This window comes from Columba livia, chromosome Z (assembly GCF_036013475.1).
Source record: "Columba livia isolate bColLiv1 breed racing homer chromosome Z, bColLiv1.pat.W.v2, whole genome shotgun sequence".
Taxonomy (NCBI): Eukaryota; Metazoa; Chordata; class Aves; order Columbiformes; family Columbidae; genus Columba; species Columba livia.
The window spans coordinates 27,613,266-27,757,444 of record NC_088642.1 but is presented as its reverse complement, the minus strand read 5'-3'; the positions used below and the strand labels follow the sequence as shown (position 1 = coordinate 27,757,444).

General features: G+C 39.8%; 4 protein-coding genes and 1 long non-coding RNA gene across 18 annotated transcripts in view; 1 reads left to right on the top strand and 4 right to left on the bottom strand.

Annotated features, from left to right (window-relative positions):
• GPBP1 (GC-rich promoter binding protein 1) overlaps positions 1 to 16,303 on the bottom strand; it is a 33,076-nt gene extending 16,773 nt beyond the window's left edge. For 2 of the 6 annotated variants that reach the window (XM_065045247.1, XM_065045243.1), the window contains exons 1-3: positions 16,121 to 16,303; positions 14,245 to 15,287; positions 13,434 to 13,501 (exon numbers count right to left, since the gene is read on the bottom strand). The gene's annotated coding sequence lies outside the window, so the exon portion shown is untranslated. Of the gene's footprint in view, positions 1 to 8,267; positions 8,287 to 13,433; positions 13,502 to 14,244; positions 15,288 to 15,614; positions 15,745 to 16,120 lie in introns of those variants that run through there. The other 4 variants (XM_065045246.1, XM_065045242.1, XM_021284863.2 and 1 more) reach the window with 3 other exon arrangements.
• Positions 16,304 to 19,879: 3,576 nt separating this feature from the next.
• On the bottom strand, positions 19,880 to 32,137 carry LOC135577245 (uncharacterized). The gene is made up of 2 exons (XR_010468799.1): positions 32,011 to 32,137; positions 19,880 to 22,737 (listed from the first exon to the last, which is right to left on the bottom strand). It is a non-coding gene; the product is annotated as an uncharacterized LOC135577245 (long non-coding RNA).
• On the top strand, positions 31,148 to 55,750 carry MIER3 (MIER family member 3). Of its 3 annotated transcripts, none has more exons than XM_065045241.1 (13): positions 31,148 to 31,284; positions 32,034 to 32,058; positions 34,251 to 34,396; positions 36,329 to 36,463; positions 37,912 to 38,032; positions 40,205 to 40,290; positions 40,492 to 40,564; positions 44,243 to 44,394; positions 44,851 to 44,932; positions 49,308 to 49,399; positions 51,289 to 51,416; positions 51,598 to 51,743; positions 51,828 to 55,750. In XM_065045241.1, exons 1-13 carry the CDS (start codon positions 31,276 to 31,278, stop codon positions 52,283 to 52,285), a joined length of 1,653 nt encoding a protein of 550 aa, XP_064901313.1. In that variant the 5' UTR covers positions 31,148 to 31,275; the 3' UTR covers positions 52,286 to 55,750. The 3 variants fall into 3 exon arrangements, with proteins under 3 accessions (XP_064901313.1, XP_064901312.1, XP_064901311.1); XM_065045240.1 differs by having other exon boundaries at positions 49,305 to 49,399; XM_065045239.1 differs by having other exon boundaries at positions 31,168 to 31,284; positions 32,034 to 32,249; positions 34,271 to 34,396; positions 49,305 to 49,399.
• An 8,651-nt stretch (positions 55,751 to 64,401) lies between these two features.
• On the bottom strand, positions 64,402 to 72,433 carry SETD9 (SET domain containing 9). 5 transcript variants are annotated; one of them, XR_002411042.2, is made up of 7 exons: positions 72,159 to 72,318; positions 71,055 to 71,419; positions 69,150 to 69,273; positions 67,935 to 68,050; positions 67,528 to 67,702; positions 66,596 to 66,701; positions 64,402 to 64,542 (listed from the first exon to the last, which is right to left on the bottom strand). XR_002411042.2 is itself a non-coding variant. In XM_005500398.3 (6 exons), exons 1-6 carry the CDS (start codon positions 72,242 to 72,244, stop codon positions 64,455 to 64,457), a joined length of 885 nt encoding a protein of 294 aa, XP_005500455.1. In that variant the 5' UTR covers positions 72,245 to 72,433; the 3' UTR covers positions 64,402 to 64,454. The 5 variants fall into 5 exon arrangements, 2 of the variants coding, with proteins under 2 accessions (XP_005500455.1, XP_064901310.1); XR_002411043.2 differs by having other exon boundaries at positions 66,458 to 66,701; positions 67,533 to 67,702; XR_010468798.1 differs by lacking the exon at positions 67,528 to 67,702 and having other exon boundaries at positions 66,458 to 66,701.
• Positions 72,434 to 74,880: 2,447 nt separating this feature from the next.
• MAP3K1 (mitogen-activated protein kinase kinase kinase 1) lies at positions 74,881 to 137,701 on the bottom strand. 3 transcript variants are annotated; one of them, XM_021284870.2, is made up of 20 exons: positions 137,460 to 137,701; positions 97,731 to 97,881; positions 95,853 to 96,059; positions 93,872 to 94,072; positions 92,853 to 92,969; positions 92,201 to 92,349; positions 89,750 to 89,871; positions 88,952 to 89,033; positions 88,642 to 88,819; positions 87,581 to 87,871; positions 87,019 to 87,140; positions 85,937 to 86,028; positions 85,499 to 85,688; positions 83,910 to 85,188; positions 83,092 to 83,244; positions 81,534 to 81,696; positions 80,164 to 80,295; positions 79,040 to 79,182; positions 78,440 to 78,571; positions 74,881 to 77,582 (listed from the first exon to the last, which is right to left on the bottom strand). In XM_021284870.2, exons 1-20 carry the CDS (start codon positions 137,465 to 137,467, stop codon positions 77,433 to 77,435), a joined length of 4,062 nt encoding a protein of 1,353 aa, XP_021140545.2. In that variant the 5' UTR covers positions 137,468 to 137,701; the 3' UTR covers positions 74,881 to 77,432. The 3 variants fall into 3 exon arrangements, with proteins under 3 accessions (XP_021140545.2, XP_064901308.1, XP_064901309.1); XM_065045236.1 differs by lacking the exon at positions 137,460 to 137,701 and adding an exon at positions 136,350 to 136,888; XM_065045237.1 differs by lacking the exon at positions 137,460 to 137,701 and adding an exon at positions 136,092 to 136,252.
• Between the last annotated feature and the right edge of the window lie 6,478 nt (positions 137,702 to 144,179).

Below are 144,179 nucleotides of genomic sequence, written 5' to 3'. Positions count from 1 at the left end.
CGATGGTAGATAAACAGAAAAGAGTATTATGCTTACAGACGAACCAATGAACCAATACAAGAGATGTTAAATTAAGAAACATCAAACTAAAAGTGAGCAGACTGCAGCAAGATTTTTTTTTCTCCTTCCCTCAGATACCGTTCTCATGTCCAAGTAGGAAAACTAGGAAATCTTCAGAAAGGACCAAAACAGGTATCAGTACTAGAAGATAGCACAACAACAAAAAATCTTCAGATCAAGGCACTTAGAGTCTGAAAAACAAACTGAGAGATCAGGTTTGTATTGAATAATCACATAACAAAGAATCCAAAAAGTACTATCAAGCTACTGGTGAACAGGCTATTAGGTATGGAACAACAAGGGCACTAACAACGTGATTTCTTAATAAATTCGTCTTACTGTTTTTTAGAAAACTTGTCAAGCTTACTAATACTTCTGTTTATCAAACTGCCATGAAAAGATTTCATTCTGAAGTCCCTAACATCCTTACCTTTTACCTTTTGCACACAAATCAAGGGCTGACGTGAGATGGGGTGATTACCAAGTATCTGAGGACTGGAAAGGTGTTTTTAACAGAGCTCTGCCCACAGCTCACTGATACTGGGTGTATATTTCTTCCAGAAAAAATAATATTCTAAAAGCAGATTAAAGTCTTTCCCATGTTCTCAGTTCTCCAACTAAAAGCTCTAAAAAGGTTTTTGATACTGCTGCTCAATCAGATGAGTCAACTCCTTTCCTACAGAGCAGCAGTGAAGTGTTAAGAGACAGAGGCCTGGGACAAAACTACATGACACTCGGAGTGCAAAGTCAGCAGCAGAACATCTGTAAATTTCAATAAACCCATTAAAGAACAACTCTTTCAGACCTAATTCTTCCAGCTAGTTTTGATAAAAGAGCAGCAGTAACAAAAGCACAGATATGTTGTTAGAACACCACCTGACCAATTTCACAGGTTAACTGTTAAAGGCTACCAAGAAAAGCAATTATTGACGATACTGACCTCCACACCAGCAACATGAAGAAAACCGTTCTCTCATCTGATTGTACATATTATTGGTCTGGCAATTAGACATAGGAAAATCAAGTATTTTCATTGTTAAACCTTACTCACTAACTTCTAACAGGCACAAATACCCCAGCCATAATTAAACTGGGAAACAAAAAACAGACCAGAAAAGGACAAATATTAACACATTTTCTTTAAATTACATTTTATAGTACATAGCCTACTCAGTTTTAAGTTGCCAATTCCATGTTTTAGCAGGCTTCGTAAATACTCTTACAAATGCTATCTTTCTGGTGTGGCCAACAAGTTCATCCTATAATGTATTTTAATACAAAAACATTTTCATTACAAGCATGAGTTCTGTTTTGATGATCTGGCAAATATTCCATAGCTCTAGGATACTTTTCATTCTCAGGAAGATATTTTTGGTAAATTGAAAATACATCACAAAAAGTGAGAACGGGATGTCAGCAAAACCACTCTGCTGCCAGAGGCAGGATTTATTCACTATGCTTAAAGCCCTCGTGATCAGTTGGACTGCCAAACATCAGTTCATTCCTTGCTTGCTTTCCAACTTAATTTACACCAACAACTGAACTAACATTATTCTGCAACACTTCCTACCCCTAGAAAGGTTTCTTCTACCAGGTCTGACTGAAGTTGTTTAGTTTTTGGTTTTTTTCCTGCTATTCAGGTTCATTACCTAAGCTATACCCAGCAGTGAGAGACATTTCTATATTGTGTCCCACAAAGCACTTGCAACCTCTATTCAGATTTGTACTACCTACAAATTTAATAAGCACAGACCCCATTCCAGCAAGTTACTAATAAAGATACTGAAGAAGCTTCTTGAGAAATTTGATACATTCTTCCAGCTTGACATCAAACAAGAACTGCCTTTACAAAGGCTGAAGGAGCCTCTAAGGCAAATAGTTAACACTGATCGGTGATTTACTTTAGAACACTTCTCTCTTTTGGAAACATAGAACTAACTTTAAACTAAAGCAAACAAAAAATTATTTGAATAGAATGAAAGTCAGTAGTATGCACCCATAAAAGCATTTGCAAGAAACTACTTCTATTTCACTGACAGACACGAGAAAGCCATTATTTCTCTGCTAGCAAGCTGTCTCTTACGTACACACCACACAAGGGAGCAACTGCTGTTCATTAACACTGATAAAACAGCTGTTGTACTACCAGCATTAACACAGCTACCAGAAGTAAACCTACTGACACAAGTGTCACAGAGCCAAACACGATTCCCCTGCTTTTAGAGGCTCTCTTGGCAACAAAAGATTAGGCCCAAAATTTATCACTGACTGTTTTAAGTTGTCGTTCACCATCAGCACAAACTCAAAAAATGTATCTGCCGTTCCCTAACCAAAGTGTCAAAAATGCTAACTTGGCTCAGGTTGCCTAATGAAGCAAAGCTGCACAACTCTAGGCAGCCAGGAAAAAGATGCTGAAATACTGCTATCCTGATACTATTAACACACAAACGCATGTAAGTTTCTTTAACAAGACTGGTCAAAATATTCAGTTTCATCTCACAAATAGGTTCTGGTGTCTGATTCAAGTGCTGCAAAGTGACTTCAAAAAAAGAAAGTCTTCCATAGCCCATAAATTCAGACAAAATTCATGTTTTGCTGTGTTGTGGGTAGTAGAATAGTTTGCAGCAAAGAAAAAAAAGCCAGTTCTTAAACTTTACTTTTTTTAGGGATCTGAGAGAAGCCTGTAAAGCATTTGTTTCAGATGGCACGCAATAATTATTCCAATATACAATTATATAAAATTCAATTCTATAGTTCTGTGAAGAGTGATCTTCAAAAATAAGGCAGTGAATACTAAAGAATAATGAACAGCTGGTTCCAAATTATGTACAGCGAAGAAATTTGTAATAAATGCACCTTGGTCATCCATTTTGAGCCACATTAGCAGCTGAAATAAGAACACTGCACCAAGTATGCTTAACCAGCATCCAAAAAAGCTTGGGCCGGGTTTTTTTTTTTACAATTGAGTCAGTAAGGTCCTTTTGTGACAGAAATTATTTTTGACCAGTTTTAAAGCAGCTGGAAATACTACTTGTTAAACTAGCTTACTTGTGTCATCTGAAAAGCATTTGGGAAAATTTAATATATTGCCTCTGTTTTAGAAAAAGAACTAATATGCTGAGAAAACGAAAGCATAAAGCCACTGTGTGAATCAGCAGTCAAGACTTCTGCGAAAAGGCTAAGAAAAAACATCTAGAGACAACTCCAAAAACTTTAGGGAAAAAAAAGGGAACTAAAACAACTACCATTAACTATCATTAGTCTAACTTGTGCTTACCAAACTAAGAAACCAAATATTAAGGAGTATAGTCCATTCTCCCTGCCATACTACATTTTTATTTTTTAAGTCATCACAGAAAAAGAGGCAAATAAAATCACTCTTAGAATAATAGAACAGAAACTTAAAACTTTACTGGGTGTAGTAATGGAACTACGTCAGTGATCAGGGGCAAGAAAAGTCTAACAAACCTACTTGGCTTGCTTTGCCCCCCCAAATGAGGATCAAAGAGGTATTTAAACAGTGGTTATACACATCTGAATCAGTAAATTCCACCAAGAAAAGAGATGTCTTAATCCAAAACACCATAAGAACCACAAGAAGATACCAACCATACTAGATTTAGGCTGGACATATAGTCCTGAAGATCAGAAGAACAAGATTCTGGAACAACTTTGAGATCCAAGACAAATACTTGAATCTGTCAATTCCTATTATGCTCATAAATCAGAAACTAGTAATTGTAACTAACAGTTTAATGTATAGCACAAGGCCTGTACATGAAATTAACATAATTAGTAGAAAGTAATAATTAATCCACCTTTTTTCACATTAGAATAACATTCCCCAGCAAGTTTTTCCCCTCTCCCCTGCTACTTGCAATCAATATAGTGTTTCAAAACCATACTTTTTAAGCATAAAGACCACCCACTACAACGAAAGTACAAATCAAGTTCTTTTTTTTTTTTCCTATAGTATCACAGATAGAATTCAACATGGTACAAAAGCAGAAAACACCCAGTATTCATGAACTTTTGGATTTACTTATTTTCACATTAGTTCAGCAAAGTAATTCTTCAAGCTTCATCTTATATTACAATTTACATCCCATCCACAACCTTTCATTAATTATTGCTGGGAAAAAATATGCAACAGCCAAAATAACTCACATTAAAGTTCTGTCTGCAAATCTATTTGTAAGCTAAAAACCTTCATGCATTTAGCTGATAAACAGGGCATGAAATACATAGATCAAGGAGATCCAATCGAACAAACTGTCAGAAACAGTGTTAAGCAATACATCTTGTGTTTAACAAATGCAACTGCTCACATTTTAATGAAATTTGTGTAATTTCTTGCAGTAAAGATATTAAAATATATATATATATATAAAACCCACACAACAGAGGATGCTTGCTCATTCTCATATCATTTGTCCTAAAGTAGGGAGTCCTGCAACCACAACCATGTCAGTTACAGATTTCACCCTCCTTCACTCCAGAATTTTGCCAAACAGGCAGACTGGCAGTATGTAGCCGTAGCTTCCAACCACTGGTGAGGCACAAGATCTTTACAGGCTAAGCACAGTGCAGAACCCTAGCAAGCATCTGTTAGTCCAGCCTGTATCTCTGCATAACACATAAAAAATGGGAATAGAGTGCAGTCATATACCAGGACTCATTACAGATAGGGTAACTGTAGAGTCACTACTAACAAAATCTGGTGCATTTATTAACCCACTCAGCTGCAGTGATAAACCAGGAAGCAGTTCTCCTGCCAAAAGTCACACAGCAAAAGGATGAGGCAAGAAGAAGCAGTTCTCCTGCCAAAAGTCACACAGCAAAAGGATGAGGCAAGAAGGCTCTCGTGGTTTAACCCAGCCAGCAGCTAAGTACCACGCAGCTGCTCCCTCACCCACTCCACACTCTCTTCCCTTGCCGCCATTGGGATGAAGGAGAGAATCAGAAGAGTAAAAGTGAGGAAACTCATGGGTTGAGTCAAAGGCAGTTTAACAGGTAAAGCAAAAGCCACGAGAACAAGGAAAGCAAAACAAGGAATTCATTCACCACTTCCCACGGGCAGGCAGGTGTTCAGCCATCGCCAGGCTCTATCACATGTAGCAGTTACTTGTGAAGACAAACGCCATCACTCCAAACATCCCCCCTTCCTTCTTCTTCCCAAAAAATATACACTGACCATGATGTCATATGACATCAAATAGCCCTTTGGCCAGCTTGGGTCAGCTGTTCCAGCTGTGTTCCCTCCCAACTTCTTGTGCACCTGCAAACTTCCTGCTGAAAAGTTCTTGACTTGATACAAACACTGCTTGGCAACAACCAAAATATCAGTGTATCATCAACATTCTTCTCACACTAAATCCAAAACACAGCCACTGTACTAGCTACTAGGAAGAAACTAACTCTGTCCCAGATGAAACCAGGCCAAAGACAGACCTAGACTTTTTTTTTCTTTATTTTTTTTCCCATGCCAGGCATTTATAATATCTTGGAAAAAATTAGGCCAGAGAAAGCTTTAAAATAAAAAATAAAACCCCAAGTCTCCAAATGAAACACTAGAACTTGTATGATCTAAACTGACTTCCTTCATATCTGTCGAGGGTTTAGATTGTGGGGTGACAATAAAACCTGGCAGATGTATTGTTAACCTCCTCTCCTCATCCCCTTCCCCCTTTTATCGCTCCTCCTCCCCCCTTCCCACTAAGGAGAGGAGATGGGGAGGAAAAGAAGGACAGAGAGAAGAGAGTTGGAAAAATTAAAAATGTTTTATTAATGCTACTGATAAGACTAGAGAAAATAATACAAAATATACAAAACCAATCTTGAAAGTCTCAGCAACTGCAGAGCCGGCACCCGAAGTCCCGGATTAGACTCTGCAGCCAACCGGAGCTGGATTCAGTCTGTCACTAGGCCTCAGTTCGCAGGGATGACTAGCAAGGTCCTCTCCTAATGTCGGCCATAAGGAAAAAGGAAAAAAGGGATGAGATCCTCGTGATCTCCCACTTTTATATGAAGTATTCACGTGAATGAAATGTTATACACAGTTGGTCAGTTTCTTGGTCACTTGTTTCTCATTGCCCCTCTCCTGAGAGGTGCATCCATGCTTATCAATAACTTCTCATTCCATTGCTAGGTTTACCAAAACACATGTCTGGTTCTCCAGGAAAATGCAGCTAATATGAAAGCTTTAGCTGACTAAAAGAGAAACTTGTTTTTTAACAAAACCAGGACAATATCCTAGAAATTCACATAATGTCTCCTGCACTGCTCCTGCTAATGCAGTGGAACATTATAACTTCCTTCACAAATGTCTTAAACCTGGCCTTGAACATATCATCAGGAAAAAACAAAAGCTGCTGATGTCTGGAATAAACTGGTTTAACAGAAAAAAAAAACTTTTCACAAAAGATAATCTAAGTGATCACTCCTGCTCCTTCATAAAGGCGAACCTTTATGCAGAATTTCTTCTAGCTTCATTTCCATTCAACAACTCTTACCAGTACTAGAAATCCTCTCTCCATTCCTCTACTTACACAACACTAAAAATAGCCATACAGCATCTCTGGAATTGCATAATACTCTTCAGGATTTGGAAAAGTGACTCCCATGAGAATTCATCTCAAGTGAGTCTCTGCACTGGCTGCGTAAGTGGACATGAGAGCCTGCAGACAAGGTGGGGAGAAATGATCTTGTGGTATATGCCACGGGCAGACAGCAGGGAAAGCAGATGTAATTGAAGCATTCTGAATTTTAGTTCCATGTTTCCTACAAACAGGTCAAATAACAAAAAAAATGAGCCTCATTAAAGTACAGAATCCTAAAAGGATTATGACATGTAAGGTAACATGCACTGACATTTAACTGCTGTGATTTTTAAGACTATTTTCATTACTTGTTTTAAGTAGCTCTAAGTAGATGAAATGCATTTCGTATCACATTTTGCATGTAACTATAAACACTATTAAGAATTTTGCAACTTGTAAGAATCAACTGAAAAAACATGCAAACCTACCTTTTATTTTCCCAGGTTTACACCCATTACAGACAATAAAAGGAATATCTCAACAACAGCTCTTCACTTTATCACAGACAGCATCTCCTTGCAACGAAGCACTGTTACCTTGTAACATCCTTCTGAGGGCATACTGTCTACTCTTGTCCCAACGGTCTGTAGTCCCATCAAGGGTATTAACAACCAAGTCTCCTACATCATTTTCACCTTCATAAATTTTACATGAGAAAAATACAAGTTTGCTGGGTTACTAATTTTACATCTGGAAGGTATCTTCTGAAAAATTAAAATATAACATTCAGAGTGTTCTGAAAGACTGAGGACCAATTTGTACCCTGTTAGAAGATGAAAAAGAATATCAGCCTTTCCCCACAGGAAATATGCTCCAGTCCCTTAATCATCTTTGTGGTCCTTTGCTGAACTCACTCCACATCTTTCCATATATTTCTTGTATCAGAGAGTCTATAATGGGACACAGCACTCCACATGTGGACTCACCAGGGCTGAGTAGAGAAGCAAGATGAATTCCCCTCAACATGCTGGCAACACTTGTAGCCCAGGAAGATGTCAACCGTCTTTGTTACAAAGATGCACTGCTGGCTCATAGTCAGCTCACTGTGCAACAGCACCCACAAGTCCCTCCCTGCAGAGCCGTCACCAGCTAGTCAGGCCCCAGCACGTACTGGCAGATGCAGAACTGCACATTTTCCCTTTGCTGAACTTCATAAGGACCTTCTGTCCAGGTTCCTCTAGATGGCAGCACAAACATCTAGTGTTTCAACCACTCCTCTCCATGTTGCATCATGTGCAAACTTGCTGAGGGTAAACTCTGCCCCATTGTTCAGGGCTTTAATGAAGGTGTTGAACAGTATGGGCTCCAGTATTGAACTCCGTGGCACAGCAGTAATGACTTCCACCAGCCACTGATCACAACCCTCAACAAGCTATGCCTGGCGATTCAGCCTGGTTTTGACACACCTCATAATTCACTTCTCTACACAAAATTTGCCAGGTGAAGGATGCCATGGAAGACAATGTCAAAAGCCTTACTGAAGTCAATCAAATCACCTTTTGTTGCTTTCCCTTCATCTACCAAACGAGTCACTTCATTGTCGAGGGTCAGTACTTTGGTTAAGCATGACTTCCCCTTCATAAAGCCATCATGACTGCTTTCACTCACCTTCCTGTCCTCCATGTGTTTGGAAACGGTTTCCAGGATTAGTTGCTCTACCACCTTCCCATGGACTGAAGCAAGCCTGACCAGCCTGTAGTTCCTTGGATCCTCCTTCTTACCTTTCTCGATGACAGGATTGACATTTGCTCTCTCCTAGTACTCAAGAACCTCTCTCAGTCACTGAGAGACCTCTCAAACCTAATAAGGAATGACCAGCCAACCCCCTATGCACTCATGGGAGCACCCTGTCAGGCCACGTGGATTTAGGTCTATCTTATTTAAACATTCCCTAACACCATCCTTCCTCCAACAAGAGCGGAGAATAAGACACAGCAGAACTTTAGGATGACGAGGACATGAGATCAGAGACCATCTCCACCCAGTTCCAAGGGCACGTTGTTCAACTTGTCTAACCAGTATTTAGCTGGCAGAGGAAAGACAGTCCCACTGGTATTGAAGAGATCCAATTTCAGGGAGGTCTCTTCAAGCATACGAAGTAAAAATCTTTCTCTAGCCCAGAAAGCTGTCTTGGATATCCAAGACATGTTTCACTACTGTTAGCAAGATGCAATTTGGTAACACTATTGGTCTGAACTACTACAATATATAAAAACAGCTTTCCTTTTTCATAATGCCCTAGCATGAAGAAAGTGACAAAAACGGTAACACCACTATAATAAGAAAAAGGCTAGTCAGTGTAGTAGTAAAACAGCCAAAACACCTACAATCTAAAACCTTAATTTACTAAAAGACTATACGCTTTTGCCCATCTTATGGAGTCACCATGGTAGTAAATACATCCAATTTAAATGAAGCCAGCCAAAATTTTATTGGAAAAAGTTTTAAAATAATAAAATTTAGGAAAAAAAAAAAAAACTGACAGCTGAACTCATCTCACCAGAAGCTAGATACAAGGAAAAACAGTCCTGCATTTTCAGCTTCTATACTTCTCATGCTCTGTGGATAGCCTGTATTATTTTACAGGAGGAAGTTCCAGTGACATGGGGTATTTCAGAGATTGTTAGAAGACAATTAACACACACACATAGTTTTCAGAAAAGCCTAAAATTAGCATGTATGCATATCTAAGTAGCACATACCTATGATCTTTTACTTATTGCCTCACAGATTACTATTAACATCCATTAATTACATGTAGGAACCTTAACTCCACCCTGAGTTACACACTTGTTTGATAACCCACCCTCATCCTGTCACTGTAATTTTTCATATAATATTTATAAATGGGGTAAAGAAGGTTGTAAGCCATCAGAATTAAAATACACTAAAGTGTTGTTATGACAGCATGAAAAATAAAAGGCTATATATTATTCAGTGTCTCAAGTTTGTTGCTACTGCTGTTGCTTTCCTTCCCTGGTAATGAGCTACAGGAAGTATATCAAAACCTTAATAAGTCAGGAAGACAAAGAAAGTGTGTATATGAATTTCAGAAGCATCTAGTAAGCAAGTTTGTATGACATGTTAGTGACCATATAACAAAAAGGAAAAGGAGGCACAAAATTTTGCAGGAGGTAAATAAAACTGAACATTTGCTATCAAAGATATGCTAAACACAAATTGTACTGCATTTCATGACAACAATAAGATATGTCTCTTTACCAAGGTCATTTTTTTTTCTTGAAGAAGCGGCAGCAGGCAAACTCACTAAAACAGAGCAACTCTGGAGGAACTGAGCTGCAGAATAAATTTACCCTTTAGTTCTCCCACCTTGGACCAGCTTCAAAAGTTTATTTCACCTGTTTAGCATCAGCCATAGACAAAAGACAAAGTTTTGCTCTAAATTAGGCAAAGAAACTATATGCACAAGTCCTACCCAGACTACACAGGCTCTCCTTCATAAGAAGAAATGTTCAGGATTCTTCTCAAATGAACCAGGCCGTTAAAATAAACCACTCCACGAAAAGTTTTCCCTTCTCCACAAACACAGGTTTTCTTTTAAACAGAAAATTTATTGCGATAGCAAATCCTTCCCTGTTATCTCCAGTCAAGAGCAGTGCTAATTCGAAGTAAAGCTGGTAAGTGCAAGCTTTAAACAATGCTTTTGTTTAAACCCTATACATCTCCATTTTCATTTCCCTTTTAGAGACACAGCTTATTAGAGATCTTCCTTAGTCTGCGATTCATTTAGTTTCAACAAAGCAAAATAAGCTAATTTCAAGTTGTTTTGCTAACCAAAATTTGCAAGTTAATAAAACAGAATATTCAAACCCTAACACAAGCTTTACTCAATTTTTGAAAGCTGAGGCATTTCTACTGATCACAAGTTGCTGCAAACACATGACAAACAACTACTTAAACTAAAAAAATACTTATTTCCTTTCTTTTCTCTCCATATAAATACACAGCCACAACATAAAAAGCTTAAGTCTCTACAGCCAACCATTTAACACTTTGAAGGGAAAGTATGCGTGTCACCCTCCCCCTACACCTCAATGTAGAAGAGGGTTTACAGACATTTGGTTTACAAACAAGATTAAATTAGCACATGGTAATTCTCTCAAGTTCTTTGGTCCTCCAAAATTGTCAAAGACTTGCACCTCAAATAAAAGGAAAGGGAGCTGAACCTTTAAGGTCTTATCTCCCACTAGATTAACAGACATTAAAACGTTCTGAAAAATTCAGCTGACGCCTCTTCTTTCTTAACTGTGCTACCACAGAGCAAGTAAACTCTCTGGTTTTAGTCACCTCTTCTATACATATAGCTCACAAGCAACAGGGTTAACATTGCTTCTGTGAATCAAATATTAATGTCACAGTAATCAAAACATCTTCTAGGAAATGTTTAAGAAACAGCCAAATTCAATGAGAGAGCTTCAAATAACTTCATCACCACTTTTATCCAAAATAGTTTTTCCTTCTTGCGCTGTACTAAAACGTATTTTTTTAAAAAAGCAAGCTATTTTGTAATGCAGAATAACTTCATATTTGAAGGTAAACTAGAACCAGGTTCCTTCTGCTTGAAACCCTGCACAACTGCAGTACCATTTAGCAGAAAGCTAGATAAACACTAATCTCTTGCCCTTTGCAAGGTTCAAAGTCCAAAAGCTGAAGTATTAGTGCAAAAATATCACTACTCCGTTCAGCATACATTATGTAACAAAATCACCAGGAATTCTTTTGCACTTTGGAGTCTTTGCAAGGGTCTCAAGAAAAAGCCTGTTGAAGAAGGTAGCAGTTTTGACATACGCTGAGCATGTAACATAGGAAAACAATTCCATGTATTTAATCTGTTTCCCAGACTACGTTTACCAAAAATACAAAAGGAGGTGATTGTGAAAGAGCGGACAGCACCACACAGGGCATCATCATCAGCTATTCGGCACTACTACTGCTCAAACACACACAGTACCAAGAACCAAACCAAACAGCATGCCAAGTCTCATTCAAGTCCATTTATAATAAAGCCTGCATACAGTTCTCCTTGCAGGACAGAATCTACTCCTAGTAGTAAAAAATAAACAAAATCAACTTCTCCAGAAGTTACTGATGACCTACCAGTATTACAATGGTTTATCCTCACTAGAATGGAGGACAAAAAAAACGGACCATAAAGGACATTAAATTGTTAAGTTCTTCCAGCAAAACTAAATATCTACACAGTTTCCCTTTATCATTTTACAGATGTAATACCACTTAATCTTTGGTACGGTTTTAAACTCTGTTTACTCTTAAAACTCTTAAAAGTTTCCATCAACATTTTTTTTCACACAGCAGAGCAGCCTACACCACTCAAGACAATTCGTCAATATGAATGTACCCATTTTAGGATTCTGCCGGATTAAATGAATTAATAAAAGAGCCATGTTGCTGATGGTTATTCCAGTACAAAAGTTATGTTTACATCAAGGGTTAAAGTATAAGCTCTCAGGGGCAAGGACCTTATCTTCATAGTTGTCTGCAAAACACTTAACAGACTGTCAGCACTATACAAATAAAACCTAAAGGAGGAATTAAAGTGGACCAGCATGCTAGGCATTTTCTCCTCGATGGGCCTCACTCAAGTATGAATTTTGCTTAAGGTAAAAGGGCAAAGCTGTAAAACATGCTTAAATCCTTGTGAAATACATTCGCATATGAACAAGAACAACTGCACTTCCCAAGTGCAAACACGGTGAAAAGAAAATAAGAATTATCCTATCAGCAAACAGAGAGATGTAAATATAGAGTTAATTTAATGAAGCTAACTCTTCAAAACATCCAGAAGGGAAAGGGTGCAGATAAAGACGTCACCAAAAATAGTTAAGTGCGGGGATGTAACTCCTTGTTTCAGTGTGAGCCTTTTTTCAAGATACATAAGTACCTCATAGCACTGAAAGTTAATAGGTTGAAAAAAAAGAGACATCATCTTTCCTGTGAGTTAAGGAGTGCTTGTATTACTATTGTTTATGACCATGTAATAGACAAAAAACAAAGGAAATGGTTGCTCACACCTGAAATCTTTCTATTTACCAAACGCTTTCAAGCAGAATATGGATTAATCTAACTAAAGGAATGAGGAAGATCATTCCTCTCTGATGGTTTGATTCCTTCACATGTAGCCCAGTTCATTCAGTCAATCCCCAGACACAAGCCACAGCCACAAGACGTTACAGAAACAGATTCCTATTCATGTTCCACCGTTTCCATGTTTTCAAAACCACAAAAAATGAAACAGAAGTTAAAAAAAAAACAAACAGCAAGGCCACACAAAGAAAGCAAAATACTGAAGCTAGACCAGCTTTCAGATACTCACAAGACAATACACAGAACTATTTCAAGTGAGCCTAAGAATCTTAAAAAATTATTTAGATGCAAATCTTTCATTTGTGGTCGAAATATAAGTAACAAGCTACAGGGGGAAGAAACGCTGTGGTAATCTTCAGATACAGTTTCATATGCTTGTTCTACAAGGCTTTAACAAAAGCCATCTTGCCAAACACCTTTGCGTTGACCTTAAATAAAATCTTTTCTTTTTCATAAGCTCACTACTACTAATACTTCAGTATTACAGAAGCTCTGAACATTTTTTTAGAAAGTGGTGACTAAGGTAAATGTGACACCTTTACCAAACATGCAGTTTACAGGCTATCCAATAATGCTTTAATTATTTAAAGCTTTATGAATAATCAAGATGGGGTAAGGGCAGAGAATTACAGTAAAATTACCACTGACTTTTGAATTAAGTTGCTCTGTCCATCTTCATTTTCTTTGAGGCAGTAGCAATTCAGCTGAATGCAAACCTACAAAAGATATTGTAAATATATTGATTTCAACATTTAAACTATATCTTCAGAAACATTTAACGACTATGGGAGGAAGGAGACAGCAATACATCTAAAAATAACATGGAAAATTAGTTAATACACCACTAGATTTTGTTTTGAATCCTTCCAAAAAGGTGGAGGTTTTTTCTAACATTACACTTGCAGACCAGACTCATTCATTCTCATTACAGAACAGGAAATACTCTGAAATCAACCTTACAACACCAACACATGAAAAAGCTAGTTTGCATATGCAGTAAACTAATCTTTGGTAAAAAATATCACTTCAATATGTGACAAAAAAGGGCAAAAGGAAATTAAAAAAAAAATAACACACACACACAAAACTATATTATCAGCACCTTCATGCTGCAAAAACATCTAATACAAATGCAAAGATTGAGATGTGCAAGCCATCCAGCAGGCTTGTTCAATAAATATAACAGCTCACTGTTGAGATTACAATATTATTCTGAAGAACAGGATTCAACCTAGATGTTGAGATGTAGTCTTCCCCTAAAAATCACTCCCCTACCTACACATTTCTCCTTGTATATGTATTCTTCAAATTCTTAAATAATTTTTACTTGCTGTTTGTTCTGCAAGCTCATTTCAACATTCTCAAAAAAAAAAAATCTAGGCAGTAAATGTTACTGGTTTAACCATTCTACCAATAAAACGCTTATTGAAGTATAAATTCATTTATGAACACGACTTACCTAATCCAAAAGGACTGCAGAAGGTGTTAGTACTACGTGACGGGTAGTTTTCCAGTTTTCCTTGAGATATATCCCGAATTCTTGTTGACACTACATTCGTAGCTGTTTGACATAGATGCGACCTCACAGAAATCAGCTACCCATCCTTCTTGCTTACAGATTCCAGAAGGCTATTTCCAAAATTTGTCAACCGTCTTAGAAAGCTTCCTTTTTCTTTGACAGCTTCTTCTCTTGTCTATTCCATCTACATATCACTATAAGAAGCATCAGCTCCAGATAAAATAAATACACTTTTTACACCAAAAACTGTGAAGCTGAAAATCCAGTTTTCACATCTGAACTGTAGAACTTTCCTAACTTCGGGTAACAGACACATTTGTAAGCAAGAGCTATCTGGATACCTCCATACTGCTTATTGGCAACATGATTTTTCAACAAAAAAAAATTTAAATAAAATATAAAAGAAAAAATGATAAACAAATGTCTATTAGATTCTTCATTTAGAAAATAGGTCTCACTGCAAAATGACAGAAGCTATGTCAGAAAATCTAAAAAATAAGATAATGGGGAAAATATCTGCCATTAAACTTTCCAGTAATGTCTACACAGTGACTCAGGCTGCATTTAACCTGGAGCCAGCTAAAAGCACTGGTTATATTTATGACTCAGACAGAATGCTGCCGAGAATAAAAAGGTATCTAAAGGCAAAAAAGCACTTTATTTTCGCAGCTGAAGTATTCAGAACTTGATAAATTTAGCCACGTATCCAAGCCGTGAGGACAAAAGCATCCAAGAATGAGGTGCTCGACATTGCTAGGAAAAAAAAAAACCCGCACGACTTCAAACTTCCAGTTCACTTCTCAGACGCCTATTGGTTGTTTCAGAAGTCTCTTCAGGAGGAAGCACTTGGAAAAATAATGCCAGACAGTGTCTGATTTTCCCCCCTTTCGCAAGAAGCAGGTGCTGCAGGTCAGTCTCCTCCTTCTCCCTACCAGCAGAAGCAGAAGGCTGCAAACGCCCAGGACTCCTGTAATCCACACTGCCTACGGTAAAAAGAACCAGAACAATCAGTATTCCCTTCTGAAATCCGAACTGGCGTCAGACGAAGACACAGATCTGAATCTCAAAAACCAAACACGCACACAACCTGGGAGACGAACCCGAGTGCAGAAGTCTCGGTTAAATCTTCACTCACGTCCCAGAGAACGCAGCTTGTCAGTGACAGCGTTCTCCTACCTCTCACACCCGAGGGAAAGAAGAAAAAAAAAAAAAAAAAAAAAAAAAAGAAAAAAATGAAAAGAAAGGGGCATTTCTCATTTTATTGGGGAGGATGAACAGGTCTGCAAGAGCAGCCGGGGGTGGACGCTGACCTGGGCCAGGGACTCGAGGCGGGAGCACAGGACGAGCCCGCAGAGCGGCGGCGGCACCTGGGGAAACCCCAGCGCCCTGGGAAAGCCCCGCCGCTCCGGGGCCCACGGTCCAACAAGGGCGCGGGCAGGGCCCCAGCTTCCCGGCCACCGCCGGCCTCTGTCGCGGCACCGGGCAGGAATCCGCCGGACCGCGCTGGCGTCTGCCCTGCCAGCCCGGGGGGCCGCGCCGCCCCCGCGCAGCGCTCAGCGCCGCCGGGGTCCCGGAGGCGGCTCCCCCTTGCCCTCCCCGAGGGCGGGCCCGGCGGCGCGGCGGGGGAGGGACCGGGGCGGCCCGGCGCCCCGCACGCCAGTACCCGCCCCGGCCGCTCCGCGCCCCCTGCCCGCCCCCGCCGCCCCCACCGCGGACACACCGGCCCTGGGGGCTGCCCCCCCCACCCCTCGAGAGCCGCGCGCGCGAGAGCGGCGCGCACGCACACACACACAAACGCGCGCACACACACACGCACCCGCACACACCCCGCTCGCCTCGCTCCCAAAATGGCGCCGCTCCGAGTCGCAATGCTCCGCGCGAACAAGCCTCGCGAGAGCCGCCGCGCGACCCCGCGGGAGCCCGGGGCGGGGCTTCCCGCCTGCCGCCGAGGGTGCGACCCCGCCCCCGCCCGGCCGGAGGGAGCCCCCCTGCCGTGACGTCACGGAACAATCCCGAAAGTTCCGCGCGGGGCGGCGGGGGAATCCCCAGCGCGCCCCGCCCCCGCCCCTCCCGCGGGAGTCCCCGGCGCCGCCGTAATTAACCGTGCAGCGGCGCACTGCCCCTACAACGCTGCGGTGCCGAACCGGGTCAGCGGAACCAAGGCGCGGGCTGAGGCCGCAGGCTGGTCGGACTAGCCCAGGCGGGTGCTGCGGTGCGGAAGCGGTCGGCGAGCGCGGCCCGGTCGGTGCTAGGGAGACCCCGCTGCCGCCGGGACGAGGTGCGCGGGCGGCGGGGATGCAGCGGGCACCCGGGAGCGCCGGGGCAGAGCTCGCACAGGCAGCGGACTGGGTGAAGCCGCGGCGCCGGTGAAGGAACCGATAGCCGCCATTTAAGCAAACAACACAAAATTACTGTCTTCATTGAATTGGCACAAACGGCTTTAAAGTACGACCTGGAGAGCGGAAAATACGTTTAACGTACACGCAGCCATTTCTGCGCGTTGCGTTTTTGAAAGAAACTCGATGAGTTTTTGTAGCCTGGGAACTAGATGTTTGGATTGTCGTTTCGCAAATTTTGAAATCTCATTTCCAACACAGGTCAAATTATCCTGCAATTAATTACGTGAAAAATTAATATGCAGAATTATGTTTAAATATCATTAGAAAGGGTACTGGCAAGTGTTTTTAGAGCCTGCATTTGATTCTGGATTTTCCTCTATGAGATTTAAGTTGTTGTAGGAACCGACATTATGCACTGATTTTTTACAAAAGTCTCAATGTCTGAGCAAACAGTAGGATTTTTAATGTATTTTGCACGTGTATATATATGCTGTAGAAATAACCTGGGTTTATTTGGCAAAACTACTAGAAAACAACAAACACTAGAAAAATTACTAAAATTCAACAACTGAAAAAATTAGAAAAGCATGTGACAGTTTCATCTTAAAAAAAAAAAAAAAACAAACTGACAGAACCTCCTTAACTGTTATGGTCTTATTTATCTTCAGCTTGCTTGGGAGCAGTCAACCCCAGCTACAATTTCTAACAGCAGTGGTGTTTTTTCTAGGCTTCCATCACAATCTTGGCTGTGTTGCAACCTCTTTTCTATACCTCATCCTTGAGATTGTTTGTCCTTTTATTTACCTTGACCCATGCTGCAGAAATGAGGCTTCCCGAGCAGGGTGTCAGAGCATACCCCATGCCTCTCAGTTAATTTCGCCATCTGTTGCCAATCCCGAAACCGTAAACAGGAAAGGCAAGGCAGAGCTTACCACCTGGTCTGACTGTGAACCATGGCACCAGCCAAGGACCCAAGTCTGATGCATCCTTGTATGGCCACTAGGCCTGTAGTACCAAAATGGCCCACACTCTCAAGTGCCATTATTGAAATCTTTGTCAAAATAGTAATTTATAACTTACCTATTGATCAATTTAACTCACATCAGACACGTGTTGCAGTAGTGTCTAGAAAGTAGCAGGTTTGTTTAGTCAGGAAAAGTCACCAAAAACATCTCAGGACTCCAGGACTCCACTGTGGTGTGTGCTTCAAACACACGTAATAACAAGAAAGCTCTGACCAAAGTAATCATATACAAGTCCCAAAGCAACATATAAAATCCAAAAATATGGTGGGTAACAGTATCTAGGAAAACAAGATAAGATGTGAACCCAAAGCAACATGAAAAGAAGTGTATAGAGTTAATGACATAACTTCAGGCCACTTTGACAACACACACTTAAGGCTATATTAATGACCTGAAATTACTTTTCAAATTATTTGAGTGTGTTGTGGCTAAAGTCCCCACTCTGCACAGCTATTCTGAGCATTTTCTGCCTTTGTAATACATTAGGTACTGCAGGTGTCCAAAGAGGAACACAGTTAAATGGCAGGACGTTATCAATTCATCTGCATCTGGGTAAAAAACTGGCTGGATGGCCAGGCCCAAAGAGTTGTGGTGAATGGAGTCAAATCTATTAACAGTTGGTGACCGGTCACAAGTGGTGCTCTCTAGGGCTCAGTATTGGGGCCAGTTCTGTTTAATCTCTTTATCAATGATCTGGATGAGGGGCTTGAGTGCACCCTCAGTGAGTTTGCAGATGACACCAAATTGGGTGGGATTGTTGATCAGTTGGAGGGTAGGAAGGCCATACAGAGGGATCTGGACCAGCTGGATCACTGGGCTGAGGCCAATTTTATGAGGTTTAAAAAGGCCAAGTGCCAGGTCGTGCACTTGCATCACGACAATCCCAGGCAGCACTACAGGTCTAAAGAAGACCAACGACCTGGTGAAGGGACTGGAGCACCAGTCTGATGAGGAGCAACTGAGAGAACTGGGACTGTTTAGCCTGGAGAAAAGGAGGCTGAGGGGAGACCTTATGATGGTCTACAACTACCTGAAAGGAGGTTGTAGCGTGGAGGGTGTTGGTCTCTTCTCCCAAGTAGCAAATGATAGGACAACAGGAAATGGCCTCAACTTGAACCAGCAGACATTTACGTTGGATATTAGGAAAAAGTTCTTTACTAAAAGGGTTGTAAAGCATTGGAACAGGCTGCCAAGGGAAGTGGTTGAATCACCATGCTGGGTGGCATATAAAAGATGTATAGATGTGGCACTTAAGGACACGGTTTAGTTGTGGACTTGGCAATGTTAGGTTAACAGTTGGACTTCATGATCTTAAAGGTCTTTTCCAACCTAAATGATTCTATGATTCTGTATCAGTCCCCCTAATAGGTTTCTGTTTGTGTTGCTACATATATGATCCATCTATTTCCTTCCGGTGACCATAACTACACCAATTTTAGTAACCACAGGAAAAGCTGTGATAGTCCTTGGGGAAATTACTTTAAAGTACTAATAGGAAATGGGTTTGATGTATATCTCTAATTGTTTCTTAAAAGACGGTATAATGCCATTTCCACTTCATGAAAAGCAAGGGTTTGACCCAGCAAACAGCTGAGATTATGTCCTTACCTTACAGAGGTCAGTGGCAAACCACTTTTCAAAATTCATATCAAGAGCTCTTCTTTTCTAACACACTATATTTTATAGGTCATGAGCATCGAAGCTGTTCCAGCAAAGTTAACAGGACCATTCTTAGCATGTGGTGATTAATTTAAAGGAATTTGCAAGCCTGCTGGCATGTGACTTTGGTTTGTGGTCAGGTTCCTGCCATGCACAGCCTAACTATACAAGCTGGTTCTCCTGGTATACACAGAGTTTATACCAGCAAAACAATGCCTCTACTAACACAGGTTGTTTTGCTTGTGTGGGGAATAATTAAACTATGCTGATAAAACCATATATATTCTATTATTGAGGAAGAAATCATAGCATAAACTTAGTCATTGTCTGTAATGAAGAACAAGATGACAGAAGATTGCCAGAATTTCAAATTTGTGAAGCAATATTTATATATATATATATATATTTTTTTTTGTAAAACATGTCATTTGGTCTTCCAAACCGAAGCTGTATCTGCATCTTCAGAAGTACACAGAGCACAGAAGGGAGTGAGAGCATTAATGTGATTGATATTGATCATGGAGGCACCCCAAAAGTCAATTTAGGCAGGGAACAAGCTCCAAACAGACTTTATTCAAGCCAGAACTGTTCAGCAAAGAAAAACAACTAGAAACAGGATTTATCTAAAATTATTCAGCACTCTGACAATATTACAAAGCACAGGTTTGGACACCAGTTGAGGATATTATTACTTTAAGATACATAAGAATAGTGAGGATTCACAGCATGCATGCACTCACAAAACAAGAGGCCACTTTCACTCAAGGGTACCCAGAAGAAGTAGTCACCTGCCCAGAGTAGGCAAGGACTCACTCAAGGATATAACACTGACCAGGAAGAAGGTGAGGGCTCTCAATCCCAGGAATTCTCCTTAGATAGTGTCCAGTTCTAAGGGCAGAGCTCTGTTCACAGTCCCTCTGCTCCAAGAGGACCACTCCAAGGGTGTCTTCAGTAGCAGCCCCATTTTGTATCCCAGTCATATCTGGCCATGGTCATTACAAGCATGGTCCAGAAGCTTCCTCCTTGGCTGAGGATGCTGTGTGTTGACCAAGGGTCCCTTCCCTCCAACTCTCCCAGTAGAGGGAAGTGAATGTGAGGACTCACTGTGCCCAGGTAGGGGGGAGGATGTGACTGTCAGCACCCACCAACGGGTGTACACGGGGACAGGTACAGTGAGGCACAAAAGGTGCTGAAGAGTCATCAACTGCCCTATTGAAAGCTCCACATCTCATTGTGGGATGGGCAACTGCCACAATATTTAATAGAAACAGCTTCTGAAACAAGGAAGGCTGAGCTGAACATGTTCATTTATGAAAACTGCTATAGGAGGTTAAGATGAAATTTACATTGGAAATTACTATGGGGCGGAAGATATACCCATATGAACAGTTCTCTCTTGTTAAGCAAACTTACAAAAGTAGGTCAAGATTTTTGCCACAGGTGCTCACACATTTTTAAAAGTCCTTTCAATGAACCATGATATAAGTCAAGGGTGACTAATGTGGAATTTAGACAACATCTGAGATTTAAGAACAAGCCAAGAATTACTGAGTTTGAATGACTGTGGTAGTCTGATGAAGGGACAAGGAAGACACATTTAGCACTTTCATTGAAATGTAATATTCTGAATACTATATGTAATTTAAGGTTCTATTTGGTGTAGGTCAGACTACAAACTGTGAGATAACTAAAGAGAGATAGGTCATTCCATATTCAGGGACCGTCTACATCAGTAAACGAAAGAATTGAATAAAAACAGTGAAACCAAAATGCATGGGAAATGCTGACATATAAGAAATTAAACCAGAAACATTTTAACTCCCACCAAATACTAACCATCCATATTTAAGTACAAGTCCTAGAACTAATTTTAATATGAAAAATGTATAATGATTTTAAATTATTTACTGCAAACTCGGATGATGGGATGAAGTACAAGACCAAAAGCTGAAAATGTATTTTGGCAGGCGCTTGAAATGTGCTGACTTTCATTTGTTCTAGGTGTAGAATGCAAGATACTTATGCAAGTATATTACACACTCAGACTGTTAATTAAGCAAATATTAAATAAAAATATAGAAACATACTTAATTCCTTACTTTTACACATTTTTGTGTCACTCTATGAAGACATAGAAAACAACACTTTACCTTTTACTAAAAACCCACCATGCCAAATATGCAATGTGAACCACAGAACCAGGTAGAAGGCCAAAATCAAAATTTTCATGTAACAGGTTTAAAATTTGATTAATACTGATGTGATCCAGAAAGCTTGTGATGCAGTGAGCCAAATATTTAAAAGCTAGAAAGAAAATGGTCACCTAGTAATAATTCTAAAGTGGGATAAGTGTAGAGTCTTGCATCTGGGTAGAAACAACCCCAGGTTCCAGTATAAGTTGGGGAATGACCTATTAGAGAGCAGTGTAGGAGAAAAGGACCGGGGGTCCTGGTGGACAGCAGGATGACCTTGAGCCAGCACTGTGCCCTTGTGGCCAGGAAGGCCAATGGCATCCTGGGGTGTATTAGAACGGGGGTGGTTAGTAGGTCCAGAGAGATTCTCCTTCCCCTCTACTCTGCCCTGGTGAGACCACACCTGGAATATTATGTCCAGTTCTGGGCCCCTCAGTTCAAGAAGGACAGGGAACTGCTGGAGAGTCCAGTGCAGGGCAACGAAGATGATGGAGTGAAGCATCTCCCATAGGTGGAAAGGCTGAGGGAGCTGTGTCTCTTTAGCTTGGAGGAGACTGAGGGGTGACCTTATTAAAGTTTACAAATATATAAAGTGTGAGTGTCACAAGGATGGAGCCAGGCTCTTCTCGGTGACAACCAATGATAGGACAAGGGGTAATGGGTTCAAACTGAAACACAAGAGGTTCCACTTAAATATGAGAAGAAACTTCTTCTCAGTGAGGGTAACAGAGCACTGGAACAGGCTGCCCAGGGAGGTTGTGGAGTCTCCTTCTCTGGACACATTCCTGTGTAACCTCATCTAGGTGTTCCTGCTCTGAAGGGGGGATTGGACTAGAAGATCTTTTGAGGTTCCTTCCAATCCCTTACGTTCTGTGATTCTGTGATATTCTTCTGAACAGAGGAGTATTTGTATAATCAGATGGCAAACACAGTGAGAATTCCTCAGTACAAACACAGTTCTAATAAACATTCCTTGTTACAAAGTTCTAAATATCTTTCAGCTCCATGTTCATTATGTGAAACATTTTAAGTAACAAAATTAGAAGAATGAAAGCATTATACAAAAGTGCGTAGCAACATCTATACATTATCATTTCCAGTAACACGATGAACACTACTAGTAAAAGGTATCTCCGCTTGTCTATTCATGTGTTGTTCATTCCAGGAAAGGAAGGTAAGATGACTTTTCCAATTGCTTCAGAACTTCAGTGGGTCTGCCTACACAAATAAGACAATGGGATTTGACTGTATTAAAGAATTGACCATTATTATTTGCATCGTAAGATGTATAACCTCTAGTTATTCAATTTTTCAAGAGTTCTGAGCATCTCCATGTCCAATGCACTTTAATGCAATCAGTAAGTACTGATTTGATGGGAGCAACATTCTCAGCAAACACTTCAATAAAGCTGTAGTTAACGGTTCATATTTTCAAGCAATACCTATGTATTAATTTTGAATGATACCTAAGTATAAATTTGACCTATATTATTGAAATTAATAGGTCATTTTATCTCTTTAAAGATAATGACTGTTTCTGCCTGAAAGGATCAATATCTTGGTGACACTAGTGAAAAGCCAGGATAAGAACTCAGAGGCTATTATTTTGATATACTAATTTGAGGTAAAAAGATTGTTAAGAACCAAGCTTTTAAAAAAAAAGTTTCTTCATTTCAGCTTTTTCACCTGTATTGTAACTGAAAATAACCTCACTAGTAGCTTTTTCCTCTTTAACAGTAGAAGCATCCATCTCCAAGAATGCGTTTCAGAAACACCAGGCACGATTAAACCAAGGGTTATCTGAAACTGTTTTAATGGTTTATCTCCGTTAAGTAGTATTCTTTGCATGTAAGTCATCCAGTTAATGAATTGAGGTTGAAAGAGTGCAACTGTTCGTCACTGTTCGTACGTGCTGGGTGGATGCTGGCTACATTACATTTATTCTGTTGAAAGATGAAGTCATGCTATACATGTTCTCTAAAACAATAAACAAGTAAATCCTAAATGTACTCAACTTCTCCTCCATTCCACCCTGGTAAGTGAAATAACAGCAAGTGAATACTGACTGTTCTGAATTTCACAAAGAGCTCAAAATAATAACTGTTAATCGCAAGAAGCTGTTTAGATGAAAAGGAACAAGGTGAAGGAATTATGAAGGAATTATGCAATACCAAGTGACTAATTTTTCTTAAGATGCTTATCTTTACCCTACCTTTTTCTCTATAAAGTGGATTTTCTGCATTTTCCTTAAAATGAACCTAGCTAACTTGTGAACTTAGAGCATGTTAATTTTGCTATAAGGATACCACATGACCAGCATGATGATAGGATCTTGCACGTAATTAAAAACGAGCAGATCTCATTTTAATGCATGTTCATTTCATAGCCAAAACTATTTTTTCTTAAAAAAAATCTGTATTGACACCAAGTTTACATTTCATTTCCCCCATTTTTTAACAACTAGGTTGATTTAGAAACTTTTCACGTCCAATTAAAGTGAATCAAACCATTTTTGTAAGGATTTTCTGCAAGTTTTGCCCACCATCATGTTTTTTAAATGTGTGTTTACTAAAGAGGCTCACCTTAGGTAAGGGGCACAAGAGATGTGTTGTTTTTCTACACAGACAGACCTGATGAAGGAATTGCATGTAGAAAAATCTGTCAGCTATAGTAACTTACCTACTTAATAGAATAATCTTTCCCTACATACTGCTTTTTACATCTATTTGCTTGAACCACTAGAAGCCTAAATTTTGTCTTACATACTAACCACTCTGGGATTTAACTTACAGTTCAAAGATCTGAGTTTGGAGGCATGATCCCCTAAAAGAACTACTATCAAGGCTGATAGATTTGACTCAGCTGTTTTAGTTCCTTACCTTTATTACCAATCAGCCTTTGAGAGAAAAAAATGCATCACATGACCAAAATAAGATTCATTTAATTTCAGGAAAGACTAAAAGTAGCTTTCTGACTAGCAGTTTTCTTCTATCTTTAAACTAGGATGAAATGCCCCAGCAAAGCTTTAGTATTCTAATAAGTTTAAATGCAAAAGGTTAAAATGGGAAATCTCTTTCTCAGCTGCTCCTCGTTCTCTCTTTTGCCCTAAATGGATAAACACAGGCATCAGCACTTTCTATTATCTGCTGTATGGTTCTGTCAACTGAAACTTTGCAAAAAAAAACCCCACAGAAACGGAAAACAAAAGAAAACACACAAAAAATGAAACCAAAACAAACCAACAAAACCAAAACCAAACAACAACAAAAAAGCAAACAAACAAAAAAAAACACACCACCACCCTACCCCCCCAAAAACACATACACACAACAACAACAACAACAACAGCAAAAGGAAATTAATGGTATGAAAGGCTGTGAATAGGGTCAAAAGCAATTCAAATCTTTTCTCAGACTTCTCTTCCTGGAGCTATGTTATGCTGTTTTCCAGATCCCTCCAAACACTTTTCAGAAGCTTTCACTTATTTGTTATTTACAGATATGGTTCCTTCCTATTGGACACTCATCTAACATGAGTGATACTTGTACTCTTAAATAGTGGGATTTTTGTATGTTGCTATTGGAAACGTCTGGTATTTGTAAATAAGTGGAAAATAACTCTAAATTTGAAATCCCTGAAATACAAGCTTTAATCTATGAAGATGAAGCAATAGCTTCTAATCAGCTTTGTGTTGCTTTGATTTTCACTTCTGCCAGAGAACCTCAATTACATATTGACTGTGGTTTTTTACTTTTCTGTGCATTAGTCTTCACATCTGCAGAATATAAATGCTTGTGTATCTTCGTGAACTTTTTGAAAGACAATGATGATACTTTTCCTAAACTTACTAATTAATATAAATTGGCTCGAAAGAAATAGGCAAAACACAAGTACAGTGTTTCCTGTTTAGGAAATATTCTTTCTCAGTTCTTCCAAAACAATGATATCCTATTGCACTATACTAACTTTGTCAGAATGGCCAATAGCAGTACTTTGGTAAGTAAAAGCACGTTTCCTGCTAATATTTTTCAAATTATGATGGCTATTGTTTATGCATTTAAAATACGCAGAAAGACACCAAAAAGCACAATGTATTTTTCCTTCATTATAATGTGACACAGCTGTTGATGCCATAAGATTAGCGAGGTGTAATACTAAGGAGAAATTCTTTCTTGTCATGCTGAAAATTGTGTATAATTTAATCACACACCTACCCTTTCATTAAAAATTCCTACACTCCCCCTCGCCTAACAGTAAGGCACATAGAGGAGGTACTGGGTCATCTGTTTTTCTATGCATAGCTAACAGTTGTTTTCATTTATATTGCAAGTTAAGCCCTGTGTCTGTACGAAGACAATCAGAAAGTTGCTTTCTCCAAATTAGAAGCCCTTCCTGGGAGAGATGGGCCCTCAAGGGAGCATGGGGCTCATCCACTTCACACCGGTATTGTCCCATCCCTTCAGTGGAAAAACTGGGAGGGCTGTAGGGTGCGGCCAAAGGTGGTCCCTGATAACAAGCCTTCCTTAGCCCAGCTCTGTGAAATGCCCAAGGGTGCTGTGATGGGCAGGAGCTTTGTGGGTATGAGTCCCTGCCAAGGAATAGGCAGCCAGATGCTACCTGGGAAGTGAGAAAATGCATTACTGGCGCTTAGAAAAGATGGGGAAAACTCTGGAGCCTAGGAAGGGGGAGAAACTCACTACACGCTATCTGAGCAACAGGTAAAAGAGGCTGGAACGCAAACCGACGAATATAACTGGCTAGATAGAAGCCCTTCAGCACTTTAAAGGGGATGACAAATAAACGTGAACAAAAAGAGTCATTCCAGTTATGGGTGATTCAGAAGGAACTGCTCACTGAGAAGCTGTTTCTCCTGCTAGAGGGGAACAGAGGGAATGTCTTGGCCAGGACAGTCAGGCTGCCTAAGTTCCTGCTACAATAACTCATGTTCTGTTTACTACTATTAATGATTGTATACAAATGAAATTATAAACAAAAGAAACCATTGAAAAATCCCTTAAATTAAAATATTTGTTATGCTCACATTACACCATCTCTCATGTAATTACCAGTGATGTCATTACATGCAGGTGCTCTATCTGTGAGTCTGGGTAAAACACCTCCTTGCTGTAAATCTGCTGGCTGTTGGTAAGTGTCACCAAAAATAAGCTGGTTTGCCTATTACTAAAATTAAATTATTATTACTATAAAAAATAAATAATTTAAAACTTTTTATCTGTGTTCTATAGTGAGAAATTCAACTTTTTAATAAAAATAGCAGAATACTAAAAGCTTGGGAAGGAGGTAGGGGAAACTACTGTCTTTGAAAAATTGGCATGAGAGGTAAACAACTGTATTTTTGAAAGTCTGTCTTTCTTACATCATACAGGAGTCCAGTTACAGGATCACAGAACAGCTGGGTTTGGAAGGGACCTCTGGAGATCATCTGGTCCAATGCATCTGCCAAAGCAAGTTCAACTACAGCAGATTGCATAGGAATGTGTCCAGGCAGGTCTTGAATGTCTCCAGAGAAGAAGACTCCACGACCTCTCTGGGCAGCCTGTTCAGTGCTCTGGCACCCTCAAAGTAAATAAGTTTCTCCTCATATACAGATGGAACCTTCTATGCTACAGCTTGTGCCTGTTTCAGATAGTACTGGAGAAAGTACAGCTGGTACTAGTAGTACTACTACTACTGCAGTTAGTACTACAGTTAGTATTGTAGAAAGTTGTGTTATGTGCATTTATGAAAATTAAAGCACTGGTAGACCGATACAGGTAGGGGATTTAAAAACTTATTTTGCACATTCATTCTCTATTGCAAATACGATCCTCAAAACCACAGTATCTGTACAACAAGCAATGTGATTAGGAGTAGTAAGTGATGCGCCCAAGCCACAGATGAGGTTCCTTTCTTCCTCCCTCCCATCTCCAAGCTCAAGGAAAACAGATTTGTTGGAGATAGTGACTTGTTATTTTACAATTTTATCTTTTCCAGCAAGTTAAATAGCACTAGCCCACAGCTAGCCATAACACTAAACGGTTGGACGGTGCCTCCATGCTTTGTGCCCTGCTCCCACCAGCCTACCTCCTCAGAACCCTTCAGGAGTTATTGTGTTCAATGGTCCACCTGCCACAGACAGTCTCTGAAGGAAGCCCAGATATAGGCAGTTTTGTGCTTTTTTTGGTGGTTTTAATGTCTAGGAAATATACGAAATTTAATAGTGAGCATATTTAACTTACTAGTAAGGATACAGCCGAAGGGTCTAAGACTGGCTTAATTTCCTGAACAAACGGGTTATTTTTTGTCATTATGCCTAGAGAAAGGGTGATTGAGGTGATTACTCTAAGGCTTTGAGCAACAGGTTTGCTGGAAGAGCACAGACTGAAGAGAAAAATTATCACAACATTGACACCACTCAGATAGAGACAGACTTCAAACATGGTTATAGTATTCTCTGATCACCATATATCTGTTGAATGTATCCATGATAGCGTACACCTAAGCATGCAGAATGTAAAACAATTAACAATTAATTTTATAATTCTTTAAGTGCAAAGGAGATTTTGTTCTAGAGCTTCTGCACTCTTTCTTTTACAACTCATCTGGTGAAGGAACTTGAACATAAGACCTATGGGGAGAGGCTGAGGGAGCTGGGGTTGTTTAGTCTGGAGAAGAGGAGGCTTAGAGGTGACCTCGTCACTCTCTATAACTACCTGAAGGGAAGTTATAGCCAGGTGGGGATTGGTCTCTTCTCCCAGGCAGTTAGCAATAGGACAAGGGGGCATGGGCTTAAACTCTGCCAGGGGAAATTTAGGCCGGATATTAGAAAGAAATTCTTTACAGAGAGAGTGTTCAGGCATTGGAATGGCCTGCCCAGGGAGGTGGTGAACTCATCGTCCCTGGAGGTTTTTAAACTGAGATTGGACATGACACTTAGTGCCATCATCTAGTAAACGGACTAGAGTTGGACCAAAGGTTGGACTCGATGATCTCTGAGGTCTTTTGCAACCCAGTCAATTCTGTGATTCTGTGATCTGTAACGGTTCAGCTTCATTGCATTGTTGTTTTTTTGGGTTGATTTGTTTTAAAGCCTAGATTCTTCTAATTAATTTCTCTTATTTCAATTTTTTTATCATTTCAATCAATTTTAACAACTCCTTTTTTTTTTTTCTTTTTTTTTTTTTTTTTTAAATCTGGGATTAGCTTGACTGGTAAAATATAGTCTATTTATGTGTGGGAAAGCAAGATGTGCAGTTCCAGCCACCTTGATGATAAAGGAAGATGAACACTAACATAACTACCCAGGTGGTCAAAGAAGAAAACCCGCCGGGACACATTCCTGTGTAACCTCATCTAGGTGCTCCTGCTCCAGCGGGGGGATTGGACTAGATGATCTTTCGAGGTCCCTTCCAATCCCTAACATTCTGTGATTACTAACATAATAAGATCATAGCAACTAGTCAAAATATAAAGGGCCTTGGACAGATTGTACTGAAGTATGTTTTTCATAATTGTAAAGAGTGATAGCCCAGACTTGTGAGAACGGTATGTCGGGTCGGATAACCACCCTCAAGTACATGTGATGTGTGAATGTTGTTGGGCCTGGTCTATGAATGAGTGGGAATGTAACTGAAACAGACATGAGTGTGGTGTGTTAATAATAACAATTATTGATAAAACATCTTGTTTAACCTCTTACTCCAGGCCCGCATCAGTAACACCTATAAATTGTCAATGGCTAATAAAGAGGGCCTCTGCCTAGCTCTGCACTCCTTCCTGAACACAATCTCCGCCTCTGTGTGCATCTCTGTCTGCATCTGTACGAATCGTTCCTCATCACCGCAACATGGACACAAAATGCTTCTTCCTCCATTATTTCAGAAATAACAGTTTAGGCAAATTTTTGTCCCTTCCTCTTGATTCCAATTTGAGAGAAAAGATATCTTGGAATACAGAATTCCACAGTCTTGTATGCCCAGCAGCTATGGAAATTCACTGTATATATGCAAACGTATATTTTGTGCAGCCATCTCTCACTCTGCACCCCTGTAAAATGAAAAGAGCAACCTCACACTGGCTTTCTGCTCAGGGAGGAGAGGCAGAGAGCAGAATCACACCTGTGAAGTCACTGGGCTCTGGTGGAAGCTCCTTACCAACACCATACCAGGCTCCATAAAGGCACAAGGTCATCTGGTTTCCAAGCAACACTTCAAGAGCATAAGGCATTGCCACACCTCTTTCTGGAGAAAACCACTAATTGAGAAAGGGGTGGTACAATCACCTCCTTGTTCCTTTCTATCCCCTTCAGACAAGCTTACTCCAGGAACTTCATCCTCACTCTTTACTTTGGTCTGTAGTTCGTGAAAACCACTGGGAGGTTGTTGAAAGACTGTGAAGTAAACTACTTCAGAAGTTAAGGAATAGCTACTTGCACCCAAATCAGAGATAATTCTTAAGAAAATTTATACAGTAGCAAATATGTACTTCCCTGAATTGGGAATTCTTCTTGCTGCTCTTTCTGTTGTATTCTGTTGAGACAGTGAACAGGTCTGTGCATGTGTTATACATGGTGTAAGAAGCTCTTTTGCCTTACCTGAGCTGAGGCTTCAAGGCAACAGTGATAGGAACGGGGTTTGGTGTTTCCAAAAGGAAAAAAAATGGAAAAAGGCTAAGGAGCACTAGTGGGTTATAATGACACTCCAGACCAGGCAAAGGTGGAAAGAATTAAATCTTCTGTCTTAATTTCTGAGTACATGCAGAGTGCTCTGATGTAGCCTGTCGCTGATCATTTTTACCAGGAAACTCCCAAATCTGTGTACATATCTTTGCAAAAAGGCAAACACTGATCAGAGATCAGGAGATGAGGTACTGCTAGAGCTGCTTGTGACTGTGAAAAGCTTTCCTAAGAAATGCATTTCTGCGAAGTCTTGGGATTCTTGTGTTGTCAGCTTCTTACCCCAGGTATATCAAGAGCACGTATGTTTACATCTTAGGCTGCTGTGTAGTTTGGAGATGCACAGTTTATGTACTGGAATTAGAGTAGACTCGGCAGTGTAGCATGTGGCACAAGTTAATTTACTCTGATTCTCAGAGCACCAGGTCCCAGCAGAAAAAAAAATTAAACGGTATAGTGCTCCACTGCTTAAGTATTTGAATTAGTTTGGGATCTCTGCACTGTCTGCAAACATCCAAAGAAGCCATCCCCTGCGAGATACAGCCATGAGCCTCCTGAATTCTGCAGGTGAGACACCGTCTGGGGCACCCCCGGCCCCAGGACAGGGCCCCAAGCCGCGGCCGTCAGAGACACGCTGACCTGGGTGGGACGTGGCCGAAACGCCGGAGCTCCAGCCGGCCTCGGGACCCCCGAGGCAGCACGGCGAGGACCCCGCCCGCTTCCCTCGCCCCGCCGCGGGGCGAGCAGCCTCTGCGTCCCCGGGAGGGGCGGGTGGAGGGCGGCGGCCGAGGCTCAGCGGCGGGCGCCGAGCGCCCTCTCCGGGCGGGGCAAGGCCCGGACGCGGCGGGCCTCGGCAGCAGAGCGCCCTCGCCAGCCGGGGCAGGAGGCGGCGGAACCGCTGGAGGTGGGGTCCCGGCACTGCCTCCCTGCCCCGGCGCCGCCTCCTCCGCCCCAGCCCGGTCCCGCTGGCCCCTCCGCTCCCTCCCCGGCCGGCTCCGGCTGGGGCTCGGCGGCTGCCATTGGCTTAGCGGCCCCATCCGGGCACTCGGCGCAGCGCTGTTCCTCAGCCCGGTCGTCCCAATATGGCGGAGGTGAGCGGGGAAAGCGGGCTGGGGCGCCGGGGTTCAGCCGGCTCCCCGCGGGGCCCCGCCACCGGCAGGCCCCCCTCGCCCGCCTCGACATCCCCGTAAGGGGCCTCCAGGGCGGCCCGGTGGCGCGGAGGGGCCGGCGGAGCGGCGGGGCGGCCGCCGGAGCCGCCGGCGCCGGGGCAGCGGGAGCCTGCGCGACTAGGCCGCACGGCGGGCGCCGCGCAGCGCGGGTGACGGGTTCGCAGCCCGCGGGCGGCCGACAGGCCCCGGCCGGGCGCACAGGGGGGCGCGGTCGCCGCGCCGGGGCCCGGGGAGAACGGGACGGGCCGGCGGCGACGCCGCCGCTAAGCGGGCGATGGAGTAACGCCCGGCGGGAGGGAGGAGGAGCGAGCTCCGGCTTGGAGCGGGGAAGAGGCGGCGGCCGCCGGTCCGGCTACCTCCGCCGCTGCTTGCCCCTGTCATGTCCCGCCCGGCCGGGGCCGGACGGAGCGGGAGCGCCGGCCGCGGTTCTTGGGGGGCTTCTGCCAGCGGAGGAGAAGGGGAGTGTCAGGCGAGGGGCGAGCGAAGGAAGGAGGGATGGGAGAGTGTGAACGGGCTGGAAGGGCCAGCAGGGCGGGACGCGGGAGCTGAGGCCGGCGGCGGGCGAAGGGGGCAGCTCTGGGGCGGAGGGGCTAGAAGCATGAAGCGGAGAGCCCTGCGTGCTGCCGGGCTGGAGGGACCTGCCCTCACCTCGCTCTGTCTTTTCCCCGCAGGCTTCCTTTGGGAGTTCGAGCCCAGGTTCGTCCTCGACCACCTCCTGCTCCGGCACCCCGCCTGCCACCTGCACGCCGCTTTCTCCTTCCTGCTCCTTCCCAAATTTATCCCCTCGTAGCTTTCTTAACGCTTCATATGCACGAAATTCACCGCCTGCCAGATTTTTAAGAGAAGGAGATGTGCACTGTGGAGTCCTTCCCTTAACTCCGATTGCAGTTAGTAATTGGTTACTTGGAACCCAAAATGAAAACAAAGTTTTGTAGCACTTTTAAGTCAGCCTCTCATTAAAACCATGGAGTCTGGAGAGAGCCTGTTTCTCTTTTTGCTGATAATACAGGCTTGTGTAAATTTTTGACTTCTTGGTAATAACAGAAAATGTTTAAAATCATAGTGATAAGTAATTTTTAAGGCTTTAACTGCTATTAAGTTTTTTTGGAATACTTTACACAAGCAAACATAGTTAACATCGGCAGGGCTACTCTCAGATAATTATTTGGGGAATATATTTGCTTCTGCTTAACTGCTTTCTGCTTTGCCTCTTTGACCTTTTTTAGCTATTTATGAAATTTAGTGAGCTTGTATTTTTAAATATGGTTTTAAATATTTTAAATGGGATATTGAGCATTCGGAGCTACTAGAGAAGTGGGACTTTTTAACCTAAAGTCTGTGATTGGAATGGAACTTCCACTTGATTTACTCAAACGTGAGTTAGAACAGCAATTAGACACAATAATCTTGAGCACACACTTATATAAATATATATTAAGGCAGTTGATGGTTCTTTAAAACTGGGTCAGGATATGATGGCCAACTGTAGGAAAATTCCACATGTAATGTCATTATTCTAATTGGAGAAGTTATCAGCTGTACCGAAAGTTCTATGAGACCATGATACGAATATCATGTGAATAAAAAACATTCTTGGCCTGAATGCTTCTTTACAGTATGATATAATGAACTTTCATATTATTGTCTTAAGTGAGCTAAACAAAGTTTAATTATATAAGGAATGAACACTTAGTATAATTGCTGAAAAAATAATTAGATGCTTTACAACTCAGAAGTGGTATATACAACTGTATTTTTCAAGGCTGGAAGCACTGCAAAGAGGGATACTGCTTTATTTCTTTGAAGAGGTTTGCAAATGTGTAGCTATTTCCTTCAAAACTTCTAAATAAGTTCTTACATGGAAATAATTCTTAAAACCCAATTTCTTTGCTGGTTTTAAGCCAAGGGTTGTGACAAAGCAGTAGTATCTAAGAAATAAAAGAGGAAACCAGAAGTGAAAGAGAAATACCCTACTCAATTTCTTTCCTCCGTCCTGGAAAGCTATAAGAAAGTGAATGTTAAAGAACGAAACAACCTCGTAGTTCAGTGATTTTCATTGTGGAACACTGACATTGCAGTGCAGAATATTTGCATCTTTAAATCTTGTTGCCTCTAATTATAACCGTTTTTAACAATTGACTAAAATGTACTTAACAACAGTACTTTTTGCATGGCATACCTAGTAATGTAAAAGTGTCTCTTGGACCACAGAGCTGTCCCAGTGGCTTGTTAATTAATGCGATCCCTTGGAAGCATTTTGTCATTTCCATTATATTTTCCTCAATATTTCTTGAAACTGCTGTGTTTATTCTTTCTTTCTAATCAGTTGCTAAGAATTAAATTAGTTTTAAGAGAAGGTCCGTCTGTAAGGTTAAACTAATCTGAAGCTAATCTTACTGTTTTTTTGCGGTTAGTAAGAAGCTGATTCATAACCTAGATTAACTGTTTACAAGAGAAAAACTACATTAATTACCATCTAAAATACATACATAGAATCAGAGTCTATAAATCAGGGTCTTGTAGCATCAGGAATTTTGTGATGTGTGTGCCTTGTACCTTAATGATGATTTCAAGGATGTTTGGAACAATCTTTTATTCAGTAAAATACTAATTTATGTATTTTCTGAAAGTTTGTTTCAGTAGTCTAGGTACTTCTCCCAAGTATTCTATACTGCAAGAAAGAAAACTGCATCTATTTTTTATGAACACAAAAAGGGAAGGCCAGCTAAAACAACTGAATTTGTCAAGTAGTTAGGAATTTATTCCAGTTACTCCATTAATATTTCTAACCCTTTAGGTAAAAGAATACATACAACTGTATTTTTTTGTGTCATGTAATTTCATATGTTGGTATAGGAAAAAATACTCAAATTAAGTTTTTTTGATAGTCGGCTCTTTATCTTCTGAGGATCATGACTTTGACCCATCTGCTGAAATGCTGGTACATGATTATGATGATGAGCGAACTCTTGAAGAAGAGGAAATGATGGAAGAAAGCAAAAATTTCAGTTCTGAAATAGAAGATTTAGAAAAGGTAAGATAGTCTCACTCTCTTGTAAGTGTGCGTATGCGTTGTAACTTTTCTAGTGAAAAGAACACCCAACCTGTTCTTCAGTTTCTATTGTATAATGCAGTTTCCTGCAGCATCCCTTTGCAACTTGTCTAAAAGAGAAAAGAAAGTCAGGTTTGGTTATGATATAACAGTGCATCCTCACAAAAAGGCTGCGCTTAGCTTCTCAAAGATACTAGTGTTATGTTAGTTCATCTTCTTTTTTATTTAGTTGTCCTTTTGCTTTGGTAGAGAAATTGCTGAAGCAGGATTTGGAGTCATATCATCTAATGTCACCTACCACTTCTAAGCTTTATAAATTTGATACAAGTTTAAAGCGTACATTTTGCATACTGTTAAGTGACAGCTATCTGTATTTCATGCTGGTTTTCGTTTCGGTTTTGCTTTTCCAATATGCAAACAAAGTCTTGTTTTAGTCATGATGGATCATGTTCATTTGCTACGTAAATGGTAGGTCTATGTCTTAGTTTCATCAGTTTGGCATTTGGCAGATGGACGAAATGACCAGCATGCTCCTTGGCTTTTTCTGTTTCTGTTCCATTTTACACTCTTTAATTACATGTTTTTCCTAATTACACCTCTTATTCATCTGTGGAAGTGCATCACCCATTTTTAACACCTGCTGAATATTGAACACCCGCAAATTAATGCTGTTTGCTTTATTGTTCTGTGACCCACCATTCAGTATAATTGCAGATTTTGGTCAACAGAGTTCCAGGAAAGTGTAATTTCTAGCATCAAGTATGAGGTTATGTTTTTGTAGTCCATGTAATAACAAATTTTCTGAATGTGGATTTGACGGTGTTTATATTTGTGATTGTTTTGGGTTTTTTTGTCCTGCTACCTTCACAATTACATTTTTGCTGATTATAAACTTGCAATTGTAATAGTGAAGCAGCTTGCCAAGTCTCATGTTTAAAATTGAGTTGTTACTCTATAAAATGGTACTATTGCTTCTACAATAGAAGGAAGAAAAACTGAGAGCCGCTCTTCTTAAACACTTTATTACATTAGGTCTCAATCCTGGCAAAACTTGGACATGAGTTTACGTTTACCTGTTGCAAAAAGTCTTTGTAGGACTAAGACCTTAGCTGACTAACAAAAACAAGTAATTTCATCAGTGTTATGAGTTCAACAAGTAATTTTTAAAAGATATCAATATAACTTTTAAAGGTATACATTTTGGAAAATATTGTTAATATTTTGATGGGTTGAATCGGGTAACTAAAAAAATCTCCACTGTTTTATTAATTCTGTTAGCATGCAAGTATGATGGTATTTACTAAAATCACTTGATTAAAAGCTGTTAGAAAAAAAACAAGTTATAAATGAAGCTTTTATCTTTTTTTTTCTTCTGTATCAGTAACTTTCTATTACCTTCTCAATGGTCGTTATAAAATATATTGTGCAAGAGGTGGAAAGCCGGGCCTAAAAGCTGCTATATTGTTTTACTTTTGTGGGTTTTTGCACTCATGAAGCTGTAATTATGCAGGACTAAGGTCTTCAAGATTTTCTGCTCTTCTAGGCTGGTTGTTAGTTTTTCTAGGCTATCTTCTATCTTGAAAAAATATAGGCAATTAGTGCTTTACAGTATGAGTCAGGTAAGGAGCGAATTTCTACTAATTACTCTTTAGTTTCATCCAGTGAACAGTTTTCTTCAGTAGCTTGATGGGACTTCACTATATGGCAGGAAGCATGGTTATGAATTATATCAGCCCTGTGCCTGAGAATATTTCAAATCCTTAACCAGGATTCCTGATTTCAATCAAGTTTTTCTTTGTTTGTTTTTTACTTTTGTTTTTTTTTCTTTTTAGAACATGTCTTACACTTCTAGGGGTGAACTGTGTACAAGTATTTGGCAATGTGTTGAAATGTTTGTGAATCCTCTTGTATTAGGAAGGAAACATGCCATTGGAAGATTTACTGGCCTTCTATGGCTATGAACCCACAATTCCAGTTATGGCAGGTTCCAGTGCGGATAGCTCCCCAAGTGAACTCGCAGATGAACTTCCAGATATGACTCTAGATAAAGTAAGTCAAAACTGTTTTCCCCTGTGTTATGGTTTAAAAGCAGAAATCCACATGTCTTTAAATCATATTTCACTGTCTCTTGGTGTTACAAAATATTTATCTTTGTTAATTGCAATATACTGTATTACTCTGAATTAATTCTTTTTCAAGAATGTTGAGGATCTAATTATAATTATCACACTTAAAAATGCATAGCAACTTTAATGACACTCTATTACTACGAAATAGAAATTAATAAGTTAACAGTACTTCTAAAACACATCCAAAGAATTTTAAATAGGTGGGGTATTTTTAGTAGAAGTGGGATTTTCTTTTTATAATGTATGCAATGTCCAGGAATAATAATTCTGCCTTCCAACGCACGTCAAGTATCAAAGCGCATATGTGAATAACTTGAAAATGCACTCCTGAATACTTTGGAGTCTTGCTTTCAAGTGCATATTATTTGAAAGTTCTCAATTTCTTTGGGGAATGAGAGATTGTTTTATGTGCAGTGACTGTATGTGTCACATAGCTGACGTAAAAGCCTGAAACTTCCGTTTTTGTGATTTGCAAGCTAACTTTGAATTCTGAGATTGTAATCTGATTTTTGACTGTAAAGCATATACAGCTAGTAGTTTGGATTATTAAGTGTATAGGTAGTACGTATATGTCTTCTTTTTTTTTTAACTTTCTGTAAGTGTGATGTAATGGTGAGCTCCACAAAAGTAGGGTATAATGATGGCTCTGCACATCTGATTCTCATTAGGATTCACGATTGTGTTGAGGCTACAAAAATGTAGTCAGCTTGTTGTCTAATGCAGTTCTTTCCCTTCCAAACATCTATACAGAGGGGTTCAAACATGTCTCCTAGTGGAGGAGGTGTGCTTTTTATTTCTTACTACCTTTTTTGGACTTTTTTTTAACATTCAGCACTGTAATTATTTTTGTGCTCTCGGATAATAGCAGGTTATCTATTATCTGTGACTGTCCTGTCAGCAAAAGTCTACAGAAGTGCCTGGCTGTTTTTTTGGTTTTGTTTGTTTTGGTTTTGTTTTTGTTTTTTTCCCAGAGTTTAAGGCTTTTAAAGCTTTGGTATACTGTGATGCAAAGAATTACAGAATCCTAAAGATGGAAGGCACTTTCCATTGGCATTTTTCATTGCAAGCAGTTGGAGAAACATCTGAGATTGGTCTTTGCAGAAGTTACTTCTTACGCATTTATTTTAGTAGAAGGCAAAGGGGAAATGAACCGCTGTGTTGAACTCTGAAATAAATGGTTATAGTTGTTCTTAAGATTTAGGAAGAGTGAACTAGCTTTTGAATTAAGGGATTATGGTCTGCTAAATTTACTTACGGTAAAATAATTAATTTTAATTAATGAGACTTACAGTTTGCTGAATATAAATGCTCACCAGTTTATACTTAATATTCAGTCTGAGGTATTATTTTTTAATTGTGATTATACAGGAAGAAATTGCTAAAGACCTCTTGTCGGGTGATGATGAAGAAACACAGTCCTCTGCTGATGACTTGACACCATCGGTTACTTCACATGAGGCTACTGACTTCTTTCCTCGGCCATTACGATGTAGGAAACCTAATTTTATAATAGTACTCAAAAAGTCTTAGCATCATACGTAGCTTTCTGGCTTAAAATGTCAAAATTGCAGAGTAGCGTTGACATTACTGGGAATTGAGAAACAGCACTTTGCAGGATGTTGTAGTTGAATGTTGTCTTTGGTTTCTATTACTGATCACCTGAAAGACTTATATTTGGTGCTGTGCTCAAAGCACAAGTAAAATTAATTTCTCTACAAATACAATAACTTCATAATTAATAATTAATGTGGTATTGGGGAACACCCATCATGACTTTCAATATGTTAGTGAATTACAGGAATATGTAACCCATTCTTTTAAATTAGTGTTTCTCTACTAAAAATTTAGCTGCTGCTTTTAAGCCAGTGACTCCTTCATGCAGCCTGTGAATATCAGCTGGGACATGGTTTCCTTGGTTATTTCCCTTTGCAGATATGGGACTTCATGGGGTGAGCTAAGGTGCTTTTATATGGGATGGGGCTTGTAAACCCATGACTGGATGCTCCGATGGAGCTGTTATGGGAAAGATCTAAGAACCGGTGATTCAGGTGTCCAACCTGGACGAGATATTCCTCATTGCCTGTTGCAGCTCATTTGTTCACTGGTGTGCTAGAGCTAGAGCAATGTGGAGGATTCTTGTCACAGTTTTAATTTGGTAAGTATCTTAAGCTATTGCCTCTAGAGAAGGTGGTTGATACAGGAGATGTGCTGCCTCAGTCATCAGCAGTTGTAGCCCTTCGCATGGTGCTGATTGTGTAATCAATAGAAGATATTTTATTGAAAGAGAGTTACAAAAACCTTAAAAATTATAATGTCCTTTTTTTCTTTTAAGCAAACCCCAGACTTGCTGGCACTTAAACATTGCTTATGAACTGTTAGTGAATATAACACTGAAGGTGTGGTAGCTTTATGGAAAAGATTTTTAGCCTCTCATCTTACTGAGGATTAAGAAACTGTCATCTTTGTTTTCAGCTATCATGGTTTTCTATCAGAATGTTACTTTCTCTATTAGAACTTTTGGCTGGACATTTTAAAATCGAATGTCCACCATTTCGGGGAGGGAGGTGTCAGTTCTCTGCTGTTGGCAGTTTCATCTTTTTTCTAGTCTCTGTCCATTTCTCAGCTACTAAGATAACACTTAAGTTTTAGACAAACATGTCCTATACATAAACCAGGCTATTTTATTAAATTTGCATTAATTTGGAAAAAATAAGTATTATCTAGGTATATTGTTATTTCATGTGTTCATGTTAACTTCTTGCTTGCTACTTCTAATAATAAAAACAGACTGGTAGTTGTAGTAATGATTACAGAAGGGGATCTGCAGTCCATACAGTCTTGGATATTGTCTCTGATGTTGACGATTCTGTTTACTTGTGATTAAGCTGAAATTGCAACCCTATTTATGACCATGTTATTTCTGAAGATTGAGAATACAAAATAGCTTTAATCGTATCAGAACTGTAGATTCCATTCTGCCAGGGATTATACAGCTATAAAAATAGAATTACTTCAGAACCCAGTACCATGGCACTCCAGATTCTAAAATATGAGTTCTTCTGTGGAGTGCTGTATTAGAACTACTTAATGTGCTCTACTGTATTTCTTTCTAAGGCGGGGGGGGGGGGGGTGGGGTGAAGAGGAATAAGTGTCTTTTGCTGATTCCATTTTGTATATCTCTTCTGTATCTTCACTCCATGCTGAAGCAGCCTTGTTTAGAGGAACGTTTTGAATGCCTATTAAAACTTCTGATGGAAGTTCTAGTAGGTAATAAAGACAGGCCTTCAAGTTTACTTTCTTTGTGATTAACATGAGGCTAAGTCATAGCTCTGGAAGTTTTCTGTTTCTCTTATACCTTTTCTGTAAGGTATAAACCATTACTGGAGAAAACTTATGAAGAAAAATTATCTCTTTTCCTTTTGACTGTTAGAAATATAGTAGATCCTTTCAGTTGCAGTCATGATAAATATTTCAGTTCTCTAGTATACAAGTGCCTTCTGACTTCATGCTAGTTTGATAGAAATGTACATCAGCAGGCTCATGCTGAGTGTCTCCCAGAATAAAAGCAGGTGTTTTTTTTTAAAACTAAAGGGTATTTTGTAGTTCTGTGTTTGAATTGAAAATCCTTCCTATCTAAACCCAAACTTCTTTGTGTCTGAAGCAAACACTACGTGTGATGGAGATAAGGAATCAGATGGTGAAGATGTAGAGGCAGACAATGGTAATTCATCTGAAGATTTGAGAAAGGTAATAATTATCTCTTCAAAAAAAAAAAAGCTTAAAAAAACTTGACTGTTAAGAAAAATGCATTAAGATTTATAGTATTTCAAATAGTACCTTCATTCTGGAATTTTCTGCCACATGCCAGGTAAATGGCATTTTTAATGCTACCGTACACAAAATATTAAGTTAATACCTTTATTTTCTGATTTTTCTTAACATCTTCAGGAAATAATGGTTGGTTCACAGTACCAGGCTGAAATTCCCCCTTACCTTGGCAGATGCAGTGATGATGAAAAGGGTAAGTTCTTCTGACTGTTACAGTTTTTATTTGATGTTATAGAAGGTGATGGAAAAATGTTATTTAAATTTATAAGGTAAATGCAATGTCTTAGTTGAAGTCTCAGAGACCTTAAAAAAAGCACACTAGAAAACTAACACAACCACATAATTATATCTCAGAAATGTGACTCTTCAACTTTGAGAGAACATTCTCAAAAAAACATCAGAGGATGGGTTACAGTGTTAATTCTGAAGTATCTAGTGACATCAGGAAGCAACAAACTATGATTCAAGAAGGAAATATTTTCATCAGTGTATCATAACTGGTCTTTGAGCATTTAACTTAGTTTACACTGAAGATTTTCAAAACAGTATTTTTCTTTGCTTGTTTTTTGCCAAGCACAACAGTGCAGGTTACAAAATTGATAAGGAAAACAAAGCAATAAACTATTTTAAATCTCCATAGTGTCAGTAGAAGATGTAAGTCCTGATATATTGTCTTGTAAGGATATTTTAAGTATGATGATATTCCAGTGTAAATTCAGGTTAAAAACAGCAACTGTGCTAGAGTAGAAAAAAAGCTTATTTAGTAGAGTTTTATTTGGTATCTTTAGAAACCTTCACTATGGGAAAAGTATAGCACATAGAGATGTGGAAGTGAGAAAGCAAATAATGAAATAAGTTTGCTCATAGGTGGAACAGCTGTGAAATTAAGGAAGAGTTTGGAAGACCTGTTAATAAATGAAGAGTGTTCTGTTTTTTTTCTGTACATTTTCAATATACTGCAATATACTTGTGTTCAAACTACTGTTTCATGGGAATATTACTCTAGTGGAGTAAATCAGGTCTTCACCATTTTTTGAAGAATGATCTTTTGCAGTAGAGAAGAATACATGTTTGTTATGGATGGAGCTGGAAGCATTAGGAAGGAAACATCTCTTGTGTTCCTTGAGAGAGCTGTGGAAGTCTCCTGTTTTCTAAAACTCAAGCATGGTGCTTCTGGGTTGTAAGAAGTGGGGTAGTAAGAACTGGATTTATCTGGATCATCTTTTCACTGCTGACACATTGTGACTTCTCCTCAGTGAAGAACTAGATAGAGAAGGGCCAATAACCAGAGAATGACAGCTTTCTCTTTAATCGTCTGGTGCTAGAGAGAACCAGTGAGAGTCTTGTCGGATAGCAAGGCCAAGAGCAAAAAGGAAGATCTCAGATGGGAGAACCAGAAGAGCTACTCTTGAGGTTATCAGTCAGACTGCAGCAAAAAGCGATAGCTTGTCTTGGTCGCTAAACGAGGTTGAACCTGAGCATCAGCAGTGCTCAGAGAGGTTGGACCTGGCTGGTAGGGGTGAAGGATTCCGTAAAAGCCACTTCAGTAGAATCATAGGATAGTTTGGGTTGGAAGGGACCTTAAAAGGTCATCTAGTCCAATCCCTCTGCAATGGGCAGGGACACCTGCAACTAGATCAGGTTGCTCAGAGCCCCATCCAGCCTGGCCTTGAATATCACCAGGGATGGGGCATCTACCACCTCTCTGGTCAACCTGTGTCAGTATTTTACCACACTCATGGCAAAAAATTTCTTCCACATGTCTAGCCTGAATCTCCACTATTCCAGTTTAAAACCATTAACCTGTTGTACTCCTGGAAGAGCCTGCGATGGCAAACAGGGCTTAAGTTTCTGTGGTATAGTCCCAGCTACCAGAACTGTGCTAGAAGGCAGTTCTGCTCTTCTGTAAACCTTTCACTCGTAACATGTCTGTTTGGAAGCTTTCCGTGTTCTTAAGTCAGAACAGAACTTTCAGAGGAGATGTAAATTGATTCCTCAGCTTAGCTTAATATGGTTTCTTGAAGTTTTATGAGAGATTTGAGGATCTTCATCTCTTCTGCTGTAACAGCCATTATGCTTGTGTGTTTCAATTGAATGACATCTAGTTTTGTATTGCCAAGAGCATATGAAATATTATGTACAATGTTAATAAATTTTTTTTAATCAGAATAAAGGGTTTATAGTTTAATCTAGAATTGAAACGTGCACAGACTGACAAAGGTTCAGGTCAGCTCTTGCATATTTCCAATATGTGGTCTTCCAAGTAATCTGCTTAAGAGATGCATACATTATTTCACCGTACTGTGAAAGAGGACATCCTCATTGCTTGTGAAGTATGCAACTTACAAGTTCTTGACAGCATTCAGTAGATAGTGAATAGAGAAACAAATTACCACATTGAGACCTAGATTTCTGTTCTGCTAAGTAATTTTTGGCAAATTTTAGTTGAAGATGACTAATTAGTTACCTTTTCTTTTTGGCATGTAATATTTGGAATATTAAATAAATACTCTATACTCTTTTAAACTGTAGTTTACTTGTTGAAAACAGCTGAATAAAACTGAATGGTCTTGCTAGTTTGTTTCTGTGAAGATGATGAATACACATGATGCATAATTTGACTTGATTCATCTAGCTGTCAATGAGAGCTGCTCCTCTGTAAAGGCTCTTACGCTTACAGAAACTGGATCTCTTCACCATACCACATTGCAAATTCTGTTTAACTGAGGCTTTTGGGGTAAGAGTGAGCTGCAGTTTAAAAGTAGCATGATGGTGCTTGATTTGATTATGTTGGGTTGATGACCAGTCACTAGCAGGGTTCCACAGGGATCCATCTTAGGCTAGTACTCTCTAATGTCCTCATAAATGACTTGGACACAGGACCCGAGGGAATAGTAAGTAAGTTTGCTGATAACACAAAATTGGAGGGAGCTGTCAACACTCTCAAGGACAGAGAGGCCCTGCAGAGAGATCTAGACAAATTGGAGAACTGGGCAGTCACCAGCTGCATGAAGTTTAACAAGAGCAAGTGCCAGATTTTGCACCTGGGACGCGGCAACCCTGGCTGTACATACAGACTGGGGGATGAGAGGCTGGAAAGCAGCTCTGTGAAGAAGGATCTGGGGGTTCTGGTTGATGGCAAGTTGAACATGAGCCAGCAGTGTGTCCTGGCAGCCAAGAGGCCACCTGTGTCCTGCGTGCATCAAGCACAACATTGCCAGCCAGGAGAAGGAGGTGATTGTCCAGCTCTGCTCCTCACTGGTGCAGCCTCACCTGGAGCACTGTGTGCAGTTCTGGGCAACACAGGATAAAAAAGATAAAAAGCTACTGCAGAGTGTCCAGAAGAGGGCTATGAAGTTGGTGAGGGTATGGAGAGGAAACTTTATGGGGAGCAGCTAAAGTCAATTGCTTTGTTCAGCCTGAAGGAGACTGAGAGGAGACCTCATCACAGTTACAGCTTCCTCACAAGGGGAGGAGGAGGGACAGCTGCTGATCTCTGTGGTGACCAGTGACAGGGCCCGAGGGAATGTCAGGAAGATGTGCCAGTGAGGTTTAGGTTGGACATTAGGAAAAGGTCCTTCACCCAGAGGGTGGTGGAGCACTGGAACAGGCTCCCCAGGGAGGTGTCACAGCCCCAAGCCTGGCAGTGTTCAAGAAGAGACTGGACAACACCCTCAGACACATGGTGTGAATTTTGAGGTTGTCATATGCAGGGGCAGGAGTTGGACTCAGTGATCTTTGTGGATCCCTTCCAACTCAGGACATTCTATGATTGCTTTTGTATTCCTGTTCTTTGTCCTTCTGAAATAGCTTTTTATGTTACAGCCTTGAACATATCACACCTGGTATTAACAGATTTCTCTTTTAACAGCCTATGAAAATGAAGACCATTTACTTTGGAAACCTGATGTGATCTCAGAAAGTAAAGTTAAAGAATACCTTTTTGAAACCTCCTTAAGAACAGGAAATGAAAAAACAATTGGCAGAATTCCTGAAGGACTACATACACGGGACAATGAACAAGTATGTTTTATATCATGTTCCATTTGTGACACATTGCTTTGTTATTAATATGTATTATCTTTCTCTGCTGTGTATTATAAAGGCAGCAAAACTAAATGTATTTTTTTAAATTAGATGTTATTGGGGTCAGGATCTTAATTGTAATTTTAAGCACATGCTTAAAATTACAGCAATTGGAATGTTGGCAGTGTTGTGATCTGTGATGTTTCTGATTGCCATGCTGTTGACAAATCCAGCTCTTTTACTAATTGCATACAATGTTTTATATTTTCTTAATTAAACCTTACCTCAACTTTTGGATGGTTTTCTTTTGGTTATTACTTTAAAATTTTCACCATGTATAAAATAGGTCCTGTTTTTTTACATTAGATATGCTCTCTGAAAGGCTAGTTTTAGAGGTCTGTGTTGGATGTTTGAAAACTCTGACTGTCTCTAAAGACTTCTTGTATTTTATAGGCGCTGTATGAACTTCTTAAAAGTAGCCATAATGTTAAAGAAGCCATTGAGAGATACTGCTCGAATGGAAAGGCATCCCAGGGTAAGGGAGAGTACCTGTTTTTTCAGAAATATATGTTTGACCAGAAAAAAAAAAAATGTGTAGAAAAACCTTGAGTAAGAATCAGATTGATGAGCACATCCCTTTCCATATCTTTAGTAAAGATTAGGTATTATCTGACTGCTGACCAGCTGGAAATTCCTACGAGAGAAGATTGTGACTTGCATAAAGGTTGCAGGATCAGCTTTTCACCTTCCCTGCTTTCCTCCTTTGCTGTTTTAAGAATGGCACAGACTGAGGAGAGGGCTGAGGGGAGCATAGTTTTGCTCCTGTAAGGTGGTTCTTACCCACATTACAGTATGTTTTTGAGATCATGATTAATTATAATCTGATTATGTTTATACCAGAATCAGGAAAACATAGCTGGCTATGTAAATAAGCCCCACTCTCTTCCTTGCTGTACTGACCTGCTATGCCAACACTAACTGGAACTACCATGTAGTTCTATAGGTCTTTGTTAGAGCATGGAGAGCTTTGCTCAAGTGTACAGGGGAAAACGAGCTTCCATCTTGTTTGTCCATAACTTTACTAGTCCCTTAAATGAAAATCAGAGTTTATAATTTAGCAAAGACAGTTCTTTGTCCTGTAATTTAACATATATGTTGCATAAAGCAGAAGTGGAGTATGAGCTCTGGTATAAATTGATATTCTGGCAGATATTCCATGCTCAGAACTGGATCCAGAGGGAACTTGAGTGTTTACAAGTGAGATGCTGTGTAAGCTGAGTATCTGAAGTAGAGCTGAAGGGGACAATAAAGAATGTCAGAGCAGTCATTCAGATGCAGGGTTGTATCCTGAATACCACACCTTTCTAGGATTTAGATTCTTGTTTGGGGATTGAAAAATATCTCTGCCCAGTTGTGGTTCAGAGCCCAAAACTCTGTCCCAAGGACTAGCACTCAGGCTCCCCCTCTCTGTCCCAAGTCAGATGGGACTTATTATAACCTCATTAAAAATGGTAAAGGATGACAATAGTGTCAGTGCCTGTTTGTTAGAGTAACCATTATGCTGTGATTTACTCTACCCGCTGAAGCTGACTGCTATTCTCGAGATGAGAATTAAAAATCCACCATTCCCAAGATGTTTTCTTAACAGTGAGAATTTACATGGGGATCTTTTCTTCTCTTTAAAGCTTGAGAATTCTGTAGTAAGGTGTGCAAAATTAATGGGGTGAGAAGGAAAGAAAATGGCCTTGCGGTGGAATGATTATCACTTTCATCTGTGAGCAGAAAGGTCTTGGTTTCAGTATCTGCTTCCGGAAGTGTTTTGAAATGTGATGTTTGGTTTGATTTGTTTTTTCCCTCATTGGCTTTGAATGTAAGCTGAACAGAAACTTTTTGTATCACCATTATGAATGTAATGTGCCTGAAATATCACTTCTTAATTATATAGAGACTCAAAGCCGTCATAAAGATGGGAAACAACAATACTTGAGGGAAAAAAATGACTTATTCAAATAGTTTGAGCTATTTTTTGAGTTTTAAAAGTCATGCTCTTCTTCAGTGAATTTTGTTGTTGTTTGTAAAACTGAAATTTTATTTAAGAAACTGCAGGTTTTATCTTGAAGAGACAAACAAACAAAAGATCTGCAGTTCATCCTTAAGAAGCCTGAGATTTGTGGGATCTTTAGGAGCAGATAGTTGTTTGGTTTGTTTCAGATTCCCTAATATCCTTTGTTTTTCAAAAGCCTGGATCAGACTATGCATAGTTCCAGTTGGCTGGCCCTGAATAGCTACCCAAGGCATGCCTAGCACTAAGGTGTTCCTCTACAGTTTATTGCCCCTTTTCCAGGGGTCTGCTGCCTCACTGTGGGGTTAATGAGATCGGGGAAAGTGTCAGGAGTTTTGGGGAGTCTGTCTTACATGCCAGACCCATCTGCTGTGTCAGCTCAGGCTTGCTTTGCTGTGTAAGTTCATGCCACCCGTTTCTCCACTATGATTTATAATGCCATGCATCAAGTCTGCTGATGCCCGGATGAGTCAGAGGCAAAATTTGCGATCCTGACCCTCCCAAGACCTGTGTTCTATGTTTTGTCTTATTTGATCCCTTTTCACAATGAGGCACAACTTTTGAACAACTGGGCTCTCCTTATGAGTGGTCGTATGCCCTTTGGGGGTCTACAGGGGCAGAGGTAGAGTCATTATCCTGTGCACCCCTGTTGTTCGTAGCCTGAAGGCAGGCTGCTTTTGTAATGGCTGTAAGAACTTAACGGTCTCACTGGTAGAGCAGTAGGCTGCCCTCTATGGTGAGGGTCTGTGCTGCCTGCCCAGTATTCTACTGTGGTGTTGTTCAGTGTTAGAGGCTGGTCCCTCATTCAGGAACACTCATGGTCCCCAAAAGCCACCCACTTCACCTTGATCTAACAAAATACAATTTCTTCCACTTCAGGAGAAATGCCACAGATACTCAAGTCTCACTCTCGCTAGGCTTCTGCACTTATTTTTCTTGCAGATTGGCCAGTTGAAGGGGTCCCCGTTGAGTGATCCTTACTGTATTTTCCTCGTTGTCCCCTTGAGGTCTGGCACATAGCTTAGTTTTAACAAGAAGGGCTACCTCAAATTCTCATTCATCTAATTGACTGTCATTGCTAAGTTCTTGATTGGGGTCCTCCCAAATGTCTCCATTCCAATCTTCCAGGGAAAGGATTAGCTTACAAATTTTTACAGAATAGAGGGGGATGGCAGCCTGAATTATTATGAGTTCTGGTTTATCCTCTACCTTTCTGTGTTTTCCTTTTTCTTCCCCAACTTGTTTCAGCAACTGATCTGTTCACAGAGGTAGCAGCGTTTCTTGTCACTTTGTTTGTTCTCCTAACATTCTCATTTCTTCTTTGCATTCCCTGCACTGATAAGCAGCTCCTAAATACCTCTTCAACATCTTGTATATCATATATCACATCATATAAATCATATCATATCATATCATATCATATCATATCATATCATATGCCTTTATCATCTCTCAGTTTCTTTGTTACAAGATTCAACCTTTTTTTTTTATCTTATTCCAATCATTCTGCTTTTTATGCAGTTAATCACACAAAAATTTTAGTGTGGGGTTTATCTTCATGCCTCCATAAGTAGACAGTGATTGAATCCCTCATTCTGCTGACTACACTGATTTTTGTCGCAGGTGAATCGTTTAGAAAAGCCATCATTATGGGGTTAACTGAAAGGTTTTATTAATGATTAAAGAATGATCAAATGCTAATCAATGATTGAATGATAAATGGTAATTAAGCAGTGATTTAACAATGATTTAACAATAATTAATTGATAATTAGGTGGTGGCCAAACACTCTACTAACTACACTTCTAGTAATTAAGCTTAGTTTGATATACATGTTGCTAGCATACAATATACCTTTAGGCTTAATGTAAAATGTCACTTACTTTGTTTACAGATATCAGGTGCCAAGTAAGGCAGGGATGTCAAACTCATTTTCACTGGGGGCCACATCTGCCTTGCAGTTGCCTTCAAAGGGCTGAACGTAATTTTAGGACTGTATAAATGTAGGAGTAGTTACGTTTATACATTTATACAGTCCTAAAATGTAGTCCTGAAGTAAGGAACGTTTCAACCCTGAAGAGTGACCTCGAGAGGTCCCTCCTTTGCTCAAGGGGAGAGCACTGCTCTGCAGCCTGCTGTCATACAGGGGGGCTGCAGATATCTGTAGCGTAAAGTGACTGACTCATAAACAACCCCTGCTTTGGTGTATGTGTGGTTGTGCAGCTGAAGCAGTTTTATTTTGTCTGGTCCCAGCTCAGGCTGATACTGTTAGCTCCTGGTAGGACATGGCCTAGACTCCTTGGTTCCTGAGATGACACAGGCTAGTACAGTTCTCATGGTTTGCACAAGCAGAGCTGATTTCAGTCAGGCCATCTTGTTGGTGATGGCTGAACCAAAGTACTGCTCACTCAGAGTGGAACCATCCATCACAACAGGTTATTCCTTCACTCTTTTTTTTCCAGCAGCCACTGTTCTTTGAATCCTATGCGAAAAGAAATATTCAGAAAAATGATCTCACTCATATCTCGGTGATGTGATCAAACCTTGGGGTTTTTTATTACAAATTTACTGAGAAGTAATAACTCTTTTGAATGTCCTTTGCCCTCGAGGATAAAAAAAAATTGGAAATCAAACTTTTATGAGTCTTTATAAACAAGAATGTTAGATTTCAGGTAGGATATCTGTACAGTAGAGGAAGGAACATGGATTTAAATAACTCAGCTGTTGGGTTTTTTTCCAAATGTATTTGGGTATTCATGCATTAGCAACAGAAATGTTTTATTCTCTGTAAAAGTTTTGTGAGTGAAAATAAGTTGTTCGTTGTGCTATTTTTGTAATTTTCTAGAAGAAATGACAGCATGGACAGAAGAAGAATGCAGAAGCTTTGAACATGCGCTTCTGATTTATGGAAAAGACTTTCATCTCATACAGAAAAACAAGGTTAGTATTTTGTGGTTAAATGGAAGAATTGGTAGGTGATACAATGCTGCAAATCCGTAAAAGCAATACATTTGTCAGAAGCCATGCCAAAGAGTGAAATAAGAACCAATATATTAAAACCATCTTGGCATTTTTGTGCTAATTTTTGCTCAAATGTCACTGGAAAAGGTAGGTATTGCAAGATGAGTCAATATATTATCTCTGAAATCAACTGACATTGACATTACTTCCATTTATGCATTTGTACTATAATTTAGTTTAAATGAGGGCCTCTCCTAGAAGTATAATATTTCCATACTGTGGCTGTGGGAGGGGAAAATGCATCTTTTCTTGAATAATTTTTGTGACCAGGAAGGTGTAATTTTACAGAAAGAGCCTTAGCTTTTCGTGTTTTCAGAAAGCATAGTCATCCATCAGTACTCTGGTTTCTTGCCAACGGAAGAATTCTAATATTGATTTGGATTGCTTCTGATTGACTTGTCTGTGCCTGAGGAATAGGGATTGGATTTCTTTTTATTTTTTTAATCAAAATATGTATAATTTGGTACAGTTGACAGTACGGATGTTTGCAAGTGTTCTGTGTATCTCCTTCATGCTTTGATTCCACCGTGAGGGTTTTTTCATCAGGAGACTTGTTTTTAGGTTGTGTTTCTAGTAAGCTTTATAGGGCTGTGGTTGCTGCAGCTAGTCCCGCTCAGTACCTGGTTTAACTTCCCCTGTGATAAATATTTTAAATGGACCTTACCAATAAATAGTAATTCATTAGAGATGCAAAAAAAAAAATCTAAAAATATTCTTTCCAACATGCAACAAAGCACATGAATTGATGAATTTGTCACTATGCACAAGAATTTCTCTAAGAAATCCACTGTTTTGTTTTTTCTCCAAGTAGGTAAAATGCTGGAAAGTTTAGGCAGAGTTCTGGGAGCAAGCATAATCTGGTGTCTCTTGTATATGGAAAGTATCAGCTAGATGAGATTTAGTGCGTGGAGAAACTTAACAAGAGATGTTTTCTTGTCACTGTACTTCAAAGCATTGTTAACTGGGTCTTTATATACCAGCATATGGACATTGTTCATTTCCTCCCCTGCGTGGTGTGTTTGTGTCTGGACTTGGAAGGTGTACTGCTACACCCAAGGCATTTTGCATTTGAGTCTGATCTTTCTGTAAGTTTGAGTAAGCACAAGTATCGTTTGCTGCCAGACTATATCTGGATAGAGTTGTATATTCTAGTTGTAAAACTTCAACTGGAACTGTGGGCTCGTGATGATCTGAAGTGTTTCTGCATCTAAAAATTGATATAGTTTGTAAGAATATTGATAGAAGTAATGACTTTTTCTCCAGCAATATGACTTCACATAGTAACTTCCATTTTGAGGAAAGATACAGACAGTTAAGTATAGATCAAAATGAGTCATTGGAGTCCTTTATACATTCTTAATCAGACTATAATTTTACTTTGTCGTTTAAGCATTTACTGTTTTGAATATCTGTTGTCAAAGCCTCCACAGTTCTGGACTTTCCAAAAATTACTAAGTACCCAAAGTCTTTTCTGTTTCACTTCTCTTAGTTTCTTGATTTGCTCAGCTTTTTCCATCTTGAGAAAGAGTCTGTCTTATAGTTTAAAAAATTGTCATATACGTTATGAACTGAAATACCTCAGATGTAGATACAGTTTCTGTCTAGTTTCTAAAAAGCCAATAGTGCAGACAATAGAACAAATGTAATGCTTTTCTGAAACTGTGGATCCCTTTGAAGTCTCTTAATCTAATTGTTTTTTTCCACATAGTAGAATAAAACTAACAATATTGCAGGAATATAGGAACTGGGGAGATGACAAAATACAAGTCTTTGCATTGAACTTTTCCGTTCTTCTTGCTTTGTTGTAGGTAAGAACCAGAACAGTTGCTGAGTGTGTGGCTTTCTATTACATGTGGAAAAAGTCAGAACGTTACGATTACTTTGCTCAGCAAACGAGATTTGGGAAGAAGAGATATAACCACCATCCAGGAGTTACGTAAGTAAAACGTTCTTGGAATATGTTTTCTGTTGCAAATCATATATGTAGAATCTTTATTTCTCTCCTGTCATTGCAGTGTAATACTGCAGTGGCTATGGCAACTGAAATTAAATCCGTGATCATCCTTAGGCCTTGTTTTCCAGTTAAATAATACAATATGTATGGAATATTCTTTTAGGGACTACATGGATCGTTTGGTAGATGAAGCAGAAGCCCTTGGTGGAGCAGTGCATTCTTCAGCCTTAACATCTAATAGTCGAACAGAAACCATTCCTGATCAACAGCTAAGCATTCTGAACTCTATCACTGCCAATGAGTTGACAGGTAAATCAAGGGGAAAAAAAAGTCCTTTTGTTGTAACTACACAAACAACTATTTCATTTGCATTTGTGTTCATCTGTTTTCCAGCATTGACAAACAGCGTAGCTACAGTCTGCCACACTTCAGATGTGAACTGCCTGGATGACACCTTTCCTCCTATGGACAGCTTACCCCGAGCACCAGTTAATCACGTGCCTGTTGGAACAGAAGAATTGCTTAACTTGCCTAGCAATGGTGAAAGTGATTGTTTTAATTTATTTGAGACTGGCTTTTATCATTCAGAGCTAAACCCAATGAACATGTGCAGTGAGGAGACAGAGAGACCTGCAAAGAGATTGAAAATGGGAATTGCTGTCCCAGAGTCTTTCATGAGTGATGTCTCTGTAAATAACCTTGGTGTGGACTTCGAGAACCACACACACCATATTACCAGTGCCAAAATGGCTGTTTCAGTGGCTGACTTCAGCAGTCTATCTGCAAATGAGACAAATGGTTTTATCAACACCCACACTCTTCACCAACATGCTGCCCTTCACTCAGAATGACTGTGGGAAACTGAACAAACAGTGGGTACGTTATGCAGTAGTAGTAAACTTGATGGGAGCTATCAGGTTTGCTTAGTCTTTCACTGGAAGTTTGAACTTTATGACATCAGTGATGTCTTTGTATGTATAGAACTATATCTTGATTTATCAAGAGTAATTTCTTTTTTCAGTCCATAAATGTGGAGATGTGATAGGATGTTCGGCAGAGTTTGGGACTAAGAGAACTCTGTGGTGCAGCTTTAAGCTCTGCTTCAATTTTTTTTTTTTATAAAGCCTGTAGACAGAGGCCACCGTTCCAAAACCAGCACAGAAGTTCTGAATGGATCGGGGTGGCTTTTTTAGTCTAAGTTACTTTTGCCGTAACGGATGCAGTGGAATAACGATGTTTACAGGTACCAGTCCTGATCCCTGCTCAATGTAGCATTTTTTTTTCTTATAAAGGCAGGGACAGGTTTCTTTAATTTAAACTGCACAAACATACAAGGATTTTTTTTTTTGAAATGGAACCTTCTCTCATGTGATACTAAACTAGAGCACTTCAGTTTACAAGAACAGCAAGTTCACCTTGGTGGAAGCTAGCACAAGGATCTTAACATGAGTAAAGTGTGAAGACCTACACTTCGATGCTGTTGCAAAATTCTAGGCCATGGCTACCTTACACAGAAGTAATTATGCTGCCATAGGTGTCTGTGTACTTCAAACTTACTTACTGGCTTAAACAGATGAGTTTTATGCTAGATTGTATTTGGATGGGTTTTGTCCACAACTTTGAAGAGTAATTGTGTACCTGAACTTTCCTAAGGCAGCTGATGCATAAAGTTACAGTCTGCAGAGCTTAGGATTTGCCACTAAACAGTCTACGTTTAGAAGATATCTTAAACTGTTTGGAGCACTGCAGTTCAAAAGTATTACAGTTTTGAGGGACTATCGAGTTTATATAGGAATAATAGAACCTTGAAGTATGTACTTGAAAGTTTTTCTTCAGCATGGATTTCATGTATTTGTTTTAGGAAGTCATTGGCTCAAAAATGGCACTTCACTACCTTGATTAAATAGGAAAGGATGAGTAAAAATATTCCCCATAAATGCAACTATTTAACTTCAGTCTTTATTTTTTTTTTATTTTGAACATAAAGTGCAATTTAACCATCCAGGAAGTTTGTGTTGCAAACGTTTGTTCTAATTCCTGCGGGAGAGTCAAACCAAATACAGTATTGGCTTATAATATGTTGCTGTAGCATGCAACTTGCAGGGTTTTTGAATGAGAATCTGAACTTTACTTCATTATCCCTTTCCCTCCATACTTTTTCTTTGCACTGTTTGTATTACAAACTTAATTGCCACTAATTTGTTTTCATTACTCAAGTGATAAAGTTTGCATTGTTGATATTTGTAATAGTTGCTTCAAGGCTATGCTGAGTAATTAGAAAGTAGTGGCTTTAATATTTGAAAGGGAAAAGGGTATTTATTATGCATACTGTGAACTGCATTGACATCCGGAGTTTTGGGTGCAGCACATGGAGTTTTCTTTACAGCGTTGTAACAAAATTGCTTTGAAGTGTTTACGCAATAGCACATTTTCCATATTAAAAATGAATTACTTTAGCACAGTGGACAAAAGCAGAGAAAATTTTGTAATCAGTTCTTAACTCACACATCTGAAATACATAATTGTATTAAGTACACAGTAAGTAACGGGTGGCCTTGGCCCTGTGTTGTACTCTGACATTTTTAGCCAAGTTGTCAGTTTCTTGTTGCTGTGTTTTGTGCTGAACTTTGTACCTTTTTTCTTTTGTTTATGAATCAACACATTTTATGTAATTTTGTAAAATACTGGCCATAATCCTCCATTGTTATACATTCAAGTTTTATCTATGGGTTTACAGTGAGTGGCTGGTCTGTATAAAAATCATGCAAAGAAGACTGAATGCTTATACCAGTTGCACTTAAACGAACATGCCCATTTCATTAGCTGATGCAGTAATATATTCAGTTTATCTATGCATTGCTGGGCTCTTAATGTAGACAGAGACTTGTCTAAGGTTTGGGTTGTCAGCAAGTTGAATGGACACTTTAGTTATTTAATAAAGACTTTTGACCAAAATCCAGAAAATGATAGGAGAGAAAAATTAATTCCGGCTAGTCTAATAGATTTTTAAATGCTGATCTTATTTACCCTGTTGGCTAGCTAGCTGGTATCGTTTACTTTTAATTCCTTGTTAAAATGAGGCAATAATTTGCAAGATTTTGTAAATATGTAAATTCTTCATATCTTTTTAGATATCTATTTCAATATTTTCTGACTACTTCTGTGTATAGTAACATTTTTGTGCATGCTTGATGTGACATTCATAAATTTGTACCACTATGACTTTACCCATGTAAAATAGCTATTTATTGAATTTTTCTTTTAAAAGCTGGACTTACTTATTTTTCTCTCAGTTTAAACATTTAAATGGAGAACTTGTTACTGTTTATTAAAAGAATTGCGTTTGGAAAGTCAGCATGAAGATAACTGAATCACAACCTTATGAAGAAATTACATTGCCTTGGTTCTTAGACGGTGAAGCACAATTCTTATAACAAACCGTGATGAATTCTTTGTCCTTTGCCACATTCTTTCTTCATACGAACAAACCAAAAAATCCATAATGGGCAATTGCAGTGTTGGTAAATGTATCCTTTTTATGTACAGGGAATCCGGAGAGGATAGCTGATTCATTTAGAAGTGTAACTGGTGCTGTGATTATAGCAATACTTTTGCTTTGGTTAGTCGTATGTCATTTTCTCATGCTAGGTTTCTGAATGTTTAGTTTTCCTCTTGTCATGGTCAAACTGCTGGAGTTACTTGAAAGTTGTACGATACTGTTTGAAGAATACTAAATTGTGTACAATTAGGTCAATGAATTGTGCAATTGTTTCCTGTTCGTAATTTTTAAAACTAAGGGTCAAAAATATCAGAAAACTTCAGATCAAGTAGGACATAGTGATAGTACTTAATTTAACCAAAGTCTCTAGTGAATATTTCAACTTTGAATGTAACTAATGAATAAACTGACCAACAGGGACACTATTTGCCCAGCATTACAAGCACATTGTCTACAGCCAGGGAAACTATACACAGTAATATATAAAATAATGACAAGGTTACTATTTTTTTTACTCCTATTTTTCATTGAAAGGAGGAATATGCTATCAATTGTAAAATAGAGTATGGATGGCTATAGTTCTCCTAATAAATCAGAGATTCCAGTTATTCTCAGTTCAAAGTACCCTGTGCATAACAACAAATCTAGTGACAATCGGAACATGTTCTAGTATCAGATGTTCAAGAGGAAGTCGCTGTTGTTGCATTGGTTTAATATTTGTACATAAACACTGATTTTTTTTTTTGAGCATTATTTTGTATTTGTTGTACTTTAATACCTGGTGTACAGTTCCAGAAATAAATGTCTGGAAACCTTTCTTTACTTGTAAAGCTTCTCATGCATCCGCACTATGTTTGCTACTTCATTTTAAGAAATGTTTAGCACTAAGTCTGAACACATTTTAACAACTCAGGTGCTGTTACAGTGCACGCTACCACTCTACCTAATGTTACAGAGCGGAGAGTGAAAAATGCAGCATGCAGCCAGCAGGTAAAATAGTACGTAATGATTTCCCTTAAACATTAGAATATTATGGCTTAAGTACAGCAAAATCTTAGATGGGACTTCAGCATAGCTTCAGAGTAACTCATCACAGGGGTGTATTCACAGCATTCAAACTACATGGTAAGCTGTGTGGCACACGCTCTTCTGGCGTAAGAAAACTTGTCCAAATCCTTAAATCCACATCAAGCCAGGTTCCAGGTGTAAACACAAAAGTGGATGCTTTTTGTCTCGAGTTTCCTTCCCAGCAAGAGAATCAACACTAGTTCTGGACACTGAAAAGCACTTTTAAGATCTACTTACTGATTCTGCCAAAGGCCAGAATTAGTGCTGTGCTTTCCTAGGCCCAGTGTGCTTGTTTTTGCAGTGGCTGGTACAAGAAAGCATCAGGTAAATAAATTAGTATTTTTTAATAAGCTAGGAGTACAAGCTGATAAACTTGTGAACAGCAAAAGCTGTAATTTTCCCAGTAGTGTAATGAACTTTGCTTCCCCTGAGGGAGATGCAGGTGTAATAGTGGCTGATACAAGCTGCAAAATAAAATACCTGTTCAAAACTCTCTGGTGACAAGCCACACCTCACCTTTTCTAGTTGTCCAGCATAAAGATCAGTGTTAGAACAAATCATAATGACTGCCCCATCTTGTCCTTCCTTGTTTTCTTGTAACTAATTGGTAGCCTTGTGATGCTGGGGCATTAAACGAGTATATGTATATATAAACCTTTCTCCCCAGCCCAGTAGTTCCTTTAACTACGTACATTTCCATTAATCTCAGGCCACATCCACTTCTGCCACTAAAAAGATGAGCAGCCCCTGAAGTACTTAGGGTGCTTGGCTAGGCAGTGCCCAAGTCCTTGTTTTGTCCATAAAATGCCAGACAGCACAGACTAGAAGCATAAAAGCCAGAAATCCGTTTGCTAAGACACTTTTTACTAGTTCTTATATTTGTCTGTAGGGAAAAGTGATTTAGATCTCCCAGCAAATCTCGGCCCTCTGATACAGGACGGCTCAGCAGAAACGTCTCTGGCTGCTTTCAAGCCATGCTCACAGCAGGGTCTGCTGAGCTGTATGGGCAAGGAAAGGTGCTTCTGAGAGCTTGAGAGCAAGGTGTGGGGGGTGAGCAGCAGCCTTTACACACACGTACACCTCTCCTGCTCTCCACCTGTCAGAGTGTGACACAATTTAACCCCAGCTAGCAATCAAAACCATGACAGCTGCTTGCTCACTCCCCCTATCCCGAGCATTGAAAAGGGAGAAACTGTGGATTGAGATAAAAGTAGTTTAATAAAATAACAAAATAATACTAATTTACTAGTAACATATATAAAATGAGGATAAAATATAAGTGATAAGCAAAGCAATTCCTCACAAACTCCATCCATACTGAGCAGCCAGTCCTGGGAAGAGAGAGTGCTCTGGTCCCGAACAGCTGATTCTCAGGTAAGAGAAATGGCCAAAAAGGCAGAAAAGGCCCAGAGGCCAAGTGCAAAATGGCAGAACAGCTTAAGGCTGGCCTAAAGGAACTCCCGAACCAAACCCAACCAAAACGGAGCAGAACTTGAATGGTTCTCCCCAGCTGGAAACCCTGACTCTCATGATGCTAATGGCATGGAACATTGTCATTGATCAGCCGGGATGCCAGCCCAGGTCTGTCACATCCATGCCCCGCTTCTTTGCTGCCTCACACCTGCAGATAGAGCCCAGAAAGGCCTTGGTCTCCCAGACAGCAGCAAAGATAACAGTAAGTTCTTACATTGTCACTGTTCCAACCCAAAACCACTAGAAAGTCACTTGAAGAAAAGCATTAATTCTGTCCCAGGGTCTTATTTTGTTCTCAAACTAAATCCAACTGATAGTGGTAACTGCAAAAAAAAGAAGAAAAATTTCTAACTGCATGAAGAAAATTAACTCAATTTCAGTTAAACCAGTACAGAGTGTCATGGGAGTTGCCTGGGGAATTGTAGCCCCCCCCCACACCAGTCCTGTGTAGATGTATACACACACACACATACATATCTGAACGCATATACACATGTATACATATCCTTCAGTAGTTAAATAGATTATATATTTATTTTTTTTTTTTTAGTGCCTGACAAACTCATTCTCCATCCTTCCCGCTGTGGGCCAGCTGAGAGTCAGCAGCACCCTTCTGCAAAGGTTATTACCTCATCATGATCTTCCAAGCACCTCTGTTTTCCTGCCAACCAGAATCAACAGATCCCCATTAACGCCGTAACCTCCAAGAGAATTACGGTCAACTGTTACCACTAGCTTTTCCTGTTGACCTAAGAAGCCAAATGTCAGAGCCTGTCAGACCAGTTTTCTTCAGGAAAGCCTGCTGAGACCAGCTCGGTGTCTCTTGATGCAACCTAATTCATTCCAAAATCTGAATTTGCCATCTGAACAGCAGCAGCTGGCCCTCAGCATTTCCAAATCAACACTGCAGTGACAAGGGTTCCATCCTCCTGCTCCTGCTGAGGAGGCACATGGATTCAGCCCAACCTTGCCGAGCTCCCCAGCTTCTCAGCCCTGCTCAACCTGGTGCCTGCTATGAGGGGACTCCCCGACTGGCAGCGCCAGGACTACCAGGACACCTACCACAGGGATAAGGAGTTCAGACAAATCCAGGAAAAACAAGCCTAAAACCCTCTAGTGCAGTGGTGAGCCATTCCATTTTGCTGGGGAGGAAATAAGATGAAGAACTCACGGGTTGAGATAAAGACACTTTAATAAAGGAAAAGCAAAGGCTGCGTATGGAAGCAAAGTAAACAAAAATATTTATTCACCACTCCCTACCAAGCAGGTGATGTCCAGCCCCTGCCTAGGAAAGGGGGGGCCTGTGCAGTGGCTGGTTGGATAGACTAACGCCATAATAACAAATACCCCCTTCCCCTCCTCCTTTCTCACAGTTTTTATTGCTGAGCATGACATTGTGCAGTACGGAACATCTCTTTGGTCAGCCTGTGACAGCTCTTCCGGCTGTGCCCGCTCCCAGCCTCTTGCCCAACCCCAGCCTGCCGGCCTTTGGGCAGGGCAGGTTTGTCCACACAGCCCTGACGCTGCGGGAGCACTGTCGGGCAGCAGACACCACAGGGGTGTGGTACCAGCACCCCAACAGCTACCGGTACCTGGCACAGCGCTGCCAGTTCCCCCCTGCCAGGCTGGTGCCGTCTCTGGTCCTCAGTGAGCAGCCCAGCCCGCGCATCACAGCTGGCGATGGATTTAAACATACAAATTAGCTCTTCAATTAGCACAGTATTTTCACACCTGTGGACTATGGGTCTGCATCTGGGAGAAGGACTTTACAGATCTCGCCTACCAGTAACTGAAACTACCTTAAATTTTAATTTTCCTGTCCTTCTTCTACCACTAATTATATAGCCACATAAAGGCAGAGTTAGCCAGGTAAGTTCCTGTTTTCAGGAAATTCCAATGAAAATTACTCAGGCAAATCACCTTACAAGATAGAGATTACTTGTGCTGTGAAAAATAGTTTATTAACAAACAAAAAACAGATTGCGCGGAGTGTTATACTGGGTTACTATCAGACTGCACATTACATCTGAAACGCCGCCACAATGTGTCCTCCTCTCAGGCACTGGTGATGTCAGTTTGGTGGTAATGAACAAGCAGACAGGGAATTGGGACTTTCACTTATGATGAAGTGACAGGAATCTAAAGACAAGGAAAAGTCTGATATACCTGAAGCCCTTTCACAGGCTGTAGCACTTTACCACACCGTTATTTCTACTCTTTCTCCTTCCTCCTGCTCAGTCCCCATGTCATTCTGCTTCTTACTCTGAAGTACCAGCTGACTGCACCTCCTCCTGCTGCTTTTTGGCTTTCTACAGGCACCAGCTGACAGAAATCACTTGCTACTGCCAGTTGTAGGTGAGGTCTTGCTTTCCCTGGTGCATAAGCAGGCCCTGACACAGGTTTCAGTGTTTATTTCAGTGAGGAGACACCCATCCCGTGCACCCTGTGACAGGCACCCTGCACGTCAGCACTGCAATAATCCTCCACTACCCTGCAACATTCACATCCAGGAGGCCCCAAGTGCTGTGAAGTAAAACCACTCTCAACAAAATCCGTTGTAAACCTCAGTTTCATAGCTGTCACACAGGAATACGCTTTCAAATCTGGTCATTTATGAAGTATTAACATGTATAATGAGACAGCTGAAGTAATCTGTGCTCTCGCATGACAGCATCTCAGCCTGGAGAACATCAACAGCACCTGCCTTCCCTGATGTGCTGAGACCAGTATTCCCCACCGACCATAAAACGTGACCTGCTGAGCTGAGCAACACTGCAGGCACCCTGACAATCAGCCTCCTCTTCAGACTAAGAGATGCCCAGTAACCTCCTCCCAGGTGGAGAAGGGGAGAAGGACCAGCTCAGGAGAGGATTTTCAGAGAGATGGAGGACAAGGATCCTCTTCAGCAGACTGGAGATCACCACCTGCTGTGATCTGTTACCACACAGTGAAGGCACAGGGACTATCACTGGAAGTTGTGCCCAGTGTATTCATACAACTTGTGTTCAGCCACATGCCACCATCCCATAGGTCTATTTAAATCATCCTGAAAAAGCCAGCCCTCTCTGGCCGAGAAGGGTTCAAATGAATACCGAAGACTTGGAAGGTGACAAAGTAACACACACACTGAAAAGCTCTGCATTCTGAAAAGGGCACTAAGAAGCTTCTGCAGCTAAGCAGGACAACACCCTGTTTTCCCCAACACTACCAGATTCCTTACAGCACACCACCTCCCAGCTCCTCCATTATGCCAACCACAAATTCATCAGGAGGCTTGCTTAGACTTTTGCAGTAAATACTGGGATTTTTCTTTCCCAAGCTGTTTAGCGAGAACCAAACACTGACAAGCTGTCTCTCATTTACCTTCTGAAGGCAGTTTGCAGACAGCAGCAAGACTTAATGTGGGAATGGCTGGCTCTGTTTATGCCAGTAAACAATTAAAAAAAATAGAGAGCACACTCAGCTGGCATTATTTCCTCCAGCTATGCTACAATATTAAGTTCTCTCTCTTTGAGAATAAAAGCTATGAAAGTTGCCACATCCCAGGAAACTTTCACTGAACCACTGAAACTAGGACTGGACAGCGCTTCAAGATCCAGACTGTCTTCCCTTCTACCCCAAGACAGGCACAGCTGAAGCAAGTGGCTCAGGGCGGCCTCTTGATGGCAGTGCATCATCCAGGCACATCGGAAACAGACATTAACTCTGTTCCAAAAGGCTTCATGAAAGATCTGAACAACTGGCTACACTGAAATACTCTCTAAAAGCAAGCAGATAACAAAGCGACCAACTCCAGGAAAACCAGAACAAGAACTAGCAACTACTGCGAACTATTAGGATCACCTGAGGAATAGTTCATGAGAGGGAAGTCATTCTTACAGGTCCATGAGAACTGAAATTACGGAAACATGGTGGGACAGTTCACATGACTGGAATGTGGTCATGGATGGCTATGCCCTTTTCAGGAAAGACAGGCCAGCCAGGCGTGGTGGTGGAGTTGCTCTCTATGTGAGAGAGCAACTACAATGTACCAAATTCTGCCCAGGAGTGGATGACGAGCGAGTTGAGAGTGTATGGGTCAGGATCAAGGGGCAGGCTGGCAGGGGTGACACTGTTGTGGGCGTCTGTTACAGGCCACCAGATCAGGCTGAGGAAGCTGATGAGGCCTTCTATGGGCAGCTGAGAGTGGCCTCACAGTCACAGGCCCTGGTTGTTGCGGGTGATTTTAACTTCCCTGATGTTTGCTGGAAGGACCATTCGGCCAGCCAGCCACAGTCCAGGAGGTTCCTCCAGTGCATTGATGATAACTTCCTCATGCAGATGGTGGAGGAGCCGACTAGGAGAGGTGCACTGCTGGATCTCATCCTCACTAACAAGGAGTGTCTGGTCGAAGCAGTAAAGGTTGGGGGCTGCCTGGGTTTCAGTGACCATACAATGGTGGAGTTCAGCATCTTGGGTGGCAGGAACAGAATAGCAAGTAGAATTGCAACCCTGGACTTTAGCAGGGCTAACTTTGGCCTTTTCAAGCAATTGCTGGGGGAAATCCCATGGGCAAGACTGCTTGAAGGAAAAGGGGCCCAAGATAGCTGGATTGCATTCAGAGATTGCTTCTTCCACGCTCAGGATCAGAGCATCCCCACATGTAGGAAGTCGAGGAAGGGAGCCAGGAGGCCTGTGTGGTTGAATAGGGATCTGTTGGGTATGCTCAAGCAGAAGAGGAGAGTTTACAGGTCGTGGAAGCAGGGGCTGGCCACTTGGGAAGAATATAAGGCTGCTGTTAGAGGATGTAGGAAGGCAGCTAGGACAGCCAAGGCCTCTTTAGAATTACAGTTGGTGAGAGGGGTCAAGGACAGCAAAAAGAACTTTTTCAAATACATAGCAGATAAAACTAACACCAGAGGTAATGTAGGCCCACTGATGAACGGGTTGGGTGCCCTGGTGGCAGAAGATACAGAGAAGGCAGAATTACTGAATGCCTTCTTTGTCTCTGTCTACTCTGCCGGAGGCTGTCCTGGGGAGCCCTGTACCCCTGAGACCCCGGATGAAGCCAGGTCAATGGAGGAGTTTGCTTTAGTCGATGAGGACTGGGTTAGGGAGCAATTAAATAGTCTGGACATCCATAAATCCATGGGTCCAGATGGGATGCATCCGCGGGTGCTGAGGGAGCTGGCTGAAGTCATTGCTGGACTGCTCTCCATCATCTTTGCCAAGTCTTGGGAAACGGGGGAGGTGCCCGAGGACTGGAGGAAAGCAAATGTCACTCCAGTCTTCAAAAAGGGCAAGAAGGAGGACCCGGGTAATTATAGACCAGTCAGCCTCACCTCTGTCCCTGGGAAAGTAATGGAACAGCTTATCCTTGGTGCCATCTCAAGGCATATCAAGGATAAGAGGGTTATTAGGGGCAGTCAGCATGGCTTTACCAAGGGTAAGTCATGCTTGACCAACCTCATAGCCTTTTATGAGAATGTAACAAGGTGGATGGATGATGGCAGAGCGGTGGATGTGGTCTACCTTGACTTCAGTAAAGCCTTTGACACAGTCTCCCACAGCATCCTCACAGCTAAGTTGAGGAGGTGTGGTCTAGACAATAGACTAGTGAGGTGGGTTGCAAATTGGCTTAAGGAGAGAAGCCAGAGAGTGGTCGTCAATGGTGCGGAGTCTAGTTGGAGGCCAGTATCTAGTGGAGTGCCTCAGGGGTCAGTACTGGGGCCAATATTATTCAATATATTCATTAACAATTTAGACGAGGGAATAGAGTGTACTATCAGCAAGTTTGCTGATGACACTAAGCTGGGAGGTGTGGCTGACATGCCAGAAGGCTGTGCTGCCATCCAGCGGGACCTGGACAGGCTGGAGAGTTGGGCGGGGAATAACCTAATGAAATTTAACAAGGGAAAGTGTAGAGTCCTGCATCTGGGCAGGAACAACCCCAGGTTCCAGTATAGGTTGGGAAATTACATATTGGAGAGCAGTGTAGGGGAAAGGGACCTGGGGGTCCTGGTGGACAACAGGATGACCATGAGCCAGCACTGTGCCCTTGTGGCCAGGAAGGCCAATGGCATCCTGGGGTGTATTAGAAGGGGGGTGGTTAGTAGATCGAGAGAGGTCCTCCTTCCCCTCTACTCCGCCCTGGTGAGACCACATCTGGAATATTGTGTCCAGTTCTGGGCCCCCTCAGTTCCAGAAGGACAGGGAACTGCTGGAAAGGGTCCAGCGTAGGGCAACCAAGATGATTAAGGGAGTGGAGCACCTCCCTTATGAAGAAAGGCTGAGGGAGCTGGGTCTCTTTAGTTTGGAGAAGAGGAGACTAAGGGGGGACCTTATTAATGTTTATAAATATATAAAGGGTGAGTGCCATGAGGATGGAGCCAGGCTCTTCTCGGTGACAACCAATGGTAGGACAAGGGTTAATGGGATCAAGCTGGAACACAAGAGGTTCCGCTTAAATTTGAGAAAAAACTTCTTCTCAGTAAGGGTGACAAAGCACTGGAACAGGCTGCCCAGGGAGGTTGTGGAGTCTCCTTCTCTGGAGACATTCAAAACCCGCCTGGACATGTTCCTGTGCGACCTCACCTAGGCGTTCCTGCTCCAGCAGGGGGATTGGACTAGATGATCTTTTGAGGTCCCTTCCAATCCCAAACATACTGTGATACTGTGAAATGGCAAAATATTAAAACTGAGCCACAGCTACAGACAACTATGCAAACTAGAAGAATAAATGACATGTCCAGAACTTTGAGTTTTATTTTATGAGCTATTCTATGTCTACAACAGTAGACAGCAGAGAACCTAGTTATGTAAGCAGTTAAATCTCCACCCCTGCAATCAAGTGTGCAGCACTTTCAGGGAAATACTAGCCTCCAGCTTCCTTTCTCGATAGTAAAGCTGCAGTCCTCTCTTATGTAAAAACGCTCATGAAGCTTGATGTACAGATGTGGTGTTTTATTAACACAAGATTTTTCAGTCTTGAATCTGTTAATTCAGTTGACAATAGTATAATAATTAGAAAAAAGTTCTTCTCCTTGCTTGATGTCTCTGAGAGTGACAAGCACTACACACCTCAGGTGGCTGTAAAAGAAGGAAAAACAAAAAATGTGGAAGTGAAAAATTACATTTCTCTTTTAACTTTTTAAATTCTTCATGGCAAGGTGCTAAACAATGGCTCTATCTAGATTACTTTTGGGAGTAATATGCATAATGCAGGCAAGGGAGCCTGGAAAACCAACACTGAAATACAGACAGCAACTACAAGCAAACCCAATATAATTACCAAAAAACACACAGCCTATGTAAATAATGCAAATAATGTTTCCACTCATACAATTATTCAGAAGTGAAAATAATTAGTCAAGACAGAGAAAAAGACACTTATACAGACAGGAGGAGAAGCTACAGCAAAGTTTGTGGAGCAGAAATCACTCCTCTAGAGATGTCGAGATGTCTACCCACAGGTGTTACTGGCTAAACCCACTCTCAGACAGCTCTGAACTGCAGCAAGTGACCTGCTGGAATGTTTGCTGATGAATGAATCCTCCCACAAACCCCAAACTGAAGTCAGTGGCTAGCAAACAGTTTTCTTACAGAGATATTTAGAAACTCATTCCCCTAAATCTCCTTTGAATAAATCACAACACCCTGAAGCTCAAGTATCTCTTGTAGGAGGAAGAGCATATTCTTCTCATGCTGATGGATGGGAAAGTGAAGAACAGCATCAACCCAGTCCTCACTACTAAGAAATGTAGTGTGAGGCCATTTTGAAACAAATCAAACAAAAATATTAGAAATTACTAAGAAGTCTTTTACAAGATACAAAAAGATTTAGAAGCCAGACTACCTATGTTGTTAGCACTGTAAACACCAAAAAAACCAGCTAGAAGCAGATGGGATCTTTCGTCTAGTGGATGTACCCTGGCAAAACTTAAAACTGAAAAACTGTATTTTCTTGGATAGACTCCAAGGAAGAGAGTTCCTGAAACAGTCCCATGGCTTAGCTCTGCTTACTGCACTTTCACACTTCAAGTACAGGATCCAGGCTTCCTTAAAGTTCAGTCTTGCCTCTTCTTTTATTAGCATTTATTTATTTATCTGCAGATTACAAGCCCATTTTTAACCTTGCCTCGACAAAAGTCTAAGTTTAAGCAGAAAATCTCCCTTTTCCATATGCACCATAACTTTCTCCAATCAAATCTCAGAGTTTTAAAATACTTCCAAAATTACATTAGAAGTCAAGATGAGCTGCTCTAAAATCCTTACGCATCCCCTACACAAACAGGATTATTTGGCTCCTGAAGGTAGCACCTGGATCAGAGGTGCAACTTCTTTGATGTGTTAAATTCAGGACCAACAATACAACTTACTTTCTAACAGCTTGACAGTTATTCTTGACTACACCCTACAGGACACTCACTTCCAGACATATTGCCTGTCCTTGTTGTCCATATTGCTCCTTATCCATATTCATTTGATTGTCACATTTCACACATTTCCAAACAAAAATCTGAGAAAGTTTTCTAAGTATTTTAATTTCTATAAGAAGTGGATTTTCAGGTCATAAGGAAGATGTTGTAATTGCATAGTGTAACTAAAGGTCATGTGCCTTTATGCTGCATAGTACTTCATTTGTCTCAATACAAATTAATGTTAGGTTTCTCTTTGCAAATTCATCTGCTTATTCCTCACATAAGCAGAAGACGTGGAAAACAGAGGAGTAAGAAGCCTAAATCTCAACTACCTTGGAAGGGCTTTGACTGGTTAAGGGTTAAAAACTACCTTTGAAATACATACTGAAAAACCTCATTACTGTAATATGAGCAAAACACAACTAGGGCTTTATGTGATTCAGAAGAAGCAAACTACAGTGTAACCACTGCTTGTAAAACTGCATGTTCAGAGCTATGCTGATCTCACTTGCAAAGATGTGGAAAAAGGAACAAAAAGACATAGGCACATAAATCACTTAAAATTTGTCTATTCAAAGAGTTACCTCTTTCATACAGATGCAGACTTTTGTGTAACTCATCTTCATATGCAATTGTACTATTCTTCAACTATGTTTGGTTTTTTATGTACACAGTATGCTTTGTATCATATAAATCTATGAGCTCTCTGATTTGCTGCTAACCTCTCTATGTCATGGCTGTAGACGATGTTTGGAAGATACTGCTTCAGCTCTACTGGAAAATACCCCGGCACATCAAACTCCTGATAACACACGTTGGCTGCTTTATCTAGAAATAAGGGGAAAAAAAAAAAGATTCTATGATACTGAGAAAATCTTAGATTGCATTTAGAAATGTGTAAAAATATCAAATGTATTGCTACAAAAGTACCAGATGTCTCATCAGGCCTGAAAGACATGCCTGTTAGAAGCTACTACACTCCTCTGAAGTCCTACCTTGAATTTACACACAAGATACACAACCAACTTTAATTCATCCTTATTGCATGAAACTGCACTACTTGATTATCAACATGTATATGAAGGGGAACAACAACTTGCATAGTGCCAGGGGTAGCTTACAGCATTGCAAAATGCTTTTAAGACACAACATTAGCCTTTGCACTAAAAAAGAAAAAAGAAAGGGGAAAAAAAAAAAAGAAAAAAAAAGGAAAAAAAAGAAAAACTGAAAAAACTTTTCCTGGTGGCAAAATATGTCATAAATACAGCCAGGGAGGAAATCACCATCTGTCTAGCAGGAAGAACTGCATTTTCTTTACAGTGACATTAGACCTAGAATAAACAGTTTGTGCTTGTCAATACCTGGTTTGCTACTCAGCAACCTTTCTGGATGCTACTTGGATGCTGGGTGTCTCTAGTGCTCTGAAAGCCACTTAGTGGTTGGGTATGTTAGCAACTGAGCCTTCTGTATCTCACCACCATTCCCATGAGTTCTTTATTCCCCCAGAACTTTAGACGAACACACACTAAATAAATAAACAGCTCCCCTCTTAATGTCCAACAGCTATATCATACCACCAGTTTTGTAGATTTTGCATATACACCTATGGAAGTCAAAGTAATATAATCCAAACTGAGCAGTGATAGAATCTTACTGTACATGTCACTGTGTGTATGGTTTTCTCATGAAGACTGCTGGAACCATACTTGGGAACTTGATCTGCAACTCTGTATACTGCCTCAGGTCCTCTGCTAGATATCCTTTCCCAACATCTCACATTTTGGGATGTGTGCATTTCATTCTACATAACAGGAGGCAGACTGAGGAATCTGCAGGAGTCAGTGAGAAAAGCACAAGAATATTTGAAGTGTTGCTGTGCTGAAGGATTTTTGCACCCAGCAGTCACAAAAGGTCTGAGAAACTCTTAATCCCGTAAGTGCTTATCTTGTTTTAAACCGCACTATTGTCCCCCAATATCACTTTCTGATTCTCTGTGTCACCTCCAAAATAAGTTACATCCATAAAGACAAACTCAAGCCTGAAAATTTACCTGGAACTTACCATGTGAGCAGTTGTTGACGTACTGACCCACCGCCAGTGGGTTTTGCAGGGCAGCTGTGAGCCAACTCTCATCACTCATTTGAAATGGGCCAAGTTGATCTCTTCTGCTGCAAGACCTGAAATGACCAACAGCGTTAACATGAATCACAGCTCTTTCACTTGACAAGTTATCTGTACTTCCTCCTGTAGAAATGGCCACAGTCCCTGGGTAAAGTTCCAGCTGCCCAACTTACCTGGGAGACACGACAACATTGGGGCGGGGTGGGGTGTGCAGACCAACACCTTGGTGATACTTTAAAAAGTACATTTAAACTTCCCACCAGAGTGTGGTGTCTTTCAGACTCTGGTGGTAGAAACTGCACAAACCCACCACATACAATTCCAGAAATGAACATCGAAGTTTACTATTACAGAAGTATCAACACATCTCGTTGAGCTCTAAAGATATGAAGGCTCATTACAACCGTCACAAACATAGCAACTTCAAATTCAGTCCTAGAATTAAAATCTGGTATTAGTACGTACTAACTAACTATATGGATAATTTTTCTTATTTTCTTTTCATGTCATATTTAAACACAATTTGCTAAAAATAATATTTTATGATAAGCTAAACCAGTCCAGGCTAGCTGTGTCAGAATAAGTTCAGACTGGACATTAGGAAAAGATTCTTCACTGAGAGGGGTGGTCAGTCACTAGAACAGCCTCTCAGGGAAGTGGTCACGGCACAAAGCCTGTCAGAGTTGAAGGAGTATCTGCATGATGCTCTTGGTCATATCGTTTAGTTTTGGGTAGTCCTGCAAGGAACAGGGAGTTAGACTTGGTGATCCTTACACGCGCCTTCTAACTCCAGCTATTAACAATTATTATTGCTGTTATTATTATTAATAGGGTTACTGCTCCCTTCTTCTAAAGTGCTACTCATCTGGTAGACCAGAAGAGTTAACAGACTCACCCTTTTACTATTAGCAAGTTCAGGAAACAGCCTCTGTACATCAAAATGCATCTCACTGGTGTTACAGATTAAGACACAAGTATGTAACAGATCACATCCAGCAGCTCTTACTCTTGTACTGTTGGCGTTACGACATAGACATAGGTGAAAAATATTCAAATAAAACTCAATTTAGGGTAAGACAACAGGGAACTGAGACCGTTAGTATCACCATTTAAAATCAGTTGAGTGACACTCCTCTGTTTCTTTTGACTGCTTACCTGTACACTGACCTTGATAGCCCTTTATCATTTCCATCAATAAGGATGCCATCTATGCACCTAAAAATAAAGGGATTGCCAAGGGACTGGAAAAAGATGGGCTCATGCTTTCTGTATACCGTACCTGTTGCAAGACAAATATGATTATTTCAGAAGAAAATCAGTTAACTGTCAGAACAAGTTTATGATATCATGCAGTTCCCTCCACACAGAAACTCAAGAAAGACAAAGAGAGTAGCAGAGAACTGCTTTCTCAGTTAATGTCATTAACACTTGTAAACCTACAAACTTTTAGACACATCTTTGTGTGATGCAAAACACATCAACATAAGCTGAGATATTCCAAAGAGATGAGACATTGAAGGAAATAATTAAAGAGAAGGCCTGTGTTCAGTATCCATGTGAGAGGGAAATAAAGCATCACAACCAAGTGACCTGCTTCAGAGAGGAAAATGCCAAGTGATGTTTGACCAGGAAAGCTGTTTTGTTACTGTGTCAGGACACTTTGAAAACCACACAGAGACAACAAGGAACCTGAAACAAGCACTTCACCACTCCGATCAGAAGTTTTACTTGATACAGGTAAGAAAAAGTGCCAAGCCAAGAACAGACGAATCATTTCAGCAGGCTGTTTCCCAAACCTGACAAGGATTTAAATCAAGACAGGATCTAACCTGCCCTGTGTTTCAAGCACAGAACAGCGACAGCAGACTGACTGGCTTGCAATTTATTATGACATTGCAGTCCCACATCCCTCACACCCACTACACCTTTGGCAACCCTCTGCAGAAATCCTTCATTGCAACTTCATGAGCAGGCAGGTGAAGGCCCCACGGACAGGCTGCTCTCAGTGCCGAATAGGCAGGAGAACAATGACCTACCCTCTGCAGCCACCAGCCCCATGGTTGTCTTTGTATCCTTGAAAAAGGAAGGCATTTCAACAGCTCATCCTCTTGTTTTCCCAGATGAGCTGCTAGAAGAGGCTCTCAACAAGCCTACACTCACATTTAGTTATGTGCCTGAAATTCGAAGCGAGCTGCAGGGCTCATTCTCTCTGATTGTTATTTGACAATTACTCTGTTTACCAGTCAATGGTAATGGCCAGACACGCCTGCCTTGACATAGCAAAACACACTCCACTGCCCCAGCACTAGGCCTGATCCTGCAATGCTGGGCCTGTAAACTAGAGGCCACATTCAGGGAATGATTCTGGGGACAGGTGAAACAGAAACAAACCCAAAGCATTTCAGCAACACTGTCCTAGCCTGGCCACACTAACAAAATCACAAATCCTTTCAAGAAACAAGCAAATACAGTTCCAAGAAACGCAGAGGAACAGGGAAGGGTTGATTTTCCAAACATTCTTCATGGAAGAGAGTTCTGCTATGTAAGTGGCTTATTTTCATTCTCCAGTTTGTACTTTTACGCTCTGAAAAAGTTCATAATCTTGTCTGCTGACCTGTGTGGAGATCTCAAAACCCTACTTTCAGATCCTAATCCAAAACAGAAAACCCAAAGAACTGAACTGTATTGTTCATCTACTCGAAATTGCTCACACTCATCTGTGTTTAAAGAATCTGGCACAAGTTTTCTAACAGCTGAAAACTCAGACTTTTGAGTACTGAAAGCGTTTATATATATATATATATATATATATATATATATATATATATATATATAAACAAAATTACCCCATCAATATAGCTTTGCTTATTTCCAAAAGAACACTAGTCAGTTTACACAGAAATATTCCCATTCACTCTAACTTGTGATTTTGTGAAGGAATGACAAAAGTAAACCCATGAAATAAAAATTAGTGTGAAACTTTGGTATTCTACAACTAGAGGTTAGAAATCACATCTAACTATATCAGGAAGAAAAAAAAAAAAAAAAGCATTTAATTACCAGGATACATAGATACAACCGTCCCTTTTGGTACAAAACCTTTGGTAACAAAAACTCCAGTTCCAGCAGACACCAGAGAACTTCGGTCTCGAGTGATACTGAACCCTAATGTGTTAAACAGAACTTCCTCTGGACTAAACACATGTTGACTCTGATGATTACATGAATTTACTTTTGATCTCTTCTGCTCAACAGTCAGTAACTCCAGATATTTACATCTGATGTCTGGAAGTAAGGCCAAAATATGTGCTTGTCTACTGAAGTCATTTATGAACAGGGCTTTAAATATTTTAAGTAGTGTTTCAAAGACATCTTCATCAGAGATAATTTTGTCCTGGGAACTTTTGGGAACATATCGGAGGGTCCTGTAAAGAAAAAAAAAATATTTTAAGATTACATTTTTCCTGAGAGATTTTACAACAGCTAGTTGTATAATATGCACTGTTGTTTCAAACAAACTTTAAAGAACAACCTTTCATACCTGTCTTACTATAAAACCATTACATGGTGTATTTACATCAAGGCAAATACGTTAAACCCCACTAAGCTCTTGGCAACAAACGTATTAAGAGTCAAATATATGGGATTATGGAAGTTTATAAGAAAATCTATAGTTCGTTACACTTTGAAAGGGGTGAGGATAAATACTACGCTGACTAGGGAGATTTAAATTTATGCTACTTAAACCGCCAAATTTAAATTCAAGCACCACTTTTACCTTTAAAAAGAGCAAAGGCATCTTGCAAAAAGCAAACAAACACAAACGAACCTATCTATCTCGTTTTAACGCTACACACCACTTTAGAGTATCAAGGTATTTTGAGTTTTCCACCAACGCAGTGACACCCGAGGCTGAAACACCTGCCGCGACAAACCGGGGCCAGCCCCTGCGGCGCCCCGGCCGCTCCCGAGCCGGGGTCTCGGCCCCGGAGAGAAGCTCTCGAGCCCCGCCAGCAGCTGCTCCAGGCCGGAAAACCCTGCGAGAAACCCGTCAGGAGGCACTGGCTGCCGACGCCCCACTGCGCCGAAGGGCAGAAAGGACGGTGCGGCGGACACCTCCCCAGGCGGCCTCGCCACTGCCCAGGGCCTGCCCCTCCGCCTCACCTGCGCTTGCGGCGGAGGTTGAGGGCCAGCCAGGGCACGAACCGGTACTTGTACGCGTCCCACCGCCGCCGCAAGGCGCCCAACATGGCGGCGGCCGCCCGGCCCCCCTTCCTCACCGCCGCCCTCTCTCCAGCGGCGCGCGCGCCACCGGCCCAGCCAATCCCCGCTCCGGACGCGCGGCTGTATGTGCGTACGGAGCTGCCATTGGCCGGTGGAGGAGGAGGGCAGAGCCCTGGGGGCGGAGGGCCGGCTGGGCTCCGGTTCCCGCCACTGCGGGCGGCGCATCAGCCTGTGGATCGGGGCCCGGCTGCGCGCGATGCGCTTCACCCACTCGTGAGGTTAGACATCACCTGAAAATGTACGTTATTCGTGTTCCTAACTAGCAGACGCCAACTTAACGTACCATTGCTGTGTACTTAACATGCATAAAGGTATAATCACCATCCAGTTTTTCCGACGTATCTTCTTGATTTTTGAAAAACAGATTTTAAAAATTACAATTATCATCAGTAAAAGTTGTAGGAAAAGCGTATGTATATTAAACCAAAATAAACCAAAGCACGTGTGAGTCCCCAGACCTGACAGCACTGAGGGGGCTTCCCCAGGCTCAGCAGGTGCCTCAGGCGACATCTTGTCCCTCTGGGGAAACACAGATGGACGGACAGACAGATGGACGGACAGACGGATGGACCAGTCCTGCATGACCTGCAGTTGGGCAGGGAGCAGCTTCACACAGCTGAGGACAGAAGGCAGCTTGCAAGCAACGGGAGATGTTCATCAACGAAATCGGACTGAAGTGGAGCTGGAACTTCTCGTTTGATGTCTGACAGCACATGAAGGGTAAAAGGGTGTGTTTGCAACAAAAAAGAGAGAGCTGCAGGCACTGGAAAACTCATGTCCCGTTGGTGACTACTTATATATGTAAATACACACGTATCTCTCTAAATAATGTTGCATGCCCCTTCTGTGTCTGTTAAACACTCTAAAATGGCAAGATCTGAGACCAGAAGGAGACTAAAAAATTATCTAGAAGCAGCAGTTGAACTCAATCTCCTTGACAATTCTCCATCAAGGAGCAATCCCAGTACTATCAGATCACCTTTTCAAAACTATCCCGTGCCAGCCTCTACTGGGGATGAAGACCGTTAGTGCCTCAGATGATCCACCTCAAAGGAACAGATGAATAGCCCTGAGCTGATACCACTTACATTTCTGTCCACACTTCTGACTAGTGCTTGGCCCTGGTGACCAGGAGACGTGAGTTGTGCTTTATATTATCGTAAGTGACTGAAGCTTGAAAGATGCAGCCTGCTCAGTTTGCAGCACTTAGAGGAAACCTATCAAGCCAGGGGAGGGATATATTACAAATGGTGAGCATTTATGACTTGAGTGCATGTGGGGTGACGGGCATGGGCTCTTTTGGTGCCACATTCTGCCAGTCTATAAAATGAACAACAACAATCTGGTGAACAATAGCTCAGCAATTCATCTTCAAAAATTAACAAAGGCTCCCAAATAATTCTTTACAAGTCACTCAGTTAAGAGATACCAAGACAAGGGTAATTTTATTTCCTTTCCCACTGCTCTCCCTTATCTGCTTGGGTGGGTATCTGCTTCTGTAAAACCTGTTTCTTTGGAGGCTGCTCCTTATCTGCAGTTTTAGTTAAAATAGCTAAAATCTGTCAATTAATCCAAAAGTTATTGGGAAAATAAGACAGCACAGCATATATGTTTCTCAGGAAACCAAAAAATAATCATTTTTCTGCCAGCTGGTGAGGACAGGTGATCTCTGCTATCCTTTGTTCCTAAAAAGGAACTACCACACAGTAAGACTCAGCAGCTCTAGAGTAAATAAAATAACGGAAGATACATTACACTCAATTTATCTTTTGTTTAATCCTTGTAACGCATTTTCCTTTTTGACATTTCAGTTAGTACATTTTTCTAATTTTAAAAATAAAATATTAGAATTTATCTGAAGACTTCTGCTACCAATTTTTGCTACTGATTTTTGTGTTCATCTCTATTTGCAGAAAGTCACATAAGTAATGGAAACTACAAGGAAAGCAGTCCTTCAAAATGTACAATTTAGTGGTCACAAAAAAGGCTACTGGGCACTTGAATTTTCAACTGTCTAAAAACTGATTAATTTTAAAAATATCAAAAAAGTCAGGAGATGGACAAGCAGCTGTGACAAGCCCTATCTTTGCAATGCATGTTCAGATTGCCTGAATAAGGAAAGGCTTGTGCTGTCTGCTTAAATCACAAGCAACAGAATAAGCAACAGAACAGCAGATTTAACTTCCAAGATACACCTCAATGGCTCCAGAACCAATCTAATCATATCAACTTGCCTGCCTTGGTAATTAACAGTTACATTTGCAGCAATGCACAATTTAGACATTTAATTCTTGATCTAAGGGCGTAAGGCAAGTGCAATTCATAGACACTGTGCTGTTGCAAGAAAAGATCCCACTGTTACAAGAGATTAAAAGAAAAGTGTTTGGTGCTGCTTTTCATCTAAGCATTCTTCACAGATGCACCTAAGATACTCATACACCAGCCGATACTCATTCTTACGTGTCATTTAATATTAGAAACTAAGTCTTGATATATAAAGTGTTACATATGAAATTGTGTGTAAACAGTGCGGTGTACCTGAAATATTTTATTCGCATCAGTAAACTGAACATATGTACGTTACAATAAGCAGAGGACAGCATTTGTTCAAAAGCTTTTATTTACTATAAAGACAAAACCCACCAAAATAGGTACAAATTATACTATATAAAATTGGTTCAATGGGGTAAAAACTTTTAATTAAAATATCTTGATATATTTAAAATAACAAAGGATACAATGAAGCCAAATTTCTTAACCCAGAGATTTCTGCAAAATTTGCTTGCACAGTAAGGTGCTAATAGAAGTTAGCCCTTAAGCCCTGGAAGTCTTAGGAATCAATCACATAGCAAATATAATTTCATTGTGAAAGTGAACTTTGGTAGAAGAAACTCTATAGGACACCTGAGGTAGTAGAAACTGGAATAAACAGCAGTAGACGTTATTTACAACTTAAGTACCAAATAACATTAAGAACACAAAAAAATAATTACACAATACAATTTTCAGTCCAGCTTTGATCCAAAGAAAATAAGAATATTACATCACATCTGCATTTTAAAAACACCACAATTACCAGCAAGCCGAGGGAAATGCAAACAAACTCAAACAAATGCATTTGGACACCTAGAGGCAGTTTGAGTTTGAAATGTGGTAGGCATGGTGATCTACAAAGTAATACTGATTAGCTGAGGTTCATCAGTTTATACAGTTTACATTACTGCCAGAAATAGTGTTTATCTGACAATCGATCTTCCAGTACACGAATTGGCAAGAGTGCATCCTTTAAAGCTTGCACATAGAAAGACTTGGAAACAATCTTATTAGAATGAGAAATTCTAAAGTGGTCAAAAAAAAAAAAAAAAAGTCAAGTACAAAACAGTTAGAGCTACCAAACTTCACATTTCGGTATTATTTTTTAACTCTTCAAAATCTGCCAGTCTTCCAAAACAAAGGAATGTAAAATTTCCAAAAGAAACATATTCACAACTAATGACACTGCTTTTTTTTTTTTTTTCATTAGTATGAGCAATATCATTCCTGTAAACTTATCTTTAAAATGTTTTATTTCCAATTTGTATTGTACATTTTTAATGTACTATAGCTTATTTGGTTTCTCCTGAGTCTTTGAAAATAACCAATTCTATTTCAGACCAACAATCCAACTGGCTTCTGAAGAGTTAAAACATGAACAGTATTTTTTTTCCAAATGGATTAAACACAATCAGTATTTGATTTAAAAAGATCCCCATTTTTAAAAAAGCAAAAGAAAAGCTGCCATTTTCCTTCAGAATTACATGCATCAGCATCTAAAAACCTGCCTTTAAAATAATTTTAAAAACCTGTTTTTAAAAAAAAAAAACACACCTGCTAAAAACACAAGTTTTGCACTAAAGGTGAAGCTTTACTTCACATTTTACTTTATCTTGCTTTTCAAGTCCAAGTTCGTCTCTTATTAAAATAAATACCTTTCTTATGGTAATATTTTTAACATTTTCAAATTAAATTATCACTAATGGCTACAGTAAATAGATGATGTATGGCAGAAGGAAAACAGCAGGTAAAACTTGTTATCAGTAGAGATTGTGACCTCAGTTTTGTTACACAAACAATGAGATTTGCTTGTAGGTGGCACCTGCTCCCACTGACAAAGTCTCCCATAAAGTTTAATGGGAACTGGGTTTAGGGCCTTTCACATGAAACATCTCTACATGATTTGCCAGAAGAAATTGCTATATGAAAAGAAGGCTCAACAACTTTTAGCATGATTCAGACTAAGTTGTTTTATGTAGAACAATATATTTTTTCTGTTTTATAATATAATAATACAATATAATAACCTATACTATCAGAGCCTTCAACACTGCTTTGTTGAAGGTGGCATTTATTACAGATCTCCAGAAAATCTGTTTTAAAAACTATTGTGTCAGTAAGATGTTCCATGACACAGTTTGCATCTTTTTCTAAAGACTATTTAAAAATATCCCCATTTTTTTCCCTGAAAGTTGAAAATACAATGAAAACAAACTTTAATTTCAAAAGAAATTACACAGCCAGCAGCAAATGGGCAGGGAACCACAAATGCTTGCTCTTGCTTTAAGGAAGGCAAAATGCTTTTGTAAAGTATCCGTCAACATTTGGATTTGTTACTCAGAGAACTCTGTATGATTAAAAGTGACAGATACAGAACTTCCTTTTAACCAGTGCTGAAAACTGACTAATTGCAGAACCCTCTGCTTACATTTACATGATGTGAAATGGAACAGTGATTGCTATATTAAAACACATCCTGAGCCTCTCAGCTGCTAATATTGCTGAAAAAGTGCTCCAAATAAAACAAAAATCACTTATCTGCTAAATAATCATGCAGATTAAGGAAAAATGCTTTTGTGTTCACATAAAGACAGCTGTTTGAAAAGGCACAGTTTACAAATTTCTGCACAAGTTGTGAAATGTTGCACACTGAGCTTAGGTAAAGATCTCGGTTTGTAAATCACGTACTTAGGTAGGGTTCTCCATTGGCCTTAAGTCCTTGATGTATCTGTCATTAAGGCCAGCAGAATAACACAACGTGCTGTGCTTAACTGCACCGCAAAACAGTTACCGTGTATTCAGTAGCATCTTCTTCAGTATATCAGCCTTATATGTAAGTAGCTACCATGTAGTACGGAAGACTGGGTGTTTCAGCAGCTCCCTTGATGGGGGCCTGTCCTGAGGTTGAAGTTCCAAACACCGAAGAGTCACATCTTTCAGGCCAGGAGACAGATGTGTAGGGATTGATGGAGCAGTAGTTGCACTAGCGATCTGAACAAACAGAAAACAACGTTTTAAAAGTCAGTGATTTTTAAGCCCCCTCTCTCCAGGCTGGATGGAGCTCTGAGCAACCTGATCTAGTTGAAGATGTCCCTTCTTACGGCAGGGGGGTTGAACTAGATGAGCTTTGAAGGTCCCTTCCAACCCAAACTATTATATGATTCTATATTTGAATACTGCTGTGCTAGCTCTGTTTTGTGGAAACACTTTTTCGACGTGCTAGTGAAGACACTAATAATCACTTTCTCCACCTGGGGCACTATTTTCTTAATTCACACCTACAGTTCAACTAGACTTTTAGAACTAAATATACCTAATTGATTTCAGTAAGACACATGAATGCCAAAACGGATGACCTTGAAAAGGGAGGGGCAATGTTCACATATAGCATGGCATAATGGCCGATATCTTTCAGCAAAATCTCAATGTCGAACACCAGGTTTTTACCAAAAGACATTACCCACTATGAAATACGAATACACACACAAAAGTTTTATGGTATGTTCTTTTGCTTCCATATTTTACACAATTTTAAGAAAGAATTCAAATCCCAATCTTCTGCATAGAGTCAAGATCAAGTCTATTATCTTTTTTTTTTTCAGCCTGTTACACTATGTATTTATATCTCAGACTTTTTCTGCATGTTATTGTGTTGGTAGTTTTTTTTTTTTTAACAATCAAGTATGATTATGTTGGTATCAGTATTGATTTTGTAGAAGCAGCTCCAATATAAAGAAGAGCTATTGCAACAACCTCTACTACTTGTATACTTTTCTAAAATTCACATTGCTGCATATTAAATTAGTCACTGTCTTTTATAGCATATTGGTAGCATCAAAATACCTCACCTTAAATATCAGAGCAAGATGATTGGAGTGTTTCTCTGCATTCCAGGGAGGTTTAGCACAAGCCATTTCTATAACAACACAGCCAACGCTCCACACATCACAGCTCCTACCATATTGCTGTCCTCTCAGAACCTGAACAGGCAAACAGACCAAAGCTCAGATTATCCACTTCAAAGTGTCATAACTCTAAGTAATTTAGATGAAAAAAAAACATCAGCCAAGGGCATTCTGATTGATACTTCAGGTTAAGAGAGTGATCAGTGAAGTAAATGCAATAAGATTAATACAGCTGTAGAGAGCTAGTAAATAAAATTCCTGATGAAAGAACAAAGCAAAATACTTTGTAATAGTTAGTTTTTGACCAAATGGCCATTTGGGCTTTAGTAACAACACTTATGATAGATAAACTACTTAAAACAACTTCAATAGTGAGAAAGAAATCTAATTATCACCATGATGCAGTCATTTCTATTCTTTAGGACAAGTGTATTGAAAAGGCATTTGAAGCATTTACAGCAATTTTCTGTTATTTGGCTGTATGAATTATCTTAAAGAGTTCAAACAAACTTTTTGAAGTAACTTCCAAAACTTGTTTCTTACCTCCGGTGCCATAAATGCAATAGTTCCCAACAACTGTCCCTGAAACTCCCCAGCACCAGTTCCTTTTGATGCCAACCTGGCTGCAGCTCCAAAATCAGCAATTCTTAATCTATGACCTGTGCTGTCAATTAGCAAATTGGCACCTGTCAACAGCATAATAAAAATACTGCTAGTTGGCTTTCTGTTAAAGGCAAAAGGATGAACAGACATTCTTCCTTCCTTCACTTCAAAACTATGAATAGGTTGCTGTTCCCCAACCCCAATGTCAAGAAAATCTAGAAATCAAGGACAAAGTCTAATAATGTCACATTATGCCTGAATCACACTGCACACAGCTGGAGGCTGTCCAAGAGATTTAGGGAAGCAATCAAACTTTCAAAGTAAGGCAAACACAGGATTCTGGAACAACGCCTGGAAATGGAATAAAGAAAGAAAGCGGTGACCTAAAAGCCTGGACGTTTTCATTGCCTGCAGCTCCCTGTGAAATCTAAACTTATTTTATCCTTAAGCAACTTTAAGATGTCTGGAAGAGAATTACAGAACAATTGAAAGTTTTCCTATTTTAAGAAGAAATATCAAAGACAAATATTTGCCATTGCTATTGCTACTTATCTGGATATCTCTTCAGTTCATGGATAGCTATGGTGACATTAAAGGGAAAAGTTTAGTAAGACTAGTATTTCCCAATAACATCCACATTTTGCTCAAACACAGTATAACTGTATTTAGGTTCAGTTACAATGAAGGAAGAAAACAATATTCCTTAACATTATAAACCTGACCTCTTTATCTTGGCTTTTTCACAGATTTTACTATGATTTCAGTATAAACATTTACATTAATTTAACCAGAAATCTTTAAAACTATATGGCAACTTCATATTTTATTTAAACAAATTGAGAAAACAAATTTTTCTAAACTATTGTCATAGGTAGCAAATATCCCCGAGTATGCTACGAACATTCTGATTAATTTCAGGAACTAAAGGTTATTAAGAATAATCAGAAAAAAACAACAGAAATACCACTCTTGAAATAGCATCTGAGATAAGAATAGGTGTCAAGCCAAAATAGACACTGCTTTCTGACTATTCCTTTTAAAGAGACATTCTAAATAATTCTCACCTTTAACATCTCTGTGGATTATCTGATTTTCATGGAGGTAAGAAAGGCCACGTAACAGTTGTTCCGTGTAATTAATAATAACTGATTCTTTGAAGGCTCCATATTTACTTAACAAATGAGCAACTGAACCCCCTAGGAGATTAAAAAAAATAATTTTATCAACATTTTTGCTTTGTATTAGTAGAATGCAGAACTGCATTGGAACTCTGTATTGTTATTCCTAATTTATAACTAGATTTCTCCCCACACCAACATTAAAAAGTTTCATAGGCAAAACATAATATACTCAGTTACTTAATTACTTTCTACCAGTATACACATTAAAGACATAAGTCTCCATGCTTCCTAATAATTTTATACTTCCTTAGAAGAATGTAGAAGTCCCCTAGTGTACAAAATACTGTTCCTGAAAAAAATCTACACATATTTATGCATATTTTGCATTAACATTTAAGCAGCAGAACACTAGGTTTCTTTGGGACAATAGATACACACAGCCTCTGGTAAGCATTCGCTCTGAGGACTGTAATTTAGTTTTGATACCATCTAAGTACCAATATATATAGAAGCAAGTACACAAATAGGGAAAAGCAGCATCTTACTCCGTTTTCCAAAACTAGTACATAGATCCTCATGATTTTGGATTTCCACTGTGACTCTGAAAGTATTCAAATATAACTCGGGCTTGAAGAAGGTAAAGACAAATCCTGACTTTTCATTCTCTAAATAATACTACTTCAGAAAAAAAGTACTTTAAAAAAGTTAAACACCTTTAGTTTTGAGAAAATATTTTTCTGTACTATTGCTTGTAATAACACTTACTTGGGCTCTGTTTGTTAGCACTCTGGTATTGCTAAGTGGTTTCTGCCAAAGAACGTGACTTGAAGTACAACGCTTTCTTGTATAAGAAAGAAAGATGTATAAAACACCAAATCTAGTCTTGGTAGTAGGATGGCAATAACATGTAATCCCATTCATAAAATTAATAAAGATACTTTTTTAAAAGAGGATAGCAAAGTTGTTATTATTAAAAATAACTTAAGTCACACAGGTGCACTGAACATGTAACAGTTTGATGTATTTCCAACTGAAGTGCCCATCTCTCAGTTTCCAAACCCTTATTTAGATTCAGAAACTGAGGAAAAAGTAGTAGAATTTTTGTTCAGAGCTCACCAAATTTAAAAAAGTATGTACCAGTAAGGATACTCCTATGATCACTTGAACTGTTTTGTAAGTAGACCTTTATACTGGTTACCAACAGCTATGAAAATAAGAATTTGCAAACTGAAGTGACACAAAATACGGCATGAAACCACACAGTTCAAGAGTTAACTTATACTTCCATTTTCTTTGACATAGTACTTGTTTACCTGCCATCCATTCAATAAAGAGGTTATAGTTGCTCTTCTCACATGTAGCACCCAACATTCGAATAATGTTAGGATGGTTCAGATGACTCATCATCCTTATTTCTTCTCTGAGTGCTTCAACTACCTCTTCTTGCTCAGATGATGTGTTCCTGACATATGTCACCTGTTTTGAAATATGGTATTCAGATCTACCTTACATAATTACCAGTCCTATAGCTCCCCTTCAGTACAGTGACAAGAACAAGGTTTTCATCCCATTTCACCATGTGAAAATACAACAAGCATTCTTTTACCTCAAGCCCTTTCAGCTGAGAACATATCTCCATGTGAGACAACCAGAGAAAACTAAGAGTGATCTTACGGGAAAATACTAACAAAAAAATCTCTCCAAGTATGGAGTGGGGAAACTTCCCTCTTCACTCTACTCAAACTAAGAATTTTTTTTTTCCAGATTTTGAAGAAGATAATGCCTGAAACAGGATTCTGACAGTGTTGTTATTTGTAAGACTTGTACCAGTCTAACCATACTATTTGTTTCATAACTAAATCTCTTATCCCAGATATTCAAAGGGAAGGGTGGAAAAAGCAGATCAGAAGTCCTGTAATGGAACAGGAGCCAACCCTAGATCTGATCCACACTAAATCTGAAATAATGGCATGGTGCAGAGAATTTCCCCTAGGCATCAGAATCATCATCATCATCATCATCTCTTCAGGAGTAGCCTCAAGGACTACATGGACAGTCCTACTCTTTCACAAGCAAGGGAGTTTTAACAAAGGAATAGCTGATGACAAATACTCCTTGCCTGATTAAATGTTTTGAACTTGCTTGATTCCATAGGTATAAGTTAATTCTATAATTAATGAAAAAATATTAGGACTAAGATTCTTTCTGTGTTGGCAACACTGATTCAGACCTATGGCACCTTAAGGGTGAAAGATTTACTCACATCTAGAACCTCCAAAAATCTTGGGTGAAGCATGTGTGTTTAGGCCACTTCTCAGTCATGCTTCTGTATCTATTAATTCAAGTATTAAAAATACTTGCCTCTAAGTTGGCTGTTGATCAGAGGAAACAAGCATCAAACTGTATTTCCTCTGCTTAAACTGTTTTAGGGAAAAAAAACTTGCAAGTACAAGGAAACTACTTTTAATAGGTACCCTGCAAAGATGGCATCAAATCAGAATCAAGAGATCTGGGCTCCATTCCTAACCCTGTCACTGATTTATGAACTTGATAGAAGTAAAATTGCATTTGGAGAACTATGACAGTAAATGGTCATATAAAAAAAAGTACAGTGTTTTGGTGGGTTGTTTTTTTTTGTTTGTTTGTTTGTTTTTTTGTTTTTTAATTTTAAGAATAAGAGAAAGAATTGTAAATATGTTAAAAAGTCTTTAAGTGCATGGTATTATGTATTATGTGAGAACACATTACATGGAGCAGAGGAAGCATGGAAAACAAGAAGTCTGTGAGAGCAGAGAGCTTTTATATTTAATATTCCAAAGAAATATTGAAGAACAAGCACAATATATTCTAGAAAGTATCTGAGGTATTTACCTGTTTTACAGCCATTAAAGTCCCTGTTCCTACATCTTGAGCTTGGTAACAGGAAGAGAAAGCTCCAAGACCAATCTGCTGACCTTTAAGCCATTCTGCATCTTCTCTGTAATGGTGTTTTGCTTTGGTATGTCCAGGCAGAGTTTCTGGTGTCTGCAAATTAAATTCCAAACAAATTCCATGTTTACTAGCATGCATATAAGACATAGACATTCTGGAAGGTTATGAAATACCCAAGCTTTTATGTCTCTCCTCTCCCTTACAGTTCTTTGTACTGCACATTATAGATGCTACAGCTGAGACCAGAACACCAGTGTATTCTGTAAATCCACATATTCCTACTGCATGTAAAAACAGAGAGCCTCCTCTATGTTACCCCCCAAAGGTGAAAGGCAAGATTTAAGGACATGAATACGAGCAAGACTCTTTTGCTATTCTTGTTCTCATGTCTAGTCAAGGTTTTAGTTAGCATCTACAGTAAAAACAAGCAAAATCATGTTGTTTTATACTTAATGTATTTCTCCCATTTTATGTTTCACATGTTGTTACCTCATGCAAAGGATCACAAATAAAATACTCCTTTTTCTATTACTTTTTCTTGTGCTTTTGTCTATTTGCAAATATATTTTTTCTGACTTCTAAAGTATCTCACATTTTCTCGCTCAAGATGTACTGACAACATGATCTCTTTCAACTCTGCCTTATTTTTCAGAAACTAGTTTGGTTTTGCACAATTGCCTGCAAAGTAAATTAGCATTAAGAATCAGTATGGTTCTACTCCTCCTTAATTAGAAACTTATTCCCATATGTATACTTACATCCTGTTGAATGATTATGATATCTTCACCATTTTCGACCTGTAGTTGGGGAATTATTGGCAGGGCATCTTGAGACGCTGACATTGCCATAGCAATAGCTAAAGCTTCCTCCTCTTCAGCTTCCATCTTTTCCTTGCATTTTTGATTATGATTTACATCATCTTTGTAAGTATCATCATTTTCTGCCCGCTCAGGAGAAAGAACTGCAACTTCAGACTTGAATGTAACTGTGCCGTCACTTGTTGGCATGGACGCCTCTAGTAGGTCCTCAATACTGGAATTGAGCTCTGCATTAACATCCAATCGGCATTTCTCATCTACAGGTGTGAACACCGTCTCTTCACTTGGTATAACTGCACTGCTACTACTACCGCTATTGCCATCACACTGTGAAATATCATTCAGGTCAAGCGTCATACTGTTTTTTGAGGTTTCTCCCTGCTTGTTCACATCACTTGGGGTGGGTCGTGATGGCTTTGGCCTGTGTATGTGACTGGATGGCAATGGCCTGGCTTGGGTAAAAACTGGAGAAAGTTTATCTGGTTCTTTACTTTCAGAACAATTCCTCTGAAACTGAAGAGAAAGCTTCCGCTGTGTTTGAGGAGAAGGTGAGGGCACTTTGCAGGGAACAAATCCCTGAGGTCTGAGTTTCAAGACATCTGTTACAGTGCCAGCTGGTACAGATGGGTTTGAAGGAGACAGAAGTGCTGGGAATAGTGACTGGGAATGACTGGATGAGGGAGAAGAGTTCAAATACTGACTGTGGGGTTTTCCTTTTGTTTGAATGGCTGGCTTTGGTTGCTCAGTGGTTACTGATGAAACAGGAAGTCCCACAGCAAGGCCAGCCAGCATCTCAGAAATGTCCTCTGGACTGGCACTCAGTTTTTTATCACTTAAACCCTTCCCACTTTTCCCTGATAACTGGACAGTATTGTTAGGAGTATTACTTTCTGTGGCTTCTGGAGAGTTATCTGGTACAGGTAACTGTAAAAAGTCTTCATGTCGACATTCCCCAGAGTGCATTTCTTCCATGCCTAGCTGGATGGCTTCTGCAATTTCCATTTCATCTGCTATTGCCATCAGACGTCGACGCATCCTTGCATAATGAGATGAGCTCGTCACACTCAACATTTCTAACAGCTTTAGAAAAACATGGGGCACTCTTGCCACCATTCTTGCCGCACTCAAAAATACTCTCCGTGATAGCTTACCAACCATTGAGTGTGAATTATCAATTGACTGCAAGGCGAAAGTTAAGAGGGAGAGAAGTTTCTTATACCTAAAAAAAGAAAAGAAGTGTTTTATACACTCTTTAACACTAGTTAACTAGTTCCAAGAAAGCCATTTCAAGATAATGTATTTAGCTGTCACTTCTGCAACAGAGACTTATTGCTGCACTGGTTCTCAAATTTGACTCACAGGTCAGAAGTTTTTTTTTAAAAAGGTAAACATTTATTCTGTAAAGTAAGTGCACTTTTGCATATAAATATATACTCTTTGTTTCCATGAATTACAACAAGTATTCTTTTTAAGAAATTATCAATTATGCATTCAGCTACCAAGAATAATAGTCAGTGTAAAGCAAGTACCTGTCTGCTACAGTATCAGACTGTAAAACATCTCCACAGACAATGTGGGGATAAAAGTCACCAGGAAATTCCAACAGAAGTCTGTCTATTAGACAAAGTCGCCCCAGTAGCGCTTGCCAGTTGCTAGATTCAATTTGGGTTCCGAGAATACAATTTAAGACATATTCAACACCACCAATACCAATGGAGCCTATAAAAAAGGTTGACAAAATAAGCGTTAGATATGTTCACACTCTAAATTCTGATCTAAATACAGATCGGAACTGTATCATTCAGAAATACACATTGTGTGCCCAAATTACCCTCCTCCCAAAAAGCAAAGAGAAATACTGCTCTCTTCGCCATGTTGGTATCAGATAAATCCCGTTTTAGATCTAAAACACTCCAGTATATTTGCTTGTAATTATAATTCAATTACACACGAAGACCTATTATTACCAGATTTAAGTATTTCTCTCCCAACTGCCAGCTCGCCCGCTTGGCCTTTACACATCTCCAATAATGTTGAAACAGAAAGTTGACTTGTTCGACTATAAGAAATTAGAACAAAAAAATAACTCTTAGCAGATGCTTTGAAGAAAAAAAAAAGTTCTAATCATTATATTTCAATAGTCATTCATTTGAAATTGCACATGGAAAATGCTTTCACATTACTTTATTCCAATATGTTTCCACCTGTAAGCTAACAATAGTTGTGACTTTTTTTCTTTTTTTAACGAGGATACTTCCAGAAATGTCGTGTCTATTGCTAATAAATAAACCCAAAGACAATGTCATCTTGCAACAACAGGCTAAATCCAGGAATCCAGTAACACAAGGAACAGTTCTGTCTCATTTATTCCCTCAACATTAGCTATTCTATTGCTACACTATTGCCAGGGCACCTCTAGTTGCAGTTTCAGAAGAAACGCTTCTTAGAGGCATAAATCAAGCTGGTAGCCTTCTGCATACAGTTTACTGTAGAGGTGAAGAAATGGTTAGTCTGGCAGAACAGAGGGGGTAGCTCAGGACAGGAAGATAAGGCCATTCACTCAGAATAGCCATCTCCTGACACTACACTGTGAAACAAAAGGTAGAAGTGTTATGTAACACTCCATGACACAGATGTACAACAGGAAACATACATGATCAGTACTTGTTGACTGTTTAAAAGTGAGTCATGAGAATTACATCCAAGCAATATCAACTGAGGTGGAGGGGATGGCTGACTGTACCTAACATGTTCCTTTATATTAAGGAGGAAAAAAGGCCTTTTGAAAGCAAAGTATCATTTAAGATCTGTGAGTGCTGGAAAAACACAATCAGCTGCCTTCAAAACCTATGTCTTTCAAGACAGAAATTTGTTGGTGGCAATTAGAAAACTTAACAAAAACATGACATATTTATACTTATGATCCACACATTTTCTTTCACCACCAACTATAAACAGTCTCCTAGATCCACATAAATAGTAACAAATGAAGCTTCAAGGCATTTCAGTAACAGTCCAAAACGAATCTGAACTCCATAAAACACCATACCTGTTGGCATCTGCACATTTAACTAATATCGTCTCTACAACTGGCTTGAGAAGTCGCTGTAGTTTAGTCCTCTCTGCCAAAGTATGACAGGGGGTATATACCAGCATGGCTCTTAAAGTTTTCTAAGAGAAAGGAAAAAAGCAATACATATGAAATCAAATTAGCCACAATTTTATTTTTTTAAATGGTTGTAAATAGTTTTATATAAATTGCATTTACAATATCAGTGAAATGTTCAAAGGGATAAATAGCTTACTACATATTCACTGTTAGAATTAGTCATGTATTCTCTGAGATTGGAAAGAACCTAGTCATACAAGTACTGTTAATACTTAGCGGTGTAGCAAGCATTTCCTTGTACTCGGCCAGTGGAGCCATGCCATTTCCCTTTTGCTGAGGATTTTGTACATCCCACTTTCAGATAATGGTCACAAAGTAAGTCAGTGGAGTTCAACAAAATAACTACGATTCCTGACCTAATACATCTCGTCCCTTGCTCTCCCCTTCAAAAACGAAATAACTTCAAAATTGCTAGAATACAACAAGTAAATGAGCTACTTACTAAAGCAGCAACATACACTTTGTAGACAGGGTCAGCACAGACCATAGAGAGCACACTGCAGCAGGATTCCACCACCACATCTCCTGAGATACTGGTCTGAGCTGACCCACTAGCTGCTCCCAGAGCTCCAGCACTTGTGTTGTTTCCATTGCTACTTCCAGAATTTCCAGTGCTTTCACCATTTGCCAGTAACAGGGCACCACTAACATCATGGGAAAGACGTCTAAGTGCCATCTCTCGTATATTCCAGTTTCGAGAAAACAAGCAGCCAACCAACTCTATTCCAAAGACCTGTCAAGGAAAAAGTAACATTATAGGAGTCAAACTGAATAATACTGAATCTTAAGTAACTAAGAAGAGCAACAAAAATTGCAAAGAAATATTTCTGGTGAAAAATCACCTTAAGAAGTCTCATAACAAAAATGTGTCACAAGGTACAGTGTCTTTAAAAGATTCTGTGGTATAAATGAAATATCATAAGTGGTAAGTCATCAGTTCTCCAAAAACTGTTAAGAGAAGTGGGAGGATGACTGTACGGATGACTTCATTCACTCTGAATTTTAATTATTCAGCACACGGTTTGTTTCTAGACATCAACGTAAACAACTCTTAAATCAAGACTTGGCTACACCAAGCAAAAAAAGCAGCAGAAATATAAGCAATACAAGTTCTCTCACTTTTAATTGTGTAAGCCCTGCTCAACTGAATCCACCTCTAGGCTCCAGAGGTTATTTAGTATGTTTGGCTCCTGCAGCACAACTTGGATAACAGTAAGGATCAACTTTGTACTTACGTGACACTTGCACAATCAAAACTAGAGGTAAGAATACTACATTTTATTACATGGACCTTTAATATGAGGCCTGAAATGAAGTTCAAAACTGAAACCCCAGTCTAAACAAGGCTGGAAAGCCTTCTCTTCTGATATAATGATTTCCCATAATGAACTATAAAGCTGATGGGATTCAGAATAAATTTTTGAATTCTTGATCTGACAAACCTAGCAAATAATTTTGAAATAAGTTTTCACATTTGAAGCTTCTTTTACAAACTAAAATTACCTGAATCCATGGCTCAGCTAAATCTTTATAGGCAGAAGGAATCTGCTGGACCCCATAGTGAGTAAGGTTAAAATTGCTATCTTGGGTTCTTCTCTGTGATCCAGCAGTAGATTGTTGCTGAGTTTGTTGCTGAACCACACGGAGAACAGAAGAATCCACAGGGCTTGGCAATTCGTGACTACAGATTAACAACAAATAAAATGGATTAGAAAATGAAACATCCACTGCAGTAAATCAGCATATTTAGGAACAATCAACTAAGGATCCAGAAACAGATGGTTTGTTAAATGCAGAATGAATCGTTCATTACCTGTAGAAATCATGAGATCTCCATTTAGATCTGCAAAGAGGACATATAAGTGGCTCTCTGTTTCTTCTGCATTCTTCTGCCCCTGGAACAGAGCAACAGGACAATAGATACTTCAGTCTTACAATGTATAAAAACAGAAGATAGCATTACTGTTTCTACATTTTACCGAAGAATGTCAGTTGCAGGATAAAAGCTTCTGAACTGAGCCATTTGCAGCAGCCTGATAAATATGGGCACTTAAAACATTTTTTTGCATGCAGAAATGCTTTGTTGTAGCACTACAACTCATATTAAAAAGTTATGAACTGAAATGCAGTTCCTTTTGAACCTCAAACACAAGCAATACTTTTTCAAGAGTATCAAAATACAGGAGATGGAATTTTATTTGTTAAAGCAAAGTATAATTATTTATATATTTTATTTAATGTAGTATGTAAGTATACTCCATAATTCACAGTATAATCCTAGCTGACAGTAGGTGACTTTCATGTGTCCACATGACAAGTCACAGTTGGACAATCTTTTCATTCAAGTAAAAGAGGCTCAAACCTCCAGCCCTGCAGTTAACGTCTTTCTCAAAGCATCAAATTCCAAACTTGATTTGTGAATAACTGATAAAATAAGGCAGATCCGTAGCACTCAAATGACACCAACTCTCACAAAGAGCTACCAGGCATGACTTCAGAGCAGGTTTCTGTTTTTTTATTTTAAAACACACAAATGAAAACATGCTAAGTTATAATACTTTTGCATATTTAGAGTCACTAGAACTTAACCGGACAAAAGATGACAACGTACATATTGACATGCAGTGGTGGTGTAACTTGTTCCTGCAGCCATCTTCACACACCGTCAGGCTCTCTTCATCCAGCATGCCTAGCAAGCAAATGGGGCACATTTGTTCTTCTTCATCCTTCATACTATAAAAATAGATATTTGTGATTGTAAAAGTGGTATAGCAGAATTCAAAACAGGCTTAAACAGTGAAAAAAAGCTTAACTTCCATTTTGGAACAGTCACTTCCGAATAATTATAGACTATTAATGAATAATTTTCTTGAACCTTGGACTGAATAAGTAAGCAACAACATTTTTAGAAGCACTGAGTACAGACAACACTTTGTTGAAATGAAAGGGAAAGTCATAAAATGCATGACATCTTTTCAAACTAGGTCAGATACCAATCAGGGATTGAAAGGCCCAGCCTTGGAAACTTACATTTTTTTTCCCCTAAGGCTTCTTGAAACAAACCAACCTTCACTTTTTTATTTGTAATTTGGTTTTGAAAAACTAAGAAATTTTTATATTTTGAAAGCTACCCACATTTTTTCCATCAGACTCATTTCAGAGTATTGAGTCACAAGGTAGTCTTTAGCCCATTACAGGCAACTGTAACTACTATTTGATGAATGTATGTAAACCTCAAAGAATTCACAGAAGACAACAGCCACTCAGTTTCCTGCCACTAACAAACAGATGCACCAGATTCGCATGAACACTAACGTACCTACTTGTCACATGTGGATCTAAAAAAAAAAAAACAACCACCCAAACATTTTCCCTGTTTTACATGTTACTTCCATTTAATTTACCCTCACCTTAATTTTTAAATGGATACAACCAGATTTTGCCAGAAATAAAATTATTATCTTAAGCAACATGTAGTGAAAACCACAGATTTTAATCTTAATATTGTTTAAATGTGCAAAACTCTTGCTATTCATAGCACACATTTAAGAAGAACAAAATCTGTGCGTCTAAATGTTTGCGGGAACCCTCTCTTTGTTCAGGAAGATATTTTTAAAATAAAATCTATTAGTATCTGTACTGTTTGTAGACACATATATTCACTTCTGTTTCCTTGTAAATGGTTGACACTACTTTTTGTCCTTGAAAAATCCACAAAAATAAGCTTACAGTGAAAAATTCATTTCCACAGCTTCTATAAAAACGCAAGTATTAAGAAAACTTATTTTTGAAGAATTAGTAAATGAAAATTATTTCTCTCAAATGAATCTGATGTTCAGTGTTCTCCAGCACTTATATTATGCAAGATTAGGCTTGCACAAAATAGCAACTTATCTCATTGAACCAGTAATGCAAAGAAGTAATCATCAGATGTACTGGCAAATAACTGAAGCCAACTATATTAAAAAAACCCACGTTTTCCTATACAAGGTATCTACATTAAAGGAACTGGCTTGCCAGATAAGTAGTTCCAGAATAGATTATGTATTTAACGGCTTTGGTTATGAACTTTATTTGACAATTTGGAAAAATAAGTAAAAGATGATGGGAAACTAAGGTCAGAATCTGTAAATCAGAATTATAGACCTATCTGAATATGTTCATCTCACTATATGGTTATTATCACAAAGTAACATATCAAGGTACTCTGTATGTCAGGTTTCACTTTATACAAAAGAAAGCCTCAGTTTAGGTTGCCTTCTGGGGTTTGACCTCTCCAGAGGATGCCTAGTTCACCCACTAACTAATGCACGCACAAATTACTTGTTTAAGGAGTTAACCAATATCTTTTCAAGATCAAGGGAAAGAACATACAAAAGCACTCCAGCACTAGAAGATGGGAAAAAAAAAACACAACCAAAAAACAACAAAACAAACAAAACCCCAAAACAAAGAAACAAATATCACTTACTATTTATAGATAAGGCATATATTGTATAAACTATAAAAATCTTGATAGTTTAAATAGCTTCCTTAAAATAATTTAATCACTCATTCCACATGAAGTGTTTTTTTAAAAAATACATGCTTTCTTATTTTTTAATGTTTACACAAACACAGTGCATCGAACCAAAAATATTTCAGTATATTGTCTGCACAAGCATTTCTCCATAGTAGGACAAGAGAAAAGGAAAACCCATGTTCATTTGTCAACATTTGTACAAGTGCTGTATTTGAATAAATGCATACAAAATAGTCTTCCAAAGTTCATATATACTTCAGACTTGCACTTACATTTCAGAAGTTTGTTTCCCAAATTCATAAAAGGGTCAAAATAATTATTTTCACAACTAAATATTTTTCTAACAACAGTTAAAAGCAAATATGCCCACTTGGTACCATGGTGACTAACATATGCTTGACTTTATTGTTTGCAAATACAGAGACTTAACATGGCTTGAAATGAAAGAAGTTTTGAACAGGAATGTAGGCGATTCTAAACCTCCAAAATTAGAAGAAAACCACAGAACAAAGCTGTTAATTCGTTTAGAGAAATACTAACCTGTTTTCTGAGCTAGATGTAGAAGTACTAGATGATGACAATGTATGAGAATTTGACATGCGTGAGACAAACTTCTGGATGGTGTTACGAGATGGAGCTTTGATCCTTGAGCTACGCCTACTGTGATACTTCTGGAACAAACTCTCAACCTAACATCAGAAAAAGACAGCAACAGTCGTATTTATGATATGTGTAGCTTGTAATTAAAAGTACTATCACTATTACTGAAGCTTAATTACCGCTAAAAAAAGATCTATCCACCTTCACAATAATGCATAGCACTTTGCAATAAAAATGTACTTGCTTATTAAAAATAACAGGTTTAAGTATATACGCAATTACTTCTGAATACCCTTAGATTCTTTTTCCTTTCACAGGTCATCAGTGAGACAGATAGACAAATTTGAATAAAAAATCCATTACTAGAATCACTCACTAAACTACAGCTCTCTTCTTTTAGTTATGTCTTTTATTTGCAGCTATTTTTTCCCACTTGCAGAGCTCTTGAGACAGAATTAAAGATATAATTAAAAACATACATTCTGATTGCTTTCAAAAGCAACAGTTTCCAGCATTTTTAACATAACGTTCTAAAAACATTTATCTGGAGTGTGTTTAAGATCTGCCATTAGTTCTATTAGAAGTTGATTACCTCGAAGTTCTTCAGTGTCTTTCTCCAGAGCATTGGGTCTGAGGGTTCAAGCTGGAACACGCGCAGCATAACAAACAGCAGGTGAATACAGAATGTTCCACGGCCACAGCTACAAGTCTGCAAAGAAAAGTATATGCTAAGGCTTTACTGAATTGATAATGACATAGATAATTTTTCCACATTTAAGTGCCTCATAGAACACACACCACCCTCCTGCAAACCAGAAAAAAATAGTTGTTGATGGCAAATATTTCTTATATAAGCATAAATATCTTCTTACATATCCTTACAGAAAATGTTAATTCCCAAAATAGTATTAATAAATATACTAATATATGGAAAAACAGTTATTACACCAGTTTTCAACTGGCTTTTCTTCCCATTTTGTCATTCTTTTAAAATCAACTAAAGCTATTGCTACAATTCATACTAGGAAGGAATTTATGCATATAATCATCATATATCCATAACAGGACAGCTAACTTAAATGAGATGCTTCTGTTTACTCAAAAACCTAGGTGTTCCCCAATGTAGGATCGCATTAGTACTATGAATGTCTATGAAAAAGATCTCGCAATGGGTATTAATGAGATTACCACACCACTAAAGGAATTAAGTAATGTGCTTGTCATTTATATACGTCCCATGAACACAATAATGTGTTTCAGAGTGAGAAAGCAGGAAAATGAAGTGGTCAAATTTTAGTCAAAATACTAGACATACATAATTCATAGACAATTCTAAGAATGAGAAACAGATAATAGCAATTACTTCTTCCAAACTAGAGTGGTGGGTTATTTTTTTAAAGAGAAACTTTAGACAAAACTAATAAACTTGCTACCTATTTGACAACATACAAGATGATCATTATATTACATGAGAACAGATTACAACTTTTAAACACTACTTTATAGTACCACTGTCATGGATTGGCCATTAACTTGATCTAATTTGTTGAATTCTTCCAAAATTAACCATAAATTAACAAATGCTACAGACAACACAAAAAGGTTCTCTACCTGAGGCCCAATAAACACCCTGTATTTATTATCAGGGCTGTCTCCTCCAATTAGGAAAGAGTTGGGTCCTATCTGCTGCAGCAGGTACAGCCTGGCTCGCATAACTTTGTTGACACGACGATTTGTTTCCTCAGGGCTGTATGGAGAGAAGCCATCTGGAGATGGGGCTCGTCGAGGTGGTGTTATCCGTCCACTCTGAAACTACATAAGTGGTTCTACCATAAGCACTTCCAGGACAACAGTAAGGCAACAAGTTTTTTTGGTGGGTTATTTTTTGGTTTTGTCTGTTGTTTCAGTTTTGTTTTCCAAAAGCGATAGAATAAGACAGTCCCCCAAACTGGAAACTACTACTACCTGCTTAGACTAAATAATTTTAGAAGGATTACTTCTCCTGCATGCCCAGAACTCAAGGGCGGAAGAAAAACTGAAATTTTGTCTGACATTATGACAGAAGAGAGATTCCTTCTATTTGCAAGTGTTCATTGGTTGTCTTACCACATTACTACTGAATTAGCAAGTATAATTCAATGAGAAGATAATCATGGACTTGTGACTCAATACAGGAAATTACATAAGGTTATAATGCTAATATATTTCAGAATTGAAGAAATCCTATGACTTCAGTTTTAAAAAAAGAATATCCAGTCAACAAGGAACAAAAGCTTAAGAAATTCCAGAGGAAAGGAAAAAGGATGCAGCTTCCTCTCCTTTGCACAATTAAAGCAACTTTCGGCTCAGGATGTATATTTTGTTTTGTTTTGTTTTGTTTCCCCATGATCAAAAATTCAATGGCCCAAACCTCATCTTAAAACTGTCTTAAAGTAAATTCTTTACATTTCTAACATCGAGATGCATTAATGGCTCTGTCCAATTTCAGATCTGCTTTGATTTATATCTGCTTTTAATTTTATGTTTTGATGCAGGTTATAATTGACTCACTGTCCATCAGTTAAGTAAAAGATAGCCTGAACTTCAAAGGCTTTATATGAAACATTAATATAAGACAAAGTAAAACAATGCAGTAAAAATTCAAAGGCTAAATTAGACAGTTTAGTGGATTTTTGTTTTGTTTTTGTTTGGTTGGGTTTTGTTTTGTTTTTTAACCTTTCAGTTTCTCTTGTCAATACAAAAGGAGCTGTGCTGCAGTGCTGTAACTTGTGATAGTTGTGCCTAGTTCAAATTCAAAGGAATGGCAGGATGTGTTTTAATTAATTTGTGAAGTATCTTCAGAGCAAATGAGACAATAAAAGCAGTTAGATCTTATTCTTAACCTAATTGCATTGTGAAGCTGTAGACAAGTCAACTGAAGCTTAAGTGTGGATAAGCATTTTTATAACAAGCAAACCCACTGGATATTATGGCTCCAAACTTTATACTCTTGATCGTCTTTAATGAAGCCAGTTACTACTGTTTAAAGTGTCCTATTCCAGATCTTCTCAGATGAAATGACAGAGTTAAGTCTTCTAACAATGAACATCGCCAAACCTTCTCTCATCTGTACACAAAGATCAGTTATGGAATAGAGGATCACAAACAGCATACCAGTAAAACACTTCTGCAGAATCTTAAGCCAGTAAACAATCCTATGTCTGACAGAATATACCTGCCTGGAGAACTGACATGCAAAACTACTGGAAAAAAACCCAAGCTACTATCACTTCTTTGAGCAAATCAAACAAAGAGCACATACACTTCTTCACAACTACATTATCTATATTTCTTCATTTATTTCCTAGAAATAAAAATGAAAAGCAGGACTGAATTAAAAAAATAAAACATGCACCTAAGAGTAGAGAATAAAATTCCACATTTGAGAAACGTAACATGGGATATGCTCTGCATATCTCACTCAAGTGATAGCCTGTCATAATCCCTTTGTATCAGCATCTTGCCCTACACAGGGAGAAAATTAATTGCCTCTATAAGCAAAAGATTGCAGAATATAGCCAAATTAAAAATTACATCACAGCTTGCAACTTACAGGCACTGGAGATACCCTTTTTCTTCTAACACCTGGTGATTCGGATTTAACAGTCCTAGAGGATGATGAAGAGGAGCTACTAGGAGAAGGACTACGTCTTCCTTTCTGTGCAGGTGAAGAAGCAGTGCTTTGTCCTTCAGACTGGGGCTCTAGAGAGAGTTTGTTCATTTCTGATCCATCTCCTTTCCCAGGAATAGGTTTCACCACCTTGCAGGAGTTAAATTATGTTAGAATTATGAATTGATCATTTTATACTAAAGGAAAAAGAAGTGAATCAAAACTTATTTTGCTAGCATTATATAACAAAACCATTATCCAGACGTCTGAAGTTTGCATATTCCCCAGGTTTAATATTAACATCCAATATCTCATTAATCTATACGTAACACAAAAGCTAGAACTTTTTTTCCTGTCCATTTGTACTGCCAACCAATTTGATTCTTAAAGTACTTCTGTAATTGTCATTCCTGATATCTCAAAGGAAAGCAATTCCCTCATTTGGATAGTATGAGCCAAAGGAATTTTTTTTCTACAGGCATTGTCTGCCTATTAAGAGCTGTAACATTGGGTCCACCTGTTATAAACAGTAAGTATCAGGGTCATTATTTCTACAGCACAACACTTGTTGCAGAGTAAAAATTACTTTAAATCTGCAGGCAATACAGCAAGATTAAGGTGTGCTGCAGCTTCCCAAGTTTCCTGCCTACCATACAAGTAAAACACCTACACCACATCTGGCATCCAAGTCAAACACTGTGCTGCACTACATGAATTGACACATATGCTCAGAGCGAGTGCATACACTTCTAATACAGTGCTTTGTTGCACAAACACTGAATTTTGACACTGAGGTACAGAATATTTCAAAACAGCTTCCATAATGCGTGAGAAGAGTAAGGCCCCTGGGAACTGAATTAAAAGCAGCCACGGCAGGCAGAGTCAGTTCGAGTTCTACACTTCTCATCCAACTCAAACTATTCCATTATCCAGAAATGCATTTCAGTTTCAGCTGGCTACAGGGAAAAGAGAACAACGAGGAGGCTGTGGTCTAGCACTTAGGCACTGCCTAAGAGAATGAAAACCTGCATTTACAGCCTTGACTCAAGCACTACTCATTTTACTTTAAGAAGTCATCATATTTAACACATCACAAACCTGAACTTTTCAGAAACCCTTGTTATTCTGTTCACTTTCATAATCAGATAGCAATATATTTAATATATTTGCTATCTGATTATGAAAGTGAACAGAATAAAGGAGAAGTATAAAGAAGGCAACGCATCCCTTTTTTTTTTTTTTTAAATATACAAAAGCATTAACCAAAATGCAACAGAATACTCCAGCATCCAAAGTTTAGCAGTGTTGAGATTTGGGCAAAAAAGTTATCCAGCTTTGGGTTCTTTTCCTGGTTCAGGTAAGAGTGCAGTTTGCTTTTTCATCTAGCAAAAAAATCCATACACTTCCATTACGATCCACAGAAAACTTTGACATTTCTGAGCTAAGGAAAAGTGAAGTCATGAAACCGCTAAGAATCAAAGGAGTGCAAAGCACCATAGCGCAGTTTTGCACTCCATTTTTCACCTGGTGAACAGGAGCTACTTTTGTTGCTGACATTAGAGGGCAGTGTTGTTACAGTATTACTACACAAAACAACAGCATGGCTATATGCCTTTTTCTCAAAAATAAAGCTTAATAAATGAGTACATTTCAGAAAGTCAATGACAGTTTGCTGTTAAACAGGTCATAAAAAAATGAACTGCACTGCAATTAAGAGTATGCAAGTTAATAAGATAAAGAAGTTTCTGATAGAAAGAAATACAAGGAATTTCTATTCGTAATAGCTGTCACAGATACAGCCTTTCCATCAGTGCCACTTACCACGGGGCCTCTCCTGCTTCTTCTTTCCAGCCATTCATGCTTCCAGGCTGGCATACATGTTGCCTTGAGTTTCTCCCTGATCATGCGCTCTTCTGGGCGGTCATCCATCTTCTGCAACCCCCGGAGGGTTTCTTTATTCTCCATGTCACGACTACAGCAAATAAAAAAAATAGGATCATAAATATAATATAATCACAAACAATTATTTGTAGTTGAAGTGCAATACCACAGCATTATTAAACTTTGTGCCACCCTCTTCTCCTCCTTACAACCCAGCTGTTAAAACGTTACTTCCAATTGACTGCAGCAAGCCTTTTAAGAGTTACGACTAATTTGCTAGTCTGACATTTGGAGCAGACCTGTTTTGAGGGCTAGTTCTTTAAAATATGTGTACTGCCTGTAACACTGGGCACCCAGTAAAAAGCAAAGACTTGGAAAATATTGAACTGATACAAAAGTCACCTATGTGTCATGTCATTCACCAAAAGTTCCACGGTGCTGTGATGGTTCATATATACCTCGGCAATCTAAAGCTTGCAATCTCTAAAACTATTTAGGAAATTAATATACATTAATATCAAAAATCTTCCACCTTCACAAGATGCACAAACATGAAACCATGTATGCAGTGCCTCTCCCTATACACGAATTCTTCCTCGAAAACGAGGACTTGTCAACTAATACAAATTAAGTATGATTACACTAGACACCAAAGTCATGAAAGTAAGGCTAATCATGAGAGTAAGGCTAGTTGCCTTCACAGTTGTTTTCTGAGTGACTGATGATGCAAAAGCTCTTCAAGTCAGCTATAATTATAGCAATATTCATAGCAAGTTCACATCTGTAAAATGAAAGTGTAATCCATCTGGGCTTGTACTTTTTTCATTTTTAACCTACAGCAAAGTAGTTGCTTGTGATTGCTGGCTACAGCAGAAAAGCAAAAGATACTGTCTGACACTGAAAAACAAATAGGAACAGTCTGGTAGATTTCCTGATTCTGTTGAGCTACCTGCTAAACCACCAAGAAAACCACATTCTTAAGCAGCAGTACATGATCTCCACCCATCTTCTTCAAGTTAGCCGCCTTTAAAAATAAGCAAGCTTGATCAAGCCAGTTCTCAGAATGAAGTTTTATTAACAAAAACAAATCCACAAATCACAACTTAAAGTGGAAGATAAAACTACGCAATTATTTATTTACAACCACTGCTTTCGTGCATGCAGTCTTCAGCTTCTGAAACATTTAGCTATGCAGTTAAAGCTGTATTTATGTACTGTATCACGACCTACAATATATTCCCTATAATGTTAGTTGCATTAAGATAATGTTAAAATCATAATTTTTATCTTCATCAGCAATGTATTATTAAGGTTGATTCATCAGAAATCCCTACTTAGAAAAATGATAAGTTTCCACTGGTTAAGAAAGGTTTCTGTTATTTTTTTTTTTTTCTCTCTTTGTAGAGACAAAGGAAACCAAATATTCTGAGGCAGGAAATAACTCTTCCTGTTCAGTGCTGAAACGTAATAAGCAGATGGATATTGTAAACAAAATGTATTTTCTTTCAAGCAACATCTAAACCTACTGTTAATAACCAATTTTAGACACTGAGATTTGCGTCTAGCGATTAAAGACTTAAAAAATGTTTATAAATCAAAACACAATCCACCTAAGAATGAATATTTTTGCAGAGGTTAAGTAATAATGCTTGACTTCAAAACTAAAAACCCGTGACATAAAAATACTTTTATCCCAGCACTGAATTCCATACTATTGCTTTCTAAAAAAACAAAAGAGAGAACAAAACTAGTGACAGTTCATGAAAAAAAAATAAATATATATATATTATAGCAGCAGGTAGATTCCAAATGGAGAATGTGCCTAAAAGTTTAAAACAGGGGAGAAACTACTGTGTAAAAAGGCTCAACTTTACATTTCTTCCTCCATAAAAAAAATACCAGTTCAAAGACAAATCTTTGTCTAACAACAGTACAGCTCTGAAATAATATAGGTGCAAGTTAAACATAGTTACCCTGTTTTTTCTATCAGTTATTCCACGGCAAGAACCATCTCAGTTGCATGAATACTTTGTATACAAGACAGAAAACACTATCCCAGCAGAGAAAGAATGACACAGTAATTCATTTGTTCTTATAACCATGATTAACTTCCCAAGTGATATAAAAAAAGGCTTTTAGAGGCCCTTGGACTTGAATTCATGAACAATGTAATACAACAGCGGAGGCTTCACAATCTGTGCTTGTTCTCTAAAAAGCAGAAGCAACTATCTTCCTCTCATGTGACAGCTTAACCGATCCACTCTCGCCTGCACAAAGAACTCTTGTGCTTTCCCTCCACGCAGGTGGGAAAGACCAACCGAGTCTGAAAGCTTTTGCTTAGTACACCATGGTTATCTTCTTGCAAAATTTAAGTATTATGTGTATTTTTATAGAACACAGCATCTGAAGTGCTCAAGAAAACTTCATATTTTAACTCACACTTAGCTAAAATATTTATTAAAAATTCCTATACCGTTGGATGGGTGGAAAAAACATATTTCCTATGACCGCACAAACCTCCTGAATACTGCAGACATCCTCATTTTGTGGCCCTCAACCTGCAAGATTATTATTATTTTTTTTTAATCTAAAGCAAATCTCACTTATTCCAGGCAAGCTGCAGTTTTCCTACATGACAATGGTTGCTACTCTCCATATCACTGTACCTCAGCACAAAATAAAAATAATAAATCCCAAGCATACTCTATGGAGGACTTGATCCTGCAGGGTACAGAGCAGTCCTATTTATGAGTCAAGGTAACTATGCCCTTAAGTGATGCTTTACTTGAAGCAGCAGTGACAGGGTAGGGGAAGCTCAGGGGCAGGCCAAAAAGCAAACCTCAGAACAAGCTACTTTGGTCCAGGGAGTCCGATATTTTGCAGCAGCCCACCCCTCTGCTTCAACAGGAAACAAGGATTTTGCTTTTAAATGTTTCAGCTTTTCATGAATCAAGCAAAGACGATACAAGGCTTTTTGCAGATAAATTTTAACTTTTAAACTTTATCCCCCACCTCTTCCCCACCTCACTCCCCCCAGACAGCATTAGGGATCTTTTAAATTAACATCTTGTGCAGAGAAGACAAAATGTCCTTTGTTACTTTGTCTTAATTTTGAAGACTTGCAAACAGTAATTGAACAGTTAGATTATTAACAACTTGTTCTCTATGGATCAGTGATTTAATATTTTAACACAAGGTATGCAATACACGTTACTTAGCAAACTTTCGTGAAATGCACAAGATTCACCTCCGAATAGTTCAGTGAATTTAAAACTAATTCCTTGCAAGCATTTTTCTTACAAAGACCATTTAATAGTATATGAAAGCTGAATTTTAGCTCCAATTAATTTTCCTGTGCTTCTCAATGTTTAGAAACAGTTACACATCCTGGCTTCTCTGCTATCTTATTGGACTAACAGCCCTACCCAATGACCATGCTGCACCTGATTTTATTAACAGCGGGAAAACAGGAAAAAGGCAAGTTCTGAAATAGGAAAGAGTCAATTCACCAAGAAAACGGAAGCTCCGTCTCCTATATCCACAAATACCCAATCATAAGAAAGAACAATCAGCGTATTTAACAACAGGTTGTGAGGAGAAGAACGTGGGGTTTGATGGAAAAGCACTGAATGAGGAGGAATGAATATGGGAGAAATTACATATTCTGCTCGGTACAAATGCTACATGGTGACAACCAATTCTGGGGACAAGCTTACGAGAAATGTATAAAACTCATTTTGTCGACCTTAAACAAGAATTAAGAATATGAGCACTCAGCTAACTGCAACCAAACCCTCAACAGGTCCAGAGAACACTGGGCTAGTAGGCTGGCCTGCAGGTACTCTAGGAGGAGCACTCAGTGTGGGGAGCAAGGACAAAGAGTTAGCCATTCCCCAAAATGAGGTCAGCTACTAGTGTTTTAGATATCTTCTTGCCACTAACAGTTCCAGTACTGCTCACACTTTCCCTTTTGCCACTAAGTATTTTTAATGATATCAAGATCAGCAAAAAACAAAACCAAACCAACCAGCCAACAAAATCAGATCAAGATGGGCAAGGCCTGGTCTGTCCTCTTACCAGTCTCCTATTCCTTCTCTTCCTGAGCCACAGCTCCTGGCACCTATCATCTAAACATTTGTGTTCATCCCAACAAAGCAAAAGATCAGCTATGGCACATTCTAGTAAAATGAAAAACTTGACAGTGAACTTCCTCAAACTAGTACTAAATGGCAGCAACGGCTACTTAAAGACAGCATTAAACATACTGCCTCATAGAGGCTAATGAATTTGGCTTCCTAAAATAGTTACAGGGATTTTAGCCAAATGTCATAACTGTGAAATTAAGTTCTATGCTTCTGTGAGAGTGCCTGACAAACACAAAAGGAAAAACAATAAATCATATTTCATTCAGGCTGAGAGTGTTTGGGTTGTTCAGCCTGAAGAAGGGAAGGCTCCAGTGAGACCTTATTGTGGCCATTCAGTACTGAAAAGGGGTCTACAAGAGAGATGGGGACAGACTTTTTAGCATGACCTGTAACAATAAGATGATGAGTAATGTTTTTAAACTACAAGAGGGGAGACTCAGGCTAGACACGAGGAAAAAATTGTTTACAATGAGGGTGGTGAAACACTGGCACAGGTTGCCCAGTAGATGCCCCAGTAGATGCCCCATCCCTGAAAACACTCAAGACCAGGCTGGACGGGGCTCTGAACAACCTGATCTAGTTGAAGATGTCCCTGCTCATTGCAGGTGGGTTGGACTAGATGAGCTTTGAAGGTCCCTTCCAACCCAAACTATTCCACGATTCTATATTCCTCTTTTTCTAGCTGCCTCAGCTTCTCCAATAGCTCTTCATCCTCTTCCCTTGAGAATACTCTAGGCTGTCTCTTTGTTTGGCCAACACACCACCCACTGAAGTTCACGAGGAGTATCTATTGAGTGGTACTCAACACCCACTGTTTGCCTTTCACTCACGTTAGAAAATTGCTACTTTCTTACATCATTTAGATGTATCACTAACAAGCATTCTGCATTATGTTATATATATGTATTACATTATATATATATGTATCTTCTACATATATCTCGAAAAAAACTACAAATACATTTATATGTTATAAAAACACAGAAAAAGCATAAATGAAACAGAAATATTACACCCTGCAGGTTCCTGTTGATCCTCTGCTGCTCAGGGGATCACAGGCTGCCGTATGAGAGGCACTGTTGGAAAACACCATCAGGTGGCAGCCATGGCACCTTTACTTCAAAGTAGTGTTAGAAGCTAAAACACCCTATTTCTTACAGCATTTTTCTGTAAAAGGGAAACAAACTTGTACAGAATGTGAAAATATGAAAGAAAAACATTTCTGTTACTTGGCTCTAAAATGAGAAGTACTGAGGTTACACCTCTGCTAGTTTGGTAATAATTAATTAATCCCAGTTTGATACACCTCGTCGTCTCTGCCAATAATGTCATTTTATCAAGTATTTTTCCTGTGTATGTCAAAGGGTGCATTTTGAAATAGAGTATTTCACTGCTAAACAGGTCAATATTCACAACCAAGCACTAACTCTACCGAAGGAACCATCACCTTCAGTGGAACCTTACAGGCCCTGGTCAAGAAGGATCATCCCCCTCAGTGTGGAAAATTCACATCTCCAAAGACAGATGCCTAAATTTTCAGAGGTAAATTAGCTGCCTGAATTTGTCTAGCTACTATGAACTCAAATTCCCCTATTCAGTGATTCCAAGTTGGTTACTCCTGATAATCTTCCTTTCCTCCACAGGCTTAGAGATGATATCCAGAATAAGTTGTTCTATCACCTTTCCAGGGATGGAGGTGAGGTTGACCGGCCTGCAGCTTCTTGGGTCCTCCTTATCACCCTTTTTGAATGCTGTACTGACACTGGCTTTCCTCCAGTCCTCAGGCACCTCTCCTGCTCTCCGTGATCTTTCAAAGGTGATGGAGAATGGCTTGGCAATAACATCTGCCAGCTCCCTTGGCACTCATGGGTGCAATCCCATAGGGGCTCACGGATTTGTGATCCCTGATCCAATCCTCCGTGACCAGGGGAAGGTCTTCCTTTCTTCAGACTTTGCCTCTTACCTCCAGGATCTGGTATTCCTAAGGGATGGTCTTATCAGTAAAGACTGGAGCAAAGGCAGCATTCAGTAACTCTGCCTTCTAAGCATCCTCCATCACCAGGGCACCCAAGTAATTCAGCAGCAGGCCCACGTTTTCCCTAACCTTCCTTTTGCTGCTGATGTACTTGAAGAAGCCCTTCTTGTTCTTGATATCCCTGGCCAGATTTAATTCCAAGTGGACCGTAGCCTTCCTCATCACATCTCTGAATACCCTGACAATGTTGTACTCCTACCAAAGTGGCCTGTCCCTTTTTCCACATTCTGTAAACTTAATTCTTCAATTAGAGCTTTTTCAGAACCTCCTTGCTCATCCATGTAGGTCTCTTGCTACTTTGGCTCACAGGGATGCACTGATCTTGAACCTGGAGGAAGTGATGCTTGAATATTGACCAGCTCTTTTGGACCCTGCTACTTTCCAGAACTCTAATCCATAAGATTCCTTCAAGTAGGACCTTGAAGAAGCCAGAGTTAGCACTCTTGAGCTCCAGGGTTGTAATCAATCCTACTTATTGCCCTGCTTCCACCACACAGTTTAATCTCTTTGGCACCAAACTGAGCTTTGTATTCAGACTTTTTAAGCCTGTCATACCTCATAACAGCAGTACTAGGTGAAATGCAACTGGCTAAGATGTAGAAATCATCATATCAGAAGAGGTATGGTCCTTGCTGAGGTAAAAGTCTGCAGCCATGAACAGAAAAACGGGACTACAAGTATGTTAAAACCCAAAATAGAAGTCCTAAACCAAAGTTCTCACTGCAGATTATTTGTATATGTCCATATATTTGGCATATGAGAACATTCATACTGTTTTAAGTTAGAGTCTATCCTGCTTATAAAGATAAAATTGTTTATTGCATATTGAATGACTGACAGGGTAAAATGTCTCCACACGTAATTCACAGGATGAAGAGCTTCTTAGACCATTTAACTCCCCTGTTCCCAACAGAGAAGATCAGATATTTTATAGAAAAAAAATTATACTTTGAATCAGCTTAAGATAATAGGAATATGCAAGTACAGCTGTGCATACTATGTTCTACATCTCCAGTTAGAATGGTTGAAATAGGCATACTTAGCAGGATAAGCTACACGGATTTTCAAAAGCTAAAATATATTAAATGATTTCTGGAGGAGTTACAAATAAGAAAGGGAATTTAGACCACTCTAGCACCATTCAAACCAGCAGAATTTTCAGCACATACCAAATGTTTCAAGATTGCTGCTGGAAAGAGAATTTAGCAGTTCTCTCAGTAAAATATTATTATAAAAATGAACAATATAAGAAAGAAAATTGAAAAAAAAATCAAAGTCTTACAAACATGTTATTTCTAGCAAAGAAACAACATATTCTAAAATTTAAGTCATAATGACTGGTTAGGCAATACGTGGCATTTAAGTCAAATGGAGAATCAAAATGATTCTTTCCAAAACAAGTAAGTCTTTCAATAATCTAAAGCTAAATTCAAAAAGTTATAAAACCCAACACACTCTGGCCTTAAGGGAGACCAGACACCCAGAAAGAAGCTTAACAGGTTTGCTCTTGTTATTTTCTGAAGAATGGTTTGACCGCCATGCTTCTGCGATAAAAATCACTATTTCTTACCAGGGTTATATTTGTTTCTTGGGTTACACTACTGAAAATTGTAGCAAATTATTATTGTCACCTACTAGTTGTACTGAAGAAGCAGCTAGGAGTCACGAGGCAAGATCCTAGTATCCCAATAACGGCAATTTGTTTTTTTAGTTATGTGTCTTGTCGGTGTCTGGTTTTGTTATTTGGTAGCGATCTTTTCTAAGCTTATGCTTAAATATATGGGCAAGAAAAATGCCAAGAAGAAAAAAAAAAACAACAATCTGAGTTACACTGGCAATTAATATGATTTCTTCTGATACAGGACTAATAAACTGTACTAAATAAGTACTACAAGTTGCTTAAAGAGTCTTGCTCACTGACACTCAGAAAACCCATTCAAAACATCCTCATCCTGTCAAGACTCATGCATATCCTGAATTTTGCTCCAAAAGACAAAGAGGACAAAACATTTCCACATATATTTCTGTCTCTGCCATAAAAAGCTTTCCTTGGGTGCAGAAATAAAGTGCAAAACTCCTTGCAAGCCTATTTTGAGCAACTGCTAGGTGAAGAAACAGAAACCTATAGCAATCCATTAGAATCCTTCACCCACTTATAGCAGATCCATAGAGCACAAAGCATTTTCTGTCAGCGGAAAGTCACATGCAAACAGGCTCTCACCATGAAGACCTAGACTTAGGATCTTTAGTTCCTTAACCCTCATACATATAACACCACTGTACGTACACAGCATACTCTGGGCTGTGCCTCCCTGGACAACAAGACCTTTCGCTGATATCTGTCTACTAATCTAGCCACAGGCCAAGCATACAGTAACTACGCCCACTTTAACAATGGCAGTTACTATTACAAATGTTTATTTTTGTAAGAGAACAACAAGCTAGTATGAAAAAAAAAAAAAGGCAGGAAAAGGCATTCAAAACTTCTGCAAGCATTTGGCTAAAAAACGGTTATAGTTTCAGTAACTCCCATTTTGGCTTCTTTAAAATCCATAGTTGAAAGAGAAAATAAGTGCAGGAATCTTATCTGATGAGGAGGGGAGTATTTAGTGAAGTGAATTTAAAAAAATAATAAAAAACAATCATTGTAGCAAAAAAAAAAAAATCCATAATAACCAGTTCTGTGATAACAACGCAAGGAAACTAATTAACTAATTACTGGACAGCAAGTTATACGGACTACTCCTTACCAAAAAATACACAATTTTTTCTTATCATCCTCAGTGTACTCCTGAGATTTTCTTTTAAAACTTTGTTGCATTCTTATCTCACAACAACGTACTAAGTTTTTAATTTATAGTAAAGCATCCTTCTTTAGAAATGTAATTCTTGACACTAATTACCAATTACATACTGGCACAGTAAAAATGCAGTGAGTTCACATCCCTTTGATAAAGGTCTAGGTAAAGGGAAAAGGATACCTTCACTGTTTGCTTAAAAATTAACATAAAAATTGCAGACACATTGGCAAAGCAGCGTGAAAATGTAACAAGAGAGAAACATCACTTTACGAGACCTTCAGCTTGTCACCAGTGATTTGAAGAAAGACACAATGTCCTATACGAACAGAGTTTGATCAGAAAGGCTTTGCATTCAAGTTTCAGTAGTCATTCCCTCCCAGGCTCCTAAGCACAATGTATTATCCTGTAAGCAAGCACCTGGGAAAAACTATTTCATATCCATGGGCACCTCACAATAAAAAAATAAAAATAACACTACACATATCTAGAAAGATGCATTAGCATGGAATTATATAGCTAGATATTACACTTATGGAAAAGGAGTAGTCTAACTACCTGAAGGGAAGTTATAGCCAGGTGGGGACTGGTCTCTTCTCCCAGGCAGTTAGCAATAGGACAAGGGGGCATGGGCTTAAACTCTGCCAGGGGAAATTTAGGCTGGATATTAGAAAGAAATTCTTTACAGAGAGAGTGGTCAGGCATTGGAATGGCCTGCCCAGGGAGGTGGTGGACTCGCCGTCCCTGGAGGTTTTTAAACTGAGATTGGACATGGCACTTAGTGCCATGATCTAGTAAATGGACTAGAGTTGGACCAAGGGTTGGACTCGATGATCTCTGAGGTCTTTTCCAACCCAGTCGATTCTGTGATTCTGTAATTTAATCAAGACATACTGTGCAACAGCAACTGGAAGCAGTATTAAGCATATATACAGTATCTGAGGGGGGTTGTAATTAGTAAGAGCATTTGGGACAGCTGGACATACTTTTTCCTATCTGTGAAACAATCTTAATAAATGGAACAAGCAATTTATTTTTATCTCATGAGATATGTGGTCCTCCTAAGTCCCAGTTCATGAAAGAATAGCACTATTTCACATAAAGGGTAAAGTCTTAGTTTAAATGAGACACTGGCAGTGAATAAAGATGCCTTCATTGCCTTCAGATTTCAGTTAGGACACTGATTTCCAATGGACTACTGCCAACCTTCAGCAGGTTTTGTGGGCCATCAAGCACTCTGTCATCTCAGTACGTACAGCTTTACATGTCAGCTCCCTGCATACCACTTTGACCACATTCCTGAGTTCTCCAGACCAATTACTTCAGTAATCATTACAGGGAAACTAGTAAGTGAAAAATATTATTTTTTTTTTTAAAAAAAGCAAACCTAAACTTCGTGCAAAAAGTCATCAGATAAAATTCTGAATTCCAATCAAGTAAATTCTATGGAGGAGCTGAGCGTGGTGCCTTTACTTAAGCCACTCAGCAGCCTACTACAAAATACTTTGGCTACTTCTCATTTCTTGCATTTATTTTTTTTACAACTAAAGAGCATTTTTTTTTTATTCCAGGATAGCACTTTTTAGGATTCCCATGCCTGCCAGCTACAAGAAACCTTTTCCTTCCATCAGGATTGTGTAGAGTGCTTGTTTTGTAAAACTTTGTAAAACTGTACTGATTACACCACCACAACGCTTTGAACACAAAGCAATTCTGTGCCTAAGGAAGTATGTAAAGATCAAAAGACACGACAAACAGGAAAAAATAAACCACACTGTAGAACAACCTCAAATTTACACTGATACTCGCCCATCTCCCACTACTGTATTATTCAAACATTCTGGTACATGTACTCACATGGCAGTTGGAACAAACCTGTCTCTAACCTCATGTTGGACTTTGAGGCCCCAGAATACAGTGAAAATAAGTAATAATGTTTAAAAGTAAGTAATGAACTCCAGATCATGCCAACTGTATCTAAGTTTCACAGAACGATGGCTGATTTATTTCTGCTGTTAAAAATCCCTTTGAAGTAGAACAGAGGAAAGTTTTCCAGAACTGGAAAGTTAATCTTTCACTGTGCTTTCTAATCAGCAGCACAACTGAATAAGAGAATAATTCCAGTTCATAACTCCAATCTGAGATCTCCTCCCCAAGGTAACTGTACACATTTTGGCTGGGAAGGAGTTACAAGAGTAACTCAAATTTTCATATACTATTGTTAGGCAAAATCAGAGTAGCTAAATTTACCAATGTCATCTTTTCATTGATCCAAAAGAATCAGGGAAGGAGGAAAAAAAAAAAACATGCGTGAGAACCACAAAATTTATAAACAGGAATAAGCACAGGCAATCATGGTATACAAGTTTTATGGACGTACAAGGCAGTTTGAAAAACTATAAAAAAGTGGAACAGGTGAAACTGTAAAAAAAAAAAATCTTAAAAATACTTATTTCAAAAATATCAACAGCATCACTTGAGTAGTTTTATTTATTGCCATGGATAGGTATCACCTTAAAGTGACTTGTAAGAAGGCTTTTTTCACACAAGCTCAAAAAGAAATGACCGTTGTCTTCAAAGAGGAAGCAGACTTACATTTTTGAAGTTGCAAAATATGCACAATTGAAAAAAAAAAAAAAAAAAAGGCATTTACTTGCTCATTGAGAGAACCATACTCAACAGCACTGGTTATAAGGTAGAGCACTGAAGGTATTTTTTGGTGGGATGTATGCGAAGTGTATCTGCAAGACAATTATCTGGAGCATGGGAATATAGAGATATATGTATACTTCAGGCAGAGGAGACGTTTTCAATGGCACTGACCTCTTTCACACATCAGACTCTCTTAAAAAAAGGAACTTAAGAAATGGAATTACAATAATCCACTTAAAATTCGAGTTTGGCTTTATTTGGCACGCACTTTAAATAATTAAACTGACAATCATCAGAGAAGGAATAGAGTATTTAATACTTTACAAGTGCACAATGCCAGATCTTTCTTTTCACCTATTTGCCCAAACTTCTTACTTCAGCAGAAACTGTCAGCATTCGAGCTAATAGGCTCTGATTTCCTGTACACTGTTGACCAGTTAAGATACCAGTTACCATTTAAGGTTAGTGATATCTACTTTTCTTCAATCACACAGGGCCTACAACTACTCAGACCATCTTTGAGGCAGCTGATGGAATAAGCCCAGGGGCTGCAAGAAAGACTACAAGCCATAAGCCAGTAATCAAGGGAAGTTTGGTTAGTAACTGCCATGCAGTTCCTCCATGCCAAAGGACCCTGAAATGTATAGATAGGAAGCAATTATTAACCATTTGTACAGTACCTTTAACCACTGCTTCAGCTGAGATAGCAGCACTCAGTGAAGTACACAGCTTCAAAGAAAAAAAAAATAGCACACAAGTGTACTTTCAGATTTTTAAATTGCTCTCCCACATAACTCAAAAAACAAAGATTGTGTTTGTTCTGCAACACTGTACACTAGGCTTTTGTGGACTACTCGTGTAAGCTTATCAATGAACTCCTCAAACATCCATCTTCTGTCCACAGCTCTGTCCTCCCTCTACAAATCAAGTCTGAAGTTCAATGGAGCAATTCTCTGGAATTCTGACACTATCAATAAGCTTACATTAGGAAACCTAAAATAATAATAACAAGGCCCTATTCATGAATATTCCCAATATAAGGAAGAATGCTGGGATGCTCCCACATGAAGTTCACAATACCTAAGCATTCACATACAGCAATGACAAGGTTTCCTTGCTTCATCCCTGCCTCCCCACCCCAAGGAACTAATTACAAAAACCAGTATAAGCACTAATGCTTACCTGAGCTTTACAGTGAAGTAAAAGCAGTGTACTGCTTCCCTGAGATCGGAAAACCAGAATGTACTACTGCTTTTGTAACAGTAACTTTACTAACAAAAATTAAGGAATACGTAAAAGTAAACTTCATACAATCTGCCAAAATTAAAATTAAAAACATTCTTGATAGGTTGAACATCACTTAGATACTCGTTCCACAGTTTTCTCAAACTTCCTATGAATTCTGTTTGATAAAGTTGTACAAGCCTCCTATTGTCCATCTGGAAGATGACTTTTCACTATTCCACATGAGAAGCAATGCTTTATTTTAAATTAAAATTATGAGGAATTAGGTTTTCTTTAGATTTTCTTACCAAGCCCAGGTTTACAGCATGGTTTTCAAACATCTTGAGTTGTAGGTTTTATTTTTCATTGTAAAATTATACCTTTGTAGATAAAAGTCTTGCTTTTTGGTTTGTTTGTTTTTTGTTTTGTTTTGTTTTTTCCCCAGAATTTGTGAAATATACTAAGCTATAAATCCTGTAGAAATGTGTAGACCCTTGATTCAGAAGTGCCTGCCCTAAAAAATAAAAAAATAGAGTCAAATATCAATATCCACTTTTTTCTTTTGAGGTGTTGTCCATCACTATGCAGATTTGGAATCTCATGGCATAACTTATGTGGCTGCATTTCATTCATTTGTATTCAGCCACTGAAATTTTTAACATAAAAGTCCACTGCCAACAACATACTAAACTGAAAGCACTTCCTTGTCACAACTATTGTAGTTCTACATTTCACAGCATGCCTCCCTAAAAAAATAACTTGCCCAAGTGCTGCCATCCTGAATCCATCTGAAACAACATTCCAAATATTTCACTCATATTCCTCTGCTTCCTAGTTGTCACTACCACCAGCATCTGATTAACAAGAACAATCACTATTAGTAATTAGTGACTATGATTCAGGCAGCAGTGGAATTGAAAACACTTTTGCATTTAAAACAGCAAGAGAAACTTCAGTCCTGAATTGCAGAGATTTTATTTAAATTATCCCTGCATGCTTTTACTTTCATAAAATGAAGAAATATCAGAGCTTAGATTTTCAGCTTCACATGTACTAGCACTGCCCTTGGATTTTTTTTTTCTAAGAAAGGTCTTACACGGCAACTCAAAACTATATGGGAAAAGCACATAAACTGTGCCAGTCCCTGATACGAATGTCTCATTCATGAAGGGTTCATAAAGTGAATGTACTTCATGTTAAATTTTGCTGCTGCCAACCCACTGAACATTTTAAAAATCCACACATTAAATAGAGCACCTGCTACACGAAGCCCCGTGGACAGGACATTATTTCCATAGCACTGTCAAGTTTGAAAAGCAAGACAGAAGAACTGTGGATGCTGCTGCAAGCATATCACATGAATCCCTCCCGACAAGGACACTGTTTCAATGGACAGATGTATTTTACATCTTACCTGTATCTGGCTACATATTAAGTTTTAACACTGTCCTCTAACGATGTTGGATTTCAGATAGTTTCAACACAATTAATTCACAATCGATGCTGTAATGATGAAAGGTAGGAAAATGCGGTCTCGCTTACAGGCACACTTATCTGCTCTAGAGAGAGACAGCAGAATCGCAGCCCTCGTCTCCTCGAGCAGACGGGTTTTCAGCTTCACACCTACTGCTGTCAGTCACTATGACCAACTTCACACAAAAAACCAGCACTGGGTGGAATGTGCACACAAGCAGTCAAACGAATAGTCCATGCCACTGTAAAATGCCTTCGATTTAATCGAGTTCAAGTACTAATCAGAAAACACAGTTACAGCAGCGGGTAACAGGCATTTAAACTCAAAGACTGCTTTGCTCCCCTTTCCAGGCAAGTGGCAGGGTTTGAGATGATATACTGCAGGCACAGAGCTAGCTACTACATGAAAGCAGCAGATTTAAAACCGACACCTCAGCTGAAAGTTCTGGTTTTTATGCACTTCGGTCCCTAAATAACAGCTTCCCGATGACAATTTTTAAATCTAACTTCCTAAAGTTCAATTTATTAAGAAATATTAATGTTATGTCATTAATAAAAAACCCCTATGCAATTATTCTTTTAAAATTTGTCATGTATAAACACAAGATACATTTTCCCTAGTTAACTCAATTAAGTAGAAATGTATGATTTTAACTCAAAAAACAAGTAGAGCCGACAATTTTACCTTTAGCATTCAGCTAAAGGATGTCTCATACAACGAAAGGGAATTGGACACTCAAAGTCTACTCTACAGGCCAGAGTTGGACTAATCACAAAACCGAAAAATCAGAAGTCCTGCATTTTTTTGCAACACTGATCAGCTCACAGCAGGCTGCAATGAAGTTCTAAAACCTTCCAATCTACTTGCAGTATGTCACAGAGGTAGTAAGCCATTTTAGCAACACAGTGTAGCCTTTAAAAAAGTGGAACTGAATCCCTGGCAATTATATCAAACCGAAGGTCAGAGTGAACATCTGTAAAGCTGGAGGTACACAGAGATTATTGAAAATTTATTCAATGGGACAACATAGAAAAAGTAAAAATTGCAAGTTTTGTTTCTTTACTAAGTAGCTTTCAAAAATTTATGAGGAACAAAAGGCAAAAAAGCCAAAACAGTTTATCAGAGTGTTCATCTGAATGCAAACCCACTTAAGCAAGGTATCCACTTTTCATTTCTTATCATTCCCCCATTTGCCATTCCACATCCACTAAAGAAAAGTTACTGATGCTGTGAATAATTTTAAGTTTTTCATTTTGGTCATGCACCTAAATCTCAGCCATAAAAACTTCAATTTACAGGTCAAGATGCTTCTAAGCATGAAAAAAATGCACTGAGTATTTAAAGAATAATAATAAAACAGTGAAGAGTCCATAACATATTTATATGCAAGTATAATCTTGTTTTTGCAGCTAGACTACTCTTAGAACAAGTACTAACATTAGAACTTGAGTGATAACAAGCCTAGAAACACATGAAGTAATTTAAATACCTAGGCTCTGAATACCTAGGCTCCAGCTATATATGCCACTAGAGAGGAAGGGACCAGAAGCTAACCTAGCTTGGGTAGGTAACCTGTTGAAACAGTTCCATATACCATCTTCCCAGTAGCAATGTCAGTTTGAGGAGTTCCTATTCCCCACATTGATTATTCATTTCTAGTCCTCCTTACTGATGTGGATCTGACTTAAAAAAACCAAACAAACAAAACCAAAAAATTCCACAAACCACAAAAAAAAAAAAACCCAAAACATCAAAAAACCCAAATAAACAGAAACACCAAACAAACCCAAAACCAAAACAACCACCACCAAAGCCCAACAAACCACCAGCAAAAACAACCCAACTTCATGTGTTTTGAGACCTGAAGTTGGAGAGGAAAAAATGGTAAACTGTTGAACTGGATTTGATCTCCAACCCAATTCATAACATGGTCTCATGACAGTTTCGCAAGAAAAAAAGACAGGATGGCATTTCTGATGAACTTTCATCGATCTTCTATGACTGACAGTGAGGTCTTCTAATTTCGCAGTACACATGCACTGTGATACAGATTTATTCCAGTAGAGAAGCTCCAAATACAACAATATAATCTACCACACTGCAGACTACAGTTCCATAGGATGAAGAAAGATTGTTATGAAAATTAAGCTCCAGAATCACAGAATCATTGTGTTTGGTAAAGACCTTTAAGATCATCAAGACTAACTGATAACCGAACACTACCAAATACATCACTAAGATGCCCCTAAGAACCTAATCTTTTAAACACCTGCAGGGTTGGTGACTCCACTACTTCCCTGGGCAGCCTGTTCCAATGCCTGACAACCCTTTCTGTAAAGAAATTTTTCCTCATGTCCAATCTGAACCTCCCCTCACACAACTTGAGGCCATTTCCTCTTGTCCTATCACTTGCTACTTGAGAGAAGAGACCAACACCCCCTATACTACAACCTCCTTTCAGGTAGTTGTAGACAACAAGAACGTCTCCCCTCAGCCTCCTTTTCTCCAGGCTAAACAGCCCCAGTTCCCTTAACCTCTCCTCCTAAGACTTGTGCTCCAGACCCCTCACCAGCCTTGTTACTTTCCTCTGCACTCTCTCCAGCACCTCAATGTCTTTCTTGTAGTGAGGGGCCCAAAACTGAACACAGGATTCAAGGTGGGGACTCAACAGCGCTGAGTACAGTGGAACAATCACTCCTCCAGTTCTGCTGGACACCCTATTCCCGACACAAGCCAGGATGCTGTTGGCTGTTTTGGTCACCTGGGCACATGCTGGCTCACGTTCAGCCACTGCCAGTCAACACCCCCAGATCCCTCTCTGCCAGGCAGCTTTCCAACCACTCTTCCCTGAGCCTGTAGCGCTGCCTGGGGTTGTTGTGACCCAAGTGCAGGACCCGAAGCTTGGCCTTGTTGAATCTCATACAATTGGCCTCAGCCCAATGACTCAATGGGTCCAGACCCCTCTGTATGGGCTTTCTACCCTCCCGCAGATCAACACTCCCACCCAACTTGGTGTCATCTGCAAACTCACTGATGGTGCACTCAATCCCCTCATCCAGATCACCGATTATAGAGATTAAACAGAACTGGCCCCAATACTGAGCCCTGAGGTACACCACTCGTGACCGGCCACCAACTGGATTTGGCTTCATTCACCACAACTCTTTAGGCCCAGCCATCCAGCCAGTTCTTTATCCATTGCAGAGCACACCCATCCAGGCTATGAGCTGCAGCTTCTCCAGGAGAATGCTGTGGGATACAATGCTGAAGGATTTACTGAAGTCCAAGTAAACAACATTCACAGCCTGTCAAGCAGGAACTACAGCCCCCAAAATCTGAAGTTTATTCTCCTTCAACCTGAATTTACTCAGCAAGACAGCAGGGGTTATGACTTGCAGCCATGACATTAGATGTACTGGAAAGCTTAACATAGTCTGTCACTCCACAGGCTCTCCTCATAAGAGCATCTTTATAAGATCAAATCAGTAGTCCACCTAGCCCGGTATCCTATGTCAAACAGCAACTACTTGTGTTGCAGTACAACCACTGGAACAACTAGAAGACAGGTGAAATTAACTGTATTAATATACAAAGTTATGTTAGATACATGTTAGAGGTAAATGCACATTGTTTATTCCAATTTATATGCCACCCTTGTGTACAAATCTAGGTCAGGGAACAAAACCTACTGTCAGAAATTGGAAAAACTGAGGGCCCAGTAACTTAAAAAAAAATCCCATAAAGACAAACGCACAACCCTTGATCTTCCCCCTTTCCTTTAAAATCCTGAGGCAATTTTTAAAATGCTGTAATAATGGAATCTGCTTTGTAGATAAGTCAAAAAGGAGGAGGCTACTTGGCTACCTTCTCATGTATTGAGAAAACTAATTGGTTCATAAAGTACAAGTTTTGCTTTCCTTTTTTTTTTTTTTTTTGCTATGAATAAGTTTATCTTAAGGTGTTTCACTTCTCTGGGTAGAAGACATTGCATGTCCTTGATCACATGCCACTATATCAGCATTAACACACAAGATACAAGATTGATACAATAAACCCCACTGTTTCATTGTTTAGAAAATCTTACACCAGAAATACCATTATATACAACTGCATTTAAACTACAAAACCAAAGTAATTCTCCCAGTGCAGAGAACTACAGCCTCAAATACACATTACCATGAGTTACACAGATAGCATTCCCTAGCAATATATTTAATCTAACACCTTAGCTTTCCTTAAAATTTCTTTCTGCTTTAGGAAGGGAAGTGGATGAGGAGGCAGAGAAATCATACTTAAGGTCAGAAGATCTGATACCACCATAAAATGCTTTATGTATTCAACAAGTAAGTTTCACTCAAATCAAACTGGCAGACAGAAAACCCTAGATGACCTACATGACCTTCTGGTGAGGGAAGACGTAGAAATCGTACAACTACAGTTTATGTTAAAACTATAAAAGCAGCTGTGCATGCCAGCAGACAATCAACAAACAGATGTCAGTGTTACCACATAGATACAGCCCAGAAGAAGAGAGGAAGGAAGGAAAGCTCCATTTCACGGAGGCTTTCCCTGTAGTAACTATACTAGCAATAAATTATTACAAATAAGGGCGGATTGCACCATGGCTTGTTAAAAATTGATCTGTAAGTCACGCTAAACAAACCTGAAGATTATTGTCAGTTACTCCAAACTATCAAAAAAAGAGTGGTCAGTTAAATCGGTTTCTTCACAAACAGTGAAGCTAAAACGGAAACACTGCGTGTTTATATCTTGGAACATGTTCTTAGGCGTCTCAGCAGTTCTTCCTGCACTGGGCATTGAAGTTTCTGACAAAGCGTAAGGAGTCTGTTAACTTTCTGCTTTGCAAAACTATCAAAGCAACTGTCACTTTATCGACATTTAACAGGCAGACAGGAACAGCTTACTGTACCCTAGATGCTGACAGTGTTTCATTAGCAACTTAAAATGGTACTTCTATGAAGGAAAGCTGACAACAGAATTAAAGATGAACAACAACAAAAAGCAACCTCAAATTCCTGAAGGCATCAACAACAAAAAAGCTCTCCCCGAGGCCTAGTCAGAACAAGACCAGACAGTAGTCAAGAAATACATTTCGTGCTCTCTCTGAAACATAAATACAAAAAGGACAGAAATTTCAATACACATTAAGGTACATTTGCCACAACACAAACAACATGAAGAGAAAGACATGCACTAATGGACGTTAAAGGCTTCATAAGGACTCCTTCCCTTGCAAAAGTCAGGAATGAAAAAACATTCTACAGAAGTCAGCTGCATGCTTTCAGTTTCTCTTATCAGGCTAAGAAAAGACCCTTTTTACTGTTGTAGAATGCAAAAATCTCAGTAAAACAGGAGGCAGAAATCAAGAAAACAGACATTATTTTCAAGTGCTGTTCTAACATCTGAGCACGTTTTATGATGCAATTTCTATTCTACAGATCGTTACATTCAAAAAACCAAAATGGTTGGACAATGTAGAAATACAGCTGTTTGTTTTAACAATTATAAAAAGGGAAATGTGTGTCTGACAAACACTTACGTGACTTCTGCACTGAATTGTTATGAATAGCACAGTACACAGTTGACTCAATTTAAAATACACAATAGTTAAATAAACTTAATAGATATGATCAGCACAGTCTGAATTTTACTACACGATCTGTCACAATTCAGCTTCTTAGAAGGTTTGTTTAAGTCATAAACAATTTACTACGACAGAGCTGTTAAGAACACAACTTTGTGCTGGAGATCAGGACTTAGCTTCCTTGCAATGAAGAATACACACACTGACACCTTTCTGCTTCAAATCCACAGCAAACTAATCTTTCTCTATGGATTCAGCTGCAGCAGCTAAGTGGAAAAAAAAAGTACAGGACACTCATTACTTGCAATTTATCTCAGAAGACTTTTCCAGCAATATTTTTAAAAGTTCAGCTAGGAACAACAAACTCAGATCTGCCTTGTTTTTAGGGAGAGTTGATACACAGTTCACAAATGCAAATATTTCTCTTACAAAATTATTCTTTTCGCAGCAAAAGAAATCTTGTGTCATTCACATCTAAGACATCTTGTTGAAAGAGCTACAGTAAAGGAAACTTTAGCTAATTTGGGAGATTTTACTAGGTAAGTAGCAGCTGGCTGTTCCATTTGCAATTTACCAGCTCCAGTTTCACAGTGTGTTAAAGAGTAAACTAATTACATATGCATAAGATATGGAAACCCCTTATCCATAGGACAGTATACCCCATTCTCTCCTCAGTCCAGGCCCAATAAGCAAAGAAAAAGTGTTCACATCTATGTAACAGCGTGAATTTAAGAGCTGCTTTCTGCTCAGTAAGAACATTAAACATGGAATCTAGCCCATGCATTAAAGCATTACCAACAAAAATTATTATTGTGTGAAGCAAAGTTAGTTGTCTAGAGTTTTTATTTTAGTTTATTTAATCGAAAAACCCATAGATTTTCTTCCTTATGAAGGACAATAGAATTCAAATGTGTGAGAACAATAAGCAAAAGTGTCTACACCTGATTTGACACAAGGCACAAGTGCCACTAGTGTCTGGAGTGTTGGTGTGGGGAAGGAACAGTGTCCTTGTCTGAATCTTTTGCTGCTTTCATATACTCGCCAGTTAATGCAACTATAAGCAAACAAGATGATATTGCAATGTATACCCCTTCAGCGCCTCACAAATTAATTCGACTATTAAAAGCAAGGCTTTTAATGTAAAACATACTGAAACATACTGTTAACTTGCCATCAGATCAAAAGTCATTAAAGGTGTACTGGTAATTAATGGCAGCCCAACAAAGCCATCGAGCAATTCTATCTAAGCAAGCAAGCAAATAATTAACACTAAATCCGGAAAAAAAAAAAAAAATGCAAACAAAAAAGTCTTGAAACAATACCAGAGAAAGTTAAAAGAAATCACCAATACCTTTTCTCTACCCTCACTTCAAAAAATATCCCACAACAACCCAAACTATATATTCCTTCCTTGCACTTGATTCCATGTACTCAAGTATCTTATAATTGTTATTTGTGCCACAGGGGTAGGTGCCCAAGTTCGCTGATAAACTCCTTGCTTATTTACAGGTAACAAAATAAATTGAGACAGAAGACTGAAACACTGTTTTTCCAGGAAGTGCTGAAAATCAGGCATGAAAATGATCCTTTGCGGTATTTAGAAATTTCTGTGAAGTAGTTCCTGATATAGGAAATGATACCATACTATCATAATTATTACACTGTTCCTCATTTCCACAAGCTGGAACTGCACTATGTGGCAATATTGCACTTGTGAAGCCAACCTATGAGGCAGGCTTGAAATACATCCTTACTTCTGCTGAATCCAAAATTTTCCCAGCTGACACTGACTATATTGTTGCTAGGGTGCAACAGAGATCTGCTTCAACTTTTTCCCCTTCCGTTTGGGTTAAAACATTTAAAATTTTTAAAAATTATTTATTTATTTTTAAGAGTCAATACTAGATCAAACCTATGGAACAAGTTTAAATTCTAACTTCTATATTTGTTTCCCACTTCTTTTAGCCATTACTCACTGGAAGTGGCTTTCAGATTTCTCGCTTCATAGTAAATCCTGTGTAGTATTTTTTAATGCCAGTGTATCTAGGACACCTTCCTAACTCTCATATGAAACACAGTGTAAATGGTTGTCTGATGGAAAATTTCGTACCAATCTACAGGTTAAGATTTGTGCATCTGCAATGAATGCAAACTGCAAAGTTCTATAATTTCTCTGATTTTAAAACCTTAAGAAAATATCCCAGGAAAAATAAAACCAAGCACTTCACAGGACCTCCTTGGTAGTAGATACTATTCAAAAATACCTCATCAATTTAAGGAACTTTGAACAACAGTACTAGACCCAGACATGGGTGCGATTAAGGAAGAATATGTGCTTTATTTTTCAATCACATCTTTGAAAGGCATATACATAATTTTGCACCTATAAGAACAGCATTGTTTAAGTTAACATTCTTTGAGTGTCAGTGCTTTCATGAAAAAAACAAGAAACCCACCTCCCAAAGTCTGGTACAGAACTTAATTAGAGAAATATTTTTTTCCTTAACTTTAACCCTAGTGTTCAGTATAGTGAAGAACAACAAATGTAAAATACTTGAAACATATGTGTACAAAGGCAAACCCAGAAAAATAGGCCATAAATGACAATGCTGAACCAGCTCCAGAGTTTCAGTAAAGCCAAGACCTGTCTCTGTTCCTCCCCACATGCCACTGTCAGACACGAGTCCATGCCAATGCAGACGACGGGTTTTGAGGCTGGCTGAAAAACCACCTTCTCTTGTAAAATGCCCCAAAGCCTGACTGCTTGCACGTGTTGCCATTTTACCTCAGGACTAAGCTAGAAGAGAGCTCCCCAGTCACTTCACAAGACTAAATTCACTAATTGAGATACTCCCTCTGTACTCTACTTTTAACAGGAATTTCTGAAATGAATGCATACATTCCTGCAGCAAGTTTTTACTACAATTTATTACTAGTTTCTCATGAAAATTTTCCAGTAGTTTTGAACAATATGATGCCCAAGAATAAGAAAGGCACTAAGTCAATCTGTATGGTCAAGTGTGTCTTAATACAGTTTCTGGAACTTTTCCAGTTCATTTTATTTCAGTAGTCTAAGGGAAGGTTAAACTAACATTGACTGAATCTTGTATTTCTGTTCAAAACCATCTAATAATTGCCTCATGCAACAACAAATTCTGGTCCATTAAAATGATGACCTTAAAGTTTACTGGTTTTCAAATTGGTGGATAAAGCGCCGACTAGTGTCTCTTCAAAAACATTTACCAAAAAAGCATCTCAAGCAAGTTACATACTTTAAGAAAAGTAAAATTTTGGCATTATTCTTGGAAAATTCTTAACCACTTCTAAATTCAAATTAATAATGCAAGTAACATTTAATGTTGTGCACTCAATCCTAAAAGACAGAATAAGCCGCGTTACTTTGAGCAAATTGGATGATAAACAGAGTCTTCTGTTAATTTGTATCCACTGCCAGCTTCAGAAAAAAAGAGCATTACATTCCTGAAGAAGGTGAAAGACTACCAGTGACTGCTGTTCTGGATTGCTCTACTCTCTGCCTTCCCTTTACAAAAGCTTCCCAATTCATATCAAAGTACCCACAGAAGAAATTTGGTTTTTTAAAAAACACCAAGCCTCCCAAAGCAGTTACCAAATGTAGGCATCATATTTAAGTAACTAATTCTATCTTTCAGCTATATTTAAAATCCAATCTTCACTTTTTGTATGAGAGATTCTAATCAAAGAGGGCACAGTAAATAACAAGAACAGAATATGCATTTATCATCAGAAAACACAAATCAAATACCAACAAATCAGAACTATTAATTCAAATTTTAAAGAAATTTGAGTAACTTGAAGGGGGTTTTCTGTATAAACATTCAGACATAATTCTAACAACCTAGAACGCATTTGGAAACTCCACTATTAAAAACAGCAGTGAATAAGAGCTATGACAGTTACTTTGGGGGGAAAAAAAAAAAAGCTACAATGAATAAGAATCCAACTGGATATGAAAAAAATGAAGAAGCTGCTAGCTAGAAGTTTTGGTATGGTTTGTAATCCTATTCCAGTTCCAGTGTGTACTTAAGGCACAGGTGAGGACTGACTCACCTAATGTTTTGTGATTTTTGGATTTGCTGAAGCACAACTCATTTCTGTTTGAACTGATTTCTGTAATTCTCTGTACACTGAATTAGGCTAGAGTACTTTCACATACTAAAAAACCCCTAAACTTCAGCAGCCCAAGACCATCCTTTGTAGCTTCATTTATTTTTTTCCTTCTGAAGCAAGTTATCAGTTGCTTGGTCTCTGTACTAGACTCATTCTACCAATTTAAAATTTTAAAACTGATTTCATTTATTTGCAAGCAGCTATAACAGACTCAAAAACTGACAAAATGAAAACGAAGAGCTATAATAATAATCTTCAGGAACACTAATTCTTAATAGGAAAGCTCAAATTGTCAGATATGCCCCATAAAGTTTTCCTCCAAAAGCTTCACAGGTGTTTTTTGCAAAAACAGTCACAAGAGAAAGCTCAACAGGCTGGCTGTTGTCCACACCTCCATAATCTATTTGAGCATTTAATATCAGAGTCCACACAAAAATCAGCAGTAACCTAAAACAGAGTGGGTTTTTTTTTTAAGCAACACATTTAAAAATAAACACAAAACACAAGCTAGGACTGTTACTTGTAACCATAATACCCACTCTAGTAATGAAACACACACAAAAAAGTAGGAAATAAGTGCAAGGTTTCACCGAACCAACTTCAGAAAGCGGATATTATTCCTCCTTGTTACAGAGGAAATATCTTTCACCCGAAGGAAATCAATAACAACAACTGAATCTGAAGTCATCCCCTGAGGTGCTACCATGTAAGCTTTTACCCTTCAGCAGTGCTTCAGCATATGGAAGAATAAAGCAGTAACAAATTAAACATGATTGCCAAGCAGCCTGAGCAGAGTGGCAGCTGTACCAGTTCACAGTCCCATTTGTGACTACCCTGCTGTGCTGTGACTCTATTGAACAGACTTTCAACCATAGTTAAACCTGTGTTAACATGACATAGTACAAATCTATACCAAAATTTGCTTGATTATTACAAATTCATAGCATAATCTAGGTTGGAAAAGACCTTTAAGATCATCAAGTCCAACTGTTAACCTAACACTGCCAAGTCCACCACTAAACCATGTCCCACAGCACCATGTCTACACATCTTAAATACCTGCAGGGATGGTGACCCCACTGCTTCCCTGGACAGTCCATTTCAATGCCTGACAACCCTTTCTGTAAAGAAATTCTTCCTAATATCCAATCTGAACCTCCCCTCACACAACTTGAGGCCCTTTCCTATTGTTTTGTCACTTGCTACTTTGTAGAAGAGACCAACATGCTCATATGCTACAACCTCCTTTCAGGCAGTTGCAGACAGCGATCAGGTCTCCCCTCAGCCTCCTTTTCTCCAGGCTAAACAGCCCCAGCTCCCTCAGCTGCTCCTCATCAGACTCATGCTCCAGACCCCTCAACAGCTTTGTCACCCTCCTCTGCACTCTCTCCAGCATCTCTGTGTCCTTCTTATGATGAGGAGCCCAAAACTGAACACAGGATTCAAGGTGAGGACTCACCAGCACTGAGTACACTGGCACTATCACTTCTCTAGTCCTTGCTAGCCACACTATTCCTGATACAAGCCAGGATGCTGTTGGCCATTTTGGCCACCTGGGCACACTGCTGGCTCATGTTCAGCCGCTGTCAGTCAACATCCCCAGACCCCCTCTCTGCCAGGCAGCTTTCCAGCCACTCTTCCCTGAGCCTGTAGTGCTGCCTGGGGGTGTTGTGACCCAAGTGCAGGACCTGGAGCTTGGCCTTGTTGAATCTCATACAATTGGCCTCAGCCCATCAATCCATGGTGTCAAAGGCTTTACTGAAGTCTAAGTACATAATATCCACAGCCTTTCCCTCATCCACTAAGCAGGTCTCCTTGTCATAGAAGGAGATCAGGTTGGTCAAGCAGGACCTGCCTTTCACAAATCCATGCATAATCCAATGTCACTTCCTCTACTATGCTACACAATGTAAGTTTTTTAGGCTTTATAAGAACAAAAAAAGTGAGAAAAGAAATCTATGCCTCTTACAACTCTGTAAGGTGCGCTAGTTTAATGGCATAGCCACACATTAAGAGATTACTGAAAGAATCTTATGTCAAATCAATGTGTGATCAGATGTCTCACAAGTTTAACTACATTATCAAAACACTTGTGCAAAATATGCTGATTTTAAGGTCAAGGAAAAGTATGCTATTCTGAAAGACCTTTACAAGACAAATACCTAAGAAAGAAGGATATAAAAAAATTTGCTTTAACACACAGATAAGTGCCTTATTAAATCTGAATAAAATATTCAAACACTAAGCAAACATTTGTGATCACTACAGATGTCAGACTTATTTTACTTCTTACCATGACAGCCTGTATCACAGAAGCAGCCTCTCAAAAATGAGATATTAACTGAGAAAGCAATCTCACTTCTTTAAACAAGTGTGTAAGTGCTTTTCAAACTGCTATGAAACTATAGCACTTAAATAAAAGACCAGAAATAAAAAGTAGTTTCCAGGAAACACTGGTGGAACTATGGTTTGGGAAAAGTCTGTGTCTGAAACAAGTCATGCCCTTGTGTCTTACTAATGAACTCTTTATGGAAACACTTTTCTCAACAAGTTAATCTTACACCAAGTACTGGCCTGGCTGTGAACTAGAAGCTGAAGACTGATGTCATCCATTAAATTAATTGCTACACTGAACTGACAGGCAATCTGTGACTAGGGTGATGAAGCCTCAAGTCCATGCAGATGTTTGAAGGAAGACACACCATTGAACTGTAGCTGGAGGAAGGCTGACTTAAGCCCTGGCTGGACAGGACCAGTAAAGAACACACTGTCATGTAATGCCATCCTGAAGAACTGAAGGCACTTGCATAGTAAGCTTCAGTCATATTTCTAACAACAAATACTATGTGAACATTCAGACAACATGATACAAACTGTATCTCTTTGAACACTGCAGACAAGGTTGGTCAACAATTTCAGAAGAGCTTTCCCATATACTTTCTTAATCTGTCCAGGTTAATCACTAGCCAGACAGACACACATCTACACAAAGTTAGAAGCAAGTTGCTGTATGAATATGGAATATTACAGTTCTCAGTTCTTATACCCTGACTGCCCATTGGCAGCTTCTGAAGGACTGATGTAGTTAAAATTAAAGAGCTAAACATTTTAAATCCTGTAATTATAGATTATTTTTGTGACTGCAAACAAGTATATACTAACCCAACAAACTCTTATCAAAAGTCACCATGGTAAGAACCAGCTACACTAACTGCTTCCATTGTGAGAGCCAGATTTATCCCCTCCCAGTTACAAAAACATGCCATTTATTTGAACATGGAAAGGGAGTAACAGTGCTAGGCCCTTATTGTCTCATTTCCCATTTTCTTTTAGGTATCGAAATGCAGACCTTGTCACAAAAAGGCTCAGAAATGCAATGAAGCAGACATTGGGCCTTCAGGAGAAAAAAATGAGATGTTGGTTCTCTGAAAGTAACTTAGCAGTGGAAAGAGCAAGGTCTACATAGTATCTTTTATTTTCCTAAAGTGGCTATAAAGAAATCTGAGGAAAGATTGCACAGGCTGACTACTACTGACACATGCCAAAACCTTGCCCAATTGTAACTACAATGAGAATTTTGACTGAATTTATGTTTACCCACTAATTATTTGTGGTTTCAAGAAAACAAACAAACAAACAAACAAAAAAACCAACAAAACCAGCACAAAACAACTTCTAAAAATTCCTTTAAGGTAAAATCCATAAGTCTGTTTTATGCCTTCACCAAATCATACAATGTATCTGTGATTTTTGCTGCACAATAAAGTGTTTTGAAATCCAGAGACGGTGTCTTCTCCCCCAGAGGTTAACTGAAAATACTTATGGAAATGGTCCTTTCTTAAGGTAGCAGCTCCCATAACACAAGCTGTGTTCTCCCCACAGAGGGGAGACAGAGCACAGCTGCTCTCAACTAGTAAAACCAGTAGAGCTCTTTTGCAGAGGTGACAAGGTCTCACGGATCTGAAAATGCTGCAGTTGCATAAATCAGTCCTCTGTCTGCTTTTGGCTTTGTACCAGTCCAGTTTACCTACTTATTGCTTGTGCAAATCTGGGGGATGTGTAGTCCCTTTGGCTCCACGATCAGAGAAACTTAATGTACATTTTGTACCAATGGTAAGCAAAGAAAATTAATTTGTTCAGCAGTCTTTCACTTACAAACACAAATAGAAACAGAGCTGAATTATTTCCCAATAAGCCAGAAGAGGCAAGTTGGGTATTTTTTCAAAATCTTATGGCTCCTTAAGTATAGCTATTTATACCTAAGAAGGTCCTATGTATATTAAAGAACTAAAAAAAATTGAAAAAAAAAAATAAAAAGGAAAAAAGGAAAAACAATCATATTCTTACTTTTGACAACTTTTATTTCACTCTTACAACCTTTGAATCAGGGTTTTAATCATGACTGAAACTCACCATTTTTAGGTATTTCACAAATCACCATGCACCAAAACACTATCAGCATGGCCTAGGCAGAAGCAACAAAATAGTGCTAAACACTTTCGTATGCAGCCATTCTGCTAGAATCAGGTCGTCTTGCAGTTTGTAACACATATTACACTACCAGATACTGCATCCATCTTTTTCCTGAGCTCTACAGGTACCTGCTGCTTGAAGCACTCAAAGATGGTCCACCTCACTAACCTTATGAGCCCCACACCAAGTTTTATGTAACTGAGAGCCACAAGATGCACAGAACTTACCTACTCATTGTGAGTACAACAGGTTTTTTGCCAGCATCACCTTGCTGCCTGTAGCTCGACAGAGCTGAGAAGCAGAGAAACTTCATTCAGACCTCCACAGGAGTCACATGTAACTTCAAGGCGGGCATAGCGGCAAATGGAGTCCTGGCTTTCCTTTGAACTGGGATTCATGTTTTGAATGAAACACAGATTAGAGAAGTCTCACCTACTCAGTGATAAACCTTGCCTTATTTCAACATAATCTGCCAATACCACAAGTGGGATTAGATACACGAGAAGTGAACACTTGCTGACAAAGAATACCAGTGAAGCCTACAAGGCTTCACCATCGCATATGGTTTTTACAAGAGGCTCACTCACAAGATCAAAACCTGTATTTTTGTTTAAAGCCCCAGCTATTTATGATTATTTACATCTCAACTACTTAAACACATGTACTTTGAAGACAATGGAAATACTAAGGCACACAGAGCTAAGCTGCTGCCTGAATATAAATGTTTTTTTTTTTAAAAAAAAAAATTAAATTCAGAAGAAGTCAGAGACCCATTTTGATGACGCTCCTATAGAACTTTGTCTACGTGGTGGAAGCTGGCAGATTTCCTACTAGTTCCTCTTGCTAGCTCCTCGGCAGTCAACCCTGTGGGCTGAAAGGAAGCCAAAAGCCTAAAAGTTCTGGCTGTGCTCTCCCTTGCAGTCTTGATTCCCAGGGTCTACAAGTGGCCTGCCCTGGCACGGGACCTATATTCCCTTTGCAGTCAATTTAAAAACACAGGAATGTAATTCACACATGGACGATTTCTAAATGCCAAAGGAATTGTCCTCCTCTGTTTGGCTTCACTGGGCATCTTCACTAGTGGCAGAACTGCCACAAACATGCAGCTCAGAGCAGGTCAGAACAAGCAAACAGGAGAGCATATTAATTTTCTGCTTAGGTGCTAAGGAGAATGATATACTTCAGCATATTTACCCAGACAAGATGGTCTACTACTGTACCCAAACATGCTGGAACTTAACCATATGCTTAAAAGACAAAACTGAAGATATATTAGCACTGTTCCTCTTACCATTCACACATATAACTTTCTAAAAATCTAATATATACTTCAAAAATTTCAATGTAAATAACGTAATTTCAAGACTAAGTATAATTATACTTCAAATTAGTTCAGAAATATGAACGTTAAATAGTTTCATTAGTTTAATACCATTAATCACACAAAATAGAGGGAAGATTTGGTTTAAAACAGCACATTTCTCAGAAAAGCCAAAGTTTTCATAAAGGTTTGTGATATTATTAGTAAACTTACACTATATACAGAATGCCAAAAGCAGCAGCCAGGAAAGTTACTGATATTGATGTATTTGTTGCAGACATTTGAATCAGATATCAAGACCTTCCTAATGGACATCATATAGAGAAACTTGAAGCTCAAAGCCTTCCAACATTTGTTTTTTCCTTCAGAGGGAAGCCCGGCTTCCACTGTAGAAAAAAACCCAAAATTTGTAGGAGAGTTTAGGACTGCAGTCTGCAAACTCTGACATCTTTATTGAACAGAAAAAAAAGGTTGGCCTGAGAAATTATTTTGGGTTGAAATGACACGCACCGCAGATACAAAGAAACACTTCACATTTATTTTACTGATCTGTTACTTTCTAACCTTTTCCCCTATGTTTTCCTTTCCCAAAGGAGTCCCTTCCAGGTTTGAACTACCTAAACAAGGAAAAAGCTTTATAAGAATGGAATCCCTCACTACCAACAAGAAAGCTGACATGAGGGACGACAGTAACCACTGTGAACGGAGGCACACTGACCTGCATTGGAAGCCAAATACAGCAGCCAGGCATTGCACCACTGTAACCCACTGCAGCAATTCTAAATTGCCCTGTATCACCTGAGCCAAACACTTTGCCAAGTGTTAACATTTCTCCTCACTCAGCTTGCTGAGAAGGTACCATCGTATGCTGCTTTACAATACCGAACATATCCATACATTGAATCACCTTACAACCTTGCACAGATGGAACACATCTTAGTTTAATCCAAAACGTTGTATTAACTCAGTTCCCTGATGGGCATTACCTGCCTGCTTTCCACAAAAAAGGCAGTCTGTGTCATGTCAATATTCAGAGTGACACAAAACAGATCAGTCACCTAGTCTTTTCTGCATGAGTTTGGCACAATGCAGCTCTAAGATGACAGCCCTGCAGGCTGCCTGCGTTCCTCTCCACCAGAGATCGGCGTGGCTTGGGGAGTTTCATTTCATGCCTTCTTGTACACAAGGCCGGGGGAGGGGAGGAAGGGAGCTCCTTCTCCTCCCTCTTCCTGTAACACTGGCTTAAAACAAATACAGACAACAATCTGCATGTCTTTGAGACTTCATCCCCACATACCCTGCTCTTCCTCCCAAGAGCCTCTGGGAAGGATAAGAGACAAGCAATTGCAACTCGGAGCAAATTCTTGCTAGGGGAAGGAACGGCAACTCTCAGTCTTAGAAAGACGTTTGAAGAAGCTGTAAACAAGCAGAACATACCAGTGCAGGAGAGCATGTCTCACACCTTGGAGGTTCAAAGAGAAAGGTGGTTCTGCTGGTTGCAGCGACCCTGCCAGAGCAAGCAGCCACCACTGCAGGGCAGGCAGCAAAGAGCCTGGCTGAGCTTGCTGGCCAGTACAGAACAAACGCATTCTGCACTTAGTATGGAAAACCTTATCAAAACCCCAGTGCCTGACACTTCCTGCTGGCTGGGGCACCCGGCTGGTCTGCAGAGATTGGGTAATCTGCTGAATTGAGTTGTTCATTACAAATAAATGGAGAACCTGCAGTTAAAAACCTCAAGAAATTAATGTCTGCTATATATTTATATATATATTTTCTGGAACTATATGTAGGCAGTACTGAAATAAGTTTTTAAAAATAAACTTATACATATTAATATAGTTTTAAGAGAAACTCCATCCAGCACCACTCCATCTAAAAAACAGCTGTTCACTCTTCCATTTCAAGTCTGAACTGCCTAAGAATTTTACACAACTATAGGAACCATTGCCTATGTCTTATTTATGTAAATAATCCAACTAAATTAATAAGGAATACAGATCCTTTTCAGATTCTTAGGAACACAAACGCACTGTTTCCGTGAGTTTCCATGCTGGTCACAACCACCATATTTTCTTACATTAGGCAAACAAGTCTTTAGTTATAGGACAGGCACCAGTAGATGCATTTACTTTAGTGAAATAACAAATACTCCAGATGTATTTTATGGGAACATTTAAGCTACTGATTACATACCTGGTGGTAAAGTTAAAATTTGCAACAAGAGAAAAAGAAATATGAAAGTAATATTAGTATCATTAGTAATATTAGTAACAACTCCATGGTCTAAAACCACGGAAGTAGTAAAAAAAATAAATTATAAACTGGGAAAACTGTCACTGATTACACATGAATTTTCAAAGTACACATTCAGCAACCAGAAATTAAGGTACTGTCATAATTGAAAGCAACTAGAATACTGTCTTAACTATTACAAGAAGCAAACATTTGCCTGCTAGACTGTATTAATCTGACAAGCTCAAACTCTACATGAACTGCAAACAGGAGGTCACTGCAATTTCCACCACACATTTCAGATACTTGAATTCTCTGTGCCTCTCCAGATGCAGAACAATTAACTATTACCTGAAGACAAAAAGGAGACCCTATTATCCACTGGGCTTTGAAGCTTCCCTTTGAAACAATACAAAGAATTACTAAAATAAAAGTCTGCAACCATGTATTGGCAGTAGAATGGGATGTAGCACTGACAATTTGTTTAAAGAAACTAAACTGTTTCTCAGTTTGGTCTTATCACGAGTTATATTTTTTTTTCTTCAACACTTAAAATATTTACACCGAGCTCTTCCAGTATGTGAGATGAACAATCCTGAAGATGCAAGCACGGCAGCCACACAGGACATAGAAAAAAAATCCCCCGGGAGGGTATTTGACAGAAATAACTAGTGAAATGAAATGCATACCCATGGGCCAAAACAAGGAGTATTAGTTGCATACCTTTGAGGGTTAACTACCAGCTCACAAAAGAGCCTGACAATCATTGCTGACAGCTGAGCAAAGACTCACTTCAGTTTGCTCAAAAAGCAAGATGAGTGGATGCTCAAGAAGAGGATGAAAAAGAGATCAGAAAACAAGACGTCAGATGTGGTCAGATGTCAGTGTGGTCTAGCAGATGCAGCTCATTTTTCCAGCACTCTAAACCCACTTTCCACATGATCCTGGGTAAGTTACAAGGAGCTGCGGTACCAACAGCAGTGTGAAATTTATTGATGAGACACTAGGAAGTAATTGAAGTAACCTGGCATAATAGGTACATTAGCAGCCATTCCACTACAAATTATAATATTAGGACAAGAGAGATGAGAACTAACAGTATTATGTTATATTTCCATGAATGATGGGAACAGTTTACACTTCAGGGATATAAAAGAAATCTATGCAGACAGTGGGAAACAAAGGTAGACTGATCTCAATTCCAGTTTAATCTCATAGCAGAGAAACGGGAATATTCAATGTCATTCTAAGTAAAAAACATGCCACCAAAACACCACACTTTTTCAAACATCTTCAAATCCTTAGTCATCAGATGCTGAACACTATCAAAAAATTGGACATTTCTGGGCAAAATTACGAGGGAGTGATGGCTCTACCAGCTTTTATTAAGACAATTTGAAAAGTATGTCATCAGTTTCCAGGCAGAAGGTAAACAAATCCTGATTTCAAATGACTCAAATAAACAGAGGTGCTGTTTTTCCAGGACATTTTTCAGTCAAGACCAAATAAAACTGACCTAAAAAAAAAAAAAAAAAAAAAAAAAAAAAAAAAATCTACACCCAAAAAAACCCCAAGCCAAACAAAAAACCCGACTAAGCAACAACAACAAACAAAAAACAAACAAACAAAAACCCAAAACTAAACCAACAAAACAGAACTCAACTATAATCCAAAGAAAACTTCAAAATGCACAAACCAAGAAAAACAAAAATCCCAAAACATGCAACCCCCTCCCACCCACCAATCTATCTTATAGGAAAAAAACAGTCAAGAGCATTTACCACCGAGCAGGATTGTCCAGTTTCGCAGTGTGGTGGCACAGGAAATCGGAAGCATTCTGCAGGCAACACTCAGCCTCCGGGTAAAGATAAAAACGGAGGGAAGCAACAGAAAGCAACTTTCCACTTAACCAGGTTCTCCTACTCACCCACAGACAATTAATGAAGCCTTCTTAAAGGCTTTCTGTCCACTTTGCCTCAGGCAAAAGAATGAACTGTAATTCTAGAGTTTTAAGTGAGAGCAGATAAAAAGAGGCAACCCTTGGATCTTTGCAAAGAATCCTCTGAGAACACCAAAATTAGCATTAGAAAATTAGAACCTAAACCAGATCCGTTCTCTTATCACCACTGCTGCTGAAAACTAGCTTTACAAGTTTGTTTAAAGAACAGCTACAAGGCAATGTATAATTTCTATCTTACACAAGCCCAAGCCAAGTTTCGCCAATACTGGAAGCCAGCAAAAGCCAACAGGAGCAGCAGCATTCCCACAGCCACCCCACCCTCAGCGCCTGGTCTCACTCTCATCTCACACTGTCCTGCACCAGCTGCACTGTTACCTTTACTCCAACCTCAGACCACAACTGATGCATTAGCACACTAAAAGATCCCTTGAAGGTCAAATCCATCACACAGAAATGAAAAACTGATGTTCATATCTTGCACTCAACATGTTGGAGCTTTGGGCAAGGCATGATTGCACATGCCCACACACAGGTATTGCGCCGCACTGTGCCGAGACTCCACTGAGTGACAGGGGAGACTGAACCTTCAGTATCACTAAATCCCATGAGACAGAAAGCTCCAGATTAGTTAGTTACAATCTATTTACTTTGCCTAGGAACAAAGAAACTGCCATGCCAGATCAGACTATTTAAGCAGAACCCTACCACTTGCAATAACTAAGAGTGATAAAAATCAGACACTGTAGAGGGTGACCCTCTCCCAAACGTACTCTCAATACGAAGAGCACAGTAGAGGTAGAAGGTGAATTTTCTCTCACAGAAGTATCCAGCTCAAACTGGAAGCCGAAAATTTGATGGCTTATTTAAGCAGCCAGTTAAAAAAGTCCAGCATTATGAACTTAGTTAAAACATGTAAAATAATATTTTACCTTAGCTAAGAATAGTCAAGGTCAATAACAAGCTATAATTTTTTTCCCTCAGCTATATTTTGACAATATTAAGAGAGAAAATGATCATAATTTCAGATTAAAAAAAAAAAAAGGAGCAAGTCAAATCTTGGCCACGCTGTGCTTTCACTGTTCCCACCCAGCCCTGCACTCCATTAAAGCACTCGTGCCCGTCTTTGAAAGTCACCAAACAAAGGTGCTACAAATTGATAAGCAGAGCTAAAACTGATGAGCTTTTGCTGATATGCTAGTACTATACACTAATATACACATAGTCAAAACTTCATTTTCACAGCTTGTCTTTGGTGTCACTAGCAGAAGCCAAGCAGAAGCTGCAGAAAATGCAGCATAAATATCTACAAAAAGTTGTCTTGCAGCTGAAGTATCTGACAAGTCTTCCATATCCAGTAGATACATTTCCAAACAATTTTCACGCAAGCCACACACCATGTCATTACTGAATGCAGAGGAGATGAACAGCAGCATTTCCTGCTTTCTATTTTTATAAAAACAGGGTAATGGCAGTAGAACTAATCCTGTACTTGGGGATGCAATAAGTCACCTACACCAATTTTGGACACGAATACACATCACTTAAAGGGTCTGAATATTTTAAAATAACATTTTTAAGGTCATAGAGAAGAAGGGGCGTTTTGCCTTCATGGATTTCCCCAATGTAACAAGAAATTATACTACAGTTAGCACTGAATCACTATTTGGATCTTTTTATATAAACTAAATCAATACACTGTCAGTACAGATATGAGATAAGAGGTCTGAAGTGCTTTATGTTGAAGCTGCATTTCCTAGGAAAACAACTCCCTCCTCCTTCTCTTCCCGTGATATAAAAAGATAGCTTTGTAACGTTCAGGGCTTTTAATGAAAATATTTGTTCTACTGCCATGACAAGCTGAATGCTTGAGAGATTAAAGAAAAAAAGGTAATATTTACATTTAAGACTTAACAGCAGAGTCAGTTTCCCTTCTCAGCTTCATTATGATGCTCATGCAGGTCTTCCAGCATAAACAGAAAATCTGTTCTAAAAGAAAGTAACTGTAACACCAAACAGACTGATAGGGGGCCTTCAGAGCAAGCACAGTATCTTTTGACTAACAGCAGATCCTTACAGGAAAGCACAACTACTGTATTTTAAAACAAAATAGAAAACTTCTGTGTAATACATTATTTTGATTATGTCCCTCAGTTTGACTCTTAGTAAAAGTCTGGGCAACAGCTGCAAGCACAAATTTAATGTGTAATACGCTGTCTCTCAGATACAAATTAACCTCCCTCCTTTGGCTAGAATAAGTCAATTAATATTACAATAAGGCCAGAGAGGCATTTACAGTTCTTCATACGGCCTGATAAAGTAGTACTTTGTCTAACATCTATTCACTGGTAACACAAGAGATACTCTACATGAGCATTTATCTTATATTTCTGAAGAAGAATCACTATCAATGCTGCCATGTATTTTCAAATGCCAAATTCAAAGTACACTATCTCACTAAAAAACTAAACAGAAAAGCACTTAGCATTTAGTATTTTCTATGATTTGTTAACATTCCTGGTCGAACGTCAGCAAGCATCTAGGAGAAGGGTATTAACTTGTACACACACTCAAAACACTGACTTGTCCAAATGCAGGTACTTAAAAGTAAGCAAAACTGTCCATGTGAAAGGAAAAAAATTCCACAGCTGCTCTGTCATTGCTGCTGTGGGACTGACTAGCAAGGATGGACTCAGTGTTTCAGCACTGATGCGACATGCATTGACCTTCCTGAACCTCTCATATTGACCCTAACTCCTGCTTGCTATCACCATGAGACTCTGAGTTGCTTTAAACGTGTTCCAACACTGAGTCTTTATTTTCCTTGAAAGCCATGAAACTGGTTACAACTGTATTATGAGACGTAGCACATTATAATTTTATTACTCAATAGAGACAAAGATGGTCCCAAGTCATAAAAAGATAAGTTACTCACTAAAATTAATACATTATTCCCCCTTCAAAACACTTAAGATTTCCCACTAATCCTTTATTAAGTAGAGAGGCATTTCTTATCTGTTAAAACCACACCATATCAAGTATTTTTACATTGCCCTAGAAATAGACCAAAATCCATCTGAACTGCTGAGAATTCATACAAACAGGACAGTGGTCTAGAGATCAGTCCTTATTACAGTAGTCCCAAGATAAGTCAACCTTTAGAAAATATTCTCGAGGTTTAGTTGACATAAGACACAACTAAAAAGAATACACATCATCTGTCCAAACTTGAGCTCGATTTCTTAGGAGGTTTAAGTAATTAGCCAAACTGTAAGGCGGCATTCAAATAGGTCCTTGTCGGTTAATACTAAGTCCTTAAACTACATAGGCCACATCATATAAAAACTTACAAGAAATCCATATGAAATTCTCACCTTCACAACAAAATGACACCGTCACTACTGCAGCACCTTCCCAAACACACACCAGTCAGACATTGCAAGTGCACATTTAAGCTAAAATGTGCTCTGAAGCACTTAAACTGTTTCACCATGGATGTGAGTTCACTCTCATCCCGAATACTTCTACACGTCAGAAAGGCAGAATACGGGCAGTTCTCTAAAACTTCAAGAAGGTAGACTTATCAAACAATACAAACGGAAGGCAAATATTGGCTACAAACAGTAGGGCACTAAATGAAACCACTGAAATACGTCACCTAGAGACTAAAGCACCGAAAAATTACTTTCTCTCGGAAAGAGAGAAGGTTTATGCTTGAAAGCCTTTCTGCGCCCTTACTAAGAATCAAAGAAAACACTTCCGCACTATCACTATGCTGCAAATTGGACTTGCACTTCGTGAAGTCCTTTTTTAATGCAAAACACAGGCAAAACAAACAAACAAAAGCACAACAAAAAACCCCCACAGCTCAGTTCTGTGCAGCAAACTGCGAGGACGGTGCAAGAGGCGCCCGGGGAGCCCCCGCGGCAGACGCACAGCCGCCCGGAGCGCGGCGCGGCCCGCGCCCTGCCCCGCACCGCCGAGCTGCGCGCAGAGACACCGGGCTCCGCTCGCCCCGACACCCACCGGCGCACACACCCGCCCCCCGCCACCGACTCACACTTCAAAGCTGTTCGGGACTCGGGCAGAAGTTAAACACAAAAGCACCCCCCGCAAACGCACCCGCCACCCCCCGCGGCTTGGCTCCCGCGCTGTTCGACCCGCTGACAGCTGCGGGCGGCCGGCGGGACAGCCCGGTCCGGCCCGGCGGCCACCCGTCCCTCACCCACGCACCAGGTGCCCCCGCGCCCCGGGGGAAGGCGACGGCCGAGGGCTGCCCGCCGCGCCCGAGCCCTGCGCTCCGAGGGCGGCTCCCGCCACCCCCGCATCCGCTGCCGGCCCGCGGCCAGGCGGCGTCCGGGCGCCCACGACGGGGAGCAAACCACCGGAGACCACCCCGTGCCCTCCCCGCGGGAACAGCCACGCCGCCACTGTCACCCGCCACAGCCCAGCGTCGAGCCCCACGCGTCCCCCACCCCGGCACTCCCTCACCTCGCGGGGGGGGACGGCTCCATCCTCCGCTCCGCGGCGGGGTCCGTTCCCGCCGGGCTCCCCGCCGGCAGCGGCTCCAGAAGCTCGGCGCAGCGGCTGGGAGAAGCAGCCGGGCTGGCGGGGCTGGAGCGCGGCGGCCCGGGCAGGTAGTGGAGCAGCAGCGTCTCGGGGGGCTCCGGAGAGGAGGCGGAGGCGGCCGGGGCGGCGGCGAGGAAGAGGGGCGCCTCGGGCAGCCGGTCCAGCTCCACGCTCCGCACTTTGCGCAGCTGCTTCCGTCTCCAGTCAGAGCGCTGCTCCCGGCAGCCGCCGCCCGCCTCCCGCAGGAGCCCCTCGCCGCTGCCGGCGACGCTCCCCGAGACCGCGCCGCCCTTCGGGCTCCCGCAGGCGGCGGCGGCCGCCTCCGCGCCGCTGCCCGAGGGTAATCCCGACGACGAGGTGCGATTCCCCGCCGCCGCCGCCATTTTCTCTGGCGGGTCACATCGGGCTCCCGGGGATCGCGGGGAGCCAGCGCTCCAACCCACTGCGGAAACGGCGCTGCCTGCGCAAACGGCGTAAGCAGGGGGGGGAGAGAGGGGGGGAGGCGGGAAGCGGGCGCGGATTGGTGGCGGCGGGCGGCGCGGGGCGGGGCGGCCGACTGTAGGTGCAGCGGGGCGGGGCCGAGCGGCGCCCCGCCCCTCCCGCCCCCGCGCAGGTGTTGGCGGTCGGAGGGAGCGGCGCCCGAGCGCCAGGGGCAGGGCTGGGCTCGGCTCGGCCGCCCGCGGACCGACGCGCCGGGCAGCGCCGCGCCCGGGAGTGCGGAGGCGCCAAGCGTCCCCGCCCCCACACGACCCTTCCCACGTGTGGGGTAGCAGCGGGGGCTCCGGCGGCCCGGGGCGGGGGACCGCGGCCGCTGCCCGGTGAGGAGCTGAGGCGCGGGGAAGCGCTTCCCGAAACTGGGGCCGGCTCCGGGCTGCGCCGCGCCCCAGCTCGCAGCACCCCGTTTGTACGCCCCCTCTCCCCAGCACCCTCAAAACTTCCCCAGGCGATGTCTTGCCCGGGAACCGGCCGAGGGGCGCACGATGCCCGCGCTGCAGCGAGCCGCTGGGAAGCCGCTGCTGTGCCCGAGCCTACCTGCTCATTCCGAGATTTGTAGGAAATCAAATGCACATCCTTGCCCGCAGCTTTCACGCGTCCTTCGCTGGGCTGCCCTCACTTGGCAGGCGCCGCTTCGCCCGTCCGCGGGTACTTCTCCATGTCTGTAACTACTTAGAAGCGTTAATGTCTCGTCTGAGCACAACCGTTTCCATATGCGCACACGTTCAGATTATAGCCTGCCACATACACCTAGCGCTGCGGCTGTTTCCCAAGAGACTGGCAGCGAGCAGAGAGGCAGGAGACATCACATGACCAGAACCTTGGGGAGGTCCAAGTAAAATTTACTCTTGGTCTAGATTTCCATTCGATCACAAGTGGCTGGTTTTTCTTTTAACCTCGGAGCTGCAGAGAAGGGACTTCAAATCCTGCAAGAACAGAAGGGTGTACGTTGCTGTCAAAAAGGTGTTTTGCTGCCGCTAAACAAGCCTACCTATTTGAACGCTGGTTGAGGTGAAAGGAGAACTAAATGTTGCCGTGTGTACCAGGTTGCTTTCAGGATGGTGTGATTTTGGATATGTTGGATGCCACACAGTTCAAAGTATCTAATCTTAATATTTTAGGCTCATTTATCAGAATTTGCTATGTATCCCCCAACTACAATGTTACTAAGCATCTCAACACTGATTATTAGCATGGTCACTTTGCTGGCATTACTGCTTTGGTCTGAAGCACTAATTGAGTGAGAAGTACCTCCTAACAGAAGCAGATTCCTCTTTATATATGTGATCAGACACTGATGTAAACGTAAGGTCTTTGCTGAAGGATGTGATAGCAGATTGGAAGAGTTCTTTCCCTCCAGACTTGATAGAGAAAAGCCTGAGGGGACCGTTTGTCCTCCATAAAGGTGCAGAATAACACTAGTATGCACATGCTCTCAAGGTCACACTAAATGAATCACTTAGGTCACAGGTGTCAAACACATGGCCCATGGGCCGGATCTGGCCACCGTCCTTGTTCTATCCAGCCCAGCACTTACTTGCTGGCAGTGCTGATCTCCTTGTCCCCAGGCTCCTGCCAGCATTGGTCACGCATGCAGCGTGTGTGACACGTGTTGTGCTGCAGGAGCAGAACTGCGGGAGCTGCAGCTGTAGCTCAAGGAAAGCGGTGAGCCTGTGTGAGAAGAGTAATAGGTGACACTGATGGGGGACACCAGTGACTGTCTCGGAGCATTGAAAGATGAGAAAGACAAAAATTACTTGGGGGGGGTAAGGAGGTGGGAAGGGGAATGGTGGAATAAGGAGAAAGCTCCTCATGGGGGGGTGACAAAAAGAGAATTATCAGCAGGCATGTCCACCCCCAAAGGAACATTCTCCCTATTCCACCATGGAAGAATGAGAAGAGTGCTCATGCTGGGGAATGGCATTAAGGATAATGTTGCTGTCCAAGGAATTGGCAGTGGGGGAATAAGGAGAGTGTTACTGGGATAGATGAAGGAGAATAATTGGTGGAGAAAGAGTGACTGCTGTTTCTGGGGATGGAGGGTTGAAGGAAAGGTGAGCCTGTGTGAGAGGACCTGTTATTTAACCTGGTCCCAAAGGACATCCTGGTCTTTTACTTGGGTGGCACACCATACCTTCTTTGGTGTAATAATTTGAATATGTCCAGTAAGAGAAAGATTGATGCAGAAGGAAGGCAATGTAATGATAGATGGGAAAGTGAATAAATATTTGTGTTTCAAGTAGAAAAAACAGTATGTCTGTTGTATTATGAGACAGGGTGGGTGATTAAGGAGTATATTGCACATAACTGAGTTGCAAACACAAGGCCCACGGGCTGAATCCTAAAATGACATTCGGCCCTTTGAAGGCAACTCTGAGGCTGATGTGGCCTCCAGTGAAAATTAGTTTGACACCCCTGACTTAGGTAGTCTGTCAACAAGCCAAGCTCATGTTTTTCAGTGAAGGATGCTGTGAGGAAGTCAGCTAGAGGAATTGTCACCTTGTAAGCAGGGTACTTTTGGGATGAGCAGGTGATCTAAATGTCCTCTTGCAATGTACAAGACAGGGATGTACATTTAAAGAGAAATTAATTCTGATTTTCCTAAAGATGGTATTTGATGCTTGTTTAAAGCCCCTACTATGAATTTGGGACAGTGTACTGGAAGATTCCTAAACCAAGCCTTGTTGTCAAAGTGAGGATGTAACTACATGCAGGGAAGAACAGAGCAAAGTATGTGCTCTGTAGAAGTGGCATGAGATTAGCTGCATGCAAATACTGAAATAGATGGCTGAAACTAACTCAAATTATTACTGTTGGCAGTGCAACCTGCGTGTACACAGGATCCTCTAGTCTTCAAAAGAAAAAAAATGCACTATTATGTCTCTATTAAATATTTTCAAATATTCCTCTCTGCCATAAAATAACATACACAGAAAAAAAACCCCAAACACACCAATGAAACAAACAAGCAAGCAAACCCAACCCTATGCTTTTAAAGTATTCTAGACAGAAAAAATAAACCAAACTACCAAACAAACGAACAAACAAAAAACAACCCAAAACAAACAAAAGAAACAACCAAGCAAAACCCACCCAGTTTTAGGAATTTACTAAAAACTTGTCACATGGAGGAGGAATACAGCTTTGAAAAGCAATTAATTAGAAAAGGATACAGAGAAGAAAAAGTAAATCACTAGTAAATCTAGGAGGTGAGAGTTTGTGAACATCCTTTTGGGCTGACAGAATCATAGGGGACACTTCTCCCAGAGTGCCAAGGCTACAACAAAGCTTCAATGAGAAAGGAACTTGGGAAATTCAAGGCAAAATGTCAGAGTGGCAATGAGGTACTGAGGAATCTGTGTGTGAACTGAGGTGAAATGCTTGCTGGAAAGCAGCTAAGAACAGGGCAAAACATGAAATCCATGGATGGTGGAAGGCACCAGAATAAGAAATAATTAAGTGCAGAAAAGTGCTGTCACCACCCCTTTAAGCACAACTTTGCTTTTTTAGTAAGGCCAGCACTATCAAGGTTTTGAGTTACTTTTGAATAAAATGGGAAGTGGAAAAACTTCACTATTTAGTTATTGAAGAATACATGGCATGCTTTATAAGGGCTGTTTATCCCCTTATTATTGGTTGAAATACAACTGTAATAAATTACATTTTGTTTGCAATCCTTATATCCACCTTATTGTTTCAAATGGACATTTCTCCACTTTGCTGTGACCAGGTCAGCACAGTGGCAAACACACCTCATTCCAGAGCACCAGCTAATGTGAGTTCACCTGATTGTAAAAAGCACAAAATTTACTGAAGAACTCAGAAAAATACTCAGTTACCTCTTGCACATATAATTTCTCAGTCTATCTAGAATACAGCTCTGGAGGGTAACATGAGACTTTTAGCAGTTTTCACTGGGCCTGTTTCCCCTAAGTCACAAGTAGCAGCACCCAGGGTTTGTTATGAAACAGAAGCCTTTGGCCTCAAATTAACATCGTGCAACATTTGGAACATCAACTGTTGTACACAAAGAAACTTCTGTTAGGGAACACAATAAGTTTTTGCAAGCCAAGGAGTTTCCTTGTTGCACAAAACCTGTAACAGTGTCATGAATAACCAACAATTTTCAACATGCTAGAGATAGGAATCTGCCGTGCCCCTGAACACATAACCTAGGCATCATCGTCCGCAAACAGAATAAATACAAGAGATAACACAGTCTGTAGCTTCTGGTCTTGACTAAACATGCAAAAAGTGCTTTAATACTGTATACAGGCTAGATTCTCCTGGTCTTGCTCTTCTGTGTAGAAAGACTTATCCCCGTGTTGATCTTCCGTTCGTTCTTTCTGTTGTGAGAAAGGGAAAGCAAATCTGCTCCTAAGCCATAATCACTTCCTGTTTACTCCTCCATGTAATGGAGAAGTCAAGGCACTAAATGAAGACACAGAATTTAAGGTTCTTTTCATTCTTTTTTTCCTAGGACGTGCTGAAAATCTGCTGGTGTCTCTGTTGTCTGTAGAAATCCTTTGCTATCTTGCTGCTGCTCGGTTCTAACTTTATAGAACAGCATAACAGGTGTACCTTTTAGAAGTAATTACACCTCAGAAAAGCATGATACCATATCACTTTTCAGGAGAGGAAACCAAAGTAAAGCAGGAATCTGTTACATGGAGTTCTGTGGGTTTAATTCAGACACTGTGAATGTCTAGTCTGACTGTTTAAAAGTATTTTTCTTACTAGTTTACCTATTAATTTCAGCATTGATTTCCATAGAAAATGTGTTGAAATACTTCTTCCCTCGCATTTCAGTTCACACAGAACTGAACTCTTGTTAGAAATGTATTTTAGAGCCACAAAGCTTAAGATTACCTCTTGACCTAGGTGTCAGACACATTATATAAGAGCTGTATTTAAACCTCCTTTTTCTGACAAAGCATGTAAGAATGGTTCTCTGTTTCTTTTTAAGAACAAACAATACTGATGTTTCTTCTAACAGCCCTTTATGGTCTAGTCACATTCATCATAGTTAATCAGTTTTGTTTCTGTAGCATTTACTTGTGAACTAAGGAACCTTTTGGTCTATCCACCAAATGATTGAAAGCAAAAAGGTGATCTGTCCCCACAGTTTGCAATTTAAGTATGAAAGAGACAAGAAATGGAGCGATCTGCAACCTAAATTGCAATCCTCATACAGTGGAAGTCTATCTCCTGCCTTGATGATTTTTCTTTTTCTTTTTTTTGTCTTTTTTTTTTTTTTTCCATTTGTTTGTACATCTTGCATTAACTATTAAGATCAGTTCAATTTGTAACCTCTGGTAGTCTCTAATTTGGATATTTTTCTTGACTGTGCTACAGAGGATTTTTCTGGCCTCGAATAAGTCGTCATCCTTTCGTGGATCAATTTTTCCCAGCTGTAACTGGGTAACAAATATGTTTACCTACCTCAGTCCTGACACAAGGCTGAGGGCTTTAATGTTTTTGAGTTTTCAGGTGAACCCTTGCTCAAAGGAAGAATAGTAATGAAGTGAGCAAGACCTGTTAAACTTCTTCTTGCACATCATTTATGAAGTGTAACCAGAATTGTTACAGCTATCAGCTCTTTTTCTTACATTCTTCCAGATTACTAAATTAACAACATAGCTCTCACCTAGATCAGCAGTGACATGTGTGGTAAGCACCACTGTCTGCTGCCTCTCCAGGGGAAAGGAACTGTACCATTTCAGACTCAGGAGACTAACAGTAGCTTAGTTTTCCTTTACCCTACTGCTGCCACTGACTGTTACATCACTTTCAGACCAGACAAAGGCACAAGCATAAGCACAGCTGTTGATAAACTGTGGAAGCTTTTCTCCACTGGAAGCTATAGTCTTCCAAATTACAAGGGAACAGATGCCAGAGTTTCATTCTTAGTTTTGTCTTTAAGGACAATGTAGCAACATGCTAAAAGGGAGCATGGAGGGTCAGGATGGAAGAAGGACCACTTCCTCACTCCCACCAAAGACGACCCCACAGTTATTCTTTTCCTCTACCTGTTGCTCTGTTATCCTGTCAGCAGCAGAATCATGCAGTGCCAACAATAAACTGCAGTTACTAGAGGACAGTAACATGAAAACAGCATAAACATTCAACCATCACCAAATATAAAAACAAGGCTAAGTTTTGTTGATGTGTCTCAGCATGGCTATGGGCTGCAAACCAACAGCCTCTCATGATCAGCATATCCAGCACATACCACGCAAGCTATGCAAGGATCCTGGAGGAGCAGACGAGAGCAACATAGTTTGACAGCTACCTCTGGATAACTGCCTCCCTAAATAATCACTAGGGCAAGGAACTGGCAAGAACTCCCTCCACGGATGATGCTAGTGTCTTTCTCCAGAGCTGGGCATATCTGAATAATCATTTCTGGGTGTAGTCATGGCAGCCAGCCTGGCACATTATCTCCCTTCTTTTAATTTCTCTTCATCCCACCCTGCCCCTCTAGGAATAATGTCTGTATACTTTCATTCACAGTGGGTAGCAGTGGTGGCAGTGGTGTTCCTCTTCCTCTACCTGGCAGGCAGACCCTGCCAAGGTCCTCACAGCTGACAGAAGGAATAAGAAAACTCAGCAGTGACATTAGTGCCTAGTTCATCATGTGATCACTTAATGTCAAGCCTGTTAATTGTATGGCACCGTGGCAGAAGTGAATCAAACAGCTTTTTGCTGCAATGATGGCAGGAAGTCCACAGATCTTAGAATCATAGAATCATTTTCATTGGAAGAGATGCTTAAGATCATTGAGTCCAACCATAACCTAAACCTAGTACCAAACCATGTCCCTAAGAGCCTCATTTCTTCTGCTTTTAAACACTTCCAGGGATGGTAACTTAACTACTTCCCTGGGCAGGCCATTTTAGTTCATTTCAAACCCTTTCCATGAATAAATTTTTCCTCATGTCCAATCTAAACCTCCCTTGGCACAACATGAGGCCATTTCCTCTTGTCCTATCACTTGCTACTTGGGAGAAGAGACCAACACCCTCCGTGCTACAACCTCCTTTCAAGTATTTGTAGACGGTGATAAGGTCTCCCCTCAGCCTCCTCTTCTCCAGGCTGAACAGCCCCAGTTCCCTTGACTGCTCCTCATAAGACTTGTCCTCCAGACCCCTCACCAGCTTCGTCACCCTCCTCTGAACTCTCTCCAGCACCTCAGTGTCTGTCTTGTCATGAGGGGCCCAAAACCGAACACAGGATTCAAGGTGGGGACTCAACCAG

Excerpts from the sequence above, each read along its gene's own strand:
- MIER3 (XM_065045239.1), top strand. Across the intron at positions 40,291-40,491 it reads CATCTGAAGATTTGAGAAAG|GAAATAATGGTTGGTTCACA; the intron begins GTAATAATTATC and ends TAACATCTTCAG. Across the intron at positions 40,565-44,242 it reads ATGCAGTGATGATGAAAAGG|CCTATGAAAATGAAGACCAT; the intron begins GTAAGTTCTTCT and ends CTCTTTTAACAG.
- SETD9 (XM_005500398.3), bottom strand. The coding sequence starts at position 72,244 with ATGTTGGGCGCCTTGCGGCGGCGGTGGGACGCGTACAAGTACCGGTTC. Across the intron at positions 71,420-72,158 it reads AACCTCCGCCGCAAGCGCAG|GACCCTCCGATATGTTCCCA; the intron begins GTGAGGCGGAGG and ends TTTTCTTTACAG. Across the intron at positions 66,702-67,934 it reads CGTCAACAACTGCTCACATG|ATAAAGCAGCCAACGTGTGT; the intron begins GTAAGTTCCAGG and ends CCTTATTTCTAG.
- MAP3K1 (XM_065045236.1), bottom strand. The coding sequence starts at position 136,810 with ATGGCGGCGGCGGCGGGGAATCGCACCTCGTCGTCGGGATTACCCTCG. Across the intron at positions 89,034-89,749 it reads CCACCACTGCATGTCAATAT|GGGCAGAAGAATGCAGAAGA; the intron begins GTACGTTGTCAT and ends GCTCTGTTCCAG. Across the intron at positions 81,697-83,091 it reads CTTTAATGGCTGTAAAACAG|GTGACATATGTCAGGAACAC; the intron begins GTAAATACCTCA and ends ATTTCAAAACAG.